At 36.9% G+C, this 125438-nt stretch overlaps 1 long non-coding RNA gene across 1 annotated transcript; it reads right to left on the bottom strand.

The window, feature by feature from the left end:
- Positions 1-5843: 5843 nt before the first annotated feature.
- On the bottom strand, positions 5844-98347 carry LOC140162810 (uncharacterized). The gene is made up of 4 exons (XR_011860350.1): positions 98205-98347; positions 93275-93458; positions 45151-45272; positions 5844-5903 (listed from the first exon to the last, which is right to left on the bottom strand). It is a non-coding gene; the product is annotated as an uncharacterized lncRNA (long non-coding RNA).
- Between the last annotated feature and the right edge of the window lie 27091 nt (positions 98348-125438).

Here is a 125438-nt window from a genome sequence, read left to right as displayed (position 1 = left end):
TATGAAAAGGTAAAAACAGGAACAGGAAACAGGATACACACATACTGTTGCATGTTGAGACCGTATACCTACAGATACAGTCGGTTCAATTTCAACCCATTTAATTGGGATGTCCACATACAAAAGGTTAATATATATACAAACCCTGCTCAAATGCATTGCAACCAGAGCATTGCAACCATCTATGATGCTTCAGCTCTTTCTTGCAAAGCTTTTAGCTATAATTTCAAGGGTTCATATTCAGTAAATATGCACTCTCATGCATGCTTTTTGTGCCAAATTTCATGCAATCTCACACTCTCTAAGCTTACTTTATTTCAAAATTTCATCTAAGTTTAATGCATACTAGCTTTATGCTTTCAGTTTCACTCAGTTTTTGAAACCAGTTGAAATTCAACATATCCTGAAAGAATTGGGCCTTGCTTTAGGGGACCGTTCACAAACACTTGTAAGGGGGGCCTGATGCAAACAAAATTTAAAAAAAAAAAAATTTCGCCCCCCCCCCCTTTACAGACCTAGAAAATTTCAGGCCCCCCTTTTTGACATGAAAATTATGGGTCAACCCCATAGAAAAGCATATAAACTCAATTTTTGTCAGGGCCCCCCTTAGGAGGGTCAAAAATTTTCAGGGCCCCCTTTTTGCATCAGGCCCCCCCTAACAAGTGTTTGTGAATGGTCCCAGTGTACGACAGAACAGATTCGTAAAACTCTGAATAAATGATACTGATAGCTACATCTATCTTGAATGAAGGAAATAATCTCAATACCTGTAGTCTAGATTCAAAAACTGGAATTTTGGGATCTTTTATGGGCAACAAAATAGTGGATCATTTGTGAATGTCTCTTACTCTTCTGAAATTTTCATCTCTTGGAGTACATAGTCATACAGGACACATCACATACAATGACTCTGTTCACATTAGGAAATTGTCTTCTTCGACGAACCTCGAACGAAGATTACAAATCGTTTTTTCCCTAATGTGTACATTTGTGCACACTTTTCTTCATTCGACGAAGATTAAAATTGCTTCGTTCAACGAAGCTAAAAAGGTTGTTTTGATGAAGGAATACTTTGTTTAACGAAGCTAATTTTGTAATGTGTATGCTCGCTTCGTTCAACAAAGGAAAGTGATCATGTGACAAGTGACCTTCACCGGCTTTAATAATAGCCGGGCGTTAACAACTTCATTCGAGCTTCGTTAAATTTTCATGAAATGTGTACAGTGCAATGTCTTTGTTCGGTCTTCGTTCAGCGTAATATGTACGCATACTTAGATTAACAAATTTTCTCCAAATGAAGAAATTTTCTAATGTGAACAGGGTCATTGATGGACCTGGAGAATATCGTAATTTCATGAAATTTGACTGCAATAATCACATTAGATTCTAACTCCACATGATGATAATTGATTGAACCTCTTTATTTGATTAAAAATTGCACTACTTCTGTCAGTTGAATAATGTATTTATTCAATGGATATCTATATTTATACAATAAAGATAAAGTGCAAGTATTACATGTGCTATGTGACGTTGCATTGCGGTATTCTAAAATAAAAAATGTTTGAACAGATTCTCTCGATCATATTTCGGATATTGTAAAATAAACAAACCTGTTCGCTGCCTTAGTATAAACTTAAGAAAAGAAATGAATATTCGAAGTGCTTTACCTGGAATACTACATGTACATTTGAGTGTGTAGTCCCGGATGTTTATCAATAAATTAATCTCAGATGAAGCTCTTCAAATCGTTTTCTGCAAGTTATACAAGTTCTTTCAGCAAAGTATGACCACTGTACAAAAGTAAATAATATGGCGTTACGAGCCCTTTTACAGTATTACAATCTTGCTTGTTCATGGGAAATATTAAAGTGCATGCAAAATAGTTGAACAACAACCACATTTGAGTAATTGCACTTTTAATGCATTATAGGTTATGTGGTTCTTGTGGTTTTGACTCATGGGTGGAAATACAATGCACTTTCATTTTAAGTAGGTTTCTTCAATTTTGTGATAAACTAGTCCTCCTTCTTATTAAACCCTAACCTCAATTTATTTGTCCTAAAAATGCTACTGGGATGTTATTCATTCCATGAGTAAATGGCTGTAAATCCACAAAAATGTCAATTTCCAGTTTTGATTTAATGATTAAAACTTCATACGGTGATCATCAAATGAAACTAAGAACTTCAAATTTCAGCTAAATCTTTTCCCCATTTTCCCCCCATTTCTTTCTATCAGAAAACGAGCATGAATGACTCGAGGGCTATTACCGTACTACAAATATTAGCGTAAAGTATGTGTAATGTTGTGCCAAATTACTGACAGACAGTCCTGCATGTTTTAGAGATGATCCGGTTGCTATGACGACATGCACCTTTAGTGCCCCTTCCCCGAGATCTTTATTCACAGTACATTTGCTATCTGGGTTGACTATTGCCTATAAGAAACTAGATTCTGGTATTTGGGCTACTCCCATTTGATAGTGATTTCTGACCCAATTTGACTGGCAAATGATTGTACATGCACTATGGACCACAATGGCCTCATCCCAATGCCATAGTTCAATAACCTCAATTAAACTATCATAGTGCAAAATTTGACCTCAAGTTGCAGAGTATGAGTTTGTGTACCCAAATTTTCAAAGGTCATTCAATGAATGTGCAACTGTATTGGGGTTAATGAACTGTGTCCTGATGGATGAGAATGTTGTGGATCCTAGTGATGCCCCATACATGGGCCTGCAAACTCAATGTAATAACTTATTCTTAGAGAATATATCTAACACTTCCCATAATGCATTTCTCCCATTTCAATTTTCTGTACTGATTTGCTATCTAGTGAAACATGGGTCGATAATGACGAAATGTACCTCAATGATCAGAGCACATCTTGGAAAATAATGTTTATCCAGTTTGTTCTCAAAAATGAAAACAAAGGGAAGATGTACAAAGTGATGGGCTTGTGACGAGAGGATGTATCATGTTTTCAAAGGATTCTGGGAAGGGTAAGATATCTTCTTTGACTCATTCTGATTTTGAAGGGTAAACATTGTGTTATTCCACATAAGGCACATCCACATGGACAACTTTTTCTCGAGCAGAATCTTGGGGAAATCTGCCGTGTGAATTGTCTTCAGGATTCCATCCCTAAGTTTGTCCCCAAATTTATCCACAAGAAATTTAGGGGATTTTGCGATTTTGCCAAGTGATAGTGGTCCTTGCTACTGCCGCAGTGACTCCTGAACCTGGGGGGGGGCAATAATTTTGGTGGCTATGGAAAAGTATCATTTCAATGCCCCCCCCAATAATTTGGACCATAGTTCAGGATAGACTTTTGAATCGCAATTTTTGAGTATGCAGATCCTCAAGAATTCTATGACCGCTCTGAACACTCCTGTAACAGTCACGCTCTAAATATTGGTAATACAACATAAAAGTTTTATTTAAAAATGCTGCACAAATCATAGAATTGTCAATAATAGCATGCAGTTGCTTAGTCCAGGATCTGTGCGAAAGGACAGAGATATTTAATACAAAATTGTTCGCCTAAAACTGTTCCAAGCAATATTCAGTATGTAGTGCTCAAAATGATGAGCCCAAAATTGGGATTGATACCTATGGACCCTCCTCAATTTTCATGGACCCGATCTCAAATTGTAAATGTTACCACTGGGGGTCAACATTTGTGACATTTTGTTAGACTTCAGACTTGCAAATCTGTAACAGGTAAATGCCATGGAAAAAATGGGTCTGTCTTGCTATTGTCTTGCTCCCTTATTTTTGGTCAGGTGTACAGTAGTATATTTTTGGAGTCCCTGCCCCCCTCCCAAAGCCTGGTAGATATTACCCGTATATTGGTTCCCCCTGCCACCCTTTTCACTGGAAAATTATGATTTATAGGCCTAACTCTATTCAATCCGCTGTGTACTGTCTCTTGGTAGTAGCCATCTTCTTCTCAAGTTCAACCACAATTTGTAGCTCAATCATGCTGGCCATATGATGATCATGATTGTAACCTCAAATCTCGGTCGGTCCGGTCTGTTGGAACGGCAGTCGGCACTGCGGACCATTTCATTTCAACCTTTCAGGACTTGGTACTGACAGCTCTGATACCACAATCTGGCTTTGATTTCATGCCTGGGTTTTTCTCCTTTAGGCCATGAACCCCTAGGGATCACTGGTGGTGAACTTGGCCTTTTATTCTTCCTTCTTCTCAAAATGTTCATTAAGTCTCCACTGGTATATTGATGGCATGCTTACGAAACTAGTGTCATGTTAGATTTGCTAAGTTTTCGGTTCTTTCTCTCTAGATGAAATTAATATTATTTCAGTAGATGTCAATTATCATTTTGACAACTTTGACACGGACAAAATTGTCATTTATTTTTGCTCAAAATTAATAAATGAAAAAGCTGACATTAAAAAAGTGACAATTAAAATGCAAAATTTGAATATATATGACAATTTAGGAAAGTTTTTGTGAAAATAAAATTGCCAACAACTATGTGGATGTTTGAGTTGTGCCAGAACTATGACAGGGTTTTTTACAAGCAGGAAGCAAAGAGGGGGGGGGGGGAGCAAGGCGACTTTCAAGTGGAGAAGGGGGGATGTTCCAAAGGGAGTTAGCCATCCCTCTTTGCCCCCAGGCTACACCCCTACAGTTGTGGAATAAAGTAAAGAGCTAGCATACAGTTATCTATGGAGCATGGCCAATAGGCACGCAATGGTAGGCAGGCAAATGACCGCCGATTCCCCTTTTGTATGTGATGTGGAATAAAAATTGAAATTTTCACGCTACATTTATTTTTGCATGTCGAGGAAATACCGCGAAAATAACAAATCACAAACATATTCATTCTGTGTATAGGTCTATGTCAAATAGCATAGAATCGCAAATTTAAAAACAACTGAAGCAGTCGAAAATTAGCGAGGCGTGAAAATTAATCCAGTGAAAATTTCACAATTTTACAGTTTACCATAGGATACCGAGCAATGTTGCGTGTATACATGTTTGATGTTTAATAGAATGCAGCAACATGTGATGGAGATTTAGCATTATGGACCACAATGGCCTCATTCCAACTACATAGTTCAATAACCTCAATTAAACAATCATAGTGCAAAATTTGACCTCAAGTTGCAGGGTATGAGTTTTTGTACCCAAATTTTCAGAGGTCATTCAATGAATATACAAATGTATTTGGGGTTAAAAAAATGTGTCCTGATAGATGAGCATGTTGTGGATCCTAGTGATATAGTTAAAAGGTGAGCAGAGCGACGGGAGTTAACGCACCTGTGCAGGAGGAGGCTGATGATGTGTGAGTGTAAAGTGTCAATCTTTTGATCGGTTCAAATGGCTGCCGGGATTGCGGCGGGGATTGTGGGCTACATTTTCAGCTGGTTCTCTCTTCATCATGTTCACGCTGAAAGGGTGTATCTTTTAAATATACCGTCCAAGACGTGGAGATATACCTAGATATAGCCTTGTGGTTTGCACGACAATGTAAGACATTTATTTTCACGTCCAAAATTCTGCCCCTAAAGCTGAAGGGCACACATAGCCGGTAGATATGTACTGCAAAGATTTTGAAGTTCATGTGTCTGAACTCATTTTGTCATGAAGTCTGACGACATAATTAAGCTGATATGCTCATTTTGTTTCAAAAGGTAGGGTCTCAAGCCTTAAATTGAGTACAAAATGGTTGGGTGTCCACTTTTCAATGTCCACTGTCCAATTTGTATCACTTCCTTTGCCAATATACATACTTTCTTTGTATCGTGAATTAAAAACAATTTATTTCCCACCAACCAAAATGATATAAAGTAAACCTACCTCGTTTTATGTACGTCTGAATTGTTCGTCAGTGAGTTACACCTGAAGTTTAGTCCACTTCTCAAGAGCTGTTTAAAAAAAAAGAAATACATGACAGGTTAAGTCAATGTAACGTGCAATGACAATGAATGATGGGTACGGGTGTGTAGGCTGTAATGCAAAGATGAGCCCCAAAGTAGAGAGTAGTTACTGATTCTATGATCCGTAACTTGTGGTATGGCATCACAACCAGTTTTCTCACAATAGCACTTCATTTTCCATTACTGTATTCACTGTATTGCTATGTAAAAAGATTGCTGTTTGAGTCACAAACTGGATTTTGTTCTTTTAAAGGTGAACCTCATTGAAAATAAAGTTATATATCAATGGAAAGCTTATGATGTCAGGAATCAGAAAAGAATATTTTTTATTTACATAGCGTACCAGGCTAGGCATAATCTCCATGCAAAGATTGGATATTGGCACCCCCCCCTAAATTACAAAACGAAATCGTTCAAATTGGGCGCTTTTGTTGATGACGCCAGCCCAGGGACACACAGTTACTTCGGGTTTGATTGTAAACACAATGTCCGTGTATTACTGTGGCATGCATCGGGCCAATGCACGAATTCAGTCATTGTCAACTTACTTTACATGAAAAATATCTTCAATAAAATAAGAATAACATGAAGGAAATATCATGATCAAATTAAGAATGAAGTTCCTGAATAAAGTGTGTGGATTTAAAAATGGGAAAAGTGCTGGCGGGGGTGATTTGGGATAGGCCAAGCCATCCACGATATGCATAGGGAATATTACAGTAAAGCATGAAGAGCGAAGATTCGCCAAAGAACCGGAATGAAAACAGATTACAAAAAAACAACTGCTAGTGCTACCAGTACAGATCGTCACACCAAGTTGAGATGAACTTATCACAATGAGAAAATGAAGGAATAGAATAAGGTAGGCCTACATGTACAGGATTTTTTAATTTTTCTTAGCTTTACAACCAGTCATGGCGGTCATGTATGATAGGCGAACTCGTATAGATACATACGGGATGAGCTCAGTGACTGACTGAGTCTCACTACGCCGAGTGTTCAGTATCTGCGACTGTATAACTTGCAGACAAAATGACCGATTTGATATTCACATTCTGATATTTCCAACTTATTGCTACTTCATCAGCAAAATTTATTCCTGTAAATGTTCCAAATATAAGGGAACGATTGATCAAATCTGCTGAAACACCCATGAAACACGGAGGACGAAGCCCCGAAGCGAGTCGCTGTGTTTGTGCATATCCGTCCCTGCAATTCAGCAACAATTTACGCATCGTGTTCGGTAATCCATAAAACATGAATGTTTCACTTTTTCAGTACCGTACACTGATTGTACTATCATTAAAGAATCATGACACAAGTGACAATATTTTAATTTTATTCAGATTTCAGAATTCCATCAAATAACGGCATACTAAGCCTAAATTGTATTTATTTTATAATAAAGTATCTGCCCAGTATCTGTTTCTTTCAATCGCGATTGTGTGGAAAGAATGTATTACAGCAATACGCTAAATATGAAAACCTTTTATGGGCTGGATTTGATGAAATCTGCGGTTTTTTATTAATTTTTTAATTACTGCAAGACGATATTTTTTTAAATCAGACATTTTAAAATGAATCAAGAATATATAGGGAATGTCACAAACAACTATTTAATTTGTTATTCGATCATGTTTATTCAGTCCATGACATGAACGGTAGTAGCATTTGCGCATGGGATTGATCCCAGCGAAATTCAAACTCAATTACCCAGTTATACCCAGCTAGTTATGACTGATTTTGTCAAAAATGTACGGAAAATTTATGTGTTGACAATAATTCTATTATTTCTAATATATATAGAAGGAACCAGCAATTTGAAGATTCCTCTAATTTCAAGCTTTATTGTGAAAATCAGACTTGCCGGGCAGCTTGCAAAGTACAGGAAGCAAGTCTTGTTTACATGTTTCCGAGTAGGATCACGTGACTCACGAACCCTGAGCTTACGCCACGAGCATTCCCAAGGTCATAGACGATTGATTTGGGTGCTTTTTGGCGCTTTTAAAAAGACCAAAATTCAATCATTTTTTAATTTTTCAGCTTTATTAGCAATCAAAAAAATCGGAAAAATTTTTTTTTAATATCCTGACATCATAAGCTTTCCATTGATATATAACTTTATTTTCAATGAGGTTCACCTTTAAATTCAATTTATATGACATTATGAGAAGGTAAAAGAGAGCAACCCATTACTGGCTTACAAACCTGATGGTCCTGATACAGCATTACTGAAGCGGTTTTACCGGGACAAATGCACAAGAACCATGCAAAATATGCAGTTTGAATGCTAAAACAGGCCAAAGGGAAGATGACCATCACAAACTTTTGTCAATTTTGTGTCTCAGTACCCCCAGCCACCTCCTTCTAAATAACTTATTGAAACTCGTTGAGACACCTATAGATGAAAAAATTACCCTTCCCTAACCTCCCAAACCCTACTCTCTTCGCCACCAATGAGCAAAATTACACAATTCAATATTGCTGGGGGATGGGAAGCTCATTTACATTACCCTATTGAAAGTGCCCCAATACTTCTGATGAGCGTAGTCTTTGTATTATTTCTCATAGATGCCCTTAGAGGCTCAGTCAGGCCTGGAAAAAATTGTTCATTTCCCAGGAATGTAGACAAATTTCTCTCCAACATATCAGGATTTCCCAGCATTTCTTATGTATTTCTTATGTATTTCTCAATCCAAAAAAGCATAATTTCCCTTCAGATCACCAAATTTCCTGGGAATGAGTTTCCCAAATTCCCCATTTTTTCCAGGCCTGGGCTCAGTTATGCGGTTACTGTGCAGAGTACTCTATATGCAATCTCTAATATGCGAAGTCTATAGTACACTAAAACAACCCTTACCTATATTCAAAATCAGAAGTTGACAAAGAAGACACAAAATGACAATAATCTGCTCATCTTGACAGATTTTATCTGATTTTACTCAAACCTGACAGTATAAGCTGCAATACCTCACATTTCAATGCCTCAGGACAAAGTTCTATAAGCCCGATATACTTATACATCATCTTGAATGACATTTAGCACACTAGGTACAAAAACTCAATACTCCCCTTACATAAGGTCAGTAGTTGAGTTCCTTGTTATTGGACTCTGTCTTTGGAGATGAGACTATTTTTGCTCATAGTACAGATATAGCAGTAAGACACATGAGATAAACCTTTCTGAGAATACTCAGATACCTGAGCTACATCAACATCACAAGTTTTCTCTCTATCATGACAAGTTCTTTATCTCTATCTGCAACCCTAGACTTGAGGCTTACATTGTAACTCAAAGAGCCTTGTATGAACTGTCACAGGCTCTTTAGTTTACGTCCCAGGTATTTAAAGCCTTCATTTTGATTTTTTTAGATTTTTACCATAGGAAAAAAATCTAATTTAGAGCAGACTGTGTCCTGGACCAAGGCAATATAATTTTACATAAATTTCTTTAAAAATCTGGCGGTATCAAAATATTTCTCAAATTGAGAAAACTAACGGTGAAATAAATAAGTGAAGGGCAAAACCTGTATTTTATTTTGGTGGGTTTTTACCAGAAGCCTGAGTGTCATGAAAAATGTGATGGGGCTTATATAGTGGAAGGGTAGTACACAGATGTGTGCTCAGGACTTCAGAGGGGTAGCATGTCGCAAAACCCAGATGATTAGTACATTTTTGGATCTCTTTTTCCTCCAATTTGGTGTATGTTTTTGGTTCAGTTTTGAGTTTTTAGTATCCTAACCACATTATGAGCCCCAACACTGCATGTGTGCCATGAACCTTTGCTACCTCTGCCTCCTATTTACCCCATTCTCCTAAAATCTACAAATATTACTTGATAGTAGAATACTAGTATTTCTCATATCCAGGTAACAAAAGTGTTGCTGATATTATTACCAGATACACTACAAGCCAGAATGGACTCATCTACAGATGCTCCGTTCACACCTTCATTCCACAATCCTATCTCAAAAGTTAACCTCAAGTTTTAAAGTATGAGTTACTATACCCAGTTACACATTCAAAGGTCATTTAATGAATAGTACAAACATATTGGGGTCAAATGAACTGTGTACTGACTATGAGCATGTTTGCGATACTAGCGTTGTCACTGATCCATTGATAAAAGTTGGTGCCGATGGCAAACACATGCTACTATAAACCTGATACCTGGTTGCAACAGAATAGCTTGATCTTTACGATTGGCATTCATCTGAATATCATTAACTCCTCTGACCTCTTTCATTTTTATCTATGTATTATGTGGTTCTCCCAATCTCATCATTTTAAGTCTGTTTATAATAGTACAAGCAAATGGGGTACAGTAGTACAGACTGAATCCAGAAAATTACTACTTTTCCAAATAAATACATGATTCACAATGACACCGGGGTAGTAACTTTGATATAGTGCTAAAAAAATAATCATTTTTGCAGAATGAAAACAGACCCAAAATACTTAATTATGTAAACACAATGGGAGTATGAAAATAAATAGAAGAGTATCGAAAGGTTTGAAATATTAGGTTGTAAATCAAAATTTCCCTGCTTTCATCTGATGCTTTAAAGAGGAAGCCCTGTCAGAGCAGTTCTTCTGGGGTGAACCAAACCTGCCTGGTTATCAAGTTAACCAGTGACAAGGTTATCTCTGAATTTGACAGGTGCTAATTAATGTAATAACATTAAAACATCAATTAGCACCTGTCAAATTTAGAGATAACTATGTCATTGATTAATATGATAACAAGGCAGGTTTGGTTCACACTAGAAGGACTGCTTTGGCTGTGGGCTTCTTCTTTAACACACTACCAAATGATCCCATTTATAATGTTTTGATGACTCGACTCACGTCTCGTCCAATATTTGAAAACTCATAGCTTGACTAATAAATATGGGCTCAATCGATCTAATTTTATATCAAAATATCCCGTTCTCTGAATTTTGCAGTCCATGCTGTTGCTTTAAAAACACTCTTTTCTGTTATATAGGCCCTATATGTTTAGAGCGATCATGGTTATCTGCTATAGTTTTGAGTGAAGGGGTGCATGGGCCTCATGCCAAGGTGGGTTAGGATTAACTGTCCCCAAATGCTACACTAGCCCTACTAATAATAATATAGCCTGAAAACCTATATGAACATCACCCACGAAAAACACTGGTTAGTTCTCGGGCATGTTGGTTTGTGGGTAATATTGGTTTTCAGTAAAGGGGACCTATCCAATAAGGCTACCCAAATACTGTAGGCCTACCCCTCCCCACTGTACCCCTCCCATCAAAAATAATTACAGACATATACCCCAATCTGTGGTTGTGCCATACACCCACTGCAAGGGCAAGCAGTAAGACTGCCAGCTATCCTTGAAATGCTTCCCTGTCCCCCTTCCTCAAAAATTCAGAGAGAAATCATAACCTCCCATCTGTGCAAGGATTAAACCCCATGCCATAAGCCCAGCCATCATTGCTTCTCTATACCCCCCCCCCCATTCGAAAATTCTGAGAGAAATCCCGCTGAGACATCACAAACCCCCATCTGTGATCGTGCCACTCACACACTGCATGCAAGGGTTAAAACCCACCCCGTGCTTTAAGATTGCCAACCATCTTTGAAATGTTTCCCCCATCCCACCCCCTCATCCCTTCAAAAAATATTCATAGAAAAATCTCAGAGAGAAATCATAAACCCCATCCATCTGTAATTCTGCCATTCACATGCACTGCAAGGGTTAAAACCCACGCCACAAGGTGACAAGTGACTATTTGTACAGCCAAGCATAATACCTGCAGGATGCGTAGTATTGTCTTATCTCTCCTCTCTCTTATTCTAAACCAAACTCCATGGTGACTAAGCCCCCAGGCAAGTTCATCTTCAAGTTTACATAGATGGTAATCACCTCATACAACCTGCAAATTTGGGGACTGACTTGCAATGGGTATATTGCCTTGCCATTGCTGTGGAGCACAATAGCCTCATCCTAATGGCATAGTCCAATAACCTCAATTACACAATCATAGTGCAAAATTTGACCTCAAGTTACAGGGTATGAGTTTTTGTACCCAAATTTTCAAAGGTCATTCAATGAATGTATAAATGCATTGGCGTTAAAGAACTGTGCACTATTAGATGAGAATGTTTTGGATCCTAGTGATTGCTGCAGAGCAGTGTTGTGTGACATTCTTAAAGGTGCACTATTAAAAAGCTATAAAGGAATTTTTGGAAAGTATTGTACAGTGTTGAATCCTGGTATATAAGCTGGCAAGTGTTAAAGAGGAAGCCCCAACCGAGTAATTCTTCTGGGTGAACCAAACCTGCCTGGTTATGGCAAATTAATCAGTGACAATGTTATCTCTGAATTTAACAGTGTGCTAATTGATGTTTTAATGTTATTGCATCAACTAATATTGTCAAAATTCAGAGATAACCTTGTCACTGATTAATTTGATAACCAGGCAGGTTCACCCCAGAAGAACTGCTCTGGTACTTCCTCTTTAATGAATTTTATTGCATCCTCGTAAAACATTTTTGGTGAAATCATGATGGTAAGAACAGAATTATCGCTATATTAAATCTTAGCCTGCTTTGGACCTGAGACTAATCATACATTATACAGGCATGAGAATGATTACCCATGAAAAAACCTGAAGTGTTTGAAAAAGCCTGAAAAAGTGCGTGAAATTGGGCTAAAAAGGCCAAAAGCGGGCTGAAATTAAAGGAAAGTCGGAAATTTGGACAACAAAAAAGCCTGAATTCAGGCTTAAACCTGAAAATTCTCATGCCTGATTATAGGTATATCAGCGCTGTTGTCAAAACCTCCAATAGCTGCTATGTGTTAAATATGAACAGTACAATATATCATATTGTAACCTACATATTTTACACCTAGCAGCTATTGGAATTATGAGATTTTGACAGAACAGTAGCATGACTCGATGTGAAAAATAAGGTTTGGTGCCATTCTCAAAGTACAAAATGATGAGTATTCACCATTTGCACGGTTCCGCCATATGCGACTAATGCGAGGACATTGCGTAAAGTTAAGTAATATACTTCCTTTCATGTCTATTGCCAGTTCGAGGCTCTCCCCGCAAGTGGTGGAACCGTGCAATAGGCGAATTCAACAAAATTCAGCCAAATTAAGAAACCATACCTCATTAGTTCGACGAGTAGGACGTACTTGCCAGACTATACTCAGCTCAGACTATGATCAATATCTCATATGGCGCAAGAAAGACGAATCGCGAAAGTCCAGTGACCGCACCGCCCAAAAAGCTAAGGCTCATTTGATACCTCAAAATTCAGCCAAAATTGAAAACCCCAATTGCACTGTATGCACATGCAAACCAATGTTTGAAATCAAATTTTCTTCATTGAGTTTAGGTTACCACTGTGGGTGAAGGCTATATAGTTAGTTATCCATGGTCGGCAAATCATGAGGCTATCTCCACAAAGGGCCAAATAATGTCAAAAGACTTAGCAATAGCTTATAAGCTTTTCAGAAGATGTTGTAGATTTTGTGTTTTATTGTAGCGGCTGTCTTTTATTTTGCGTTTAACTAAGCGACACAGCTTTTAATTTAGAGGTAAAGTCGGCTTTTTACTGAGCGAGATTACAGGCTTAATTAAGATTTGAAATCAAAGGGATTGAAAGTCATTAGCTATTGAAAAGTTAAAAAGCTTGCAGTTAGTTTTTGTTCTTGATTAAAACTCCTTGAAGGACAGCTTTAGATGTAGTGGTTTTTATTTTTAATTTAAGGTCTCTAAAAATTCATGTTTCAATGCAGGAATTTTTCCACATATATTGCTCAGGGTTGTTCTTGCTGGACTATAGTAGAGTGAGGGAAATCAGCTATCAGTGACCCAGTTAGACCTCATTTTAAAATGTTATGTTTTTTGTTAATTATTTCTAAATTTCATACTTCCCCAAGGTTGGACTTTTTTTGTTCCCAAAAAGGATCAAAAAGCTCTGGGCTTCTGTAGTGTTCCAACTTGGACCCCACCAGGGGCCCTAAGATATACCATGGACAGTGGCGGCACTATGGGGGGGGGGAGACATTTTTCCTGAAAATATATTTTTCTTGCCCCACAGTAAAAACATAAAAAAATAAAATTGGATCGATTGAGCCCATATTTATTGGTCTCGCTATGAGTTTTAAAATATTTGACGAGACGTAGTCGAGTCCAATATTTTAAAACTCATAGCGAGACCAATAAATATTGGGCGTAATTTCGCGTAAAGCATCCAATTTTATGATTATTATGTTTTGGATCCAATATTTTTACACACTTGGATTCAACAAAACATAATAATGTGCAAAATTGGTTAATTTTACCCCCCCCCAAAAAAAAATACTGGCGCCACCACTGATCATAATCTGTTAAGCTTGATACCATGTATAAAAATGTTTGAAAACTAAAATATTGCTTGCCCCTCTCACTTTGGCAATCATGGTACCGCAACTGAACCGGGCACTGAACATATCAAATGGTGCCACTGAACGATGCAAAAGAATTCGGCTTTTGCTGCCTGATAAGTCTTCCAGTCAAATCACCATAGTAATCGCTGACACAGCGTCAAAACATGATTATCTTATTTGAAAATAAAGTAGGTTCTTATTATAGAATGACTAACATAGGCCTATTTATTGCCCATTTAACAGATACATATACTAAATATGACACATTTAGCGATTCAGTTGCATTTTGGAATCCCAAATATCCGGAATGTGCAATAACCAGGTTGATGAGGTCATTATCGAGTGCACATATAGCGTGAAAATATTGTAATATTTTGACACCGTGTTCCAGATTGATAACATTGCATAAAATATCACAGTTAATACAGGTATGATTCAAAATAAATTTATATGATACTTTTTATTTTATTTCATTTAACAACATTTCTAATAATATACCTCTTTCTGACGGAAACGCGTATAAGGTATAATGCACGGCACTTTTGGTTGTATGCGCCGGGTGTATGCGTCATGATGTGATGTGATGTAATGTGCGCCAAACGGAATAATGAAACTGAGATGAGTTGTGCATAGGATTCGTAAATGATGAGTAATAAAACTACGATGATTTATATACATGTGATACCCAAATGAAGAGCTTGCTACTAAGCAAGCTCTTGTTAAGATTCAGAAAACTGAAACACTATCTGTGATCCAGTAACTTTTTACAAGTGGTATGAAAAATTACCTTTTTTGTGTTTTGCAAATCAAGTTTCTTTATCTGAAAATACCCCTAATTTCGCAAAATTTTCGACAAGCATGAGTACCCGCGAATACATGGAGTGCCAAAACTGGGCTTCATAATTGGTACGTCCAGCTAGCAGGGCGCTCTCCTGGCCCCCAACTCAACACAAATATTGACAAACCATGAGAGTTACCAAATAGCGCTGAAAAGGGGTAATTTTTTTACCAGTAGCGAGGACCATGAAATTGGGAAAATAGGGGTATTTAGTTTGGACAGTCCACAAAATTTGACCGTGAAATCAGCAAAATAGGGGGCATTTAATTTGCACTGTCCGCGAAATTTGGGAAAATCCGGTAATTTTATGTCAGTATTTAGTGTCATTGAAAAGGGGTGTTGGAAATTCTTAAGTCATTGAAAACCACAAAAAAAGGGTTGTTTTTGGCCAAATTTTGTCCTCAATTTTGCATGAAAAAGGGGGGTAAATTTGATGAAAAATCATTGCAAAGGGTGTCTTTAAAAGATTTGGTAACTCTCATGGTTGCCAACTTTTGTGTTGAGTTGGGCGACCAGGGCGCTCTATCCTTTATTTCATATCTCATTTATAGGGCCTGGCTGGTCACCTTGATTTATACAAGTAGCCAATTGCTTTGTCCTCCCAACATCTTGCTGCGCAACTAAGCCTGAAATTCTACCTGTGCAGAAAGACAGATACCCAGGACAGATAACTTCAAATTTAGTGGTGTGAAAACGAACCTGAGAGCTGTTAACATCGTGCCATCATGACATGCTCTCTCTATATACCAAATTACCGAACCAGCTGTTACTGTCTCTCAGTTCAAAGGGAAGAAATGAAATTGGGCTGTCACTTTGACAGGCCAATGGTTACCATGACAACGTAATCGTTAATCATGCTCAGGTAGCTTTATCCCAACCCCACCAGGTGTTACTGACAGCCTATTAATTCTCGACTTACGAATTCTTCAGGGACGCATAAGGTGCCCTATCTCTCCCCACCACCATTTTTCATGCCCTGTATCTATTTTTGAAAGCCTTTTTGTAAAAGTGATAGTTTTCGCACTGGGTAATTTTCATGCTTGCCCGATTTCGAACTATTTTGCTTGCTCTTAAATTCTCGATTTTGAGTTTTTGTTCAACATGTTCAAAGACCTATGCATGAAAGAATATTTTCACAGGGTTTTATTTTCGCGGTAGTTGTAATGAGTGTGAAAATAATGTTCCGCAAAAATTTCCACTTTTAACATACTTAAAGTGGCACTCTGTCATTTAATAAACGCTGAGAAAAAAAATCACATTTTGGAGCACTTTGGGAACAAATCTCATAAGCATGAAAACTTGAAGTTGAACGTATTGAAGGGTATACTTTCAAAGTCTATGCTTAAAGGCACTTAACCTACTTAATGCCATACATATGGACCGCAATGGTCTCATCCCAATGACATAGTTCAATAACCTCAATTAAACAATCATAGTGTAAAATTTGACCTCAAGTTGCAGAGTATGAGTTTTTTACCCAAATTCTCAAAGGTCATTCAATGAATGTACAAACGCATTGGGGTTAAAGAAATTTGCCCTGATAGATGAGCATGTTGTGGATCATAGCGATACCTGAATGTTTGACTGATGGGAACACACTTAAAATGTGCTGAAATGCATACTTTATGTATTTTGCAACAATTTGACAAGCATACATGTGCTGACATATCTTGCAGAAATGCATTAGCAATCATAAAAGAAGACACACTCAGGCATTCAACCAAAAGTTGAAATAAAAGTTGCTACATCACATAACCTACTGTGATGCTGCAGTGGACCTTTTCACCTTCAGCATCATAGTATGCCAATGAACTCTTAAAGCCATGTTGTAACATTTCACAAAAAAATACATTTGTATTCCTTTTCCGCAAAATGTTAGTTTTCAACGTCAGATATGTTCGTTCTAAATTTCGACCTGAACAGATTAGGCAAAACAAAGAAAATAGTTATTTAATACCAGCGCATAATTTCGCCAATGCATGTCATTCAGTCCATCATGACTGAATTTGGTTCTTTTGATGTGTTATGTCCTTCCCGCATGCCGTGTATGTACAGTGTAATATGGGTATCATATATGGGGTCATCTAATATTTCGATCACAATAATAAAATAAAACAACTCAGATTTTGTCAGAAATATTTGTAGGGTATCTTAGTTCATTAAAGTGTTAAAATCAATATTTCTAGAAAAATTGAGGGCGGACCCATGGGAAAATATTCCAATTTTGCTTTAAAGAAAAGGTCAAAATTGAAGAATACCAGTGATGAACCTAGCAAACATTTTCAGTTGTTACATGCTTGTTTTTTTGGCCATATAGAAGAATTCGGTTTGATCATGTTAATGCAGTTCACAGAGTTAATTTGCCCATTGCAAGGTTCCACCATATGTGAGGAGAGCCTCAATCTGGCAGCATCATGAAAGGGAATTGAACCGGTCATTTGTGTTAAGTTATGTAAATGTAATTCTCCACTTATGCCTATTGTCATTTGGAGGTTCTACTTGTATAGGGGGCGAATCACAATATTTTTCCATTTTTGACCAAATAATGCCCTTCATTTGGGCTATTAGAAAATACAGAGATCCTTACTACAGATCTATAGATATAGGCAGGTAAAAACACAGGCCCGTAACCAGAATTTATTTGGGGGGCTGATTTTGAAAAAGTGGATTTTTTTTCTTCAAAATATGTACCTTTTTAGACTAGTGGGGAGGGGGATTATGAAAAAGTGGATTTTATTTCAAAATTAAGACCTTTTTGCACTAGGGGGCAAATTTTTTTAAAGTGGACTTTTTTTTTCAAGATTTGGACCTTTTTCGATTAAAAAGGCATTAAAAACACTTGCAAATGATGCTTTTTGGGTCAAAATGGGAATTTTTGTGCCTTTGGCAATTTGAGGCCGTCCACCCCCAGCCCCCTGATTACGGGCCTGCAAAAAAAAAAAGTCATATCAGCCTCACTCACAATTTCAGTGTTTTTCTCCTATAAATAATTCCCATATGCACAATTTTTTTTATATGGATGGAAATCATTTTTGCTTGATACCCATCAGGGCTTTTGTTCTAACACTTTATGCCATATGTGTTGAGACTCAAGAGGCCAGTGATGCAGCACATAAATTCCATTTGCTATGATCCATAACAGAATAGGGTATTACATGGTCAAAGTGGAGAGAAGATTGACACATGATGGCTGTCTATCTCATAAGCGGTTTTGAATTTCTTAGAAAAAAATAAGACGGAGCTTGAGTTGCACTCAGAATGCATCTCTCACACTCGTCACTGCACCTGTATCTGCTTTAAAGGGACACTGTACATATGCACATTATGTGAAATTTATTAAATTAAAGACAGCTAAGTAAAATGCATTTTGCAAACTCTCAATTGATCTTTGTTGAACTAATTAATCGTTTCACAACACAAGGAAAACTCTTTGAGCTTTCATGAATCCCACTTTTCATCCCTCTCTTCCTTCTTTCCTAATCGCTGCCCAGCCTTTATTGGTGGTGTGCACCCTTACACCGACAGATAGAGTGCATTGTGTCGCGTCGCATGTATGACGACCGAACCGCTGACGCGTTGCCTACTAGTACGATAGACCTACCCATGTTTTTTAACATCAGCAGTTCAGTTTATGCTGCGGCATGTCGTATCAGCCAACAATGATTATATCCGTTTGTATGCACTGTGCATGCGCCACGCTGCTCAGCGATCGCTCAGCATGAAAGTATAAAGCAACAAACGCTATGAACGAACTGACGGACAGGGGTATTAAATGCATGAGGTGCTATTCACACCTAAAAATATTTTGACATAATACTTAATATGTTCATAGCGTAGCAGATTTACAGTAGTGGTGCAAATGCCCCCCCCCCAACACCTCATTATAAACACAAGCCGTTTCAATAATTTACAATAAACCCAAATCAGAAATGTACCAGGATCTCAAACATTTTCTGTCAGGACTATGCATGATGGGCAAGTGGACAGCGGAGAAGGCTAGTATTAAATATACTTTAACCCTGATATGCAGGCCTCACGGTAGGCCTGTTTGTAGGATTTATTGGGGGAAGGGGTGGACTTCAAAAAAGTGGACCTACTTTGAATCAAAAGTGCACTTCTACAGTTTTTAAGTGGAACTAGACCCCCTAAAAATTGCCCTTTTTAGACCTTTTCAGTGCCATATCATCGAAAAGTGGACCTTTGGTCAATTTTCTCACACTTTTGGACCTTTTTATTGAAAAAATAGCAAAATGTGGGACTTCAAGTTTGATTTAGGAGGGGTGTGGGTGAAGGGAGGGTTGATGAATGAAGGTTATTAAACTAGATGCCATTGGAAAATCATTGCTCATAGAATATGCCTACTTTGCTAATACTGATATGAATGGGTGACAAAGAACGACTACCGTATCAGTTTTGGCATAGCGTCAACAGTATGCCGGCACAGCCAAACCTGTATAAACTTTCATGTAATATATACATGCATGCGTGGGCCATCTGGAAAACCTTGCAAGTCTGATACATTCCCAAGTACAAATTTCCCCTAACCCCAGGTTAATGCATGAGAGTAGGATCAATTCCCTTGTCCCTACCCATCTGCCAACCCTAGCCTCTTTGATTGCATGCCGACTTCACTATGCCGGAATACACAGTCAGCCGCTCATATGCATTGTACATTTTCCTTTTTAACTTTCTCCGCCAAGAGGTATGTTCAGAGGGACAAATAGCTCAAAAGATTTGAACCTGTAAATCTTTCCAAGTTCTAAGTTACAAATGTATAACCACAGTGGTTTCAACTTTTAACTCTGGATTCAACATGAAACTCACTGAGGTGAAGCCTCAAGTCATGGACAAGGGAATATCAGAAATTGTGAAGTTGAATGTGTGTAGGGAGTCAAAGTCACACTCATCAAGCATGTCCCGGATGGGGTGCCCAAATCCACCAAATGGTCCACTTTCTTGTGGATCAACTGTGAGGGAAAAATTACAAACTACAAAGGATCCACTTCCTTGGCTGAAATTATCGAACGGATCACACCAAAAGTCCAGGGGGACTTGGTAGAAACTGCTATATTGGGATGTGCCGCTGAAATGGCTCGTATATTATGCTTTCTGGTATTAATATGGCTCCATTTTTATGAAAAAATATTATAATCTGGCCCAAAATCCGGACAGGCTGCATATTCCTACCAAAACCAAACTTGAGCCTCTCCCAGCCCTGGTTAAAGGTCCACTTTTGAGCCAATTTTGTCATGAACCTGCACCCCACAAATGCTTGCTATATTTGCCCCAATATGATGAGGGGTATGCCGCTGAGAATATGATGAGGGGTATGCCGCTGAGAATATGATGAGGGTATGCCGCTGAGAATTTGAAAGTGGATTTATAAATATACCAATTTTTCAAGAAATTTGGACCCATTGATATACAAAAAGTCAAAATTTTCGGCCAAATTGAACCCAAATTGTCTTAGTTTTTACAAATTTTCCCAATTTTTTTGGGAAAATTTCAAAATTTTGGCTAGATTGAGGCAAAATTGGGCTATTTTTCAAAAAATTGAATTTTTTTTGAAAAATGGACCCATTCATATACCAAAATTGGCTTAGAAAAAGGGGTCATTGATATACCAAAAGGCCAAAAATGCTACCCATATTAGCGGCATGTCCCCGTATGGTCATTTGTACTAAGTACCCCCCCTAGGTGTTTGCTCAGAAGTGTAACACTTCTGAGTACATCCTGGCATAAACACCAAATGAAACATCCTGAAGTCCGGATCTCTTCCAAATTTGGCCTTCCGTGTGGACACAACAATGAGATGATGAGCCAGTTAAAAGAAAATCCCTGGTTAGAGGTAACCAGAAAGTCAGGTCACTGGCCACTTTGACTCAGTATGCTGTATTCACACTACAAAAGGGAGTACCTTATCGATATCCTCACAATCACTTACATTCCTCTAGCATGGTACATGGCTCTCTCATCCTTTAATCTTGGATTGGAAGTAAAGATGTAACCAATTTGTTATATTGCAAAATGGTAAACACAAACCAAAGCAAGTCAGCAATAAAATTTAATTGGGCAATATAAAATAAATTTTACATGCTTTTTATCAGCAATTTTAGATGTTTTTTATCAGTTCAAATGGTTATAAATTCTGCATTTTTTGGTCTCAAGCAAATTCTCTAGAATTTCAAATCTAGATCATTAGATGGAGGCCCCTATTTAACGTGAAGTTTTGGGTATTTAATTATTTTATTGATTTTTCACCAGGGTAAGCCGGATGGAAAATAAATAAAATAATTAAATATCCAAAGCTATAACACTAAATAGGGTGGCTCCGCCTAATGATATACTCTAATCAGACAAAATAATGAGAGTTATTGAGTCATAAGGAAAAGTCCTGAAAACAAACAAAGTATAGATTCTGCCTGTCCTCAAAATATGTGAGTATCCCAAAATTGTGTGATATTTCCCAGTATTTTCCCATAAACAATTTTGTGATCGCCACCTTAAATTGGTTCAAGCCTTTTAAAAATAAAATATTCTTGTGGATAAAATTGTTGTGAATCAACAGGTCTCACAAAAATTACTATGATATAAACACAACACTGGAAGTCCTACCTGTAATCATATTGTGTGATAGGAATGGTAACCCTAGCCCTACGCTGGAGGGACTATAGTTGTGTTCACATTGTCGGACGTACGCCCGGCAGAACTTGGTCGGCGCAAGTTGCTAGGAGTAGCGGTAGATGCTGCCAGGAGTAGTGGCAGTGTGAACGATGGTCAGCGTAAGTTCCGCCAGGCGTACGTCCGACGATTTACTCCTGACAAAAGTCAGGAGTAGGGAGCTGGGTGTAACCTCCGCCAGGCGTAAGTTGCAATGTGAATGCTGCTACTCCTGGCACCCGGTGTAAGTTTGACCTTTTGATGGTTGGAACTAAGAAATAACATATTGCGTTGTTGAAAAAGGTCACGGAAACACCGGAAGTGGTAGCCAATGTTTACGCCGACCAGAAGTAAATGCTTGGTGGAACTGCTCGGCATAGTGCTAGGAATAGGCTAGGTGTGGACACGCGGTAGGAGTAGCGAAAATATTTGTGGAATTTTTATCAATGTTAGCGTAAGTTTACGCCGGGTGTAACTCAAAATGTGAACACACCTATAAGTGAATAGCCGGCCATGTAAGCAATTGTTGAAATGGACTAGTACTCTCAGTGTGGGCAAATTACTTTGGGCAGTGCAATATTGGGCTATTCCAGTTGAAATTCATACCCCCTATGAAAAAAATGACCTTAATTTCCCACACAGGGAGTGTGAATTTCAAATGGGGTTACTCCAATGGAAATCTACACCCTCTGTGTGGAAGATTAAGGTCATGCCTTCCATAGGGGGTGTATGGATTTCAACTGGAATAGCCCATTTTTTGAGTTTGGACACCTGCTTTCAACAAGAAATTGAATTTGTACCACTGCCCCGGACCACTGCACCGATAGCACCCATTGACAAATACATCTAGATTTGGTGGAATTTACCATGTTTACAGACTGTTTTTTTAAAGGTTGCATAATTTCCAAAATGTGGACTTTTTTCAGAATTCAATTTAGTTACAGAACTTATGTGCAAAATGAACGTTTTCAGGCTATTTTGAACAGTTTAACATGAAAAATGGCTCCTGCAGTGATTTTTTCTTTCTAGTTTGGCCTGCAGTGATTTTTTTTTCTTTCTAGTTTGGCCCTTCTTGGATACATTTTCACCCCCTCCCCAAAGAGTGGCCCTTTTTGTCAATGGGGGTCAGACACAGACCCTAACTAGGGTCAGTGCTTCTGGTCTGCCCATCCCCTACAATGTAAGTGCCATTTATACAAAGGCCTGCTTTCTACCAAATGCCATGACCAGACTCCAGAGCAGCCTAAAATTGGCCAATATTTTCCTTTCAAATGAGCAGCAAAAACACCATATTTTTTCCAGCGGGCATGGAAAAGGTGTAGTGAATTTTAACAGTGGGCAAAGCAGGGGCTATTTTAACGTGCCTCACTGTCACGTACGTGTCGAGATAAAATATTCGTACAGTGACAATTAACCATCCGTGTAGATATGCTTTAATAGTAGACAATGGTAGAGCCTTTCTTACGGTCACATTCAGGTAAAAATGTCAATTTTTTTATTTTTGAAACGCACTCTACTTCATCAACACTTTTATCTCATTGCACGAACGTGACAGTGAGGCACGTTAAAATAGCCCCTGGGGCAAAGTCTAATTTTGATGGAAACATTACAATATCGCTTTAATATTAAAATTAAGTCATAATTGTTACCTCATATGCCTATATATACATTGTCTCCAACATGGTGAATAGACATTTAGTATGTTATTCAAGTTCACTAAAAGTTCACATGTCACGACTTTTTATGACTGAAAAAGGCGGTAAAAGTATTCATCCTACAATTTGTAAACATTAAATGATTTAAAAGTCAACCCCATAAAATGTGGTCAAAAAAGTTACTTGTAGGTGTATTTTATTGAAAATACAACTTCATTCATATGCAATTTCATTTTCTTTGTACTATTTGCATGCTGCTGTGTATCAGGTATCCAAAAAATGTTGATGATATTTAAAACACTAGGATCCAAAACATGTTCATCTATCAGGGACACAGTTCTTAAACCCCGATACATTTGTACATTCATTGAATGACCTTTGAAGATTTGGGTACAAAAACTCATACTCTGCAACTTGAGGTCAAATTTTGCACTAGTATAATGTAATTGAGGTTATTGGACTATGCCATTGGGATGAGGCTATTGTGGTCCATAGTGAAATGGAGCCTTGAAGATGATCACATAAATATCATGGAAAATAGGCAAGTGGGCTTAGTTCAATAAACAGCTCATTTGACTTTGATCAAATTACAGACACTAGGATCCACAACATGCTCATCTATCAAGGCACAGTTCTTTAACCCTAATACATTTGCACATTCATTGAATAACTTTTGAAAATTTTGGGTACAAAAACTCATACTCTGAAACTAGAGGTCAAATTTTGCACTATGATTGTTTAATTGAGGTTATTGAACTATGTCATTGGGATGAGGCTGTTGTGGTCCATAGTGAGATGCTTTGAATATTTGGAACAAACAAACGAACTTTTACTCCAAATATTGATATTACCTTAATAATAGCCTTAAATTTATGTTCCTTCCATGGACCATGCTGAGAATTTTGATATATGGGCAAACATTACATTTTGACCTGATCAAAGAACATGCTGAATGTTAAACAATGACAAATTGTGAAACTGTCAACAGAAATTATTGCAGGGACATTTTCATTTGCCTAACAAATATTTCCTACTTGTTGTCAGGAAATTTAGTTTCTAGAAGCAAAACTGCACAAATCATACTCAAGATATCCCATTTGCCTGATACCTTCCAACCAGTTTGTAGAATTCACTATTAACACAATGACATTGTGTGTAACAGTGTAAGCTATAAGGAATGTGCTATTCCAGAAAATAGACGCACACCCCTGTAGAGGAGTTCGGATTTCCAGAATTTTTGTCTAGTCATGATAGTTGTAAATCCAGTGTGTCTAAAGGCGAACAAATCCAGCACAAAAATAGTTCAAAATCAGAAATCGTCAATTTGAGAGACTCATTTTGACAAGATTTTTCATTCATTTAATTACATTTTAAGTTTTTTTTCCAACAACATTGGCAAGTGGAATTCCGGTCATTTTCAGAAAGCAAACTTAAAAATCTAAACATTCTTTATTTTTGAAAAGTTATTCCTCTACATGGTCACAGGGGGTGTGCGTTTATTTTCCGGAATATCCCAAAGTATCTCACATATCTTAACCATTTTCAACAAAGTCTCAATTCTAGATCACACCAATTTGCAGGTCACATTAGCACAGAAGTGCAATGCTCCTGATTCAGCTCAAAAGCTTTTAAAAATACAATCAAAGTAACATCACTATGGTAACAGTTAATACAGAGTACAAAATGTATGTCAAAGTTATCATGTTCTGTAAATTGCAGGCAGGGTGTTACTTTAGTGACTGCAGTTTTCCATTGCCTTTACTTTCGTCGCTCGGATGACATAGTGACATAATAATGAAAATGGCCACTTTGAGATAATTGCATTTGAAGTTTTTGCAATTTTACCCATTCATACCTCGATTAAAATGTCCCCTTTCTTTGAATGGGTATGAAACAATAGATATTGTTAGGCCAAGGAAAGTCCAAAAAATACCGATAAAAACTGGTTATATTTGCAAAATAAAATGATGAATATCCATTTATTTTTTGTGGAAAAATCAAAATCAAAACATACATTTTGCTGTCATTTTACCTTGCAGACTCTTTTTAATATACTTTTGTATCTTATTTGGGCTAAACATCCATCTTCAAGTGAGTGAGCGGCAAATAACAACACATTTTACATGCGTGTTAGTCATATTATAATGAAAGGCAGAAAAATAATGAATAATGAAAATGTTACCTCACTTGTTTTCAGAAATTATGTGACGGGAAACTCAAAATTGACTGTTAGGGGCCTTATGTGGGGTCTGCTTCTCCTTCTAAATCTAAACAAATACCCGGTACTCAATACTCAATAAAATCGCAAAAGCGACATCTAATTGAGAAGAATAATGGCCTACAATGAAAACACAAATATTTATACGTGATTACAGTACATTACAATACATAGTGCAGTTTTGAAGTATTGAATGCTACAAGACTCTAGAACAGAAGATGGGAGGCTATTCCACTCTGATATAGTGATATGGTATTTGGAAAGAAGCTGTATTTTTGTACACATTTGATGGACCGGAACTTCAGAGGATGATATTGTCTAGTCCTTTTATGGTCATTCTGATGACCTTGATTTTCCAGAAGCCAATCACATACGTGAATGGCCGCGATATCACAGCGCGATGCAAAGAAAGTTGAACAAAGTTCAACACTCATCCATCGCAGATGAAATTTCCACTGCACGATGAGAATTTTCAACGCAGAGGACATAAAAACCTGGCTCAGATTTCAGTTTTAAAAGCATCGCATCGTGCTGCGATGTGAAGTCTGAATTGGACTTAATTAAAGGAAGATTTCGTGATCCTAGCATCCTCTTTTTATGACACTAGAGTACCTGTTGCTGTGACGGCACTGTAGCTGTACGTGAGAGCACCACCAGCATCAGATAGTGATGCTGTTTGACCCCCAATGACCCCATATGACCTGTGACCCTAGATGACCTTGGCTTGATCCCCTTTGACCTTTGATGACCTCTGTTTTATTTTATACATCCGTTTGAAATTTAGAAATCATTTTCAGCTATGAATGCTGGGAAGACATTGCAGTCTTCGCTGGGAGTGGTGAAATCTTCCTGTTCCTGTCATATTGAGAATTCGTTATACCATGTTTAAGCCCTCGTATCAAGGATTCCACCTACCAAGTCTGTGCCCGATCGGACAAAGTTTGAAATTTGACCCCCCCCCGTAATGCCCTTTGACCTCGGTTGACCTCAATGGTATTTTATGCATATATTCCCCTCAGTAGCAAGGATTCCACCCACCAAGTTTGAGCCCGATCGGACAAAGTTTGAAATTTAACCCCCTCCATAATGACCTTTGACCTTGGTTGATCTCAATTTCATTTCGGGCATATATTCCCCTTGCATCAAGGATTCCACCCACCAAGTTTGAGCCCGATCGGACAAAGTTTGAAATTTGACCCCTCCGTAATGACCTTTGACCTCGGTTGACCTCGATTTTATTTCGGGCATACATTCCCCTCGTATCAAGGATTCCACCCACCAAGTTTGAGCCCCATCGGACAAAGTTTGAAATTTGACCCCTCCGTAATGACCTTTGACCTCGGTTGACCTCAATGGTATTTTATGCATATATTCCCTCGTAAAGGATTCCACCCACCAAGTTTGAGCCCGATCGGACAAAGTTTGAAATTTAACCCCCTCCATAATGACCTTTGACCTTGGTTGATCTCAATTTCATGTTCTGGATATACTACGCCTGCATTAAGTATTACATCCACCAAGTTTGAGCCCGATCGGACAAAGTTTGAAATTTGACCCCTCCGTAATGACCTTTGACCTCGGTTGACCTCGATTTTATTTTGGGCATACATTCCCCTCGTATCAAGGATTCCACCCACCAAGTTTGAGCCCCATCGGACAAAGTTTGAAATTTGACCCCTCCGTAATGACCTTTGACCTCGGTTGACCTCAATTTTATTTGGGCATATATTCCCTCGTATCAAGGATTCCACCCACCAAGTTTGACCCCGATCGGACAAAGTTTGAAATTTGACCCCTCCGTAATGACCTTTGACCTCGGTTGACCTCAATTTTATTTCGGGCATATATCGCCATGTATCAAGGATTCCACCTACCAAGTTTGGGCCTGATCGGACAAAGTTGAAATTTTGACCTTTGACATTGACCTCCGATGACCTTTAAAACTACCCCATAAACGTGGAATGCCCGATACCTATCTATATCCGAAATATCGAACGATGCGTCAAGCTTGCCGTAAACGCATAGCCGGACAGACGGACAGACAGAGCTTACGATTTTATTAGTACTAGTGCACCTGCGGTTGTGAGAGCCCAGATGCTGTGAGAGCACTGGCATGATAGCGATACTGTTTGACCCCAGATGACCTTTGAACTCGGATGACCTTGGTGCAATTTTTTCATGCTCCCCTCAGTCATACGAAGGATGCCACCTATCAAGTTTAAGCCCAATAGGGCAAAGTTGAAATTTAGCCCCTACATGACCTTTGACCTCGGTTTACCTCAATTTTGTTTTATGATATATTCCCTCGTATCAAGGATCGCACCCACCAAGTTTGAACCCGATAGGACAAAGTTTGAAATCCATGACCTTTGACCTCGGATGACCTCCATATAATGTTTGTCATGCTCCCCTCATATGAAGGATTCCACCCACCAAGTTTGAGCCCGATCGGACAAAGTTTGAAATTTGACCCCTCCGTAATGACCTTTGACCTCGATCAACCTCGATTTTATTTCGGGCATATATTCCCCCGCGTATCAAGGATCCCACCCACCAAGTTTGGGCCCGATCGGACAAAGTTTGAAATGTTGACCTTTGACCTTGACCTCCGATGACCTTTAAAACCACAGGGTCAACATGCTTTTCCCAATACCTATCCATATCCGAAATTTCGGCTCGATGCGTCGAAGCGCGGCGAAACGCATAGCCGGACAGACAGACAGACAGAGACCGCTTATTATTTAAGTAGTACTAGTTCACCCGTTGCTGTGAGAGTAACTGATGGCAATGCTATTTGACTCCTGATGACCCTTTTGACTTTTTGACACGTTCTCCTCATATCGAGGATTCTTTCTACCACTTTTAAGCCCAGTTGGGCATGACCCCATATGACCTTTGCCCTCGAGTGACCTCGGTTTGATTTTGTTCATGCTCCCGTGATATGGAGAATTACTTTCACCAAGTTTTACCCGAAATCAGGCGAAGTTTAAAATGCAGCCCCTGGATGACCTTTGACCTCGGATGCCCTCGATTATATTTTTACGTGTTCCACTCATATCAAGGATTCCACCCACCAAGTTTGAGCCCGATCGGACAAAGTTTGAAATTTGAACCTCCGTGATGACCTTTGACCTCAGTTGACGTCGATTTTATTTCGCGCATATATTCCCCTGGTATCAAGGATTCCACCCACCAAGTTTGAGCCCGATCGGACAAAGTTTGAAATTTGAACCCTCCGTGATGACCTTTGACCTTGGTTGACCTCGGATTTTATTTCGGCGATATATTCCACTGGTATCAAGGATTCCACCCACCAAGTTTGAGCCCGATCGGACGAAGTTTGAAATTTGAACCCTCCGTAATGATCTTTGACCTCGGTTGACCTCGGATTTTATTTTGCGCATATATTCCCCTGGTATCAAGGATTCCACCCACCAAGTTTGGGCCCGATCGGACAAAGTTTGAGCTTTTGACCTTTGACCTTGACCTCCGGTGACCTTCAAAACCACCCGGTCAACATGCTTTTCCCGATACCTATCCATATCCGAAATATCGGATCGATGCGTCGCAGCGCGGCGAACGCATAGCCGGACAGACAGACAGACACACGGACACACACACTTCGCTGGTTATTTTAGTATAGTAGACTAGTGCACCTGCAGCTATGAGAGCCCTGATGCTGTGAGAGCACTGGCATGATAGCATTTCTGTTTGACCCCAGATGACCTTGGTGTATTTTTTTCATTGCCCCCTCATACAAAAGATTCCACCTATCAAGTTTAAGCCCAATAGGGCAAAGTTTAAATTTAGCCCCTACATGACCTTTGACCTCAATGTTATTTTTATGATATATCCCCTCGCATCAAGGATTCCACCCACCAATTTTGAGCGATAGGACAAAGTTTGAAATCCATGACCTTTGACCTTTGACCTCGGATGACCTCCATATAATGTTTTTCATGCTTCCCTCATACGAAGGTTTCGACCCACCAAGTTTGTGCCCGATCGGACAAAGTTTGTTATTTGACCCCTCCGTAATGACCTTTGACCTCGGTTGACCTTGATTTTATTTTATGATTATATTCCCTCCTATCAAGGATTCCACCCACCAAATTTGGGCCCGATCGGACAAAGTTTGAAATTTTGACCTTTGACCTTGACCTCCGATGACCCTCAAAACCACATGGCCGACATACTTTTCCCAATACCTACCTATATCCAAAATTTCAGCCCGATGCGTCAAGTGCGCGTAAACGCATAGCCGGACAGACAGACAGACAGATAGATACACAGATACACAGACAGATAGAGACCGCTTATTATTTTATTAGTATAGATAGATAGATAGATATTCACGAAAAAATCTTATTCCCAAAATTTCAGTTGATTCCGATTTTGCGTTTGCGAGTTATGCATGATTATGTGTATTACACTGCTCCATATAGGCCACTGTGTGTAATTTCGTTCTGGTATACCAAAACGAAATTCAAATTTGACGATATTTTTGCTAAACAAATTAATCAGTCATTATAATTAGGTCAAATTTGGTTATCGTATAAAATTACATCACTGATATAGGAGGCTATATCCTACATTTCACATAGGCAAAAAGCAAAACAGCTTTTGCCAGTTGGACTAGTTGAAATGAAAATAATGCATCTTTACAAATGGCCCCAAAAATGGGTCAATCTCTTTTCTATGGTCAAGAAAATAGGCCATTACAATGCCCTAGTGTGTAGTATTCTCTCGGGCTAAATTTGACAATGACCACTCAGGTAACACCTCACCCACCTGAGTTGCAAGCACAGCCAACATACAGGATCTCAAACATGTCCATCTCCAAAGTCACAGTTCTTTTATCATAATACGCTTGTACAGTCATAAAATGACCTCTACATGAATTGAGAATACAAACTCATACCCAAAACTTCAGGTTAACTTTTCAGCTATAATTGTTGGATAGAGGTTAATCAACTGTGGTGTTGGGAATGAGGTTAATGTGGCCCATCCAGTAACACCTCACCCACCTACATGCACCCTGAACTTTAAATCAAAACTTTTCATCAGGAAGATGAGCAAAGCCTCTGCTATGCTTGGTCAAGCTTTAGACAGTCCTGCCGCCAGTGGGCATGGAGCGGATGTCCCCCACATCCATCATGGTCAAAAAATCCTCTCAATTTACCCCAAAATACTCCCAAATCTCTAAAATTCCACCAAAATCACTGACAATTGGCCCAATATCACCCACAATCGGCAAATCCACAAACAAAATAACACCAAATTTTATGCAGCACCCCTCGAAAGGCCATCAAATTTGTAAAAAAATATGCCAAACACGGTCAAATTTTTCAAACATCCACTGGCCCCAAAATATTTCCTGGCATACAGATCTTGACACATAAGGATATATTAAAAGCAGTTTAAAGATCAGATTAAGATCAAAATAAATATCTCGCACCTAAAGAGAATTTTTGAGACCCCCTGCCCACTGGACATGCAAATTCTCTCTGTTGGTATGCAGCTGTGAAACGTCCTATATCTTTTCAACAGTAGTATAATACAGCACTGCAATAAGAGCAGAATTTCATAACTTTGCGATCGATACGTGGACCAGAAATTTTTCTTCAGTTCACATTTCCTCAAAACCTGACTTTAAAATAGCATTGTAAAGCCCGATCCTGACTCCACTTCGCAGCGCGATGCGATGATTTTCAAACATCGCAGCATCGCACGATGAAATTAAAATGTACATTTTAATTTCATCGCGCGATGTTGCTATGTTTGAAAAGCATGTGAGGTCTGCATTTCCTTTTAAGGTCACTCTACCGACCTTTATTTTCCAGCAGCCAATCACAAGTGTGCACGACTGCAATATTGCAGCACAATGCGAAAAAGTTGAACATTTACCAACTCTATCGTGGACTGAAATTCCCACTGCGCGATGAGAATTTTCACCGCTGAGCTCGTAAAAACCTGGCTCAGATTACAGTTTTTATAGCATTGCATCGCGCTGCGATGTGGAGTCAGGATCGGGCTTAAATGTAGTCGCGATGTGAGCAACATACAAACATGAGCCATAAGGGGAATGTCAGTTCAACAGGTTGCATGTATTAAAGCAGAAGATGTACATATGGTTCATACCTCCTCCCTTCACATATGCCTTAAGAAATATGAGATGCCCAACTTTTTTTTTACCATACTTCTTCATATCGCATCCTGATCATGTAGAAATCTGTCCCTTCATTTAGACTGACAGGTTTGAGTGCATTAGAATGTCATCTAACCCTAAGGCCATGGGATAGATTGGCATTATCACAAATCCCTATAGCCTGTCTAGGTACAACCATGTGTAGATACTACATCTACCCCAGCATGCATTGCAAATATTGTCATACCCGCTATGTCCGTCCAAATCCTCAAAAACAGGTAGCAATGGAAAATGTTAACTAAAACCATTTTTACAAGACTCTCACAGAACACAGTGATTGGCTGCTGGAAAATCAAGGACGGTAGAATGAATTTAAAGCATGATGCAGACTCCACATACGGGCTGCGATATATCATGGCATTCGACTATGGTGCGAGAGGTTGCGGGTTCGAACCCTGGCGGTGCCTAGTAAGCTAATTCTGATCATAAATCACTGCGCTTTTTTTTATCATTGCAGTACAAATAAATTTCATTGCGAGATGCTGCGGTGTAAAAAAGCATCATGCCATGTTGGGAAAGTATTCCTTAAAAAAACAGGGATGGCGGTCCCAGATAGGGCGTCCAAAGATATGGGTAGTGAACACTACACAATGTAATTATTTATGCAAAACATGATTTTTGCAGAAACATTATTTTGTTCATTTTCAGCCAATTCGACAAGTTGACCTCAAATAACCTTTGACCTCAGTATGTGACCTTAAACACTACCATTACATGGAAGCTCCCGGGGGAAGCTCCTATGATACAGCTTTGGCTCAAGTTTGGTTGCAACTGGATGTAAACTGTTCATGTGTGACCAGATTTTGAATTTTCAGCCTATTTACAAGTTAACTTCAAATAATCTTTGACTTCAGTATGTGACCTTGAACACCACTACTACATACAAGCTTCCATGATGCAAATATGGCTCAAGTTTGGTCAGGCCCGACGCAGGATTTTGTTTGGGGGTGCTGATTTTGAAAAAGTGGTTTTTTTTTTCCCAAGGGGGGGGGCAATTTTGTGAAAAGTGGACTTTTTTCCCAAAATGTTGACAATTTTTGACCAAAAAAGCGTAAAAAACCTCGATGCACCCCCTGCACCCCCTCTGCGTACGGGCCTGAGTTTGGTTGCAATTGAATGTAAACTTTACATGTGAGACCAGATTTTGTATTTTCAGCCTATTTACAGTTGACCTCAAATGACCTTTGACCTCAGTATGTGACCATACTCACAACACATATAGTGCAACTATGACACAAGTTTGGTTGCAATAGGATTTAAATTGTTCATATGAGACAAAAAAGCCTTACATAATTGTTGACGGACATACTGACGGACACCCCGACTGACAGACGGACACACAACTCGTGATGCCATAAGGTTTTTTTCCTTTGGACGACCTAATAATAAATAATTTCAAATTATCACACACAAAAAATAATGTCACCCCCATGCAAAAATATATAAGCAAAAAAAAAAAATATTACAGGACGTCCCAGATGCATGATGGGAATGGCAGACCTTAGTCTTTTAGTCCAGTCCTCAGCTTTCAATGGATTCTATGACAGGAAGATATTGCACACCTGCCCACATCAACTGAACACAATATCTACAGTTTACAGGCTGTTTAATTTCACACTTTCTGTCATATAATTTACCACTGAGTTAGATATTACTTTATCATTTATACTGATGACTTGATTATTTTGATAGGCTAATATGTGATGGACAAACTTAAAAGTTCGCAATTATGAATGTTACAAATCAGTGCAGCTTTCCTAAATAAAGGTGAATTAAAATTGGTGCAAATTTACATACAGGTTTTTTTCTTACTTTTTTCATTTTTTTAAAGAAAAGAAGCAATTTGCAATTTTATGCTGAACTTTTCCAACCTTGTCTAGTAACTATCTCATCACACTAGGCACATCTTTTTTTGCTTTTAAGGAACATGGTTCTCGCCCGGGTTCTCGAGCAAAAACTTGGTGTTATCGGCCGTGTGAATGCTCTTGAGAATTCCAATCCCTAAGTTTCAGTGCCCCAAAATTTATCACCAAGAAATTGAGGGGATTTCGCGATTTCCCCGAGTGATGCTCGAGTGCCATGTGAACGATACATTTTACAATTCTCAAGTGCTGAGCTTAACCTATGACCCTGTTTTAATTATTCATTAATTCATGGAACAAGTGTTGGTCACCCTTTTGCCGGAATTACCTTTTTAACCAGAGCTTTTTTAACTAACGCGATTTTGCCAACTGATGGCGCACTAACTGGGTCCCAGACAGTAATGGATGGTGTTTCAAGCCTTGGTCTTTGCATAAAAACGACATATTCTACAACTTCAAGACTTTTTAAAAGTTATTATTGTTGGCTATTGCAGATGAGTGGTTGATATTAAAACACACAGAAAAGCAGGTTTTGGTGTCCTTCCCTCTACAAATTGATTGGAAATGGATTTTAATTAGGCAAAGTAAAAAATAAAACATGTTTCTCGTCCAGGTTTTGGAAAAATAGGAGGAAGAGGGGCTTTTTATTTTTAATTGAAAAAATGCCCTAAATTGCCCTATTTAGACGCTTTTTATCCTTTTTATAGCGTAAAGATTAGAAGCTGAAAAACATGAAGAGGCTCTTTTTATTTTGTTGTTTTGAGAAGTCAACCCCTCTGGTCATCACAAAACACTTCATAAATGCTTCTAATACTATTGTAAAGGCTTATACAGGGTGTCCCAAAAAAAAGAGGCCCCTCATTGCGTCCTCTTTTTCTCCTATTTCTGAGAAGTTGATCAAATGTATTTTGGTATCTAAAGAAACCTTAAATCGTTAGCTTTAATAAACCAAAACAATTATTTCAATCGGCTCACAATTTTTGAAGATATGCCCTCTTTAAGAAATGTACCCGTTTTTCACTCTGTCCACGGATGAGGTTTGGCTACATCAAAGATTTAAACGAAACACATGGTTAACGCGGCTGTGTACTCTAGCCATTGTTTCTTTCTCAAAATTGAGTTTTTATGATATGTTTGTACCTTGTTATGTTTTTTATAAATACAAGGAATGAAAATCCAGATTTGTAAACTCCAACTGCAATATTTTAAGGATTTTATTTCACTATTCCACTCGTGTTTGAAATTGAAAAGGAAAGAAAATCTTTGTTGTACCAGCAAGGTACACGCACGCAACAACTCATCGCGTTGCGTATCGCGCAATTTGTTAACGCACAAATACGCGACGCATACGCGACGCTTATCTGCATGCGCGGCGCATCTTATGGAAACACCACGGAAGCACTGATTTCACAAAAACCTAGTTGTCAAATGGCTCCGTTTTAGCTGATAAAATGTGGGTCTTTTCAAGTTCTTTCCCCCGATTTAAATATCAAGTTATGAATGGATTTCGCTCAAACTTATCAAGGGACTGTGGATTTACCCGATGTTCACGTAATATAAGTTACAAAACGAAAACTGTCGATTCTCCTGTGAGATTCGATGAAAGTGCAAAATGTGACCACTTTAAACTTCAACGGCCATTATTTCAATGTTCATTTTCTCGGTAAAATGACGATTTAGGTACACGATAACTCAATAAATACAGCATCTATAGGTAAGCAAATATGATCATCGTAAAAAGCATGATCGACTCAAGAAACGTTTTTCTCATTTTTTTATATTTTGGTCTATTTCGATTTTGGGCATCATTTTGTGCAAATAGGCGTTTTGAATTTTAAAAGTTCATTTTGATGCCTTATATGGTCAATATCTCACAAAATAAGGCCAATATCAAAAAAATAAAAATAAAGTTTTTGGAATGGAGCCTCAAGATTGAGCTAAAAACAAAATAAAATATTTTGGAAAGAGTGTTTTTTTGCTATGATGTACCTAACAAATACTGCCAAAAACTCACTTTTTTGTGATTTTCTTCAAAATTGTTGTTGTTACCCCAAATCTGTATTTATATTAAGATTTATTGATGTCTTGCCTTCATAAAAATGTATACTTTTATATGTTTTTATGAATAATTACAAAGTTATTGCACTTTTACTACATGCATGTCTGAGAGTACACAGCCACCTTAATGACATGGATAGATAATAGCATTAGGCTTGGGAAAGCATTCACTATAAGCGAGGATCACCAGCTAGCTTCAAACATGTTCGCAACCCCGTATTACTGCTGCATTCGCAAGTACCCGGCGCGCAAGGATGGTACGCAACGTAATTGATGCAATGAGGACTAGGGCTGAAACCTGCATTCGTCAAGGAGGCAACCAGGTAGAGGGCAGAGCAGCACAGTAAACTCACTTCAAAAGAACCAAAGACAAACTAAACAGCCCTTTTCAGGGCTACCTTTTATTCCAAAAAGAGAAATGGCTTATGTTGTCAATAAAAAGAAAGCAAGAAACAATAAAGTAAGAAACATAATCAAACAAAAAGGCATAAAATAACCGAGAAAAACACAAGTAATTGCAAATTAATGACACTTAACAAAATCCATAACCCATAAGCCCACCGGTAAAGCCCATTCCCTAAATAAAGTTGTTATTTTATAAAGGTATCAACGAGGAATGTTTTATATTCATGCATGGTATATGCACTTTTCAATCTTTGAAGTAGCCAAACCTCCTCCGTGGACAGAGTGAAAAACATACCAACAAATACTTGATCAACTTGTCTAAAATAGGATAAAAAGAGGGCGCAATGTGGGGCCTCTTTTTTTTGGGACACCCTGTATGAAGAAGTTGCAACTTCTCCAGTATCTTTACTAAAAGTTATGACAGAAAGATTGCAAAATAAAAATAAAAATGCAAAATCTTCAAAAAAGGAAGCGGGAGGGGACGAGAAACATGTTTTTTTTTTTATTTACTTGGCCTTAGTATTCTAGTTTTGTCAAACTAAAGGAATATAACAATTTAACATCTATAAAAATGCCAATCAACAAGAATCAAGCTCTATAAATATCTGGCAAAACAGATCATGACATTCTGTTAAATTTTTCAAATCATGGTAGCACTGGAATTTTTTTTAAGACCTTGGCCTCGCCAACAGTTATCTGTATGCATGTTCAGCACTTCAAACCATAAAGTTACTTATCTGACTACAAGCTACTACATAACCTGCAGGTAAAATTGATTACACTTGAAAAATCTAGGGATTTACAGGGCTACCCTGGTAAGATCAATACTTGCAACCAGAACCTAGAGCTCTAATTTGCCGGTTTTGCATCACAGAGGATTTCGTACAAGCTCATCCATCTGTACAAAGTTCTTTAATCCCATTATGCTTATATACACACATTATGACCTTTGAATGTTTTGGGTATGAGAACTCATATCCCACAACTTGAGGTCAAAGTTTGATCCATGATTGCTAGATGGAGGTTATTGAAATATGTCATTGGGATGAGAGTAATTTGGTTACAAGCGCAAGGTTGTAGAGAGTGATAGATGGAAAAATGGATGCATAGTATTGGGACTGAACAAGGATGTGCAAAGAGAGAAAGAATAAATAAACAATATCAATTGAGTGATCAAGTTACGAAGCAAACTTGATTAAATTTTCTTCCCCTACGTATTTTCATGTTGTCAGAGTGCTGAATGTATAAAATGTTATAGTTTTCTACACCTGCATGACAGTTTCTTATGATCCATACTGATCCCCAGAGCTGTGAGATTGAGCACTAAAGCCATAGACAACCCTAGCAAATCCATACCAAGTGCTTCAATGCAAGACAGCAATTCCAGTATACGGAATTGAGCTCAAAAATGTTACAAAACTTCACTACCTTACACACTCAAAGTGGGCCTCACTGCCTGCCAATGCTATGAACACAGTTTCATATCAGTTTCCCAGACTATGACCCTGTTCACAATTTTCTTCTTTCGACGAACCTCGAACGAAGATTAAAAATCGTTTTGTCCTAATGTGTACGCACTTTTCTTCTTTCGACAAAGATTAAAATTGCTTTGTTCAACGAAGCTAAAAAGGTTGTTTCGACGAACGAATACTTTGTTTGACAAAGCTAATTTTGTAATGTGTACGCTCGCTTCGTTCGACGAAGGAAAGTGATCATGTGACACTGACAAGTGACCTTCGCCGGCTTTAATAATAGCCGGGCGTTAATAGCTTCGTTTGAGCTTCGTTAATTTGCATGAAATGTGTACACAGTGCAATGTCTTCCTTCGATCTTCGTTCAGCATAATGTGTACGCATGCTTAATTAGTTAATTAAGATTAATTTATCTTCGTCGAATGAAGAAATTTTCTAATGTGAACAGGGTCTATGACACTAAAATACAGGGGAATATGGTTCAAATGTGTGCCATGCTGCCGGAGATCCATCCTATATACCCTCCACACCCTAACACTAACCCTAACCCAGTAACCTAACCCCCCAGACCTAACTATAAACCCTCAAGTATATATCAGAGGGCTGAGCTTTCAATATGCTAGTGAGTGTGTGTACTGCTCAGTGCCAGAACTAGGTAAGTGCAATAGCTGCCCTGTGAACATTTGGGAATTTATACAGAGTATATTGTACTCATGGAGCTATTAAAGATGGAGAAGAAATAGATTACGTAACGCATTGAAACCTTGTGCCGATTTGAAATCTGACAAGCTATTCATCGAAAGGTACCTTTTGTTTGGGACAAAGGGCTTCCGCCATTAAATCGGTAAGCTGACCCGACAGTGTATTAACGCTTTACCTAGCAGGCTACTGTCAATAAGTGATCAAACGAAAAGGCACGTGAAAGCGACGCCTGGAACGAAAAAGTACCTTTTGTTACCATAACACACAAGGATGTGATTGAGTAGCCGTAAGCACAAAAAGCACACATTAGCCGCTGAGTACAGTTCGTGATCACCCCACTGACTTCAGGTGCTTCATTTAAATAAATTGAATGTGCTTGCTGAATGATACACATCAAGGCTGCCATGTCTACATGTATATAGTACTGTATAATGGTAATAGCTATACGTATACATGTAACAAATAATAAGAATACCGGTATAGGCCTATATAAAAGTTGTTTCACAAATTGACATTTTATTTTATTTTAAGAAGGAGAATGTCATAAACAGTGGCGTACTGAAGGGGGGCAGCTCTTCTGTGAGAGGTAAGGGATTAGGGAGGAAGAGGTGAAAGAGGGGATATGAAGAATGAGAGGGGGATTGGAGGAAGAGAGAAAGAGAGAAAGAGAGAAAGAGGGAGAAATGAAGAGAAATAAATAAATAGAAGTAAATAAATAGAAAGATAAGAAAAATGATAGGAATGAGAGGGGACAAAAAGTAAGAGGGGATGGAGAAGGGAAGGGTGATAAGAAGAGGGAGTGATACTTCAAGGAAAGATTAAGTACAGAGAAAAGAAAAAGGAATGACAAAATGTAGGCCTTATAATAATTATTATAGAAACTAAACACAGCCCCCCCACATAGGCCTAACGCTAACAGCACTATAGGCAGCCATTCGATGATGTCAATGCCTTTATGCGTTACGTATTTAAAACGCCCAGTCAGATGTATTTTACACCTGCCAAGCACAAGTCAGCCAATTTCGAGAATTGGACGTTGAATGTACACTCTCATGAATATTGATTGGCAACATTTTCAAATATGTCAGCGCTCAAATCGGACACAATAGAACAATAGACCATTCAGTGCGTTGATTGTACTCATCTACACATGGCTATTGCACTTACCCACTTCTGGCACCGAGCAGTCGATTTGACTGAAGATGACACATTCAGCATCCTCACCCACACATCCCGTATTCACCTTTACACCAAGACTCCAGCACTAGGGGTCTCAGCTGTACATCTCAGTATCCACCTTGACAGTGAGACCCCTCGACCCTCACCACCCCAACCCTTTCCACAGGGGAGAGAGTCTCAGCTGTACATCTCAGTATCCACCTTGACAATGAGGCCCCTCACCACCCCAACCCTTTCCAGAGGGGAGGGGGTCTCAGCTGTACATCTCAGTATCCACCTTGACAGTGAGACCCCTCCCCACCCCAACCCTTTCCAGAGGGGAGGGAGTCTCAGCTATACATCTCAGTATCCACCTTGACACTGAGACCCCTCACCACCCCAACCCTTTCAAGAGGGGAGGGGGTTTCAGCTGTACATATCAGTATCCACTATCCACCTTGACAATGAGGCCCCTCACCACCCCAACCCTTACCAGAGGGGAGGGAGTCTCAGCTGTATATCTCAGTATCCACATTTTCACCAAGACCCCCCAGGGGAGGGAGGTATCAATCTTTATTAATCTTGGAGGAACTGTTTCTAAGTATTGTTTTCCAATGTGTATTTATGATACCTGACACAGCTACTATACTGTAAGTGCTGCAAAAAATATCCCAGAAATGTCAAAAACTTGAGAGAATCCCTTTAGTGTGATGTTGTAAAGAATTGTAGGAATTTGCTGTAGGGAATTGCTTATTCTCCCATGTCCCCAAGAAAACCACTACCCACTTGCACTTACCTGGAGCTGGATTCAGTGCAGTGCAAATATTGGCCAAACCATTACATGCAGAGTTGAAAAAAAAAATTCAACCTGAATCGTGGGCCAAATAATCGAAATGCAGTCTGATTTTTCTCTATTAATATAACCATTAGTTTGTATGGGACAGGAAACTATGATGTTTTCTTAACCATACATGGGACAGGATATTGTCATAGGCCGCAGTGAAAATTTTCAAAAGCCACCCATTTGGGCTACCAAATTGTGGGTTTGGCAACCCTAGTTACATATGAGGTAGAACTTGATCAGTTCCCTCGGATTGTCATGTCCAACAGGACAGGGAGTTTGCGCCCTGGGGCTTGCGCTAGCGCAAGCAGAGGCACATAGCGCTGATTTCAAGGCGCACAGTCCTTGTAAGAAGAGGCACATAGCACCGACATCGAGGCTGAAGGCCTAGGGATTGTGATGTCCAATTCGAGCACTGATACCAAGGCACACATCGCCGAGATGAGAAGAGGCGCATAGCGCTGACATCGAGGCTGAAGGTCGAGGCCCAGTGCCTCAGATTGTGGATATGGTAGTACAGGGTGTATCAAAATGATTAGTACCCATCAGTTTTTGATATTTAATGAAAAGCCTGCTTCTTCTAAATGCAACATTGGGTTTTGTTGAAATGATCAGAATGTACTGTTTTAGGACCCTTTATAACAATAATCTACTAATTAGGTGGATCTTATGTTGTATTTTGATGTGAAAGTCTTGTTCATAATCCCTGGAAACTGATGGGTACGAATCATTTTGATACACCCTGTAGTACACCTTGTAATTTGTGCTTGTGTATTATGGGTAGTGGCAGAGGCTCTATACTAGAAATAAATATGAGGTTGCACAACTTGCAACACTATGAGCCAAAATTTTATCAAGAACAAGCCCAGGAGAATAAGCCCACTCAAAGACTTGCATAACACCCATTTTGCCCTATAAAGTTGAAATCTAATTTTGACTTATTCACTATCAAATTCAGTGCAGATTTTCGCATAGACAGGTCCAATCGATCAGTATTTAATTACGTCTCCAAAGCTGCTAACTTGAATTCTTTCAAAGAATTTTGTGGGAATGATTTTAATTGTCTACATAGACTTCAAAAATTGACACGAATCAAATTTTTGTATGAGAATCTTTATGAGAATCGATTTGCAGATTCATGTTGAAATTCTAACCCTGTAGAGCCATGGGTGTTCAAAAACTGGAGCATCAGAACCTTGAAGAGCTGTCCTCAAGGGATGATTGGGTAAGGGGGCCCTGAAAGCAACGCATAATTATGGCAATTTATTAATGATTGCTGCATCAGCTTGCATCATCCCCCCTGGTTAAGTTGACACAGTTTTAAGCATGTTAAGTACTGTTGTTGATAATCATAACATTGCTGCGCCAATTCAGAATCTGTGTATAACACACTGATCGATTTGAACTTCAAGGCAGATCAATAAGCTTCATTTATTGCATTGTACAGCTAATACTTGTTCAATATGTGCGTGACAAATAGAGAAATGAACTTTGGAGTAGATCTACCTGATAGTCAAAAGAAGGGACAGTATAATTTTGCAAAATTGTGCAAGCCTTTGTACATTTCAATTAAATTTGGATATAGCCCATCAGTCCAAAGGGTCACTTGTCAGTAATAAAGGGTAAAGGTTAAGGGTTTAGGGCATTTTATGGTAGGATTAGGGTTAGGGATAAGCATGATAAGGTTAGGATTAGTGTTAGGGAACAGCTTAGGGTTAGGGTCAGAGTTAGGATTAAAGTCCGGATTATGTTTATGGTTGGGATTAGTACTAAGGTTATATTAGGGTGAAGTTTAGGGATAGGGTAAGAGTAATGATAAGGGTTTTAAGTAATTAGGTGTCCCGGCTAATAACCCCACCGACTATCAACCCCTAACCACATTTAGATCAAACATACACATACGCCAACAAAATACAATTATTTGAGTTCACATAACCACCATAATGTGGACAGTTCGTTATTTGAACAAGTGAATGTAAAAGTAAATTTGAAACACAAAAGTTCTGTATGTGTTCCAATATAAATAGGTGTTCTAAAGGACGGCATTTCTAGAAAGGTCACGGCATGAAAAAAGGCAAAAGATAGTATTGAAAGATAGGTATGTTAATGCTGTGAAAACATTGCCAGGTGGAGCAAAAAACGTGAGTAAGACGGACATTGACCCCAGATCACTAGTTTCTTAGAACGGACTATAAGATGCAATGAATTATACACCAATACAAATAAACCAGAAATACATTCAAATTTGAGTGGGAGTGCCTCTGGCAAAATTAATTATACTGGTTTTGGTGAATTAAAAAGAACTTTTAGAACCAAGGCTCTTGAATTAAAAGAGCTTTTATACTAGTCAAAGAGTTTTAATTTCTTTTAATGTGGAGTTGTGATTATCTGAGTAAATGAGGACTGGTTTCAGGTTAACCATACACATGATTGTAGCTGAACCAAATCTAGAATTGTGGCAACTCACACACTAATCGCAGTCTGTGGCATTCACAAACTTAGCGAGCGCATAGCACGCACCCAGCCTGAAGAGCTGGACCAAGCGCCCAACCTCTCTAGATAGTAAGCAACAGAGCCTAAAAGTTGCTGATGCAACCTCTCTGGATAGTTAACTTAAGCAATAATCCTGAAAGTACCGGTACTCACACACACTCAAAAGTTTGTCTCATGCAATCGATAGCATAGGTGCAATCAGTAGTACTCAACATTTTCACTCCATTTTACTTTTAAAAAAGAAGGAAATGAATTTCATTATTTCTAGAAAGTATAACACCCGCTTTGTGAAATTTCTTTGAGGTGGCTCAGACTAGCTGACATCAATAATTAAAAAAGTTAATTTTTACTTTTGTTAAATTTCTATGCTAAACTGAAAGTTATCCTAAACTTGTTTTAAGGACAGTCCTACTACATGTATAAACAAATTAAAAACGCTAAAAAAGGGTAATTTTGTAATTCAGTCATTCATAGCACTTTTAAATTACAAATAGCTGGGGAGTCTTGTATCAACATAGTCTACAGTGGCGACAACAAACTGCAATAATTACAGTCACATTACAAGGACTTGTATGTAGTTGTTACCATATCTGTAGTACTACATGTTTAACACCTACATAACAGTTTTTTAATTGCTCCATCTTCCTACTTCAATCTTAACACTTCTGAAACACATTCAAGACAAATTAAATGTCCATTCTTAGGAGTTCCTCAATTGAGATAGTCTACAGTCATGACAACAAACTGCGATAATTACAGTCACATTTCAAGGGCTTGTATGTTAGTTGTTACCATGTCTGTACTACTACATGTTTAACACCTGTATAACAGTTTTTCAATTGCTCCATCTAGTTACCTACTTCAATCTTAACACTTATGAAACACCTTTAAGACAAATAAATGTCCATTCTTAAGGACTTCCTCAATTGGGATAGTCTTAAGTCGATGACAACAAACTGCGATAATTATAGTCACATTTCAAGGGCTTGTATGTTAGTTGTTACCATGTCTGTACTACTACATGTTTAACACCTGTATAGCAGTTTTTCAATTGCTCCATCTACCTACTTCAATCTTAACACTTATGAAACACCTTTACAACAAATTAAACGTCCATTCTTAAGGACTAACTCAGTTGGGCTATTCCATTTCAAATCCACACCCCCAGGTAGAAGATTTCGCTACCATCTCAATTACAAGCTTCTGCTCAATTCATCTGGAAATTTTTGCCAGTATTATGTTAAATTACTGTTGAAAATTGTTAAAAATAAAATTTTGGCTGAATTTTCGACATTTTGGCCTCAAATTTGACAATTTTGTTTGAAACCGTCCACTTCTTTTCTACTTTGATGGATAAAACTCAAGATTAATTTTGGTTGGAATTCCAAAATCTTTAGGGGCATAGTTTTTAATTGGAACAGCCCATTACAAGAAAGTAGAAATGATGAAACACTGGTTGCCTTCAGATTTTCACATGTGCTTTGTAATGAATACACCCATTGCTAACGACTGTCTCCACTCACACACTCAACACACCTGTATTCTTTAGTTTTCCCATCTCCATTTATAGTAAGGATAATTAAATTTAATTGGGTTTATATGATCAATGGATATGTGGGCAAGTTGTTCAGATTATCATCACTTTCCGCTCCTTTTAAAGAAAGAATGGAAGGCAGGAAGGAAGGCAGGAAGGAAGCTAGGAAGGCATGAAGGAAGTTAGGAAGGAAGGAAGGAAGGAAGGAAAGAAGGAAGGAAGGAAGGAAAGAAGGAAGGCTGGAAGGAAGTTAGGAAGGAAGGAAGGAAGGAAGGGAGGAAGGGAGAAAGGAAGGAAGGAAGAAAGGAAGAAAGAAAGAAAAAGAAAGAAGATGGAAAGAAAGGAAAGAAAAAAGAAAGAAAGAAAGAAAGAGAGAGAGAGAAGAAAAGGAAAGAAAGAAAAGAAAGAAAGAAAGAAAAGAAAGAAAGAAAAAAAAGAAAGAAAGAAAGAAAGAAAGAAAGAAAGAAAGAAAAAAGAAAGAAAGAAAGAAAGAAAGAAAGAAAGAAAGAAAGAAAAAGAAAGAAAGAACAAATGAAAGAAAGAATCAATGAAAGAAAAGACACACACACAAAACAGAAAAGGGAAAGTTTTATAAATTTCCATTTTAAGTTTAAAGAGTGCTATGACTCTTGCCAAATCAATTGATGTTGATGTGAATTAACTTGTTACAATCCAATATAACTCACATAGCAAGAAATAAAAGCAAAAGTTATCACCTCACCTGTGAAAGCTGTCCACCTGTGATCATCAAAGGATGAGAGAGACGCCGACCGGCCGGCCGAATAAATCAGTATTATTTCACCGGGCACATTCCCAATAGTCACGCACAAATATCCGCTCCTCCTATACGAAATAAATGACAAATCAAACAATCAAGTCAATTCCTTCCGTTTGAACGATCCCGTCACATTCGTCAAAACTTTGATCTAGATATTGACAAATCAAGTCAATCCCGTTCGTTTGAACGATCCTGTGATTGCATCAAAACTTTGGTCTAGAAAGAAAGATGCTCAGCTCAGTTTATGCAACTTGTTCAGTGTAGTAAATCAATGTGGTCTTGTGATTAAACCCAACTGAATGATTACCTGTCAATTTTGTCCACCGATATGATTGCTCCACACGTAACGTACTACGTCCAGGCTGAGCCTCCTATCCTATTAATAGCTAGCTGCGTGCCTCGTATGTACACCGTGGCCAAGTAGGCTACCCAGGGATGCCTAGTGAAGGGCTAATTCAAACCTGAGGCAAAATACTCGACACTACCCACACTGAAAAGAACCACTTGTGAGTGAACTGAGCGGGAAATAAAAAAGTCAATAGAGATATCTCCGTTCACTCAGCTAGCTGCTAAATTCTCCACACTTTTCACTCTAATGCTGAATTAATTTGTAACACGTTGGTTTCACCTCCACCATCACCACCACTCTATGTGGTAGAGTCAATAATGGAGCGTGCCTAGTTTACAGAATGTGTGTGTTGGAATGGGAGACTCAACTCAATGCAGGTGATGTGTGGATAGAACCATTCATATTATAGGGGTGAGCCTTTTACAGGATTTGATTTCAGGGGAATAACGTGGGCTTTAAAAATATGCATAATAGAATCAAATGTTTACATGTTTGCTGAGTTGCATCAAAAAGTTATATATTTTCATTTTAATTTTGAGCGTTATTAATTTTGTTTGCCTTTCTTATTCAAACATTAGCTTTCTTACTTTCTAATAACATAAACAAATAAGAAAAATAAATAAATGTCCTGTTTAATAGATAGAATCCGGTGGGTGAAAAATGCCAACTATGATATGCGCTATGAAAAAAACCCAAGTATTTTAGCAATAGAATACAATCATAATGTAAATATACAACATAAGTGTCTGGCTATGTTTTCAGTGACCTTCTTGGTCAATTCATTTCTTAACTTACAACAACAATCTTTGTCCGAAGAACAAACAAACAGTTCAACAACCTTAATATGTATTTACTGATATCATTGATATAAAAACTTTCATTTGTAAGGACTATTTCTTTCACAAAAATGACAATTGACCATTTTGCTCTGTGTACTGAGAATGCACAAAACATGCTCACACTGCCATAAGCACTCGCACCTATTAATTGTACAAATCTGCGTTTTAATGTCATATTTAAATGGCTCGTGGGTATGTAAAAATTTCACATGTGCAAAATAAAAGAAGTATCATCTGTATTATCTTTCACATTGTTTTATTATGATACTAGTGCACCTGCGGCTTTGAGAGCCCTGATGCTGTGAGAGCACTGGCATGATAGCGATACTGTTTTACCCTAGATGACCTTTGACCTCTGATGGCCTCGGTGTAATTTTTTTCATGCTCCCCTCATACGAAGGATTCCACCTATCAAGTTTAAGCCCAATAGGGCAAAGTTTAAATTTAGCCCCTACATGACCTTTGACCTCGGTTGACCTCAATTTTGTTTTGCGCATATATTCCCCTTGTATGAAGGATTCCACTCACCAAGTTTGAGCCAGAAAGGACAAAGTTTGCAATCCATGACCTTTGACCTTTGACCTCGGATGGCCTCCATATCATGTTTTTCATGCTCCCCTCATACGAAGGTTTCGACCCACCAAGTTTGAGCCCGATCGGGCAAAGTTTGAAATTTGACCCCTCCGTAATGACCTTTGACCTCGGTTGACCTTGATTTTATTTCACGATTACATTCCCTCCTATCAAGGATTCCACCCACCAAGTTTGGGCCCGATCGGACAAAGTTTGAAATTTTGACCTTTGACCTTGACCTCCGATGACCTTCAAAACCACATGGCCAACATGCTTTTCCCAATACCTATCTATATCCAAAATTCCAGCACGATGCGTCGAAGTGCGGCGAAACGCATAGCCGGACAGACAGATAGACAGATAGATAGATAGACAGATAGACAGATAGAGACCGCTTATTATTTTATTAGTATAGATAGATATGGGATACCAACATATGGTACAAGATGATAAAATTATTTGTGATTGCGATTAATTTCAGTCCAAGAGTGTTTATAACTGAACTTCCCTGAACTGAAACACGCTCGTGATAATCATGTGACAAAGTTTGAGAGAAAGTTGTGTACCTGAATTCCATTTTAATTCCGTATCAGAAATAAATCTTATTTAATATTTAAACATTTAAAAATCATCAACATTAAAAATCATCACTGTTGGAAATGCCAAAAGACTTTTTTAAATATTTACTTTAAAAAAAGGCATTTGCAAGTTGAATTTTCTTCAAATTCAACCTTTAATGGGGGGGGGGTATGTGGCAATTTAGCCACCCACCCACTCCCAGATTCAACCCTTGATGGGGGTAGGTAGCAACGCATTTAGCCACCACCCACCCCCAGATGTCTTTTTTGGGCCACCAGAAAGCCATTTTCTAAACAATGGAAATGATTAAAATTATCCATAATAATGATTTTCCCCTAAGACAGATATTGTTTCAACCAACAAGCTGAAGTTGCTTTGTGCATTAAGCTTTTTTGATGTTTGGATCGGTTTGGGTTAATTCCTCATATAGGAAGGGAATTAAGGTGTAATTATTAACCCTAGCATCCCAGGTGCTATTTGGCTAGGGGGAAGGAAAGAAGGGAGGAAGAAAGAAATAAGAAGGGTGTAACTTTTTTTCTTGGGTACAATTTTGAACCAAATAAGACCCCTTGGTTGCCAGACCCTTGAAGAATGGGGATAGCACACCATAGGGGAATATCTTGGCACTTAATCGCGGATTATATATAAATAAATTGTATTTTGAGAACTGTCTTGTGACATCTCACCAGAAGAATCACAAATTATTAATCCAAATTATATACTTGTCTACTTTCTTTAACACACAAAATATAGACCAGACAGGTAAGTCTTCATTTCGGCATAGTGGTAAAAGCCTAACAATTCCGCCGATTACGAGCTGATCAAACTATAAGGTTATTACTGGTCCAACAAGTTGAAGTTAACTGGTAATATGACCTACTGATGTGTTCCTAAAATCTCACCAAACACTTGAGGGGGCTTAACCGCACAGGTAATATAAGATCACAGATCCTAGAAAAACCATTGCTATCTACTAAGATCACAACTGGCACATCAAAAGAGAAACAGCAGGCCGACAAGTTCCTTGGATTCATGGGCCACTTAGATATCACCTTTATCATGCCAATGGCCAGATTTTAGATTTTTTATGTAGATCTTTTTATAAAAAATAAAATAACTTTAACCACCCCTTTCCCTCAGAAACTGTCAAGTGCGCATCCATGGAAATATTTTTCTTCATTTCCTAATGTGATTCTGAGTTTGACTGGAAAGTTGGACACTATAAGGACAGCTATGGTAACCATGACAACCACTTTCACTATGGCCTCATCCCAATGCCATAGTTCAATAACCTCAATTAAACAACCATAAGGCAAAATTTGACCTCAAGTTGCAGAGTATGAGTTTTTGTACCCAAATTTTCAAATTAATGTACAAATGTATCGGGTGTATCGGGGTTAAAGAACTGTGCCCTGATAGATGAGTATGTTGTGGATCCTAGTGACAGACCTGTGCCGACAACAAACTATACTACCTGGAACACCTGTAACAACTTGGATTTCAAATCGTCTTAAATTTCAGAAATGGATCTTACCAGGCTTGGATATTGTATCCCTTTGGAGGTAATTGTCACTCACTTTCGCCTATTGTTAAGCGCCAAGGGATCAAAAACCCATCAACTGTCCACTCCTTCTTTTGATGATTTTCTTGACCATGTAATATTACAAATTATAAGACAATGGATCTGTGATGATCATAGAGGATAGAGGTAAAGATCAAATTGATTCATTTTAAACTGTACAGAGATTTAACTCTCTTCACGCGGGTGTCGACTGCAGACGACAAGTTTCAAACATTTTTTAGAAATTCAAAAATTTCAGAAATGTAAATTTTCATGACCATATTTGGAATCAGCATGAAAAATGCATTAAAATGAGTACAAACAAGCATAGTATTGATTCAGTAGTTCTTAAGACAACTCTTGATATTTTGAGAAAATATTTCAAAACTTGAACTTTTTCCATTGAAGCGCATGGCTAGCATGCAGAGCATTAAAGATACCTTTTAAAGTAACCCTTTCCCTATTCATTTAGTAATCTTAGGGATATAATATGCCTGGTGATCTACAGATGACTTTGGATAGTCTCATTTTATTACTATCATTGAAAATTTTCCTTTCTTCTGAAAGGCCCATATCCTAGCAAAGTGTGAAAAAATTCAAATTGTGTATAAATTGCTTTAAGTGAGGGAAAAGTCATTAAAATTGTCATTAGGTATTTCCAAAATGAAAAATTTGGTAATAAAACAACTGAAACAGCAGTATTGACAAAGTTGAAACCCCATTATAATGTGTAGCCAATTTCTCTACTGAAGTTGAGATTAGTAAAATGTCCTTTAACACAATGTTAGCACATCTATAATATAATACTACAACCACAGGTGCAAACAAAACATTTTTTTGATGATTTTACAAATGAACAAATTGCTGAATGGGCCTTTAACCATTAATGTAATTGTTACTATTTTAATATGGATGATATTAAAATATCATCTATATTATCATGCATCATTATCCTCCTTTTTCCTACCATCATCATCAATTAAGGCGTGGATTTACATATGGGCATGCGTTACATTCTATTTTTAGGATGAATGACCATTTTTTACCAAATTACAATGATACTAAGTTGATTTTTCTTACCACTAGATGTCAAGCTTTCTCAGTTTGCACAGGAGGGGAACACACCTCTCCAGCCAGTACCCACCCCATTAGCCCGAGGTACTCACACCTCCGTCACTACGATTTCCACTGTCCTTCTCCGTACCAAGGTCTGAGACTCCTAAGCATAGCTGGTCCAGGGTACACATAAAATACCACTTTTTCTCATAAATACCACTTCCTACCATTCCTCACGTGAAGATGAGACTTAAACAAAACATATTTGGTGCATGTTCGTAAATTTTGAGCACATTTGAGGATGTAAAAAACCAGACTTGTGACTGTTATCGTCGCCGTGTTTTGAATTCTTCCTATAAATAGATACCGCCAGTGTGACGTCATCACCGCGACATGAGTTCAGGGTGCCCCGTTTCTACGTACGTACGGCATTCATGGCCCTATGGTGAGGAAGGAACAACTAGGGCCATGATGTTTTGGGCTACCACCCCATTAGCTCATTAAGCCACTTGTCTTTGGCTGCTCCCAGCCCCTTGCCCCTTGAAACAGTCTGTGATTCAGTACTGAACATCATCATTGTAAGTGTCACCAGTAAAGCATATGGATGGAGTTAATGTTTCAGTTAGGCTTTTTATTCATTTGTTCCTTCGTTATTTGATTTAATCATCCAATCATTTTCATTCCAAAGTTGTGTATCAAGCTGTTTATGTTCCTCTAAAGGTTGTGGGTACTCAAGTTTGGTTTGGGTAAGAGTGTGTCGCTGAGAATTTGAAAGTGGACCCGTCAATATACTAAATTTTCACGAAATTTGGACCAATCAATATACCAAAATTCAAAATTTTTGGCCAAATTTAACATAAATTGTCTTAATCTTTACAACTTTTCCCCAAAAACTTGGGTAAATTTCAACATTTTGCCTTGTGAGTCAAAATTGGACTATTTTCCAAAAAATTGAGAGAAAAAAAAAAAAAAGGACCCATTATAATTATCCAGGATCCATACCAAAATTGACCTAGAAAAAGTGGTCATTGATATACCAAAAGGCGAAATGCTACCCATGTTTGCGGTACGTCCCCCCGTATGGTCATCTGTACTGAGTACCCCCTAACCGATTTTCCTCCTGGCTAGTCTCTCACACCACATTGTTTTATCAATGACAAAAAAGCAACAAATGATCAATCATATTACAGAAAACCAAATGTCTGAAGATTTAGTCAATGCAATCATAGACAGTTGGCCTAGTCACCTTCAACAAAATGAACCAATTGGCATGATCACACGGGAGCTTACCTCCGTGTTACCGTAATACGGAGGTAGTGCAAGGTCACTACTTAAGGGATCTAGAATGAGCGTTTATTGCGTTTCGACAGTATTTTTTGTGGAACATGAGAGCACCTCAGACCTATCGAATTGCATTCTGAATACTGAAGCATGTCTTTCTGATATCAAATAATTTTCAATTTTGAAAATCACAATAATACAAATTTTATGACAAATGATAAAAATTTGATATTTTTCAAATTTTTGATATATAACAGTCCTCGAAGTAAATTATATAAATCTAATGATATATTCTTAAAGTGTATGTAGCTGGGACGAAAAGCCGACGGTCAATTGAAAATTTTGACCTTTCATATTGAAGATATGGATTTTTTTGGGTGTTTTTGGAAAAAAATCCATATATTCAATACTGAAAGGTCAAAATTTTCAATTGATCGTCGGCTTTTCATCCCACCTACATACACTTTAAGTATAAATCATCAGATTTATAAAGTTTACTGAGTACTGTTAAATATCAAAAATATCAATTTTAATGATTTGCCATAAAATGTGTATTAAATTGCGAATTTCAAAAAATCAAAATTGTTTGATATCAGAAGGACATTCTTCGTATTCAGAATGCAATTCGATATGTCTGATGTGCTCTAATGTCCCAAAATAAATACTGTCCAAACGTTCATACCCCTTCCCTTAACACGGATACTTGTCCACATGGTCCTTCCTCGTGGTATTTAACTCTAAGCACTCCGTGTTAGCTGCACAGCTCGGTCTAAAATGCTTCGTGGTAAAAATAGGAATTTCCTGGAAGTTTATAGGGCCGTTTGCTATATACCTGACTGCAAGTACGCTGCGGAAGCCAATGTCTCTTATGTCATACACATGTTTTTTAGCAATTGTTTTCTTCTCCACTAAATTTCTTTGTCATTCCAGACACTTTAATCAGCGCTTCCATTTCTTCTTTTGACCAGTTTGTCATTATTTTTTTGTTTTTGTGGTGCTTCTTTCATCATGCTCATTATCGTTGAAAAACAGAGATAATTGATTGTGACTTTATTGCAAAAGAAAATTTTAAATACTGCGAAATTGTATGGTGTTGTATCCATAAGGTCAAGCTTACCCCGGAATCTTGTTCACACGGGCGTTAACACGGAACGATCACTTCGTGTTAGCGCACTACCACAGAGATTTCTCTGTAGTAAATCTTCTGTGTTAAGCTTCGTGTTAGTTACTTGTTCGTGTTAGTTACTTGTTCAGACTGGCGCTAACACAAAGCTACCTAAGAGGTAGCTTCGTGTTAGCTTAACACATACTTACCTCGAAGCCCGTCTGAACACGGCTAATGTTGAAAACCTTGCATGAAAAGTGGTGTGAATTCCCTGAATGGCTGTGACCATATACCTGCTTACCTGGTTTAGGTTTGTATTGTAGAGTATTTCTGTATAATAACAGGCGCCTATGGTATATTAATTGGCCGTATCAAATGATGGCTATTTAACCTAATTGTGGATTTAATCCCTAATGGTTCAATTAATCTATTGTTACAATGGACCGTATACAAAGAGCTATATATTTTGGTCCAATGCAAAAAGGCGGTAAGTACTAAGTAGTAACAAAGCACTTACATCTTATTGAAGTGTCCATATAACTTGAATAGAATGGACCAGGGTCTCTCATTTTCATGAAATTGCAAGGTCCCAGAAGAATTTACAACTTTAAAAAAATGGCAAATTCCAATATTAAGAGACCGGTCACTATTTACAGGGGGATGGGGATTTCAATTCCCCCTTCGCTTCCATTCAAAAATTCCATGTTCCACACACTTATTTTATGAAATTTCTCCATTTAAAGTATCACATTTCCCTCTCAAGAAATTTTGGATTCCCCCTCTTGCTCACAAAAAAGTTTAAATCCCCCCAAACATGCTAAAATCCCCCATTCCCCAACGATGTAAATGATATTTTTTATACTTTTGATATTTAACAAAGTCCTCAATGTAAACTTAATAAATCTAATGATATGTACTTAAAGTGTATGTAGCTGGGAGTAAAAGCCATCCATCATTTGAAAATTTGGATCTCTCATATTGAAGATAAACATTTTTTTCCTAAAAAAAATAAAATTTTTAATTACACATCATTAGATTTTTAAAGTTTACTTTCAGGACTGTTAAATGTCAAAAATATCAATTTTTAATAATTTGCCATAAAGTATTATATTGCAAATTAAAAAAGAAATCTAAATTATTTGATATGAGAAGGACATTCCTCGTATTCAGAATGAAATTTGATGTGTCTAATGGGCTCTCAGGTCCCACAAAAAATACTGTGCAAATGTTGCTATCCAATTCCTTAAGGGCTGGGGTATGAACGTTTGGACAGTATTTATTTTGGGACATTAGAGCACATCAGACATATCGAATCGCATTCTGAATACGAAGAATGTCCTTCTGATATCAAATAATTTTGATTTTTGAATTCGCAATTTAATACACATTTTATGGCAAATCATTAAAATTGATATTTTTGATATTTAACAGTACTAAAGTAAACTTTATAAATCTGATGATTTATACTTAAAGTGTATGTATGTGGGATGAAAAGCCGACGATCAATTGAAAATTTTGACCTTTCAGTATTGAAGATATGGATTGTTTTCCCAAAACGCAAAAAAAAATTAGGTCTTTTGGGAAAAATCCATATCTTCAATATGAAAGGTCAAAATTTTCAATTGACCGTCGGCTTTTCCTCCCAGCTACATACACTTTAAGAATATATCATTAGATTTATATAATTTACTTGAGGACTGTTATATATATCAAAAATTTGAAAAATATCAAATTTTTATCATTTGTCATAAAATTTGTATTATATTGTGATTTTCAAAAATGAAAATTATTTGATATCAGAAAGACATGCTTCAGTATTCAGAATGCAATTCGATAGGTCTGAGGTGCTCTCATGTCCCACAAAAAATACTGTCAAAACGCATAATAAGCGCTTATTCAAGATCCCTTAAAGAACTGTATACTTCTAGATGAGCATGTTTGAGCTCAAGTGCAGCATTGTTCCCCCATCAATTACAATCACATTACAAATTGTATTGAGATGAGTGGAGTATGTCCACTCAATCATTGTCTTATTAGAATCTGGGAATCGGTCATGAATGAAGGAAATTCTGGGCTAGTTCACCCTCCCAAGTTAAATATTAGGAACTACACCCTGTCCCTGGACCATGATTGTGCCATCTGGTCCTATATAATACATGCTATATGCAGTGGTGGCACTAGGAATTTTTTTGGGGAGGGTGGGGGGGATGGAGGGAAGTGAATTTCAGGGGGAATCAACAAATTTTGTGCAAAATTGCCACAAAAAGTGGAAATTACTGAAAATTATTTGGGGGGTTACAGCCACTGCCAATACATGTATCAGTATGGTCAATGAAATTATGGCTATAAAGTGAAAACTATATTATGGAACAAATTAAAATGTGCAATCCTAGAACACATCACCATATTGGTTGGAGTTCACCTTTGATTCGAACACCCTGTATCATTTTAGCGATACCTAAACCAAACCCTCCACTCCTACACACCTATGCGTGACTAAATTCAAAGGATGTGGATAAGCCTTGCAGCAGTATGGAAGCTGTGGTCTCACTACAAGATTTCAATTTTACCAATCTTTTCATGAATGAAATCAGCCTGCAAGGTCTGACTAGCTCGCTATTGTACAGCACACAGAATGGTCCTTCCAGGCTCAGAAATGGGGTGTGGTTCGGCTTCAAAGACGGCAACAAAAGAGAACAATCGTTTAATATCAAATTTAACGCTATCTTAAACCGCTGGAATGTTGTGCTAGTGGGCAGACTCATAGACCCTAGGGTATGGGGCAATATGTGGTTTTGAGGGCAATGCCTCACTCCATTTAATGCTCTGCATGCCAGCCATAGGCTTCAACATAAAAAGTCCAAGTTTTGAGATATTTCCTCAAAATATCAAGAGCGATTTTAAGAACCACTGAACCAATACTAAGCTTGTTTGTACTCATTTTGATGCATTTTTCATGCTAATTCCCAATATGGTCATGAAAATTTACATTTCAAAAATGTTTGAATTTTTAAAACAAAATTTGAAATGTGTTGTTTACAGTTGACACCCGGTACCGGCATGGAGGGGGCTAAATAAATGAAATTGTGGCAGATTTTGCTGATGAAATCATGAGTTTTTTTCAGGTGCACAAATGAGATATGTGCGGTGACTGTTATTTTTTTTTCCTTCGATTTGACAGATCAATTAAAGAAAATTAAATTGTAGTAAACTTTTTTCCAAAAATATCATGAGCTCTTTTTGAGGTGTGAAAATGATGGATTGTGTGGTAGCTAATATTACGCATTTGACATTGGTTTTGAACTCTTTCCTGGAAAATCTAAAAATAGTCAAAAGGTACTGATAAAAACCCTTCGTGAAAATCACGGGGATCTTGATTTGGTAGGGAGGTGCAGTTGGGATTCCGAAAACGTTAATACCCTGAAAATAGACCAAATTTAAAGAAAGAGAGACCAAACAACTATACAAATACAGATATATTTTTTGGACTTTTAAATTATTTTCTATTTATATTAAGGTTATTTTGGCAAATTGTTGACATTTTTGCAAAATGAAAAGTTTACAGTTTCCTGATTTTGTTTTTGGAGAAAAATTTGAAAAAGTACCCCTTCTCTAAACTAGTTTTCTGAAATTTACAACCCAAATCTAAAGCTATGATTCTGAAAACGATTACCAAATCTACCAGTCACCATTTCCACTATGGATGACTTACTTGGATCATAATCCAAATACAGGACTCGGAGGAGAAGGGGCAGAGTAGAACAAAGTATGTTAATTTGTCGCAGGCCCCAGGGTAATAAATTTGCTATACTCAAAATATGACTCATTTATCCAGCAATGGTGAAGAATATGGAATTGGTCCATGCACAAGAAATAATCTAACTTTTACTATTATGGTGCAGCTACATGTATTGAGGCAATTGCAAGTCTGTAATCCCATCAACTTGACGTTTCCCTAAATCTTAATCCATACTTATCAAACATTTACGCACGCAACATGTGAAAGTTACATATTTAAGGTGAATGTCCGATATGGAAGGCAGCTCTCAAGTTTTCATCAATGGAGTGCTGTGTTCATTAAGATAAATTTCCGTAGTAATGGGTAATATAAAGTATTGTAAAGATTCACCTAATGGCACACATTGGCTCCTTTGCCTTGAGATAAATTTCACATACAACATGTATTACAGAGAGCTCCCTCCTTTGAAAATCCCAACAAGAATTAAGTGTATTTACCAGGTCAAATCATGTCTTATAATATTGTTTATTTTGATAATGATTTAAGCATAAAATCCAACAGTATCATAAAACAATTGCTAGAAATTTGTATTTATTATTGTACTATTGAAATCCAGCAAAATGGAAAAAAATATGGCTTAAAATTAGCCTCATATTGGCAATTTTTACTGTATAGGATATTCTTAATGGGTTTTTTTTTTGGATTTAAAAAAAAAATTTTTAGACTAGGATCAGTTGGGTAATAAACCAAAGGTCTGTGGACATACCCACCACCATACACGACCCTACACTTCTTATATCGCCTTGATAAGAGTTCGAAGCCCTGTCAACAACAGAGGGCAGCAATCCCGCGGTATAGGCCTATGTCTGATGAACCACCCTAATGAGCTGGTCAGTAACCATAGAAAAAGCTTGTTTCCGGTAAAAATTTACAAGTAACTTTCACAAATTTGTAGATACAGTTACTAGAAGGTTGTGCAATGCCAATCCAACCATTTGTTAACCATTATATGACTGTCTTGTTGATGACATCATAGTTACTCATATCATATTTTGTTCATTTTGAAACATTTAATGCTCAAAAAGCACACAAAATCAATCAGAAATATATATCTTCATTTCACCTGAGTTTCCTTGCCGAGATTCTAGCATCAGGGCAATCTCCCTTTCAAGATACAGCTTTTATAAGTGTTATATGTCACTTCTGTATAATTCTTATAATTTGTATTATGCACACAAATAGTGATGTCTGTTTGTGCTGTATTTTGGATAGTTTCCCATATCCGATTTTAATGATAAAACATAGTCCCTACAGAAAAAACGAAATGGCAAAACATACAACAGTTTGTAACATTCTCCATGAACCTGACCATCTATTGTTTGGATTGTGATGTAATTAACGTGTGTAATGAGATTCTCTCTTTCTGAATCTGACTGGTAAAATATCATTTTTCATCACGATTTTGCATCAAATTCATACATTTTTGGGTCAAAAAGCACATTTTGGAAAATTGAAATATGGTTTATAAATAACGCTAATAAAATCATTTGAGTGCATCAAACAATTGCTTTTTATGATTTTCAAGGCACATGTGTATGAGCTTGTGCATTATTGATCGCTAGATGGAAGTGAACATGATACATATTACGTAGGATTCCATACCTGTGCGGGGAGTTGAACCCAAGCGACCAGAACTATGAACACTTTGAAGTGTTAGCAACTTGCAGGGCTGTGCATACCATGCAATCTGCATCATGTGCATGAATTTTGATGCATTTTATATACAGGTGTCCAGAGTCAGCTAATCACTGCTATCCCTTGTCTTTTGTAAATGAATCTCATGACGGACCCTCAACATGGTCTCCAGTTTTAATTGTTTTCAAGAAAATGTTTAAGAACTGTCAAAAAGGGTTGGATGTGACCTTAACACTTCGATTCAGCTTTAAACAACATGGTATAAACTACTGGGTATGGCAAGCCAAAGCAGACAAAAACATGGCAGTTCACCTAGCTACGTACATGCTATAATGTACAAGGTCCAGCTTTCAGCCCTGCATGCATGCTGAATTTCTTTTAATTCTTTTTCTTCCTCTTTCATTCATGGTACTGCTCTCCAGTGTTCTAATTCTAAAGGATTTTTTTGTTGGGCCAATTTGAAGATTTATTGAAATTTTTCTCAATAAATGGTCAAATTGGACTGAAAAATAAACCAACCAGGCCCATCAGAACAAAATTTTAAGTGGTGCAGCCGAAAGTGGGGGTCGGGGGTAAAATCCCCATCAGAGTTTGAAGGGGCAGAGCCCCTCATGGGGCTGTAGGGGGCGAAGCCCCTATAAGGTTATATGATGTATTGTTGGTAGAAGGAGCAAAAAAAAATTCATAGCGAGCGTGTAGAAGAATTCAAATAATACAGATAGGTCATGTGGTTCTTGTAGGTCATGTGGTTTTTGAGTTATGTTGTAAAGAGGGCTGAAACAACAACACTTTTGTAAAACGTACATAACTCATTAACAACAATAAATTAAGCAAGTTTGAACTTTTGCAAAACACCAAAGTGTTATTTTTTAATAATATATTGATTCAGATAATGAAAATCGCTTTTTTTTTTTTTGGCTGCTTCAACCAACAATACCTCGTATACCCTTAAAGCCTGTGCACTTTTGAAAATGATTGTATCCACACAATGTAACACAACTTTAGGGAACTTTTTTGTCTCCTCTGGCTTGCCATAGTTGGTATGCTGTCTATCACCATTGAAGCGTTCTAATCCAATCAATTCAGTAGGGTGACTGTCACCATTTTACAAACTATTTTGTATCCACACAATTTAACTTCAGTTTACATATTCTATTCACACCAGAGACTCTCTATTCAGCTTGTTATATAAACTTGTAAGCATTGGTAATGCCACTTCAATTGATTGGCAGGTGTCAATCATAGACCTGTCAAATTCCACAGCAAGGATAGTTTGTTAGAGGTGCACACATCCAAATCCCTCCACACATTGGGCTATTCCAGTTGAAATCCATACACCCTCTATTAGTAGACATGACTTTGATCTTCCATACAGTAGTTGTGTTGACATTGTCGGACAAACGACCGGTGGAACTTGGTCGGCGCAAGTTGCTAGGAGTAGCGGTAAACACTGCCAGGAGTAGTGGCAGTGTGAACGATGGGCAGCGTAAGTTCTGCCAGGCGTATGTCCAACGATTTACTTCCGACTTTTGAATTTCAAATGAGGTTCCCTGAATGGGTGACTCCATTTGAAATCTATACCCCATGTGTGGGAGATTAAAGTCATGTCCTCAACAGGGGCCGTATGAATTTTACCTGGAATAGCCCATTTTGTGTAATGGGTTCCAGTAAAAACAAAGCTGCAGACAATTATTTTAGGTGTCCCTTGCATGTAAGATACAAGGCAATGGTGCTCATAACAACTGATAAATGTATTTTACTCAAAAATCTATCATGGAAATTGGGTTTCTGCCTCTCAAATTTCAAATTAATATATTTAATAAATCTGGGATGCAAATTTGAAGAGAATCAGACAGTCAATTCTTGCTCTGATTCGTCTTAAATTCATTTGCAAGAATCAAAATTTATGCTCCTTGAATCTTACCCTTTCTATAGGCCTATACATAGAACTAAAGATCTGTTTGTGAGAATAGATTTTGATTCACGCAAAGTGTGACAAAAAACCTATATAAACATGCAAAGTAAAGGATAATGTTTGAAGAAAGTATAGTTTGTGCCCTCGGAGGGTCACTCACTATGTGACTCGCTATGCACCTGCATCCAAAAAAGTTTTGAAAAGGGTATCATTTACAGCACAGGGTAGATTGCCATCTTTGCCAAAAAGGAGTGCTTTTTAGGGATGGGGTATGAACGTTTGGACTTTATTGTGGGATATTAGAGCACATCAGACATATCGAATTGCATTCTGAATATGAAGAATGTCCTTCTGATATCAAATAATTTTGATTTTTGAAATTAGCAATGTAATACACATTTTATGGCAAATGATTAAAATTGATATTTTTGATATTTAACAGTACTTGAAGTAAACTTTGTAAATCTGATGATTTATACTTAAAGTGTATGTAGGTGTGATGAAAAGCCGACGATCAATTGAAAATTTTGACCTTTCGTATTGAAGATATGGATTTTTTTCCCCAAAACACCCACTGAAAAATTAGGTCTTTTGGGGAAAAAATCCATATCTTCAATATGAAAGGTCAAAATTTTCAATTGATCGTCGGCTTTTCATCCCAGCTACATACACTTTAAAATATATCATTAGATTTATAAAATTGCCGAGGACTGTTATATATCAAAATGTGAAATGATATCAAATTTTAATAATTTGTCATAAAATTGGTATTATATTGTGAATTTCAAAAATGGAAATTATTTGATATCAGAAAGACATTCTTCGTATTCAGAATGCAATTCGATATGTCTGATGTCTCATGTCCCACAAAAATACTGTCGAAACGCTCAAAGCGCTCATTCCAGATCCCTAAAAAGGCAACCTGATATTTTAGTGCTACCGTACCCAGGGTTAGCCAAATGCAGAGACGAATAGCGTTGCTGGTTGAATTTCAAAGTATCAAATGAATGGTGAAATCAGTCTCATTTAATATTTTAATATTTTCGTGTTTTTTTTTATATAAGAGTTCGTTCCTGACTGCGGGTTATTGGACTTTTAGGGAAAATGAGGCAATTTTGGCTCACAGCATGATTCCAGTTATTAGAAAGAAAGAAAAAAACTTTGCTCAAAAGTGATCCATAAATGACCAATTGACCATCAATACACTACAAAAGATTCCAAAGAACAAATTAGAAAATAAATATTTCAAATGACTAGCTATTTTACACTACTTCTGCGAAACTGCACTAGTGTAAATCAAATCAGTGCAAAATCAGGTATTTTTTAGTGTTTTATTTTTCACAATTGACTTTATTTCAAACTCTGACACCTGTGTTCAAATTGGTTAACATGGTTAATTCTATGCTCCCCTACATGTAATATCCAGGGTTGCTGAAAATTTTCATCCAAAATAGAGGGTCAAATAATCGATAATATTCATAACCTCATGAATATTCACGATATGTGTGATCCAATCATACTTAGTGGTAAGCACACAAATGGATGTCAATATTTCACAATTGCCAGCATTCAGCAAAGTGCAGAATTGTTCCAATCTCGCACATAAATAACCCGGGTTTATGTATCGTTTCTTGACGCGCAAACAGGCACGCATAATCACCGCGAGTAAGCTCGCGTACTTGTTGATCATGTGTTGAATGCTCATTTAAATTAAAAACAGTGAATGGTAGATACATTTTCAATAGTCTATAAAGCAAAAAACTCTGTTATTTTCATGAAACAAATTTGTAAAATGGCAGTATAAGTTTGCACCATCTTTTTTTACGGTCATTACACGAAATCGTCAGGGTTTGTGTTGGGCCTCTGTAATTTTCCTTGTGCTCCCTCAGAAAAATACCTCGCCCCTCCAAAAGCAGATAGCGCACAGTTATTACTGTCCAATTGGTTTTGAAGGGTCAGGATACTAACCCGGGGATACTAACGGAAGTCACAGAGCTTCACAGGAGCCAATATTGAAAAGTCACCCAATTTATTTCCTTACAATTGGTTCTATGGGCAAAAAGTGGTCAAGTTGTGCGAGAAATCATCAAAAGTCACCCCAATTGGGCTACAATGTTGCAGGTTTAGCAACATTACACATATATCCAGATCTAATTCATTCAGTCCATATTTTTCACATTTTAAATTTCAATGCACATGCAGTTATCAAAAGTGACAAACTTGAAAAATTTTTCATTTTTCATATCATGTCATAGCTCTGAAGGGGTCTGATCAGTGGCATGTCCGTGACGTAAACGCATAATTTACTGTGATTTAGAGGGCTAATAGACTGCCATATTTAGCCAGGGGGTTGGGTAAATTAGCAAATTTTCTCTCCTATGTATGAGAGCAGAATTCAACAGCTGTTGGAGATTTCTCTTTTTATTTATTTATTATTTATTCCTACATATTCCACAGAGTTTAATTTTAGTTATTTCCTGAACTTCTAAGAATGATTTATCCTTATCATTATGCTTACAGTAAACATTCTTTATGTATGTGTAACAAGTACATGAAAAACCGAAAATTGTTTAATTGCGAGGGGAAAAAACCATGATATACACAGATGTAAAAAGCCATACGATTTTGATCAAATTTAAATTTCGTTTTATATGTGAAAGTTTTAAACAGGTCTTCAACACTCGCTGAAGTTACTGAGCTAGGATTAATTGTTTTATCTTCTCCAATTAGTATTCGCATAATTAGCCAATTATTTCTTCAAGGGCAAATGCAGCACCTGAAATCTAAAAAAGCAACAAGGGAAAAAATTAATGATATAAATAGATGTTATTGTTATTGTATTGTGAATGCGATGATCAATTTGCACATTCATAATTGCAATCCCAATCAAATGTTCGCAATTTCCAAGAAATGCTTACAAGCAAGGCTTTAATTGTTTTATCTCCTCCAATAATGATTGACAAATTAGCCAATTATTTCCTAACACTTGTAAATTGATAGGCTAATTGAAGTTCCCCAAATCGGATGAATTACAAAATAATTGTTGAAACTGTTATAGGCCTACATGTACTATTTATATTACTTCTAACCTTTTCCCAGCAGCCAGCGAAATAGAAGTATGTGGACTTCACAGACTTAGCGAACAAGAAGTGCGTGCTGGCCAGCCCAAAGGGCTGGACCAAGCATAAAGCACTATCTCTGTATATTATACTAAAGCAACAGAGGCCGACATTAGTGCTATCCGGTTGAAAAAACCCAAAACCAGTGTATCTGGATGGATTTGAACCAGTCACCTTCGTAATACTAGCACAACGCTCTAAATGAGCCACAGAAGCATATGTGACCATCCTCCACAACTGAGCCCGGATGTCGCCAGTGCCACTATTGAGATATGCTCCATTGAACTTACCAATAAACAATAGGAAACAAAGGATTTATTGACTGTTTTATTGATTTTTCACTACTTAAATGTCAAGTACTATAGACATGATATACATCATTTTAAAGCTAATTTCAAGCAGAATATTTTGGTTGAATATCTCAAAATTGATGATTGGCGACTTCAGGGCTCAGTTGTGCTGGATGGTCACATATTGGAGATGAGCAGAAGATTGAAGCATAGATTCTAGAAATCTGTGATTGAAGTCCATGTAAATATTTAGGCCTATAGATTTGAATCATTGCGCAAACTTCATGGATGCCACAAAGACCACGACAGGACCTCAGTTTCAAAGCTTTGGCCTTCATCCCCCTCATTGGCCTTGAAATGAAGTGCCCTTGAAAATGTGATTTCAAGGCCAGATTAAAATAATTCAAGGCCATAATGGTCCAACAGTGTGGGGTTGAGCTGCGACCATGGGAAGAGGAGTGAGAAAACACTATGGACCACAATGGCCTCATCCCAATGGCATAGTTCAATAACCTCAATTAAACAATCATGGTGCAAAATTTGACCTCAAGTTTCAGAGTATGAGTTTTTGTACCCAAATTTTCAATGGTCATTCAATGAATGTGCAAATGTATTGGGTTTAAGAACTGTGCCTTGATAGATGAGCATGTCGTGGATCCTAGTGAAAGGCAGATTAAACACAAAAGAGAAACATTTGCAAATGCTTCCTGCAAACATAATAAAGTTTGTGGCTCATATTTCTTCCATCCTACTCCTACTATGTACACAGACAAACGCCTTAATGCACCAATTGTAAAAATATTTTACAGACCAAAACATTGTGTCCTCATAACATAGCATTTGAAAGGTTAATATTACTATAAATAAATCCTAGCATGTCTTTTCAGCATCAGTGGGACTCTGTCATTCAGCACTCCTGTACATTTCATCACCATGTCACATTCAATTTCACCCGGTCAAGAAATCGCTAATTTATAGAAAATACTGACTGGTGGTAGCACCCAGGTAAAAAATTTCATTCATTTTAGTAGAGTGATGCATTTTACATCATGCAAATAATGGTGATTCTTGGCAGCACTGTTTGAAATACATGTAAGCACTTGTTCTCTTGTCCACTTGTACAAAAATCATGGGGGACATGCTGAGCCATGCACTTGAACCAGTGGCATAGCTAGGTGAAAGCTCCCCCCTCCCCTCGAGAAGTCTTGGCCTTTTTCTTGTCCCCCACCCACCTGTGTGAGGCCTTTTTTTTATAATTTTCAGTCCATTTTTCCTTGTTTTCTTTGTTTTCTTTCTTTCTCTTGTTCTTTCCTTCTTTCTCTTTCTTTCTTTCAACTTTCTTTCTTTCAAACTTACTTTCTTTCAAACTTTCTTTTTTTTTCAAACTTTCTTTTTTTCAAACATTCTTCAAGCTTTCTTAATTTAATTCTCTCTTTCTTTCAAACTTTCTTTCAAACTATCTTTCAAACTTTTTCTTTGAGACGTTCTTTCCAACTGTCTTTCAAACTTTGTTTCTTTCAGCTCAATAATACTTCTCCTGTGTTTTGTGGTGACCACAGCATATAGCCAATTTGCTTAGAAACTATGTCATGCTGAGACCATTTTCTGGTTCATGTCCATTTTGATTGTATAATTATGTCACTATCATCCATCATCATCATCATCAGATATACAAAGATGGAAATTGACATCTTGGCATGATAGTCTCTACCGCAGACCAAACCAGTTCCTAGAGGAAGATCATTTAACCAACAAATGGGTGTGATAGACTCCAGCACAGACAGCAAGAACCTTGAGCATGAGAGTGACACCTTGTCAAGGTAGTATCTACACCAACCAGATGGGAACACTAGACTCTGGCACAGATTGCAAGAACCATGGGAGTGAGATTGACAAGTGACTGACATCATGTAATGGCATAGTCTCTATCACAGACCAAAAAGATGGAATTATAGACTCTATCAAAGGCAGCAGGAATCATGAGATGAAACATGTAGACTCTAGAACAGACTGAACAGATGGAGGCAATTTTAGACTTTGGCACAGGCTGCAAGCATACTTTGCTGCATGCTGCAAGAACCTTCAATAGTGAGGAACATATTTGACATTTTGACATAGTCAAGTATAAGAACAGGCTAAAAAGATTACCAAACCACTCAAGTTTGCTATTAACATGATTAAAGACTATGGAAAAGTGTAACCAATTTGTTCCACAGGTGTAAGGGCAAGCAAATATGCATTTGTCATGACAGATTGTAGTAGTGATCTCTTTTTGAATCAAACAGGTAAAAATTCATCTACTATCAACTCAAACTTCTACAGGGAGCTTTTCAGAAATTTGTTCAGAATTCTTAATTATAAGTCACTGCAAAATGGGAAAAAAAACCAGGGTTGTTGGCTGAGAGGGACTTAAACAAATGGGTCCCCCGGCCCTCCAACTCAAAACAAAAGTTGGCAACCATGAGAGTTACCAAATCTTTTAAAGACCCCCTTTGCAATGATTTTTCATCAAATTTACCCCCCATTTTCATGCAAAATCGAGGACAAAATTTGGCCAAAAACAACCCCTTTTTGTGGTTTTCAATGACTAGAATTTCAAACACCCCTTTTCAGTGACACTAAATATTGACATAAAATTACCGGATTTTCCCAAGTACCCCTTTTATCCAAATTCCGCGGACAGTGCAAATTAAATACCCCATATTTTGCTGATTTCACGGTCAAATTTTGCGGACTGTCCAAATTAAATACCCCTATTTTCCCAATTTCGCGGTCCTCGCTACTGGTAAAAAAATTACCCCTTTTCCGCGCTATTTGGTAACTCTCATGGTTGTCAATTTTTGTGTTGAGTTGTGGGGACCGGGATGGGTCCTCCTCCCCACCTGGAATCTGACAGTGTCAAAACTCTAATTGCATTAATGCACATATAACATGATATGGTCCTTAATGAATTTCAGAATGCTTTGGGGCTACTTTAAAGAATGGTCATTTTATAAAAAACTTTTTTTTTTTCAGAATGTGTACCATCCTGGTTTCAGGACAAATTTAGCCCTAGACAATACATAACAGGGAAATACAAAGCCTTCTTCTGAAATCACTTAAATTTGTGACCTGATCTGATCTACTCAGGCCAAAGTCAGGAATTTTGAAAATTGAGTTACTTCCATTATTAATTTGCTCTGTACCTACAATTACTAATGTTGAATCCCCAGGACTCTTAAATACTTGATTGCAAAGTTATGAACCTTTTATGTCCATTTTCTTATATTTTTATATTTTTTTCTCCTTTTGTTTTGCCTATATAAATCTCAGTTTCATTATTGTCAACTTTAGACTGACTGGATCAGATCTGGTGTTAACATGGTTTATATAAGGATGACAAAAGCTGGAGAGCTAAGATAGCACTATGTACCACCATGGCCTCATCCGAATTGTATAGTTCAATAACCTCAATTAAACAATCATAGTGCAAAAAAAAAAATTTGACCCCAAATTGCAGTGTATGCATTTTAGTACTCAAATGTACAAAGATCATCCAATGAGTGTACAAATGTATTGGGGAAAAGAACTGTGCCCTGACAGATGAGAATGTTGTGGATCCTAGTGTAGGGACCTACTTCTCTAAAGGGTTCATACCACTAAATCCGCCTGTGAAGCGTTTTCCGGTAAAAGTTTATCACGCCTATAGTCTCAACTTTGCATAAAAATTGAAGAAAATCGGTACAATATTAACAATTTTAGTGTTAAAAATCGTGTTTTACTAGATTTTGTGAATGTGATCTCTGCAAATTTGAAAAGAAAATGCGAAAATTTGAGTGATGTTTTACGATTATGGGCGCATGAACACACAAGGTCAAAACGCGGTTAGCAGTCGGATGTAAACACAGGAAAATCTGGCCTTCTTATATAACACTAAATTTCTCAAAAAGTAGACCTAAAATGTTGTGTCATTTTCAGATATGTTATGCAGAATGTGTGTTGATATGCGATTTGAGCTATGTTAGCGCTAGCGTCATAATGTATCATAGGCTGGCAACACCGTGTTTACATTGCTGTGATAATATACGTGACGAGAGTCAATACCGGTAGTTTTGGTTTGGTTATTTAAAGTGGTTATAAATCCCTTATAAAACCCTTTCTCAAGCCCAAGGAAATAACACATGATGTCCAGAAGTGGACTCCACCTAAGAATGCAGAAGAATTCTGAAAAATCGACGGGTGAAGAGTAGAGAACGTACGCAAAGTGTGAGCACTGTAGCTAAAAATAGACTAAGAACTGTTATGTCAAAATTGTCGCCGCGCGGAACAGTGCACCAAATCCACGCCAAAATGCCCAATATCATCCAGAGGGCGCTGTTTATATACCAGCTAGTACCGGACACGATTGAAAACAAAAATCAAAATGAACTCGTTTCACGCACCAGTAATGAACTGGGACAGTCCAGACCTCCCAAAAGAATTTAAGAGATTCAAGCAGCACTGTCTTTTCACATTTAAAGGCCCACTGGCAGATAAACCAGAGCTACGTCAAGTCAATTATTTGATGACATACATGGGTGATAAAGGCAGAGAGGTCTACAGCACATTTGAATGGAAGCCAGCAGTTCCAGCGGATGAAGCAAATAACATTGCAGCCCAACCTGCTGAGGATGCCACGCTTGATGGAGTGTTTGGTAAATTTGAAGCATATGTTGCACCAAAGAAAAAGCGAAATCAGAGCAACGGTAGCATTCAATAACAGATATCAACAGTCAACAGAGAAATTTGACAATTTAAGTAACAGACTTGAAAATTCTTGTCAAAGCATGCGGGTACCAGGAAGAAGACCGAATGATCCGGGACGCCATAGTATTACGCGCTAGAAGCGGTGGTCAGAGAAAATGCCTGGACAAAGGAGATGAGCTGACACTAACTAAAGCAATTCAGATTGGTCAAAACCAGGAAACAGCCAAAGAAAGCATGAAAGCAATGTCTCAAAAGGCTGAAACAAATCTCCATGCAATCAAGAAGACACAGAGAAGTCACAACCAAGGTGCAAAGCCGAAGAATGGACCCAACAGAGGTTCAGACAAGAAGAAACAGATGTCGGACAAGACATTCCAGTGCAAGAAGTGCGGCAGAAAGCATAAACCAAGGTCATGTCCTGCATGGGGAACAACTTGTAAATCCTGTGGACAGAAAAATCACTGGCTGACTCATTGCCCTTCAGCGAAGAAAGTCGACCAAATCGGCACAGCTGAAAGCACATATGAGCCTGAAGAATTCTTCGTAGATGCGTTAGTCACTGAAGACAGCGATGAAGAAGAGTGGATTTTACCAATGAAGATCAACAATATCACAGTACCGTTCAAACTGGATACTGGGGCTGGATGCAATGTTCTTCCAATAGGTGAATACAAAAGACTAAAACCCAGACCAGAAATGAAGAGGACGGAGGTGAAAGTTAAAGGGATTACTGGAGCACGAATACCCATAATAGGTGTTTGCATGGCACAAGTAACATACAAATCAGGAACAGTACTATTACCATTCCACATCTCAAAGGAGGGTGGAAGACACAATAGGTATCAACCAGTGTTAGGATTGAAAGCCTGCAAGAAGCTAGAGTTGGTCAAAGCTATCTGGAACATAGAAGCTTTAGGTGGACCATCAGTCACAAGATACAAGATCCTTCAAGAAGAGTTTGGAGATGTGTTGAAGGCCTCGGATGTCTACCGGGTGAACACAAGATCAACGTGAGACAAAGAAGTGATCCCGTGAAGAATGCCTGTCGGAAGGTTCCATTTCCGGTCAGAGAGAAGTTGAAAGCACAACTTGACAAAATGGAAATGCAAGTCATTGCCAAGATAGATGAACCAACTGATTGGGTTCATGCAATGGTAACAGTGGTCAAGAAAGATGGCAATCTAAGAATATGCCTTGACCCCAGAGACTTGAACAAAGCAGTCAAGAGAGAAGATTTCAAGTTACCTTCAAGAGAAGAGATGATGGCACAGTTTGCAGATGCCAAATATTTCTCCAAATTAGACGCCTACTCAGGTTTCTGGCAGATCAAGTTGGATGAAGAAAGCTCCAAGTTGTGTACATTCATCACACCGTTTGCCAGATATAGGTTTTTGAGGCTCCCATTTGGAATCTCAATGGCTCCAGAAGCATTCCATCGCAAGATCCACTGTCTGTTTGAAGACCTTGATGGAGTTGACACCATGATGGATGATTTCATCGTGTGGGGTGCTACAAGAGAGGAGCATGATGAACGTCTAAGGAAAGTGTTGGAGAAATGCAGAAGTGTAAACCTGAAGTTAAATCTTGACAAATGCCAGTTCGAGTCAACGAGCTGACATACCTAGGAGGAGACGTCCTTAGCGACAAAGGAATTAAACCTGATCCTAAGAAGACTCAAGCAATCCACGATATGCCACGTCCAGAGTGCAAAGGTGACATTCAGAGATTTCTTGGTATGGTTAATTATCAAGCCAAATTCATACCAGATGTATCAGCCAAGGCAGCTCCACTTAGAGCACTGCAAGAGAATCAGAATGAGTGGTTATGGGGTCCTGAGCAAGAGTCGGCATGGAGCGACCTGAGAACAACACTGACTACAAGTCCAGTCTTGAAGTTCTACGATCCGAAGAAACCAACAAAGATCTCCGCTGATGCTTCACAGAACGGCTTAGGCGCAGTCTTACTTCAGCAAGATTCAGATGGTTGGAGTCCTGTAGCCTACGCGCCGAAAGCGATGACAGATGCGAGACTTGCTACGCTCAAATAGAAAAAGAGTGTCTTGCGCTGACAAATGCATGTGAAAGATTTCACCAGCTTGTCCATGGTATGACATTTGTGGCAGAAACTGATCACAAACCGCTAGTCTCAATCTTCAAGAAGCCACTAGCAGATAGTCCGCTCACGCCTACAGAGAATGCGCATAAGACTCCAGAAGTATGACTTCAACCTGATATATACACCAGGAAAGGAACTGTTCACAGCGGATGCTTTATCAAGAGCATTTGATCAGTCAGAGTCCGCAAAGAAAGATCCATCGCTGGAAGAAGAGGTAGAAGCATACGTAAATGCTATCATGACAACATTGCCAGTAGCTACTACAAGAATGGATGAGATTAAGGAAGAAACTCTAAAAGATCCTAATCTTACAAAGCTAACCAATGTAATCCTGACTGGTTGGCCAGATGAAAGAAGACAATGTCCACCAGAATGCAGAGAGTACTGGAACTACAGAGAAGAGTTATCAGTAGTTCAAGGCATCATCTTCAAGGGTGACAGGATAGTAGTACCCTCAAGTATGCACAACGCCATGTTGGAACAGATCCACAAAGGGCACTTAGGAATTGAAAAGTGCAAGCGTCGTGCAAGGGATGTACTTTATTGGCCCAGAATCAACTCGGACATTGAAGCTATGGTACAAAGTTGCCCAGCATGCATTGGAAACCAAAGAAAACAGCAAGCTGAACCAATGAAACCACACAAGGTACCAGATCGACCGTGGGAGAAAGTTGGGGTGGACCTTTTCACAATAGATGGAAGAGATTATGTCGCTATGGTAGACTACTATTCACAGTACATAGAAATCAGCACCTTGACAAGCAACACCACCAGCAAAGCTGTAATCAATGCCATGAAGTCAAATTTTGCAAGACATGGGACACCTATGGAAGTGATTAGTGACAACGGACCACAATTTACAAGCCAAGAATTTGTAGATTTCAAGAAAGTGTGGGACTTTAAGCACACAACGTCAAGTCCACACTATCCAGCGTCAAATGGCCAGGCAGAGAATGCAGTAAAACAAATGAAGTCCATGATCAGAAAGGTGACTGCAAGTAAAGAAGACATTTACCTTGCATTACAGATCTATAGAAGCACACCACTAGAGCATGGAAAGTCACCGGCAGAACTTTTGTTCAATAGGCGCATTAGATCTAACCTGCCAATAGCCAAAGTCCTATTAGGCACACTAACAAAGTCTTCAAATGAGTTGAAACGAAGACAGAAAGCAAACTATGATAAGAAAACTGCTTTCTTAGCTCCACTGAAAGTGGGAGATACTGTAAGAGTACAGAAAATGGACAAGCCTACTACTAACAATCCACTTTGGTCACAGAAAGGTGTAATCTTGGAAGTCCTTCCAAATAGATCCTACAAAGTGAAGACTACAACTGGTGAAGTTTACAGAAGAAATCAAGGCGTCATCTGATGAAAACAACAGAGTCAACGCTTCCTGAAGAGTCAGATGAGGAACAAGCTACAAACCAGCAACCAAGTCAAGCTACAAATCAACAGCCAAGTCAAGCTTCAGAGTTGTCGCCTGCTGCAAGCAAGTCACCAGCAACAGCAACAGCACCAGTTCGTAGAAGTAGTCGCGAAGTCAAGTTAAACCCAAAATACTACAGCGAGGAGTATACCGCTTAGAAATTTGTTAAAGTTACATTCATTATTGTGTGGTAGCAAGATAACTATTGCATAAATAATTATGTTTGTTAAAGAAGTTATAAAACAAAATTTGGACAATTATTGTACATGCATCACAAGAAGTTTGAATGTATGAAAAGTTTGAGCAGTTTTGTATGGTATATTATGCAACTTTACATACCATAAAAGTTTGAGTTTAAAAGTTACTCTAGAATAGTAAACTAAGCAGATATGTTTGGATTTCTTTTCTTAGAACATGTTTGGAAATCAGCATGTCCAAATTCATGCTAGCAAATTTCATTGTTTGTCAAAAGATTTTACTAATTTGTAAATCTGCATAGTTAAGATCTCACTGCATCATACATGTAGTTATGTTTGTTGGAACTTTGAATATCTTAATTGTTAAAGCAGAATGTGTTCTATAATTCTGAAATGTTAAAAGTGTTTAAACATCACACATGTTAAAGACAATCAAAGACTTAAAAATGACTCAAAATATAGATGTAAACACTGCAGTGAAGCTTTATTCATCACTATAATATTTTACACTGCACAGGATTTGAAATGCATATTTGTAAAGCGTTTTATGGAAAACAGCTAAAACATGTAAAATGCAAGGATACAGCAGAACTGAAATAACTCTGAACAATTGTGAACTTTCAAAAGTATCAAGTTTTGCTGAACTTTATCTTTTCCGTCAAAAGGGGGAAGATGTGTTGATATGCGATTTGAGCTATGTTAGCGCTAGCGTCATAATGTATCATAGGCTGGCAACACCGTGTTTACATTGCTGTGATAATATACGTGACGAGAGTCAATACCGGTAGTTTTGGTTTGGTTATTTAAAGTGGTTATAAATCCCTTATAAAACCCTTTCTCAAGCCCAAGGAAATAACACAGAATGTTGTTCTGATTAAGATGATATCAAATATATATTTTAAAGTAAGAGGTAACTCGACTTATGGCCTAAAACGCAACCCCTATTTTGCACCTAAAGTCTATGGAAAGCTATTTTGTGTTATGTACCCTAAAGCAGCAATACTGACAGACATGATTGCAAAATAAACAGATAATCCCATTACATAGAATCCCAATCATCCATAGACATCACCAAAACTGTCACATCACTTTTGGTCACTTCTCTTATGATTGAAGTGGGTCACTTCAGGTCATCTAAGGTCACCTGATGCAAAGCAAAGCTCCCAAGATACAGCAGATGGTTAGTGACTTGACCTTTGACCCAATCAAACCCTGGTGAGTTCCCGCTCTGAGATGACCCGAATATCTAAGTTTCACCTTATGTCAGATTGGATAGGATTCAAAAGTTGATGACAAGCAGAAGTTGACTTGCACGCACCTATAGTCTATAGTCCATTCAGTATAAGATGGCACATGACCTCTGGAAAGTACACGGGGTCCCCGGGGAGACAAAGGCCAAATGGTATACAAAACTTTTGGAAAATGTGTGGCAGCTTTAATGTTGCCACAACCTTAAACTATCCTTTTGTGATATATATAACTATATTTAAGTGTCATGTGCCATCTTATAGTGAATGGACTATAGAATACTGTAAAAGTGGACATTTTCGCAGTACATTTATTTTTGTTCTTTTTGCATTCCAAGCTGCTACCGTGAAGTAACAACGTGTGAATATATTCCTTTTGTGTATAGATCAATGTAAGGAAAACTTAGAATCGCAAATTTAAAAACAAGGGGAACAGTTCAAAATTGGCAAAGTGCGAAAAATTAATCTTGCAAAAATTTCCACTTCTACAATTATACTCTTGAGCCCAAACAGTCTCATTTCCAATGGAAAAGTTCCAACTACTTCCATTCCAAAGCTATAGCTCAAAAGTTGACCTAAAAGAATGAGTTTTTGTACCCAACACACATTCAAATTCAAAGGTTAGTTTATGAATGTACAAGCATTGGGTTGAAGGAACTGTGCACTTGTGGATTGTCATGTTTTACATCGTAGTGATATTACAAATGCATGCTACTTTAAATTTTGGCAATGAGAGATTTTGTGGATTCTAATTTTGAGTGTGGTAACTGTGGTTATCTCAATCTTTATGCGTTTTTTTTTTTGTCAAATGTCATTGTGCACTATACCATACACAGTGTCAACAGCCAGTGTTATAAATATAAACTTAATACTCCGTTGGTGAGCGACGCGAGGGGCGATTGGTATTTCACCGAACGCAAGAAAAGGAGGTCTACCGTATCTGATTGGCTAGAAATCGATCGCTTTGTCGCTCAGAGGTGTAGTAAAAACTCAAAAAGGAGACATGTATTCAATTTGATTGAATCGATATTCTATTATTGACGCAGATAAAGAAAGTCGATAAAAGTACATTGTATTGTAGATACAGCAGCTGGATCTTACACGGGTTCCTTTGTATAATTCATTTCTCAAATAGTTGAAAATATCACAATTTTTACTTTGGATTTCAAAATCTTTACTTATAAAATGCAGTTAAAGATATCCACAGCAAACAGCAAGGCCCCACTAATTAGTGTATTGCTTTTCGAGTTAGTGTACTGGAAACAAAACCTGCGTTTTACCTGAAAACAAATCAAATTTTCTATAATAGTAACACCATATGTGGTACTGATCATGTGCAAATCGTAGAATAGAAACTAAGCGGCAGGCTCTATGGCAGGGCTATGGTATCTCATATCATGTAAATGGTAAGCTTAGCCTGAGTCGCTCGGCCTATCTCGAACAAAATCGCCATGCGCAGCTTTTGAAAAATGAGAGGATTCATGGTACTATCACGGGCACGCAGTACCATACCAAATGATTAAACCTAGTAGTACTGGAAAGAAGCAACACCATAGTTATTTTAGTGAAAAGAACACATTTAATTGCATATACCTTTGGAATTATTATTGCTGAGATATCTTGGAAGTCCCTCCCAACAGGAATCTCAGCTTAGACTTTCCTATACCGACTGTATTACATGTAATTTGTAATGTATGTCGCCGCGTTTTTGCTCTGTAAGTAGCAGGCATCAATCCATTTTGAAAAGTGGGGATGTGACAGCTGACCTGAATTGCCAAAAAGTGGTTGAAAAGAACAAAAAGTGGCACATTTTGCCAAATTTGTGTCAGACCTCGATCAGTTTCCTCGGATTGTGATCTCCACACAGCGAGCACTGCCTCACAGCGCCTATTCAAGAAGAGGCGCAATTTGCCAACATATGTGCCAACAGGGAGGCTGAAGGCCGAGGCAGGCTCTCTGCCCCTACCTCAGCATAGACAGTTGATTGCTTGTGGATGCTAAGGGCAGAGGCACTTTAGGGAGTGTTCATAAATACGTAGGGGCTGGGCATCATGGGGGGGCCAAAAAAGCCAGGTCTTCAAAAGAGGGAGACCAAAAAAGTTTGACTCCTTATAGAAGGGGGGGGTCAAAAAAGTTTTGACCAATATTGATAAAAAATTGCGCTCGATTCGCGCGAATTTAACTTATTATAAAGTCCCGTGTTTTAATACCAAAATTAACTTTGATTTTAACAAAATTGGTAGCATTCATGCAAAAAAAATTCGCAATCCAGCGTACATAAATTATCACAGCAGCATTCCATATAGGCCTACCCTTTATGGATACCATATTGTGGAAAGATATCAGGGCAAAAGTGATACTGTGATGTCAGATGAAAGCGACAATAGGCCAAATTAATGTACATTCTAGAAAGATCTGGATACCTTCACAGCAGTTAATTTAGTGCTAACTTGTTGTGATCATATTGTTGTGTTTTGACACCGTTGTTATTTTGTATTTTGAACTCGCATTACGATGCTTACATGGCAGCATTCTCTAAGAACTTATTATTTTCTCAGTGATCATAGGCCTATACTTACACGTTATATGCAGTGTTCGAATTTAGGAAAAATAAATGGTTGTCCCACGGACAACCAGATTACAATTTCTGGTTGTCCGTCTAAGTTTTTGGTTGTCCGTAGGCCTACAAATTTGACTTTTGGCTAGATTTATGGTTGTCCGGTGGACAACCGAATCAGTATTTTTGGTTGTCCGGCGACTTTTTTAGTTGTCCCGGGCAACCGGACAACCAAAATTTCGAACGCTGCTTACATGCCTGTTTTGTGTAGGCCACCTACCGTGCATTACATGTCTGTGTATGTGGTGAACGTGTACCCCCCCCCCCCTTCTCTCCAGGATTGATACATTTGTACTCACACCTTTAAGTAGTGGCGGCGTCACGGGGGGGGCATGGGGTTAGAGTCAGAACTCTTGCCCCCCCCCTGATGCCCCCCAGTAAAAACCCAAAATTACCTCCATCTGATCACAGAAATTAATCTATAAATAGAAAATAAAAAAAAAAAAGTCTAAATCATAAAATACTCCTAACAGTAACATTACCTAGTGGCACAATATCAATTATGAGCAGTATGATCAAAAATATTAAACAATTTATGTGGGTTAAGTAAGAGCATGGTTACAGCCATTCTAAAGTTTCAAAATAATTGATAATCTTGTTATTCTGGCTCCTACTATATTTGCCCTTCTACAGGTGCTTTTTCACCTGTTCAGCCAAGCTCATTCACTTCAATTTCACATAACCTTTAAAACAAATTGCTATGTTCAACCTTTTTGCATTTCCAATATATTTCTTTTAGTATTTTTATGCCAGTAATGAGAGCAGCGCCATAGCCGGCCAGGGGTTGCAAGGATGCAATATACCTCCCTGCTCCCCCTGCTTATTTGAAAAAAGGTAAACTTTTTCCTGTTTAAAAAAATCAGACCCTTTTTGAAGGAAAAAATTCACACAGCAGGGGCGGTCCAGGAATTTTCAATAGAGGGGGCGCCGAGCCACCACCACCGGCGTGGCGACTCGGCGCCCACACAAAGTTAGGCGCCGCTCTGCTAAAATACACAGAGTCAGGCGCCGATCTGCAAAAAAATAGAGGGGGTGCGTGCCGGGTGCGCCCCCTCTAAATCCGCCCCTGCACAGGGTCCGCTTTTATCAGGAGTCGAACATGCATATTTCACATTGATCACAAGTATGGTGAAAGAAATATTAAATTGTGAAATTTTTAGAAAAAATTGCAAAAATGTCACTTTGTCATAAGATGTTCGTTAGAGTCTATGGAGGGAAAGAGCGTCAGTTTTCTCTATCTACCCAATAGCTACCCTAGACACCGGATGAAGCAGAAATCCATCTCAAGGAGGGAAGCACTTAAAGAATTGCTCAATCACCTGTCTACCTTTGTGTAAGTCCCGGAAGAGATACATCAACCTGTCGCATTGTCAATTATATACAGTACAGTTAGTCTACTCTGAAGTACAAAGTACAGACGCGGACGCACACATTGTGCCGACTTTGAAGGCACGCATACCTGCAGCAGAGACGCAGCACTACGCATTGTTAACTCACTGTATACGCGCGTTGTCACTTTGTACTTCAGAGTGGACAAACTGTACTTGAATTGGTGTGTGGATGGGGATATGCAGTGGGATGTACAATGGTGAACAAGACATGCAAAGGAACCCTGGGGAATTGCACAGAATTATTTTCTATATATCTCATGAACCGCCGATGCAATACAGGGCATGTTTGTACACAATTTAATGCATTTTTCATACAGATTACAAATATGGTGACAAAATCTAAAAATTCTGAAACTTTTGAAAAATCTTTAACTTTTTTCAAAATGAAGCTTGATGTTCATATAGAGTGAATAAGAGGTTCATCTTGCTATACCCAAGAGATACCGTAGATAACGCGACCAGACCCTAGACAGCGGATGAAGCAGAAATCCGTCTCAAGGAGGGAAGCACTTAAAGAATACCTCAATCACCTGTCTGCCTTTGTTTAAGTCCCGGAATAGATACATCAACCTGTCGCATTGTCAATTATATAGGCTAGTACTTGGTGTGTGGATGTGAATATGCAGTGGGATGTACAATGGACCTGGTGAACAAGACATGCAAAGGAAACCTGGGGAATTGCACAGAATGATTTTCTATATATCTCATGAACCGCCGATGCATTACAGGGCATGTTTGTACACAATTTAATGCATTTTTCATACAGATTACAAATATGGTGACAAAATCTAAAAATTCTGAAATTTTTGAAAAATAAAAAAAGGCTTTTTTTATGTGTGTCAAAATTTGAAATCTATCTCACGAACAACTGACTCAATACATGGTATGTCGTACACATTTGAAATGCATTTTTCATATAAGTTAGAAATATGGTGACAAAATTGTAAAATTCTGAAACTTATTCCAATGTATTAAATTAACTTTTTTTCAAAATGGAATTTGATGTTCGTGTAGAGTGAATAAGAGTTTCATCGTGCTATACCCAAGAGATACCACAGACGACTCGACCAGACCCTAGACAGCGGATGAAGCAGAAATCTATCTCAAGGAGGGAAGCACTTAAAGAATACCTCAATCACCTGTCTGCCTTTGTTTAAGTCCCGAATAGATACATCAACCTGTCGCATTGTCAATTATATAGGCTAGTACTTGGTGTGTGGATGTGAATATGCAGTGGGATGTACAATGGTGAACAAGACATGCAAAGGAAACCTGGGGAATTGCACAGAATGATTTTCTATATATATCATGAACCGCCGATGCATTACAGGGCATGTTTGTACACAATTTAATGCATTTTTCATACAGATTACAAATATGGTGACAAAATCTAAAAATTCTGAAATTTTTGAAAAATAAAAAAGGCTTTTTTTATGTGTGTCAAAATTTGAAATCTATCTCACGAACAACTGACTCAATACATGGTATGTCGTACACATTTGAAATGCATTTTTCATATAAGTTAGAAATATGGTGACAAAATTGTAAAATTCTGAAACTTATTCCAATGTATTAAATTAACTTTTTTCAAAATGGAATTTGATGTTCGTGTAGAGTGAATAAGAGTTTCATCGTGCTATACCCAAGAGATACCACAGGCGACTCGACCAGACCCTAGACAGCGGATGAAGCAGAAATCTATCTCAAGGAGGAAGCACTTAAAGAATACCTCAATCACCTGTCTGCCTTTGTTTAAGTCCCGGAATAGATACATCAACCTGTCGCATTGTCAATTATATAGGCTAGTACTTGGTGTGTGGATGTGAATATGCAGTGGGATGTACAATGGTGAACAAGACATGCAAAGGAAACCTGGGGAATTGCACAGAATGATTTTCTATATATCTCATGAAACGCCGATGCATTACAGGGCATGTTTGTACACAATTTAATGCATTTTTCATACAGATTACAAATATGGTGACAAAATCTAAAAATTCTGAAATTTTTGAAAAATAAAAAAAGGCTTTTTTTATGTGTGTCAAAATTTGAAATCTATCTCACGAACAACTGACTCAATACATGGTATGTCGTACACATTTGAAATGCATTTTCATATAAGTTAGAAATATGGTGACAAAATTGTAAAATTCTGAAACTTATTCCAATGTATTAAATTAACTTTTTTCAAAATGGAATTTGATGTTCGTGTAGAGTGAATAAGAGTTTCATCGTGCTATACCCAAGAGATACCACAGACGACTCGACCAGACCCTAGACAGCGGATGAAGCAGAAATCTATCTCAAGGAGGGAAGCACTTAAAGAATACCTCAATCACCTGTCTGCCTTTGTTTAAGTCCCGGAATAGATACATCAACCTGTCGCATTGTCAATTATATAGGCTAGTACTTGGTGTGTGGATGTGAATATGCAGTGGGATGTACAATGGTGAACAAGACATGCAAAGGAAACCTGGGGAATTGCACAGAATGATTTTCTATATATCTCATGAACCGCCGATGCATTACAGGGCATGTTTGTACACAATTTAATGCATTTTTCATACAGATTACAAATATGGTGACAAAATCTAAAAATTCTGAAATTAAAAAAAAAAAAAAAAAGGCTTTTTTTATGTGTGTCAAAATTTGAAATCTATCTCACGAACAACTGACTCAATACATGGTATGTCGTACACATTTGAAATGCATTTTTCATATAAGTTAGAAATATGGTGACAAAATTGTAAAATTCTGAAACTTATTCCAATGTATTAAATTAACTTTTTTCAAAATGGAATTTGATGTTCGTGTAGAGTGAATAAGAGTTTCATCGTGCTATACCCAAGAGATACCACAGACGACTCGACCAGACCCTAGACAGCGGATGAAGCAGAAATCTATCTCAAGGAGGGAAGCACTTAAAGAATACCTCAATCACCTGTCTGCCTTTGTTTAAGTCCCGGAATAGATACATCAACCTGTCGCATTGTCAATTATATAGGCTAGTACTTGGTGTGTGGATGTGAATATGCAGTGGGATGTACAATGGTGAACAAGACATGCAAAGAAAACCTGGGGAATTGCACAGAATGATTTTCTATATATCTCATGAACCGCCGATGCATTACAGGGCATGTTTGTACACAATTTAATGCATTTTTCATACAGATTACAAATATGGTGACAAAATCTAAAAATTCTGAAATTTTTGAAAAAATAAAAAAGGCTTTTTTATGTGTGTCAAAATTTGAAATCTATCTCACGAACAACTGACTCAATACATGGTATGTCGTTACACATTTGAAATGCATTTTTCATATAAGTTAGAAATATGGTGACAAAATTGTAAAATTCTGAAACTTATTCCAATGTATTAAATTAACTTTTTTTTTTTTGGAATTTGATGTTCGTGTAGAGTGAATAAGAGTTTCATCGTGCTATACCCAAGAGATACCACAGACGACTCGACCAGACCCTAGACAGCGGATGAAGCAGAAATCTATCTCAAGGAGGGAAGCACTTAAAGAATAGCTCAATCACCTGTCCGCCTTTGTGTAAGTCCCGGAATAGATACATCAACCTGTCGCATTGTCAATAATTACTACTGGGTGTATATATGTAATAATGGATGGGGATATGCAGTGGGATGGGCAATGGTGAACTGAAATACAAAAAGAAACCTGGGGAATCATGGAGAAATTAAAGGCACATGCGCAGAATGATTTTCATTAAGAAATATTTTAGTTGCCAAGAGTTTGTCAATAAGAGAAGTAATAATCTAGGGATACAGGGAGTATGAAATATTTCAGTTGCTAAGACATTGCCACACAGCGTCATCATCCCTATATCTTTGTGTCAAAAATTGCTGTGATAGTACGGCGAATCCTCTCGTTTTTCAACAGCTACGCATGGCGATTTTGTTCAAGATAGGCCGAGCAACTCAGGCTAAGCATACCATTTACACGATATGACTATCATATGAGATACCACAGAGTTTCTATTCTACACATTATTACGATTTGCGCATGCTCAACCCAGGTTTTGTTTCCAATACACTAACTTGAAATGCAATACACTAATTAGCGGCGATTGCTGTTTGCTGATATATTTTACTGCATTTTATCCGTAACGATTTTTAAATCGTTCATCAAAATTGTGATAAATTAATTAACTGTTTGAGAATTACAATTACTAGCGGGATACCCGCGCTTCACTAAAACAGGACGAATTACTGAACAGGTAGGATCATTGAAAAGGAACATTTTATTTATCTAAATCTGTCCCTTCTTACATTTCCTTTTTTCTTTCTTTTCAGTTTCTTCTACATGGGGCTACTTTGTTCCCATTAAAAAAATATTTGCTGCTTAGCTTGTGATTTTCTGTTTCCATGTATTTTATTTAACCCCGTTCCCATTATTCAAAGTGTACTTGAATTTCAAATGTTAAAAATATTGATATTTTCACCTTTTTTTGTGTGTGTAAAATATAGGTAAGAGTTGCTTAACCCTAACCCAACTAGGTCTCACTAAAGCTCACTATTAAAACCACTCTGCGTCCATGCATTCCACGTGACTTGATGACACAATCAGTCTAAGTCATAAATACCCAGGGAATTGCTGCCCGGGACAGCCAAACCTCGGCAGCTACATGTAGGTGATTGTGTGCGTGGCATGCGAGGGGTCCCGGGTTCGAATCCCGGGGGTACCAAGTGACTTCTTTCTTCACCTTCTCTCCTTTTTCGTTTCTTCTTTGCCTTCCGATAGCAAAAAACACGTGTAGGGTTAGGGTAGAGTCCGAAGTTTACCGTTTTCTAAAATCCATTTTCCGTGTTGTAATCCGTGTTGTAAAATTTGTAAATCCATGCCATGAATAAAGCTTAAAATGTATAAACAACGATATAATGTCACAATAAAGTGTTCAATATCGCGATCAATATGCTCCGATTGGAATATTCTCACAATAATATGCTGACTATTACGATGTTTGGAGAGATATAGGGGGTTCATGTATTGGTAATATACCTTTATTTCGGTATTATTAAACAGTATTTTTATCATAAAAATTGACATACACAACTCATGATTGTTTTTAACATTTATTTCTCTTATTTTTTAACAATTTTTGTCACATCATACAAAAATGTCACTTTCCGTGTTGTACCTCCGATTCCGTGATTTTCTTCCGTTTTCCGTAAAACAGAAAACTTCAGACTCTAGGTTAGGGTTAAAATTAGGCAAAAACAGGGTGTCATTTTGGATTTTTAGAACAATCATGTACAATACCTTTTAATACGAAGTGAGAATATGAGGTTATGAAGAAACTAGAAACATAACAATACCCTGACATTGATCAAATATCTAAACTGCCAATCATGTGTTTAGTGACATCAATTTCAGGCTGAATGCAGACCCCATATACATGATATGACTATTAGTATTACATCACATCCCAGGGTGCATGCCAAAAATAGCCAGTAATTCACAAAGAACCACATTGATAATTGGCAATGCTTGCACTCATTATGCTCAGCATTTAGATGCACCAAGAGCACTAATGACGCTGAAGCTCAAATGACAATGTCCTAGTAAAGATTTGTTTAGAATACATTGTTACATTTTTGAACATAACACGACATGGTGGAAAATAATCATTTAAGAATGAATTTGTCATTTCCTAAAATTTCCTCCTTAGTTTCCATCTCATACTTCTTAAAGGAAGGTGACCTGATATATTTGGAAAATCAAATTCTTTAAAACTTCCGTATAATAATATAAAATGTCATCCCTTTCAAGCACTCATGCAAAAGGAACATATAAATGTTTTTTGTAAATGTGACTAATTCCTAATGGAATTACCGATGATACAGCGTGATATTGGTAGTCTACAGTGTTTTTATTAATGATAATCATCATGATCATGTAATATATTGATTTCAAGTGAAAGACCCTATTTTTCTCATAAACATATTGAAATTAGAAGTTCCAACTCAGTGTATTTCCAAAGATATCATCAAAAAACTGCCTACATTAGTCTCAAATGTGGTATACCATATTTGAGACTATATTCGGCAGTTTTTTGATAATTTCTTCGGAAATATACCGATTTGGAATGCCAAATTTCAATATGTTTATGAGAAAAATATGAGCTTTCATTTGATCAGCAAATCAGCATTTTGATGAGGTAAAGTGGGGGATGAGATTGTCAATCAGGTTACCCACCTTTAATCTAGGACGAGGTGAATATTTCACTATTCTTTACTCACCATAACTTAATTAATTGTAAATCAATATCAATGGTGGGAGTCAGCCCAACAACCTAGATCTATTCATGAATAAAACGTGCTAACACAGGAAGTATTTGACAGTAACATACTTCATACACAACTTTTATCGGTAATCACTTTTTTTGATAAGCGACGGATACGTCACAAAAAACACTTCACTCCTAGCGATTGCCTTGTATGATATGCTCTTGAGAGTGTGAGAGAAAGATTTAGTGTGTGCGTAAAACGGGGATACATTTCTGATTTTTTACCGTGTAACTGGGGTTACAAACGGGGATATCCCTGGTTTACTTTTTACAATAATAGGGCTATACAACCCCCCTAGAGGGCGCTAAACGCATTAGTTAGGCATAGGGCCTGTATAGGGGGGTTGATATCCCCTATTGCATAGTACAGAATCCAACCAATCTGATTCCATACTATCTAACTGGGGATACACACATATGATTTTTTCCAGCAAAGTGGGGATAATCCACACATGCAATGCAACATAGCATAGCGCATTTGGATAGTCTCGGTTGAATAGTTTACACACACATATCCCCGGTTGGCACGTTTTACGAGTAGGGGTGTGTGTGTGGGGGGTAAGGGTATGAGACTGACAAAAATTAAAACACTCAATGAAGTAGAACCAAAGAATACCAACTCCGTTCATGGAGGGCAAAGAGAGTACAATTCAAATTGCGTCGTTGTTTAAATCTGTGCCATTAAAGCGCTCAGTGCGCAAACCTTTGTAATAAGCTTAAAGACACATTGTCGTTTGATTTCAGGTTCTTGCCTACAAACGCTGGAGGTACACTATTTGCTCGCCATGAGTAACAAAACAATATGTCAGATTTACCATAGGGTTATACACAGGGCTATTTAAAGTTTGTACTCGTTGGGCAGAGAAGATGTCTTACACTTCCCACATTGCATTTCAATTTTCTGTACTGATTTGCTTTGTAGTGAAATATTGGTAGAAGTGCTGGTGACAAAAAGTACCTCAATGAACAGAGCACATCCAGATCTTGCAAACATGTTTAATTCTTGACTATATCGACCCATGCAGCCAGTGTATTCTCAACATGAAAACAAGGGGAACCTGTACAAACTAATAGCAGCATCATTTGTTGTAATAAGGTGGTGCATCATGTTACAAAGGATTCTGGGAAGACTAATATATCTTCTCTGCTCTTTGGATATATGTACTCTCTTTGAATAAATTACCAACATCAATTGTTTCAACAAATTTTCCACTAAAGTTAAACAAACTTAACTGATTAAACAAGAAGATTTTATAAATAATTAATTCTTGAATAAGTTTTACAAAATGCTTTTTGCCTTGCTCACCATATGCGTAAAAGATCATACACGTTACATTATGACACTCTTGTAGCATGGCACGTTAGCTTTGTGTAGAGATCTACAGAATAATTACTTACGCTACTGAATTTCAATTCTACCTCTGTGATCACGTTTTATCTTGTCAATCACTGACATCAAATTCAAGTTGAAGGAGGCCCCATAGGGCACCGTTATTAATCAAGCGATAGGGAGCCAATTTATCAAATTACTCAAAATCAATACAGCATAGGAGTGCAACATGTTGTCTCTGCAAAAAATAAATAGCTGCTGCGTGCATCTGGCATAATTTACCATTTTTATTAAAATATTTTTCAGGGTTTATTGGGATTTGGGTTAAGATTTAGGGTGTGGATTTAGGGTTAGGAATAGGATTAAGGATTAGGATGACATATCCTAACAGATTGGCAGATGGCTTAGTTTACATATAGGTTAAATGTTAATGTTAGAAATTAGAATGCAAAGAGCATGCTGGGGCTATTCATGTATAAAAGTTGTAAGCATGGTGCATGAGTTTGAACATGGCTGGTTTTGAAAAGCTACTCCTTGCTTTAGGGTGTTTTTGCATATAAAGTTGTTAAGGGCCTACTTGAAATTTTGGTCAAGTCAATTTACAACTTAACATAAGTGCCCCCCCCCCCTCAATAGACCTGTCATCTCTATTTAATGATGTTATCCACCACTTTTGTAAAGATGTCTTGGAAGGCTGTGAGCAGCAAGTCATTTATGTACATCTTCAAAATATGTTAAAAAACAGATCTTCAAAATATGTCAAAAAGCAGTTTATCAAGGGAGAAGAACTAACAGACCTTTCAAAAAGTCTAAAGCAACTTTACACTTCACATAGTCTGTGCTACAGACTGTGTACCTATTACCCATGGAGATAAACTACTGGGAACCACACACTCTTGGAAACCATAGTGTATACGCTACGCTCGCTGCTCACTACTCTCGCTATTCGTGAGGCATCACGGTTTGCGACGCGCGGCTTGTGTCCCCCTAAATCGCAAGTAGTCTTTGACAAAGACTACTCTTCACAAGGCAGCAGTGTGATTCTTCTTGGCTATAAGTACTGAACTTGTGTGGCGATTTCATGGAAATACTGATGATCCACCTGACCACCCAAACTGTGGCACATATATCCAACGGTTCATCAATTTCATCCAATCTAATTGGGATGACGTTCTCTGTGTGCTATTGACATTGACAATTCAGATTAAAATCATTTTAGGGTAGGCCTAAAATTGGCAACAAGGGAGGGGGAGCCAGTTATTCAATGGGGTTGAAATCATGCTATGTTCACTATAATAGGTCTCCGTGTGTCATATTATTGACACAGCCCACCTCAAATTTTAATTTCTGGTGTTAAGGCCTACTCAACGGTTCATGATCAATTCAGTTGGCTCTAAAGAATCATAAGACCCCTGTTTGCCAGGAGAGTGTGGAGTGGAGCAAAGGCACTCGCTGACATTGGCATGATACTACAAGGTTGTTGCCAAGATATTCTGCAGGGTTCTCACTGCAAAAAAAAACCACCCAAAACAAAAACAAAAAACACTAAAATGCAGATACAGTCAGAACAACAAAATCAAGTGCTGTTTATTGTGTTTTTTGTTTGTTTTTCACACTTACTGTCATCTTGACAAAATTTTCTGTTTATGAAATCTTATTTTGATGGCAACCACTTGGTAAGGAAATAATGGGCTATTCCATTTAAAATCCACACCATAATGAAAGTCAAAGATGAAAAGAATTTATCGCGTCTGGCGTCATCTGTCAATCAAACTCGAGCACGGTTTGTTTACAAGTGTCGTGATGATGACTTGCTGAGCATAGCGGTATAATTGGGCACCTTATTATTAATTTTGCACCTTCAAACATACAAACCATCTCAAAAGTCTTTTTATGCTATTCCTTTTCTCCGATCGGCACCAGATAAATCGGCCTTCCTTTTACGCGCTATTAACCTGTGTAAACCAATCAAGGATCGTAATTGACAGTGACATCAGACGCGATAAATTCTTTTTATCTCTGTCTTTCATTATACCCCTGTGGAAGATTTTGGAAATATGTTCCACAGGAGAACCATGAATTTAAAATGGAATGAACACATTAGGCAGCTCCATTGAAACTTACCCTCCCTCTGTGGAAGAGTCTGGATGAATCTTTCTCAGAGGGTGTATGAAATTCAAATAAAGCTGGCGCTGCCTAATGTGCTAATTACATTTGAAATTCATACTCCCCCTGTAGAACATATTTCCAAAATCTTCCACAGGGCTCCCCTTTACAGACCTCAAAAATTTCAGGCCCCCCTTTTTGACATGAAAATTACAGGTCAACCCCATGGAAAAGTATATAAACTCAATTTTCCCAGGAAAATTTGTGGTAATTTTTTTCAGGCCCCCACCCCCTTAGGAGGGTCAAATTTTTCAGAGCCCCCCTTTTTGCATCAGGCCCCCCTAACAAGTGTTTGTAAACAGTCCCTAATGACAGAATGAAACAAGTTTATTCTTTATAGGCGACTATTTTATGGACCTATATAAGATACGAGAACATGGCTGAAAGTTGTTTACACTTCTATGTGCTACCTAATTTTTTTTGACGTCACACTATGTATTCATCAATGAACATTTATAAAACGACATATGGATTATGTACTAGGCCTTTTAGTAGCACAAATACAATGTTCACATAATGAAATCATAGTGACAATGGGCAAACATGGATTTTTAACATACACAGGACTGTCATTTATTGTGACACAACGTGGACAAAGAAATGCAGGGGTTAAATCTATGTCATTGAAACTATTGGTATCAATATTGCTACTGTGCAAATCAATGCGTACTATTAGAATGAACAATTGGCAGCGGAGACCTTCATGAAGATGAAGTCCTCACAGTCCCAGCCACCTCCATTTTATAGGGATCTTTCTGTTATTCAGTTGTGATCTTTATAGGAAAACATGTTTTTAATGATTGACACCTTTATGTCATGCTCTGAAGCATTTTATAGAGGGCTATGTTTTAACAACATTCTTTGAGAGGGGGTCTGTGAAAGTTTTTTCAAACAATTCTTTTTGCTTTCATCAGATCTATATGGTTAATGCACTAAATTGCTGTCTACTGAAGACAGCAAAACTGTCCTTATCTTAAACTTTAACTTAGTATAGTTGTTGTTTCTTTGTTTCCTCTTTTCTCCTGCACTGGGCTTCCTCTTTAAGTTTTTATATCTTGTTGTTTTGATTTATTTTGTTTTCTGACTACATTTCGCCTTTGTAACATAGCAGCTATTGGGTTTCTTGGAAATAGGTCAAGATTCTGTAAAACACTCGTGAAAAGGCCATTTGTTATCTAATTGGAGCTATGCATGTAACATTTTAACTAAAACACTCCGGGGACCAGCTATCTATAGATTAATTGATTGTTAAGTTGCTGTAAGAAAACAAATCCAAACTTTTAATATTGGGGGGCCCAAAGTTTTCGGTCTGCTCCGAGGTGCGAAACGCTACAGGGGGTGGGTGCGGGTGAGGGAATCTTTTGAAATGCATACATTTTTACATGAATTGTACCTTACATTTTGAATAATACCTAATATTATGAATTTTATCTTAAAATTATGAATTTTATCTTAAAATTATTAATTTTATCCTAAAATTATGAATTTTACCTCAGATTATTGGGGGGGCTCTAGGTGTACTTGGGCCCCTCACCAAAAATTATTGAGGGGCGGGCCCCCAGGCCCCCGGTTCGAGCCACTGCAAATATAGTATTATTTATGCATATTGCTTTTGACATTTCAGCAGACTCATTAACTTTATTAACACCCACGACAAAGTCTCGACTTCACCCTTTTAAAGCCTACCTGCTGATATACAGCAAATTCTTTTTTATTTCATTTTCTGAACCTGTTTCTTTTATCCCATTTTCAGTCATGTTGTTTGTATCATTTAAGTCAATATTGGAGACATTTTTCCATATGGACACTTACTTACAGTTACACACAATTGAATGGGGTTACCTGTATAGATGACTCCACTTGAAATCTACACTCCCTGTATGAAAGATTAAGGAAAGGTCTTCCATAGGGGGTGTATGGATTTTAACCTGAATACCCCCATTCTTCAGCGCTACCGTTTTCTTCCCATTTTGTCAATTTTGTAACATGAAAGAAAAACAACTTTATGAGAATAAATATGAACTTACCCTGTATGGTCATTTGTACAAGGAACCCCCTTTGGCAGATTATATCCAGTGCACCATTCGGGGACACCAATATTAAATGTATTTACACTACAAGTTTGGACATTTGCCCATTTAGTGGGCAGTGGGCGGTTCTTTGTAATTTGAACAAAAGACAAACTTTGCACTAGGGGACAAATTGTACAAAAGGATTTTAATTATTTATTGGGTACCAATGGTCAATCAATGGGAGATTTTGATTTAGATATTACTGGTGGATTGATTTAAAGATTACTGCTGGATTCACTCACTGGATGTAGCCTTGGTGTGTATTGCAACAATGGACATTGCTTGCTACTTTGAAGAGGGGTCTTGTACAGGCAACTAAAAGGGTGCCCTTAATGCTTTGATGCCTTGATGTGCATTGCAACAATGGACATTGCTTGCTACTTTGAAGAGAGGGGTCTTGTACAGGCAATTGAAAGGGTGCCTTTAAGGCTAAAAGTGGTTTTGGGCTATCAGAAAGGAAAGAAGGAACAAAAAAGAAGAGAAGATGCACAAAGAAGCACAAGACCCGGCCCCCAACTCAACACAAAAATTGACAACCATGAGAGTTACCAAATAGCGCAGAAAAGGGGTATTTTTTTTACCAGCAGCGAAGACCGCGAAATTGTGAAAATAGGGGGTATTTAATTTGGACAGTCCACGAAATTTGTCTGTGAAATCAGCAAAATAGGGGGTATTTAATTTGCACTGTCCGGCCTGTGAAATTTGGATAAAAGGGTACTTGGGAAAATCTGGTAATTTTATGTCAATATTTAGTGTCACTCTGAAAAGGGGTGTTTGAAATTCTTGTCATAGTAAAGGGGTGTTTGAAATTCTTGTCATTGTAAAGGGGTGTTGGAAATTCTAGTCATTGAAAACCACAAAAAAGGGGTTGTTTTGGGCCATATTTTGTCCTCGATTTTGCATGAAAAAGGGGGGTAAATTTGATGAAAAATCATTGCAAAGGGGGTCTTTGAAAAATTTGGTAACTCTCATGGTTGCCAACTTTTGTGTTGAGTTGGGGGCGGGGCACGAGATCATCGGCCAGTAGCCACATGTCTTTCACTGGCCCGCCTAACAGAAATATAGGCTGATTGCATCATGGCATCATGTGGGACAGATGCATGCATGCGCACTTGCATAGTGGTTTTGCTTTGTATAATTGTGTAAGATTTGATAGAGTTAGGTTTAATGTACAAGGGGTCTAAAATCCCAAACCAACTCACATATAAAACATTTGGGTCATATTTTTTGGCCTCTGCAATATGGGCCCCTTTTTCTATGTCAAGTTTGGTATAAAAATTTATTTGGGAAAATACCCCAATTTTACCTACCTGGAGCCAAAATTTCAAAAATCTACTAAGCCTTGGGTGTAAATATGGGTCAGATTCTTGTTATAAATATTGGTCCACTTTCAGATTCCTGGATGTACATCCCTACCCAAAGTAAACATGAGTACCCCACCTCCACTACAGGTGATAATTTGTTCCTTTTCTTCGTTGTGTCGTTTGATACTTTTGTAAAGTGTGCTGAGGCCTGTGGGTTTGGTGTATCTACTATATTTCTTGTGGTGAACATGTAGTGCATATTAGGGTGTGTTCCATTTCATCATACCTGATGCAGAAGATCAAACACATGTGTACATACCTGTATACAGGCACCCTGCACCAAGACCTATACCAAATCGGCAAATTGCCAACTTCTAGAAAACCACCGAATGAAAACCACCAAACTCAATGAAAACATTTCCCTTCAGAAGATCAATGACCTGCGTAAAGACTTTAAAATGATTATAAGTAACCATCCATCCATGTGACAACTTTTATAATGTTTATTTTTGGAATTCCATTTTCATAACTGTGTCATGGTTGGGTCAAGGGTAACGGTAATATTTCTAAGAATCAACACTGGATAACAAAAGCCACCACAATCCTGTGTTGCTTGGACTATCAGTTAATTAACCTGTTTCTTCAGTAGGGGGTGTCCATTTTTTGAACCTGTTTCTTCAGATGGGGTGCCCATTTTTTGAACCTGTTTCTTCAGTAGGGGGTATCCATTTTCTGAACCTGTTTCTTCCGTAGACGGTGTCCATTTTCTTAAACTGTTTCTTCAGTAGGAGTGTCCATTTTCTAAACCGTTTCTTCAGTAGAGGGTGTCCATTTTCTGAACCTGTTTCTTCAGAAGAAGGTGCCCATTTTCTGAAAAGGTTTCTTCAGTAGATGGTGTCTATTTACTGAACTTGTTTCTTCAGTACAGGGTGTTCACTTTTTGAACCTGTCTCTTCAGTAGTGGTGTACATTTTCTGAACCTGTTTCTTCAGTGGGGGTGTCCATTTCTGAACCTGTTTCTTCAGCCATATTTACAACTTCTTACCAATTTATACAGCAAAACAACATATCTCAAGTTATGTAGTGCACTTAGCATATTTTTAATTGGCGTCTGCAGGTTTTCAAAAGGGGGAGCCACAGGTCTTGATTCCCCCAACTGTTCAAAATCTTGCGCACACCACTGCCTATCTGTTTGGCAAATGAACGCATATCTCAGAAACAATACAAAAGTTGAGAGATACAATGTTGACATTGTTTTGCCATATTAAGGGGGTACTACACCCCTGCCCAATTTTGTGCCTATTTTTGCATTTTTTTAAAAATATTACAGCGCATTGGGGACAAGTAAGATATGTATATTATAGGGGCAAGGACTACAACTACTGCACTGGACATTTTATTTCAGCACAGACAACAGTTGTGGAGTTACAGTCAAAAATGAGGCAAAACCAATATTTGATCAATAAATCAAAAAGTACTTGCTTTGAGTTGCTGAATTTTCAGTGCAGTAGTTGTAGCCCTTGCCCCTACATAAACTGCTCAAATAAAGAAAGTCCGCAGTCATGTAACCCGTCCTACACCAAAACCTGATCGTGTTATGAACATGTAATTGATAAAGTCGTGTGCAGAATCTTGTTAGCTCCAACTTGATACCAAATTTGCCACCAAAAACTCTAAATTCAGAGAGATTGAGACCAGTATATGAAATTTGGTGCATTTTCAAAAGTTGCAAATTAAAAATGGACCACGCGGAGCTGTAGAGGTGAATGGCACAGCGCGACCATTGACATAGCCCGAAACAACCGCTAGGTCATATCGATCGCATCGTGCCCTAGTATTCATCAGTAAAGCACTGTAGCAATCCATGCGTTTTAAATTAACAATTGAATAAAGCGCGCACTTGGGATAGTCGACATGGGTTCATCGTGGGCAAACAAGCTTGACCACATTGCCACGCTAAGCAATTTCGACCGGTTATTGTTTTGATTTGCAACTTTTGAAAAGGCACCAAATGCCATAAACTGGTATCAGTCTTTGTCACTTTTGAGTGTTTGGTATCAAATTTGGTATCAAATTAGAGCTAACAAGATTCTGCACACAATCGTATCAATCAAATTTTCGTAACAAGATCAGGTTTTGGTGTAGGACGGGTTACATGACTGCGGACTTTCTTTATTTGAGCAGTTTATCTTACTTGTCACCGATGTGCTATAATTTTTGAGAAAAATGCAAAAATAGGCAAAAAATTGGCCAGGGGTGTAGTACCCCCTTAATTTGCCTTTGAAGCACGCTGACATTTCTGTGGACTAACAAGGACAAAACACCGGAACTTTATGAAATCAGTTGTGTTTTTTGTAAATTTGATTCACTTCACCCAAAAATTGAATGAAAATTAAACACACTGCATATTTCTTAATTCATAACAGCTAACATCAAATTTGTTAGGAAATTCTAAAACTTCACATGTGTTTTCCTCAAAATGGCAAATTTGATAAAAATTACGTTGTTTTACCATAGAGCCACGCTGACATTTCTGTGGACTAACAAGGACAAAACACCGTAACTTTATGAAATTGGCTGTGTTTTTTGTCAATTTGATTAACTTCACCCAAAAATTGAATGAGAATGAAAATTAAACACACTGCATATTTCTTAATTCATCACAACAGCTAACATCAAACTTGTTAGGCCAAAAAAATAATGGTTTGTCTCAAAGCTCACGAGTGGTTTGAAAACAAATGTGAAATGTGATTTTTTTTTTATTCCCGACTTTTTTCATGGTATTTGGAGAAAAAAATTTGATTTTCGCGAATTTTTCGGAAAAACTATAAAAAATTTTTTTTTGAAATAAATTTTTTTTTTTTAAATAAAAAAATTCGCATTTCTTTTTTTTTTTTCCAATTCTCACGAATTTACAAATCTTGTGCCTATGAGCTTTGAGACAAACCTTTTTTTTTTTTTTGGCCTTAGGAAATTCTAAAATGTGTTTTCCTCAAAATGGTAAATTTGATAAAATTACGTTGTTTTGCCATATAGAGCTGCTCTAATCAATGCCGCCTACCTGATATCCTCTATACAGCATGAAATGTTGAACCTGTTTTTCCTTGTCTTGTTTACATCCTAATACATCCGGAAGATCAGACAGAAGATGCAGCAGGAGACATTGATACTACTTAATCCACGATCCGATTATGATAGTGTTTTGCACTCTGGTTAAGTGTGTGACCCACATCCATAGCAGATACCTGTACATGTAGAAAAGGGCAACCAAAATGTTTTTTATTTTGACCAATTTCACAAAAAATTGTTGAAATTTGGGTGAAAATCATGCTGTTTTGTCATTTTTTACAATATTAAACATTTTCCAACCAATATTGATATAAAATTGGATCGGTTGAGCCCATATTTATTGGTCGAGCTATGAGTTTTAAAATATTGGACGAGGCGTGAGTCGAGTCCAATATTTTACAACTCATAGCGAGACCAATAAATATTGGGCGTAAAGCATCCAATTTTATCATTATTATGTTTTGGATCCAATATTATCACAACTTGGATCCATCAAAACATAATAATGGTGAATATATCTCAAAACAATTTGGGTCGATCCTTCATGTAATTATTTTGTGTAAGCTAATCCTAACTCTAACCCTAATCCTAACCCTAACACTAACCCTAAGCCTAATCCTAACTCTAACCCTAATCATAACCCTAATCCTAACCCTAATCCTAACCCTAATCCTAACCCTAAACTAACCCTAACCCTAATTTCGTGTAAAATTACATGAAAGAATAACCACAATTTGGGTCCAACAAAGAAAGAGGTTTTTTTGTTCACTGTTGCCCAAATATGACCTCACAGATGGATTCGCCAAGTCTTTGCCATCCAAGTTTTATAAACTTTAAACCAACAAGTTAGCAGTCATGAGGTCCAAAAGTTTTAAGACCAACCTTAACCCTACTAGTGAGGAAAGCATAACCAACCTAGCAGTGTTTGTACTCAAATATTACCTCACCAAAGACAAAAATTCTAGTACCACCAGTGATTTTTAAATACTGCAATCCCTCAAAACCTCTACTTTGATCCCCACACCCCCAAAGCCATTTCTATTGAGACTGTTGAGACATACTTTTTAATATCATCTATATAAATGAGGAAAATGTGAAAATCAATGCAAATAAATCATAATCAAAATAATTAGATTTTCAACACTGTGTAAATAGCTACAGTTATAAAATGTTCAATTTCTGATTGAAAAGTGTCACATTTGACAGGTTTCTGAATGACTTTATAGTCATTTATTTACCCTGAATATGATTACAACAAATAAGATGTGTTCACATGCTGAGTTACACTCGGCGTAAACTTAAATGCTAACATTGATCAAAATTCCACAAATATTTTCCCTACACCTACAGCGTGTCCACACCTAGCCTACTCCTAGCACTACCCGACCACTTCCACCAAGCATTCACTTCTGGTACGGTATGTGTAAACATCAGCTACCACATCCTGTTTCTGTGACCTTTTTCAACCACGCGATATGTAATTTCTTAGTTCCGACCAAAAAAAAGGTCAAACTTACACCGGGTGCAAGACGTAGTGCTCAGCGTTCAGTGACATTGCAACTTACGTCTGGCGGAGATTACACCTAGCTCGCAACTCCTGACTTTTGTCAGGAGTAAATTGTCGAACATATGCCCAGCGGAACTTACGCTGACCATCATTCACACTGCCACTACTCCTGGCAGCACCTACCGCTAGCAACTTGCACCGACCAAGTTCCGCTGGGTGTACGTCCGACAATGTGAGCACAGCTATTAAAACGTTCAATTTCCCTGTTGTGTCACTATGGACATACAAATATTTTGTGAAGTACTTGATATTAAAGGCTAGAGATAACATCATAACAGTTGAATAAATTTCACTTCAATTATTCCACTTATGCTCTGCATGCTAGCTATAGGCTTCAACACATGAAGTTCAAGTTTTGAGATATTTGCTCAACATATCAAGAGCTATCTTAAGAACCAGTGAACCAATACTAGGCTTGTTTGTACTCATTTTAATGCAATTTTCATGCAGATTCCAAATATGGTCATGAAAATTTACAATTCTAAAAATTTTGAATTAAAAAAAAAAAATTTAAACTGGTCATCTGCAGTCAACACCCACGTGGAGAGAGTTAAAACATATCCTTTCCAGGATCTGTGGCTAAAGCATCACTATGCATGTCATGAATAATGCATCCAATACATGTATGGTTATGCTAATAGTAGGCATGTCCACTAAAAATTGAAGTACTTTTAAATTGATTCAGACCTAACTTATTGGATGGGAATTGATGAAAGAAACATTTTGGCGTTTAAATAATCTTAATCGGACGTTTCATTCCAGAGATATGGCCTTTCGAGTGTCACGGTTTTATATAGGGCTGCTAGAACATGTTAAAAAGTTAAAGTCCAAAAAGGAATACTAACAGAAAGTGCAACTTTAAGGTACTTTTTCTTAATGTATTTATTAACTATCTTATCTGGAACATTATATTTGCTTATAACAACATGAAAATAAGATCATCCTGAAAATTTAATCGATTTTGTTGACATACAACAAAAACTATAAGACCTCAAAACCCATGGTTTGTTTGTTGAAACCTCAAGCATGATCATAGATGGCCGCCATGGAAAATATCTCCATAGAGGAGATGAACAATAAGTGCATTATTTCAAATGAAAAGCGGTAGTCTTAAACATTGTTCAATCTTTTAAGGTCAGCACATTTTATCTTCAAAATTATTATATTTCATCATGGCATAAGTTTGGTAACATTAATCACTACCAATTTTTGAAATTTGCTCCAACTCAAAGGTTATCTTTACTACATTGAGCAATACACTGTGTGCATGGAAGCCATGATGGTCCCCGGTTTTTATACTCCCTATGAAATGGACATGGTAGTGAGAAGTGCAGGGGAAGTGCATGATTTGAGATGGGCCATGTAGGCTTAAACATTCTTAAATTTCTTAACATCCTACACATTTTGTCTTCATAAATAGTTAAATTTTATGAGTATGTAAGTTTGCTTGTCTGATTCACTCCAAATTCGGAGATAATTGCGTTTGAACACCTGATGCACGGAATGGTGTCACTTCAACCTGTTGTAGTTCTCATCTCATTAAATTTTTCATTAAAAAAGTTGATCTCTTCATGCAGGAAGGTCCTCTCTATTTACTGACCAAAGAGGAAAAAGTTTGGTGAATGTTTTCTGGTGGAATCAGGAATTTCTTGAAACACCCTGATATAGGCCTACATTTGGATCAAAACAAGTATGTACGCCATTTAACATGCCTGGGATTTCTTGTATCGATCAGTTTCTCCATAGACAATACGTGTGTGAGTGCACGCACACAGTAAATGAAAAATCGTTCTAGTGGAAACTGTATTGAGAGTGGGCATCCCTACTAATAGTCCTTGATCATTATACTTTTGACCAAATTTTGAAATGAGGTTCTCAAATTCATCAATAATGACTTGACAGAAAATTATGCAGCAACAGAACTCATTTATAGCTGGAGGAATTTACTTTTAACATCCCCACACACACATAATCCTACAAAAAACATTTTGTTATATAAGGCAAAAAAAAAACATGTTTGTTTCCTGTAGCAGGTCAAAAAAGTCAAATGCGAAGTGCAGTGTTTCGTTGTTGTTGTTTTTTAAATCTATATCTTCAAATGACAAAAATACCTCTTTTGCTGCAAATTGGAATGGGAATTTACAGTGGGACTCTCCGACATACACAAAAAAATCATATTCAAGAATATTTATGATCCACTTTCAACCTGCAGATTAAAAAAGGTATTTAAAAATTGTGTGATGTTTTCTCCAGCAGTTTTTCACTACGCTTGTTTGTTGTGTAATGTGTAAATGATTACTCCAGTAGTGTTTTATATTATTGTTTGTGATTTTTCCGTTTTTTTGGTATTTTTTTCTTTGAAAAAATTCAAATGCGCAAAATAAGCCGTCAAAAACGTAATGCGCGCGCTACAGGAAACAAACTTTTTTTGGGGGCCTAAAGAAGTAATTTTTATATATTTTCAGTAAACATCTAATTTTCTCTCCAAATCTGTTCTAAAAACTCTTCTTTCAAAAATCTGCACCATAAACACCAACCAAATTGAAAGATGAGTACCCCATCAGACACTAACGTGAATGATTCTTTAAAATTTTAGAAAGTTCCTGCTATATTCTTATTTATTCTTAATAGCCATGTTTTGAGGGACCTGGGATCACAGACACATAGCCATGTTTTGAGGGACCTGGGATCACAGACACACAAAATTTCATTCTGAATCGAGGAATGTCCTTCTGATATCAAATAATTTTGATTTTTTTTTTTTAACTTGTGATATAATATAAATTGTATGGCAAATTATTCAAAAATTGATATTTTTTATATTTTAAACAATCCTCAAAGTAGGTCTTTTGGGGAAAAAAAATTATATCTTTAATACAAAAAAAAAACATTTTCAAATGATGGACGGCTTTTCCTCCCAGCTACATACACTGTATTTTAAGTACATATCATTATATTTATAAAGTTTACTTCGAGGACTGTTAATGTCAAAAATATCAATTTTTAATAATTTGCCATAAAATTTGTATTATAAAAAAAAAATCGCAAATTTAAAAAAAAATCTAAATTATTTGATATCATCAGGACATTCCTCATATTCAGAATGCAATTTGGTGTGTTTGATGTGCTCTCAGCTCAGGTCACACAAAAATGTTGTGTAAGCGTTGAATCCCTTTAGCTGGTTCCCGGAGCTGGTTTCATAACTGTGACACATGCGCATTGCATACAAACAGACACAATCAAGGCTTTTCATTGGTTGATACATCACGCCGATTGACACACCAGCAAGCAGTAGACGGGGGCATGAATCCAAACACATGTTTGTTTTTAAGATATGAGTCTGAATCTTACTTACTGTTAACAAATATGGAGCGAAAACATCCCATAATCCAGTACCCGCATCAGTACATCACAAAATACCAGCCAACACACACCTGTATAGTCCTGCGAAACAAGATGATCATAGAGCCAACACAACCTTTCAATAATGTTGGTAATTACAGTGTATAAGCTACCTGCAGTCTTGATATGACAATAATTAATGAAGCAAAATTTACCCGCCACTCAATATCAACAAAGCCTGTCATTGGACTGTGCAGTGTTGCCGAAACTTACCATGCATCAAGGCACCAATCATTCGAGAGCACCCAATTTTTTCCCCTTAACCATATCTTTTACATAACATACTTTTATGACACTTCAAGAGTAGTTCTAATAAATAATGGTTATGATTGCTGTGATGGTATCATGTAATGACAACATTCCTGCATTCAGCAGATATATGCAAATGAATCATTCCTTGACGTAGGCTTCAAAATAACCAAAGGCACCAAAGCAATTGCATTCAGTGCCCTATACTGGCGTTGCCTTGGTGCCCAACATTTATCTCTGTTTTCAAACCATTTCAAATAGGTGCCCTTTCAAATTTGCCTTAGATTTGGATGCCCTTACAAATTCTTAATTTGAGAATTCAAGGGCTGCCTTGGCTCCCTTATACCACCCTTTGGGATCTCCTGACACCTGGGGAGGGGGCAGTGGCGTAGCCAGCGGAGAGCCAGGGGGCTGGTGCCCCCCCCCTCGTCATGGCCGTCAGTTGATGTAAGGCCGTCGGTAGACGGAAGGCGTTGGTGAAAAAAATAATTGGGTTTTAAAACTAGACTACTTTTTTACCCAGGGTGACAGAAAAAAAGGGGATAATTATAAAAAAAATGATGAAAAATTGTGAATGAAATTGAATTTTACATAAAGATTTTGTGTTTTTATGTTGGTACCGCCTATAAGCCTTTTTTTTTTTTTTTTTGCTCTTCACTTTTTCAAACCATGCAAACATTTTTGGGGTCAACGAATCACAACTTCCGTCGGCAACAAATATTTCCGTCGGTACATTTACAAGTTGTGCCCCCTCGGTTCCAAAATCCTGGCTACGCCACTGGGAGGGGGTACTCACATATATGAGGCATACGGGTGATCCACTCAAATTGGGAGAGTATTTCCCGGAGAAATCCTTAGACATGAGACATGTTGAAGAAAACAAAGTCTACCCATTTTACTAACCTAAATCCTGTGTAATGCAATATTGAACACAACAATTTAGGCAACTTGTCAATCTGTAGAAAATATGGACCTATCTATATTGACCAAAATTCATAAATCTACCCTTAGAAATGGGTAAGGGTTCAGCAGCTTGCACCCCCCCCCATACACACAAACATGATGGGCACATAGGGCACCCCACCCACACCCCCACAAACACACCGAAACACACCCCTACGTGCACGGGCATTCAAAGCAAGGACTTGTGACATGTGTGTATTGAGTATCTGTGAGATCTAATAGCCTATACCCCCCATGTGTCCAATGCACATACTCACAACGCGAGGACTCAGGTTTTGACCTCACTTTGTCAAAATGTCCTCACTTTGGATGTGGGAAACGATATCTTGTCCTCGCTGGGCGAACACACTTCAACCATCCCAGTGGGGTTAGGGTTAACATCCATTGTGAAAAGTAGCCCAAATTGGTGTTTTAACCACATCACTAGCAATACTGACTGTGCTTTTATTTCAGGGCTCTATCTATAAAGGACTTTATACCAGTTCCGTTGTATGCAAGAACATAAATTGATCAATAGACCTTCTTTCAAATGCTTTTTATTCCAACCTGTTGAATCAATTCATCAATTCTCCAAACATCGTTTATCAATGTAGTTAGATATAATTAGGCCTTTTTATAGCATCCATTAAAATTTTTGTGAATATATTATATTGATAATTATGTATCATCCCTGAAAATTTACACTGGCTTTAAAAACAAAAAGATAACTGGTTTTCTTGTCAATGCCGCAAAAGTTAATGGTGCACATAAATTGACCAATCAGCTTACTCTGATCATTATAAAATAGAAATACTCTTAAAGTGATAATTTTGTCGCAATTAAATTTATGCTGCAACAATTTCATTTTTTTTTGTGTGTCGCATAGAAATAACAAATTTGTGTTTTTTTATTCCACACAAGCTATAAGTGCAATGAAATTATTTAGCTTGAAAATATCCACTTTTACACGAAATTTTACTTTTTAAAGTTACGTTTTCTTGACCTCAAAAATAAAACACCTGTGAAAATTTGGGTTAATGATGATGACACATGACCATGTGACCATGAACACTTAACAGGTGTATGATCAATTATTCACTGATATCGATCAATATCGATCAATACAGCACACAAAGTTAAAGACAGCAGGCTTTGCTAAGCTAACAAGGTCCCTGGGCAAAAGCTAGGCCAATCTATTGGACAAGTGAGATATTATTTCTAGGTCATGCAGCTCCACAGGTTTTCCTATTTAGGTTTAGGATGAGGTTTACTTTAGACAGGCCCGTAGCCAACATTTGGGGGGGGTGCGGGGAACTAAATAGTGGATCTCTTGGGAAATTTCAAAAAAGGAAAAAGAAAAAGAACAAGGTATACCAACCTGACGTGGGGAAACTAGTAAAATACAGACTAGACGGTGCGCAGAGGGATAAAAACATCTAATGTAGGCACAGAAGTACATGTAGGTAAAGTTTGATAGCCAAAAATTACCAATTCCAAGGCACATCTAAGTGTTAAGCCAGCAAAAACAACTGGGATCAATGGGAATACAAAAGTGCACTGGAACAAGCGATGGACATCTATTTGTACATAAACAAAACAACAAAATGTAGGCTCAAAAATGGGCAAAGTTTGAAGGCCAAAAATTACCAATTCCAGAGCCCACAGAAGTATCAGGAAAACAGTATCAAACATAATTATACTGGAACAAGTGATGAAAATCATTGTGCACATACGCAGGCAAACTAAACCAAACAGACAAAAAACCACCAATGTTTCAAGCAGATAAACTGCTCTTCTCCAGGGACAGACAACAAAATATATAATCAAACAACAAAAACTACTGAAGGCAAACAGAACTCAGTAGCAAACAAGACAAGTTCAGAGCAAATAAGCTGTGTCTTAAAGGGGCATTTCGTGATCCACAGCCTCATCCCCCCACTTTTCTAAAAAAAAGTTGAGATTTTTATATCACTGGAAACCTCTGGCTACATAATGTTTATGTACAAAATATTTCTTGCAGATTAATTCGTTTTGCAAAGATATCGTGAAATTTGAATTTCGTTCTGGTGCACCAGATAACGAAATTACAACGCATTGTCTATGGAGCAGTGTAATACACATAATCATGCATAACTCGCATAAGCATAAAATCGGAATCAACTGAAATTTTGGGAATAGGCTTTTTTCGTGGATATGTACTGAAAAATGTCATAAAAAGAGGATGCTAGGATCACGAAATACTCCTTTAACTCGATGAAAGCAAGTTCACTTCAAAAAAGGACTGATAGTCATATACGAGTTTCCAATTCGATTACTTTGCTCTGACAGTATCAGTGACATGAGTAAAAAGCTTTTTTCTTTCCGGTTGCTTCCCTAATTCTCAAACATTTCCTGGAATTTTAGCTAAAAATATTGTTGAGTAAGCTACCAACCATTCAATATATTCAGCTTGCATTGAGACCTGTGCCTAAAAATAGGAAGCCTGGCAATGAGTCAGTCCCAGCAATCCATTTCATTCTGAAGATCAATGAATGTCTCATTATGATCCATCACTTTTTAAAACCTGGATGGGGGATAGGACTTCCAAAATGTAGAGGGTTTTTTTTTTTTTGTTGGGTCACCATGCATAAAAAATTAGATATTATAAAAACTTGCTTTAACAGTTTCACCCAATAAACCCAAAGGGTACCGTACTTATTGTAACACAAATGACCATACATGGACCATGGACGTACTGCAAACATGGGTAGCATTTTCGGCCTTTCAGTATATCAATGACCCCTTTTTCTAGCCAATAATTGTATATATGGATTGGTCCTTTTTAAAAAAAATTTTCCCGAAAATAGTACAATTTTGCCTCAGCTGTAGCTGAAATTTATTGAAATTGTCCCAAAATTTAAGGAATAAAAATTCCCTTTAAAGGGAAAGCCAGCTTCAATGCAGAAGATGCCTTGTAATTAGTTTGGGTGGTGGCATTTTTAGGATCACTCTTTTTATGATCCATCATGTTTCATGACAGTCCACCAAACCATCAATGATGAGAACATGCACACAGAAACAGCAAACCAAACAACTCCTATAACTTCCTGTCAATTAATTACTCCAAATTGTTCTGTCTTTTTGTCTTTTCTGCCTTTTAAGCTACCCTTAGCTCATTATTAATATAAAGAAATGCAGTTTTTAGTTAATTGGCTAAAACTGCCATCCTACTTGCCTTATACATGCACATTAATTTTATATTAATTAGCAATTTATACTTAATATAGCACATTATAAAATGTATAAAGACTGATATTGTTCAATTATAATAGGCCTACACGTAGGCGTATATAAATTATAACCAGATCAAAAATAGGCGCTGAAATTGAATCAAATTTTTACCGTTGAAAAGTCAAAACTGATGTTTAAGATATAAATTATTTCATAAATGACATTTTGAGTCATTTTTATCCATAAAACGATACAGATTATAGGATAGTTTTACTTTGACTTTTACGTCCATAAAGGTTTTAATCATGTTATCAATACACTCACATCTCATGCTGTGCTGATCTCCAGGAGGTCAGCGAATGTAAATCTAAGAACGCCTGATAACAAGGATTCTATAATTTTCTTTCGTTGATATGCTGTGGAAACTATTATAGGCCTGGCATGAACTTTTAATGTCATATTTCCTTCAAACCATAACTTTTGAAATTCTCACTCGTTTTCATTCGTTGAAACGGCAAAGCATACTTTCTTTTTCTTACAAATCCAATAACAGGTCTATTATATATTTTCACCATAAAAGTTCCATAAAGTAATTCAAACCAATGCTAGTACCCGTAATCTCTTTAGCAAACAAAGACGATCTCCGAATTAGATCATAGCCAGCTAACGCTGGCGAAAAGTATATTGATATTGGTATATTGATGGGTCTAAATTTCTCCATTTTCAAATTCTCAGTGGCACACCCCTACCCAAACCCGAAACTTGAGTAGCCGGACCATGATGTGAGTTATCCTACCACATTGGAACAAACCACGCTCAATTTAATGCTTCTGCCCCCCCAGCCCTTGGAAATAGGACCAAAAACATTTTCAATTGGAACTTCCTTTCCGGCCCAACAAGGCCCCCCCCCCCCCAATCTTGATCTGCAAACAAATCCTGGAACCCCTCCTTGGCATTTTGCACAACCCCTCATCAGACTATTGTAACCAACAATGAAGGGGAATTTTGCTATTTGAAGGGCCATTGTGTCCTATAAGCGTGCAAAATATTTTCCAGAAAGTGTTTTTCAGACTGGAAGAAGATGCAGAGGGCAATTATTGTTTCATTTTTCTTCTATCATGATTTTTAGTGGGATGTACCCATGGACAAATTTAGAGGAAGTTGTCCCCACCACACACACACCTCTGCTTCCACAGCCTATGCACATTTTTCATATTTGATGTGATTGTTTTACCAATAATCAAATCAATAGAGTATTAATTTGCTTGCAGAGTGTGTCTCTTGTGTACTTTTCTTTTTATTATACATACCCTGGATATCCAGGGTCCCTCCAAGCCACTTGTAATACCATGTTATGTAATTATACCCTCAGCTTTAAAAGCATCTGGTTGACCTGGAAAATAAACCACTAACAGACTTTTAGAGATGAATTCTTGCTAACATTGCACAAAAGGTCTCTTGATTCTTCAGTGGCTGCATAGTCAGGTCCAGATTGCTGGTATTTTGGAAGGTGCGGGGCATCCAAAACATACCGTATTTCGTCAAATAAACGCCCCCGGGGGCGTTACATTTTCCCAAGGGGGGCGTTTATTCAGGGTCAATTTTAGAACGATAATTCCCGTTAAAATCATTTAGGTAAACTTAAAACTCGCGCTAAAATGACGAACTATGAACTAGAAACACCGACTTCTGGTTCACTTCCGGGTTTCCAATCCAGATTTTCGCCAATTATTGACGCTATTATCGACCATGTGTGGGCAATTTGGTAAGCTACACAAGATAGCATGGAAATATCGGCATTTTTGAAACTTGGTTGAAAAAAGTGGTGGGGCATTTATTTGAGGGGGAGGCGACTATTTGACGAAATACAGTAGACCTTTTCCCAACGGAAACTAGTGCATGCAATAGCACAGATTTTTGTTGTAAAAATTGGACCTACAGCTACCTAAACCCACCTTAAAATTGACCTTTGTGGACTTTTTGAATGACTTATAACCACAAAATGGACCTCCTGTCAATTTTCTCCCACTTTTGGACTTTTTATTGCAAAAATAGCAAAAAGTAGAGGTTCATGACTTTTGCCTACCCCCTGCATAGGCCTATAATGCCTGCTAGTAGTCATGTGACCTGTTTTGGGGTATAAAATGCCTCCTTCCAATCATGGACATGTTCCAATCACTGTGTTCTTGCTGAAGGATGATTTGTTTTTACTAGGGGCCTATAATTCTATATACCGGTACTTCTGTGCGGGCTTCTGTGCAGTGTTCTAAATCAGTACAAGTAAAATAAACCAATGGTATTTCACCGGGTAATTTTTGGTAAAATACCGTAATTTACTGTAAAATTCTGTAAAATAAAAGATAAAAAGGAAGAGAGAAATTTTTGAACCAGGGTTCACATCCATTCAGCAAGGACTAACAAATTAAAACAATGAAGTTTGTCCAATTTGAGTGAAACTGGTCAGGATTGAGGTCCTTAGTCAACATGGTCAAGATGTTTATCCTATCATCTATCATTATGAGGATCCACATGGTTCTCATTGCCATGGCAACATAAATCAAAAATTGGTGTGAAAATGACAGTATTTCTCATTTTAAAGAACTGGATATAAGGTAATTTTAGAGTGTTGGCTGAGTATAAATAAACTTCTTTTTTTTAAAAATTAAATATACACTATTCAACTTCACAATCATACCATGCGTTACTGGTACATTTGATTAATTTATTGTGCAGTTGAAAAATCCCTATTTGTGATCAATTTTGTTCCTCCAATTTGGCCATAATTTTGAAATGCTGCCACATCCAAGGTAGTATATGACAGTTTCTCAATCAATTTTCTTATTGATGTGATTGTTCCTACATTTGGAAAAGCACATACATCATATCCTTCAGATAATGCTGTTTTACTTGGAATGTTACATTTTAATGAGATTGATCACTACTAGTATTCAGAATATCTTAATAAATTATAGTACTTTTGTCTTGATCAAAATATAGTTTGCAATGAGTGCAATATTTCAAGGGACAATAAGCCCAATCGACATGGTAACTTCCGGTTTTTGAGAGCAGTTTTGGGACACTTTGACCTCTAACATATTGGGAAAACTGCTGTAATTGTTATTAATTAATTTATTATTGTAATAAAGTTATCATCAAAAATGTTTAAATAATTAATTTATAAAATAAAATCACAGAAATAAGGGGTTTTTCAACAAAAGCAGTTTTTTAGCGGAATGCTCATCCTACCCAAGCATCCCGCCAAAAACTGCTTTTGTTGCAAACCTCCATATATACATGTATCAGTACTTTTTTGATGATTTTTTGATGTTTTCTCAAAATTGCTCAAGTGGATGTAAGGGTTTTTGCAATAAAGCTTTTCACATGTAGAATTAAAACATACAAAAATAAACTATTACCTGAATGGGAAAGAGTGATTTGGGAAGTTTGTGGTTCTCTATACCTTGATAAAAATTTTCTGTACCATAACTGATATTAAAAAATGCATGTGGCTATAAAATCATGCTTGCACTTGCAGCACATAATTTCCCCACAACTGGTCCCATGCTTTTACAAAGAGGGCAGCATAAACTATTGCTAGTACAAATCAGAGGGTGATTCTTCATTTAATTTTTCATTTCAATTTTATTTATACACAGAAAAGCCCAGATCAGCCCTTGAGCTGGTCTTCCCTGGGGCCGTGTTGCTACATAAATTTACATGTTACATTACATCATTAATCAAGGATATTAAAAGTAAATGGAAATACAAAACAAGTATAATAAAAATTCCCTTTAAAGGGAAAGCCAGCTTCAATGCAGAAGATGCCTTGTAATTAGTTTGGGTGGTGGCATTTTTAGGATCACTCTTTGTTATGATCCATCATGTTTCATGACAGTCCACCAAACCATCAATGATGAGAACATGCACACAGAAACAGCAAACCAAACAACTCCTATAACTTCCTGTCAATTAATTACTCCAAATTGTTCTTCTGTCTTTTTTGCCTTTTAGGCTACCCTTAGCTCATTATTAATATAAAGAAATGCAGTTTTTAGTTAATTGGCTAAAAACTGCCATCCTACTTGCCTTATACATGCACATTAATTTTATATTAATTCGCAATTTATACTTAATATAGCACATTATAAAATGTATAAAGACTGATATTGTTCAATTATAATAGGCCTACATGTATATAAATTATACCCATATCAAAAATAGGCCCTGAAATTGCATCAAATTTTTCCGTTGAAAAGACAAAACTGATGTTTAAGATATAAATTATTTCATAAATGACATTTTGAGTCATTTTATCCATAAAACGATACAGATTATAGGATATTTTTACTTTGACTTTTACGTCCATAAAGGTTTTAATCATGTTATCAATACACTCACATCTCATGCTGTGCTGATCTCCAGGAGGTCTGCGAATGTAAATCTAAGAACGCCTGATAACAAGGATTCTATAATTTTCTTTCGTTGATATGCTGTGGAAACTATTATAGGCCTGGCATGAACTTTTAATGTCATATTTCCTTCAAACCATAACTTTTGAAATTCTCACTCGTTTTCATTCGTTGAAGCGGCAAAACATACTTTCTTTTTCTTACAAATCCAATAACAGGTCTATTATATATTTTCACCATAAAAAGTTCATAAAGTAATTCAAACCAATGCTAGTACCCGTAATCTCTTTAGCAAACAAAGACGATCTCCGAATTAGATCATAGCCAGCTAACGCTGGCGAAAACTATATATGACAAAGTGATAAAATATAAATTAAACATACAAAGCAAGTACAATTGACAAAGTAATAACCAAAAGCAAACATTTAGGCAAAGTTCAATTCATAATTACAGTAAAGCAATCTCCTGAACGCAGCAGATCTATCGCACAACTGTGCTCCAGCTGAGAGATCGTTCCATAGATGAGCACCCCTGTATGAAAGACTGCGTTTCTTAAAGTTATTTGAAGGAAAAGGAACGTCAACATTATTTGGATTATGCCTGAGATTATAATTATATTCCTTTTTCTCAAATAACATGCAAATATTATCAGGAAGTATGTTGTTTGTAACCCTGAACATGAACTCTGCCAAATGGATGTTTCTTACTTCAGCAAGTTTCAACCAGCTGAGTTGATTAAGAACTTCAGACCCTGATGTGTCCCAAGGAACATGGCAAATTTATATATCTAGCAGCTCTTGCCTGCATTCGTTGCAACTTAATTGAATCTGTTTTGGTACAATTACCCCAAATTATATCACAATAATTGAAATGTGGTGCAACAATAGAGTTGTATATAAGCTTGAGAGCACTCATGGGAACTAATGACTTAGCCCTCCTGAGTATAGAAATACTCCTGGCAGACTTCTTCAACAAATAATCAATATGATCATGCCAATTTAAATTACTATCAATTATTATACCCAAATGGGTGCAAGAGAAAACTCTTTCAATAATATCACCATTAATATGAACATTCAAAACATCATCATTAATTTTAGCCAATCTTAGTGGTGTTCCAAGCATAATAAATTTAGTCTTATTTACATTCAAACTTAGCTTATTATTATTATTATTATTATTATTATTATTATTATTATTATTAGCTTCCTGTGTCCGTAAGCTCTGTCATGATCAATTAGATTATTTATCAAGCGTTTGCTTGTGTCATAATCACGCCATTATTTTGCGTGGCTTTTCAGCATGAACGCAATGTCCAGCGTGTCTAAGCTTGCACAAGTCCAGCAGGATTCTCGCAAAATTCTCTTGCGAGAATCCAAATGTATTCGCCCGCACTGCCACAGATTTCTAGGCCTGGAGTGAATTCTTCCGGTTATACGAATAAATGTGTTTGGGAATTCAAGAAGCATCAATACAGGTTTTCATACGCTACAGATCTTTTAAATTGTTTTATCTAGATGAAATATCTACATAATCTATATAAATAATTTAAATAGGCCTGATGTGTTTTATTTTAAAAGAAGCTGTAATACATTGTGTATGGGACATGAAAATAAACACCATTAAATTGTGTTTACACCCTGTATATTTACATTGCTCATTTACAAGGATTTTGTTAACAATGGAGTCAGATGATGATGTTTACAATGTAGGAAAGGATACACTGGACCTGAAATTTGTAAGTGAATTTGTGCTACATGATTTACGCAAGGTTATAACTAGTACAACTTTGTGAACAGTAGTACTCCGTTAAAAGAAATGTCAATGTCTGTGCTGATGAAGCAAAGAGTTGGACAACTAGGATTTTCCATTCTTATATTTGAAAGATAAAGTCATAGAAAACATTGATTAAAAAAGTGCAGTGCAGTATTTGAACGTGCATAATTTTATGTTCGCAGACCTGATAACAACGTCCCAATGATTCTGGAGAATCTGAGCAACCTCGGACTATATGGCCGTGTGTCATGAAGTGGTGTTCCTTTGCGTTTCGTCAGTAAATTTCAAGGATCGCACATGATTTTGCATTGAAACACTCATAATTTACTAACTATAGTAAGACCCTATTATAGTAAAAGTATATATTATTTTCTGAAAGGAAAATGTCCAGTCTTTCCAAATATGGCATTTAAATGACAGTAGGGGCAAGTCTTAGGTCTCTGCAAATTCTTGTATGCATGAAAATGATGTCAACAAGCAGCACCGCTTCAAAAATATGTAACATCTAAACCATACTAGCACATCTATCAAAAAACAACCTTATCAGTGCAAAGTAGAGGCAATGGCCCACCTAAATATGTATACTTTGAAAAGGTTGCCCCTAGTTGATGTACACTGCTATATAGCCTACGATACATGGCATGACATGTTACGAAATTTTCAGTCATAATGAGTGGAAAATACAGGAATACTGCTTGGACTGATTAAGACTTGCCCCTACTGGAAAATAGAGACCATTATTGGAAAGAATAGACTTTTTCCTTCAAGAAAATGTATAATTTTGCTTTGATAGGGTCTATAGTTCGTAAATTATGAGTGTTTTAAGGGCATACTACACCCATATATTGGTTTGATTGGTCTAAAAACATATTTTTTCATTTATAGCTAGGCGATATATGCACGGATCATGTGAAATTAAAAAATATGAAAAAAAAGAAGAAAAAAAGTGCTTTTACACCATTGTAGTAAGTCATTTTTGCCCTATATATTTTTTGTTTACTGTGTATCCTAGTAACTCAGATGCGTGTATCATAACAAACCATAATTTATTCCATTGAACATGTTCAAGTAGGGTACATGAATAGAATACATTAAATCCTTTGTTATACTCTCTATAGAAAATCTATAGTGGTGCTTGCAAAATATATAACACTGAATAAATTAAATAAACACTTACACAATGGATATATAGTCATTAGTCAATGTGTTGTTAGGAGAAGAAAAGGCTATTAGGTCACCGTATGTCAGGTTATAGGTCAATTGATTCAGGTCAAATTTAAGCATCAATTTTGAATACACATGTAAGAGTCTGTGATATCATAATGAGGAATAATTTTGATATTCTGTCTTTAACTGGATATATATCGAGAAGTGCAAGGTGGATATACTAATATACCTTGGGATGTAAATGGTGAGTACAATTTAGAATGCCTAGTTGAGATGGATTTCACAAATAAATATAAAATAGTTACCAAAATCTAGTTAAGTTAAGCTTACGGAAAACTACCCAATATGGTGGTATAGGGGACAAGAAATACATTTTTTTTCAACATTGCTGCAGTATGGTTGTGGTAACCTGTTACCTGTGGCTTAATTAAGTTTCAGTGAAATAATGTCGCAAGTTAAAAATACAAAATATAGCTCAACATTGAAAATAGAAGCATTTTAACCAGTTCCTTTTTGATAGTTGTGGAGCACCAAGTTCATGAAGTCATAAAAGAAATCAGGAACCACTTATTCCCATTTTACATATCAACTTTATTTCCCTAACATGTTAGTAACACATATCCAAAAATTTTAACGAAATCCGTTGATAGTAAGCTTTCCAAAATGAAGTGAATTTAAATCATCAGTGATGTACCACCTTTTGGCTTGTACTTTTAAAAGCATGTAAGCTACGCTGATACCGATGCCACCAATAAAACGAGAAGATTTGCCCCTTCATTTTGCATACCACTTTGTCCAATTTTTTGTTGTAATTTCTTCACAAAATGCAAAAAAAAAAAAAAAAAAATCAATGGGTGTAGTACCCCCTTAATGTAAGATGGTGCGCGATTCATGTCCCAGGAACTTATACTGTTGGTCTATGGGGTAATTAGTTAATTAATTACAGTACCGTATTTCGTTAACAAAAACACAAAACAAATGAATTTGGTATTAAGTAGAGTAGGCCCACAACTGATTAGCTTCACAACAGTATATTATTTAAAGTTTTATTCATTGTTCTAATAGATCAGTGCTGTACGGTGCAAAAACTGATTGAGGCGCCAATGGCGCCTAACTTTTCAAATTTAGGCGCCCATCAATTTTGCTCACAAGTAAAAAAAAAATGTTTTCCAGAATGTATATATATTGATAGGCATACATTCATACTATTGGATGGTATGTACACGTACATTTTGCATTTGCTGGCGATTAAAAGCTTCAACAGTTGGTCGCCGCGCCATTGAGCTCATAATCAATCTTCTCCTCCATGATTTCATTTTGCTTCACAACTCCAACAGCTACCGCCGATTTAGATACAGAATTGGTCTAAGAAAGGCATCCACACATTGTTGATGATGTTTACTTCCAGAATGTTTATTTAGAGTTTCACATTTGAACGATGTAGATCCTGACACCAAATCACTTCTGCCTGCTAATTTGGGATACGCCTGGCAGTATTTACAACCCATCGTGTCCTTGGCTTCATCATACTTCAACCAATCGAAGTCATCGGCTCATGTTGGTTGGAATTTACGTCGTTTAGGTTGAGCGGGTTGGGTAGAAAAATCTGCATTTCCCCCACTGCTTCCATCATCAGTTTCAACACGAACTTCCGGAGCAACAGTATTTCCCGATTTGCCTCCAAAAAAATCCAACAATGTCCGCTTCGTTGCCATTATTAAACTCCTACTCCTGATAAACTTTCAGCCTATCACACAACATAAATACACCATGCCCACCCTTGATGTATTCAAATGCAAAACACTCGACCGTACACTCTGCATTGGCCCACTGTGTAGCACACATACACTTCACGATGTCAGCCTGTATAGCCACGTGCGTTGAATATTCATTGTGCATGTGAGTGACACAGCACGACATGCACAGGTCACAGTGGTACAGTAGTAAAGCACCGCGCCATTGTGCAGTGTACGTGCTGAACAGTACATGCTCATGGGTCACGGGGAATCCGGGAATGATGAATATTAATGATTACCCCTACCCGGAAGTGTTGAACACTTGTGTGTTTACGAAAAAAAATGTGCCAATTCACGCGAATGCCAGTTGATTTTTGTGTACAAAATGAGCATTAAATGGATACTTAATGGATCACTTATCATCACTGTATATTTTTTGTTTAGTCTGTGAGGTAAATATTGATTAGCCCTGGCGACTAACATGTGAAATGTTTAGTCGCCATTGGCGGTAAGAATTTGACTTTTGGTCGCATGGGCAAAATGTTAGTCGCCAATGCGACCAATTTAGTCGCACCGTACAGCACTGTAATAGATAAGCCTTGATGAACTGGGTGCACATTTTCTCCCATAGACTTTACAATGCAAACCGTATCCCAATTCCGTATCCCAATTGCACCACCCTGTATCTTTAAAATTACTCGCAACTTCTTTATTTAAAATCACAGAATATTAATTTTGGTACCAAATGAAGGAGAACTTTCCAGGTTTTAAAATGAATGCAAATTTGATAGTATTGAAACAGACTAAAGTTGTTTACTTCTTACAAATAAGTCATTTTTCACTGTGAAGTTGAATATTTAGGTATGAGAGGCAAGCCTTAGTTAACACATTTGCTAGTCAGCCAAATTGGCCTAAACAGGGCCCAAACACACTACATATTTACATAGAAATTTAAAAGAAAAGATAGGTCAAGGAAACCTACATAAATATGTTGTCTATACTTCACTTGACCATTATATGATTTTTTTTTGTGATGAGACAATTGATAGCAGTTCCACATAGAAAAGCTGCACTATCAGGAGACTAAATATACAGGGAACCATACCGTAGTAGTAAATAGGGCAGCGCCAATACGAAAATGTCATACTGATAAATGACGTGTCTGTTCATTGCCCGGCTTTTTAAGTTTGCGTTGAGAGGTAGTTGTAGTAACTACAAACTTTCGAGCCGTGAGTTCCAATTATTGGAACTAGTTGAGAGGAGACTATGCCGTTTTGTTTTTTACTTGATGCATTAAGGGAACTGGAATGAGCGTTTATGGCGTTTCGACAGTATTTTTTATGGGACATAAGAGGACTTGTCCAGGAAAATAGACTTATTTTTCAAATTTGTGGCAAAACGCAAAATCATCAATTTTCTTCATATTGTGTCAATCAATGATACTTTAGGGTGATGTATCAAAATAACATTTATAGTGACACCAGCTTCTTGTTGCCATGGAAACGGCTAATTGTTCTTTTCCCCTTAAATTGAGTGATTTTGGCAAAATTATGTGTAAAATTTTCTGTCAATTCGATATCATTCTGGAAGCAAGTTAGAGCGGGTTCATTCAAGTTGGTGAGGGTAGAATTTAGGTCCAGGTCTTGTCTGTGTTTCAGGACCTAAATGGGAACTGAGGGCCTTTTGATTTGGGAGATACCACTTTTTCTAAGAGGGGTGTTTTTATTATTTTAAAAAGTACATAAAACCTGTATGGTTGAAACGGTTGTAAGTATCATGCCAACGCTTCCAATTCAACAAACTTTTGTTTCCTGGAAGATTAAAGTATGCTTTAAGAATTTATAGAAAAAAATGGTTTGGGGAAATCATCTGTATGCTCACAGTGTTTCTAGAAATTTCCTATTTTTACAATCTCTTATTTGTCTATTTAGCCTATATTTGTAATATTAGCATTGGGAGAATTACAATTATTGGAGATTGTAAGCCTAATGTATTGCAAATATAAATATGAGATTACAGAAATATAAAAATGCTGAAAATACAGTGTTTCTATAGTATTTTGGTTTTAATCATTCCCGGTAATCATTCATTTTTAGTTCAAGAAAAATTAGTTCAGGGATAATCTTACTAGTAGAGAACCATTTTGCATAACAAAGTATTTTGGTAGCATTTAACAATTTATAAAATATTAATGAATAAAAACTTCTCCAAAAAAGCAGTGTTTCTATTTTAAAAAATTGGAAAATTGCATTTTAAGTATTTTATATTATTATTATTATTATTATTATTGTTATTGTTATTGTTGTTGTTGTTGTTGTTGTTGTTAGTGTTATTATTATTATTATCATTATCATTATCATTATCATTATCATTATCATTATCATTATCATTATTAATATTACATTAATTGAATTCGGGAAAAAAAAAAATCATTTTAATTTACCAACAGAAATAATGTAACATCCTAATTTTTGATACCATTATATTTGGTACCAATGTATAGCTATGGGTCTCCTCTACCCAGTAATACCAAAATAAGTACAAATATTCCCCACACAATGTTGCTATGATGTCATAATGTGAGGGTGCCCATGAAAATTTGGGAAATTCTGCCCATGTACAAAAGTATATACGGTAGGAAAAATTGATTTTGGGCTAAAAATTCTACACAAATTTAATTTTCAGTGAATATTTTCCTCAATATAAAAGGAAAAGACACACTATTCGCGAAATGAAAATCATTGATTTTACTGTACAAACCAATGGGTGCCTCACCAACCCCCCCCCTCTATAGTCATCTTTGACGATCGGTTCTACCCGGGTAAGAACATTTTATCACTAAAATGAGCGCAAAGGATGGATCTACGACTAGCTTAGGTCGTTTAAGAGGCACATGTGTTTTTTATGACGGATAAAAAATGTTAGGAGAGGGGGTTGTTTTTCGTAGTTCTAGCTATAGGGTTAAAGCGGTTTTTAGTAGATAAACGGTCAAAAACTAAAGGTAGATAATTGGTATTTAATGCAAATCTAAATAGATGGTCAAAACATTTTCAGAATTCACCATATAAATTTAATAGGGCTAATGTCACAGAGCACTCAAACCTTGAGTGTTTTACTCAAAACATTTTATATTTCAAGAACATAATAACAAAAGTTTTATGAACATTAGGTAGCCTACCCTTGAAGGGAGCACACCATTAAATCAATGCGCCATTTGTGTAACCCTAATGAGTTCGGTAAAATACAAAAACTTTTTGAGGTATTTGGGCTGCCCTTTAGAATAATAATCAGAGAGAGTAGCGATTTATATCTCAAATAAAGTGTAAAGCCTATGCATGAATTTAAGTCGCCAAAAAGTCGCATTTTTATAATTATCGAGAAAATAGGTACATAAAATAGTCTTGAGAGCATATCAAAAACAGTGAGGGCGCTGTTTAGTGCCTCGTACCTGGAAAACGAGGTGGAACTTCAGGCTACCCATACATTGAATCATATGTTAAACTTTCATCGATTTGCAATCGACTGGTTGTCATAAAATATCTCAAAAGGTGCCCAAAAGGCTTCAAAACGAGCAAAGAAGATCGGAATTTTTACACATATTTCAAGGGGGGATTAAGCCTATGAGAAGTTGATATAGAACTTTTAACTGTAGATATTGTAAATACAATCCAAATATTATTATAATAATGTCAATTTTAGTTGTATGCAGCTATTCATGACAAGTCAATATCAAAGTACGGTTTATTATTTATAGTTCATCATGAACACCATCAGTGCATGTTGCAAGCATGCGTTTAACTTTTTACAGATGTAGTACATTTTTTGCCAAAAATGGCAACACTTACATGCGGAATGGCAACTCTGCTATTTTTTTTATATAAATACATTATACAAAGTACACTAAACTATTGTACACGATAATAGTACAATTTTATACAAGTATTCTATGCGAGAATCAGCTTTATGATGCACCTAAATCCATTTACGAAATTGAAAGTATGCAACATTTTCTGGCAACACCCCGTTTACCACATGATTTTCCCCAAACTAATTTCTTCCATTTTCAATGTAACAATGTCCCATCAAGTCAACCCTAAAATGACAAATCAAATGAAGCGTTACCATACGGGTATGAAGCCCAGAAGTTAAGTCTAAATGGGAATATTCAAAATTATCAAAAACACCCTATTTAAAATAAATGGTATAGCCCAATTCTGACCCCATTCTAATTTGTTATGCAATGTATTTGCTACTAAGCCTTCCATCTATATCGGGAAAATTATAAGAAAATATTAAGACATTTTATGTGTGAGGTACAGTTACTCTAATAAAGGGTATTTTACTGCTCGAAAGTGTGACAATTGGTTGAATTGGCTAATAATGGAAAAAATGTCCGTTACTATGGCAACAAGATATAAATTGTCAAAATAAATCCACCAGTGTTTATATGAGACAAAGGCCTCTTACCACTCAACTTATAAGGAAAATCTATTTTTGGCCGTTGCCACCCAAAAGTCGAATTTCCTGGACAAGTCCTCATAAGAGCACATCAGACATATCGAATTGCATTCTGAATACGAAGAATGTCTTTCTGATATCAAATAATTTTCATTTTATGAAAATCACGGTATAATACAAATCTTATGACAAATTAATAAAATTTGATATTTTTCACATTTTTGAGATATAACAGTCCTCAAAGTAAATTTTATAAATTTAATGATATATTCTTAAAGTGTATGTAGCTGGGAGGAAAAGCCGACGATCAATTGAAAATTTTGACCTTTCATATTGAAGATATGGATTTTTTCCCAAAAGGACCTAATTTTTTTGGTGTTTTGGGAAAAAATCCATATCTTCAAAAGGTCAAAATTTTCAATTGATCGTCGGCTTTTATCGCACCTACATACACTTCAAATATAAATCATCAGATTTATAAAGTTTACTTGAGTACTGTTAAATATCAAAATATCAATTTTAATGATTTGCCATAAAATGTGTATTACATTATAATTTCAAAAATCATAATTATTTGATATCAGAAGGACATTCTTCGTATTCAGTCCCACAATAAATACTGTCCAAACGTTCATACCCCTTCCCTTAAGGGAACTGGAATGAGCGTTTTGAGCATTTTGACAGTATTTTTGTGGGACATGAGAGCACATCAGACATATCGAATTGCACTCTGAATACAAAGAATGTCTTTCTGATATCAAATAATTTTCATTTTTTGAAAATCACGATATACACTGAAATTTTATGACAAATTATTAAAACTTGATATTTTTCACATTTTTGAGATATAACAGTCCTCGAAGTAAATTTTATAAATTTAATGATATATTCTTAAAGTGTATGTAGCTAGAGTTGGGCGACTAAGTCGCCAATAGTCGTTAGTCGCGACTATTACTGATAGTCGCGACTACGACTATTGAAAACCAAAAGTCGACTAATGCAAGTATATTTTTGTGTTAAAAAATTAATTTAAAAGTGCCAGTTATTCGCACCAAAACCAACCAAATACTAACATATAAACTGCGAAAAATGTGAAAAAATGTTAGTTATTGTCTTACCAATAGTAACACTAACCAACAAGTAATCATAATGTCCATAAATCATCATTAAATTGGTGTTATTGACTTGTTGTCGAACTACTTTCCCACAAGATAAAAGCTGTCAAAAAACTCAAATTACTTAGAACTGTCGAACATCTCATTATGATTATAATTTATGCAGCGATAACAGGTGTAGCAGCGTCATAGCGTGCATGTACAGACCCAGGTTGGGTGTTTGTACCAACTACTGAAGGTATGAGATTATTTCAACTTTGGAAAGAAACAGCGAGAACTTCCGAGAAGTGTTTTCCAAAAGGAAAATTTAGGAAAATATTATTAGATTAGAAGTACTTTTCACGTAATTTCAAAAAGCTATGCTTATTGTGGTAACAGAATATTTAGAAAGCAACAGGAAAATAAACAAATTAGCTGACAAACAGTCGTAATGTTGCAATGCCACCCCTGTAGCGACAAATGCATTTTTGATTTGTGAAATCTTTATTGAGGGATTTAAACTACTTCAGTGGCAAGCACTGCTTTCCAAGCAGGCCCTCATACAATATAAATATTTACAACATTATTACAGAATATTTACAAAATAACATGATATTTAAAATGTATACAAAAACATCAATAATAAGTATGAAAGAAAATAAGTGCATCCCAAGTACATGAACGATATAAATCTAAAAAATACATATAAAATTAAAATAAATGATTATGATTTAGCAGAAGTAATGATGCATGTCTTGAATTGATGCAAAGACAGAGTTTCAAGGTTTACACGATATGATGGTGATAAGTTATTCCATAAGTTTGCAGCTCTTACAATAAATGTACGTTTACCACTATTAGAATTGTATTTAGGCACGATCAATGTGTTAGAAGAACGACTCCTTGTATTGTGATCATGAGCATTATGAACAAATTCAAATTGATTACATAAATATTCAGGACAAATATTTTTGATACATTTAAAGGTAAGAATAATCATGTGATTAGACCATCTATCACAAAGTTTAATCCAATTTAAAGAATTTTTATCATCTACTGGTGTTCTGATATCAGCAAAGAGAATTGTTCTAGCTAATCTGTTGTGAAGTACTTGAAGCTGATATTGATTGGTTGCAGAACAGTTAGACCAAACACTGCTGGCATAGTCGAAATGTGGAATTACAAGTGCATTAGAGAGCATAACTAAGGTTTTATGAGGAAGGAAATACTTTGCACGTTTCACAACACCAATTCTCTTGGAAACATTTCCAGATAAATAATCAATATGTGATGACCAAGACATATTACTATCGAACTTAATACCAAGATATTTGAAAACATCAACTCTTTCAATAATTTTGTCATCAAATGTGAGAGTTATGTCATTGTAACGATTAAGTGTTTGATTAGTACCAAAAATCATAAACTTGGTTTTATCAGTATTTAATGTGAGCTTATTAGCTTTAAACCAGTTAGCAACAGATTTTAGGTTAGATTCTAGTTGCACTTTTAGATCATCAACATTTTTTGCGTTACACATAAGAGAAGTATCATCTGCATACATTACTGTCTTACAAGTTACAACATCAGGTAAACAATTAACAAAAATTATAAATAGTAGAGGACCTAAGATTGAGCCTTGAGGAATTCCAGTATTATAAGTTTTGAAATCTGACAGAAAAGAATTCACATGCACAGCTTGAGCCCTATTACTTAGGTATGATTTAAACCAAGCAACTTCTTCTTCGTTTAATCCAATTTAAAGAATTTAACATATCATCTACTGGTGTTCTGATATCAGCAAAGAGAATTGTTCTAGCTAATCTGTTGTGAAGTACTTGAAGCTGATATTGATTGGTTGCAGAACAGTTAGACCAAACACTGCTGGCATAGTCGAAATGTGGAATTACAAGTGCATTAGAGAGCATAACTAAGGTTTTATGAGGAAGGAAATACTTTGCACTTTTCACAACACCAATTCTCTTGGAAACATTTCCAGATAAATAATCAATATGTGATGACCAAGACATATTACTATCGAACTTAATACCAAGATATTTGAAAACATCAACTCTTTCAATAATTTTGTCATCAAATGTGAGAGTTATGTCATTGTAACGATTAAGTGTTTGATTAGTTCCAAAAATCATAAACTTGGTTTTATCAGTATTTAATGTGAGCTTATTAGCTTTAAACCAGTTAGCAACAGATTTTAGGTTAGATTCTAGTTGCACTTTTAGATCATCAACATTTTTTTTTTTACACATAAGAGAAGTATCATCTGCATACATTACTGTCTTACAAGTTACAACATCAGGTAAACAATTAACAAAAATTATAAATAGTAGAGGACCTAAGATTGAGCCTTGAGGAATTCCAGTATTATAAGTTTTGAAATCTGACAGAAAAGAATTCACATGCACAGCTTGAGCCCTATTACTTAGGTATGATTTAAACCAAGCAAGTTCATTACCTATAATACCATAGTCAGCAAGTTTATTAATTAGAATTTCATGATTTACCGTATCAAAAGCCTTTTTAAGTCTAAAAATATAACTCCTGTTGCAAAACCATTGTCCATATTATTAAGAATATAATCTTGAACATCTAATAAAGTTGTTGTTGTGGAATGATTGGATCTAAAACCAGATTGAGAATCAGAAAGGATATTTCTACTACAAAGATAATCATATAATTGGTTATGAACAGTTCTTTCAATAATCTTTGAAATAATTGGCAAGACAGAAATTGGCCTGTAATTGCTTACATTGTTCTTATCACCAGATTTAAAAATTGGAGTAACTTTGGCTTTTTTCCACTCATCAGGAAATTTGGAACTGTTTAAAGAAATGTTACAAATATGAGCAAGTGATTTTGACACATAAGGTGCAGCCAATTTGAGTAGTTTTACACTGAATTTATCTAAACCGGGTGACTTATTATTATCCATATTACATATTTGATTGTATACAAAATCATAGGATACAGAATAGAATCTAAAACTCTCACTATGGTTACATCGAAATATACTACTTTTCCCATCATTACATGGGCAGATGATATCAATATTATCAAATTGTTTACTAAGTTCTTCACCTACTGAGGTGAAGAATTGATTAAATGAGTCAGCAGTGTCTTTACCTGTAGCAATATTACCATGACCATTCTGGCTTATAATGTTAGGCACATTTTGCTTATCCTTTTTACTTGGAATTACTTTTTTAAGTGTTTTCCATAGTTTCTTACTATCATGTACATTATCATTAATTGCCTTTTCAAAGTGCTTCTTCTTCAAATAAAATTTCATATTGTTAACTCTATTTCTAACTGACGTAGCTTTTTCCCAATCATCAGGGTCATTGCTTTTATGAGCCTTGGCATACAAATAATCCCTATCCTTACACAATTTAAGAAAATTACTGTCTACCCATTCAGGAAGATGCCCCTTTATACGTTTAGTTTTAAAAGGTGCATGTTTATCACATGCTTCATTAAACAATGATTGCCACTTAGATAAAGCATCATCAACATCATCAATACAGTTTACTTGTTCCCAATCAATATTCTGAATTGTGTTCACAAAGTGTGATTCATCAAAATTTTTGAAGTTTCTTGATTTGACAGTTCTTGGAGGTAATTTAATTTGTTTGTGTTTACGAACAACATATATTAATGAATGATCACTAAGTCCTAAACTATGTACACCTGACGAAATGACCAATTCTGGACGAGACACAAAGGGCTCATTCTTGTATTATGGGGTCCAATGGTGTGACATACAGTCAAATTTTCAAAATTGAATATTAATGTCAAAAGTTAGCTTAAATTGAGTGGAATTATATACTCTTTCAAAATCTGCAAAATATTTTCACCGATGATTGCCCAGAAATCTGTACGAAGCACATAACTGTGGAGAAATCACTCTAAAATGTCGCGCATAACCGGACACCAAACATGTTTTAACCCCTGCTAAACAAAAAATATAAATGCCAAAATGGCTAAAAAGTTGCAAGTTAAATGTGGTTTAGGAGCTTTTATAATGTAAAAATAAAATAACATTATAAGAAGTTGCTGTAACCTTCAAAACAGCATATTTGCATTTTGGTCAAAATACATGGTCAAAAATTGACCCAAAAGTTAATTATTGGGCCTGTTTTGTACAATTTCTGTCAGTTTAGATTAAAAGTTGCCATTTTATGTGGGGCCAGCACAATTGTGGCATAATAGATAAGGGTATGACTTTCTATAACATCAATTTTGTGCACATGAGAGAATTTAAGGTGCCCAGTGGTGTCGCAGATAACTGGACACCAAAATATTTGGTGTCCAGTTATGACTGACAATAACAAGCTATCTGTAATTATGTCATACTTTGAAAAGTGTATTTGACCTGCAAATTTATCTAAACATATCACACTGTTGTTTTAAGTATTCATTGTTTATCAGAAACCCAATTTTTAAAAATTATGACATATTATTCATTTTCATGTGTCGGTCATAACTCGGTGTCCAGTTTGTCGTACAATATCCAGCTTTAACTTTAATTCAACTTATTTTGCAATTTCCATTTGTCAGTCATATATTTAAACATGTCATAATATATCATTTGAAGTATTTGTTGTTTACAAATTACCCCATTTTCAAAAAATATAGCACATTTTGCATTTTTACATGTCGGTCATAACGTTGCGCATAACGCGGACACCAAAATATGTACTTTGCGTAAGCGCTGTCTTTGTTAACAGATGTTTTGTCGCTAACATTTCTTTCATAATACAATTTTAGTATACATCCTATTCACTCAATAAGACCAAAAAAAATAAGCAATGGTCATATATAAATGAAACTAACAGGCAACCAGATGTAGATGATCTTTTTTGTCACAAGTGGTGTCCATGATTTTCGAGACCTTACATGTAATAAAAATTAAAAATAGCTGTTAACAATTTCTTTTTTGAAAGTTTTAGTAATAACCCACTTGTTTTGTATAAAAATTACAAATAGGCCAAATACCTGTTACAGTTTTCAAAATTCAGGGCAAATTATGTGTCGGTCATAACCGGACACCATTGGACCCCATAATACAAGAATGAGCCAAAGATCAAATCAATTATAGTTCTACTTTTATCAGTAATTCTAGTGTAATCATTAATGAGCTGACACATTTGGTATTTTTTTGCAAGATTGGATACTTTTTAGAGTCACACTTTTTTGCAACATCCAAATTAAAATCACCTAATATATACACATCTTCATAAATATCATTGCACTTTTGAAACAAAACATCCAATTTATCAATATAATCAACTGTAGAATCTGGAGGACGATAAACAGTACCTACAGCAATAGGTTTGGTGTTAGGTAAGTTGATTTCAATAAAAATTGCTTCTATCTCATCATCATGAATATCAATATTTTCTTTAAAACATAAATTTTCTTTTACATAACACATTACTCCACCATGAGCCATCCCATTACTTCTATCAAGACGACAAAAATTATAGCCACTTATCATAAGTTCAGAGTCATCAATACTATTATCTGTCCATGTCTCACTCAGACAAAGAACATCAATATTGTTTTCATGCACAAAAATATCCAGATAATCAAGTTTGTCAATAATACTTCTAATGTTTAGATGAGCCATTTTGAGGCCTTTCTGCAACTTGCACTTTAAATCAACAAAACACTTACCAAAAGGGAGCTCATCATTAGCAATTCGTGTAAAACAGGAATTACATAACCAATTTACAGAAGTATTTGTTAAAGATCTATCAACACATTGAGCATGAAAATCAAGAGTACAATTATTACAAGATACATGCTTAGACTTACCAATTTTACAACTACAATCTCCACAAAACATATTTTCTTGGTGACTCGATATATTACTACTTTTTTCAAGATTAGACTTTAAGTGTTTAGATTGTTTGATACGAATTGTCTTAAAAAGAAATGAAATTGCTAGCCAACTGTGTTGTCCCTGAGCATTGAAGGTGAATGCCATCCTTTGCAAGATTCCTATGTACAATGTTGCTATTGTCAATATAGTTCAAATTTAAAAGTTCACATGTCTCCAATAATCTGCAGTTGAATTCTTGAATCCAGGCACATCGTCCTTTGTGTTTCTGGATTGTTAGTGATGATATGGCAATAGATATCTGTGAGTCAATTTGCTTAATTCCAAGAATAAGTTCTGTAAGCGCGGCAAGGCATTCTTGTGGGAGAGTAGTCCGAATGTTATTGGTCCCACAGTGGACAATGACTGAGGAGGGATTGTATTGCCTAATGTATGATGCAGTAGTCTAGATGAGGTCAGGTGACGTAGGTCGGAGGTGAAAGTTAATCGTACATGCACGATGCAACACGTTCATGAGCATACCATGGAAAATATGCACTGCCGCATCGGCATGTTTACATATTTTCATGCACAGCAAAACATGGAAACGAACGAAGATCGCTATTGGAATATTGAAGGTTTGAGAAATTATATGAAGTTTCTTGTGCTGTTGCTGGAAAGTGGCAAGTGAATTTAATTGAACAGAAAAGTTAGGCCTATATTACAGCATTTTACAGTCAAATATTTGCATCGCAAACGTGCGATACAGTGTAGCAATTTGTATCGCAACAGTGCTGGTTTGTGTAGCAAACTGTGATGCGATGCCGGCAATCACGGGTCCTGTAATCATGCATTATAAATACTAAATTGCCACCAATCTTTCACCCGATTTTTCAGTCCAATTTTAACCACAGATAGTCGCGACTATAGTCGTAGTCGCGACTATTTGCTGCCAACTAGTCGACTAGGAAAAAGTGATAGTCGCCCAACTCTATATGTAGCTGGGAGGAAAATCGATGATCAATTGAAAATTTTGACCTTTCATATTGAAGATATGGATTTTTTCCCAAAAAGACCTAATTTTTTTTGGTGTTTTGGGAAAAAATCCATATCTTCAATCTAAAAGGTCAAAATTTTCAATTGATCGTCGGCTTTTCATCCCACCTACATACACTAAAAGTATAAATCATCAGATTTATAAAGTAGGTATGCCAGGTGAATTAAAGCCCTTGAGTAAAGAAAGCCAACACTGAAAACCTTTTGTCATAGCACTTTCCGTAGCAAAGTTACATCTAGTCAAAGATTGACTTTCATCAAAAAGATTCTGCTAGCAAAATTCCCCAAAACAGCATTACGGGGGTGTTTCTAGATCTTAGTCTCATGACAATAGCACCTTTTTTTAATGGAACTGCTATCAAAATTTCTCTGAAATTCCATGTGCGTAGTCTCTCATCACTAAAAAAAAATCATATATTTGGGTCAAGTGAAGTATAGACAACATATTTATAAAGGTTTCCTTGAGCAAGCGGTTCTTTTAAATTTCAATGTAAATTTGTATTGCCGGTTTAGGCCATTTTGACTGACTAGCAAATGTGTTAACTGAGGTTTCCCTGGTCATACCTATATAAAGTTTACTTCAAGTACTGTAAATATCAAAATATCAATTTTTAATCATTTGCCATAAAATGTGTATTACATTGCTAATTTCAAAAATCACAATTATTTGACATCAGACGGACATTCTTCGTATTCAGAATGCAATTCGATATGTCTGATGTGCTCTAATGTCCCACAATAAATACTGTCCAAAGGTTCATACCCCACCCCTTAATTAAATGTTTGGCTGAATATTTTTGATGAAAGTCAATCCTTGAGAAAATGTAACTTTGCTACGGAAAGTGCTATGACAAAACGGTTTTCTGTTTTGGCTTTCTTTACTCAAGGGCTTCAATTTGATATATAAAATGATGCAGTTTGATGACAAATTTGAATTTACCTTTCATACCAAAAGCGGCTAGGGGACGCAGGGGTAACCTTGTCAATCAAATACTTCATCTATTGTGTCCAATACTTAATCCGATAAGTTATCGATGTATATATATCGATAAAAATAGGTTCAAGATCATGGAATTTAAAACCTATGGTGTCGCGCTTTAAGACTTTACGAGGTGATTCAGCCAGGTACCTGCATGGCAAGTTCAGCACTCAACAACAGGATGTCATCATGGTCATGACTTAATTCTTTATGATTACGATAAAAAATACAATAATAAAAATATAAACAAAATAATGATAATATTATAAGAA

Source organism: Amphiura filiformis, chromosome 10 (genome assembly GCF_039555335.1).
Source record: "Amphiura filiformis chromosome 10, Afil_fr2py, whole genome shotgun sequence".
NCBI classification, from domain to species: Eukaryota; Metazoa; Echinodermata; class Ophiuroidea; order Amphilepidida; family Amphiuridae; genus Amphiura; species Amphiura filiformis.
Note: the sequence above shows the minus strand (reverse complement) of the source record. Positions and strands in the feature narration are given on the sequence as shown.